The following is a 144,179-nucleotide window of genomic DNA, read 5'->3' as shown; positions in this document are numbered from 1 at the left end:
CAGCTGGTTGTCCTATGTCCTTTCTCTTATCCCATTGAGAAAGCACCCTTGCAGCTGCTCTGCTTGGTTGTCACTCTGATGTATTACTTAGTTATCTGCACTTTTCTTTCTTTACGCTGAGAAAATAACCGTTGTTACAGGACCTGTCTTCTGCGACAAGCCAACCATTGGGATGTAAATGCAGTTTCTTCCTTGACTCAGGGAACTTTCAGTTCATGGTTGTTAAGAGAGGACCAACTGAGGGCTAGCTTGACCGAAGGACGTTGGTGAAACAATTCTGCGGTGGCTGACCCAGTCTCACGGGTGCCTACCTCTGTCAATGAACTCGCAACCCGGGGTGAGTCACACGAGCGTCCTATTCAACCTCAGGGAAAGAGTACGTATATTGCACTTGGATGTGTGGAGATGTTTCCTAACAAAGGGTCAGACTAAGCACAATGATGCCCTCCAGGATTGCACCTAATGTACTTGGCCGCTAATGGTATTCAGTTCATGGGACCGGGCTCACATTAATCTGACGTAGCCCTTCCAAAAATGCAGGTAGTGTGGATATCAAGTCCCCAGCACCAAGTGTTTTCAACTACACATCTGTTCCCACTGGACCACAATACTCGCTGATGTAGCCAAAAGCATCAGCATGATAATCCAAGCTGTTCAGCCACATTATCCTCCCTCTGAGATTCAGAAACCCTGAGCTTCTTCCTACATGGTCTCCTTTACTCATGAATCACTGCCACAGAGAGATGTGAAACAGTCACAGATCTTACGCCATCTTTCTCCTAAACACCCCAGTGACCACTGGGAAAGCATAGGTATATAGAAACTTTAGATCCCCCTGAAAAGGTGAGTAAGGATTTTGAAGACTTATTTTTATTGATTCGTGGATCTGTTTCCAACACAGCAGTCTCCTTCTCTCTCCAAACTGAGCTTTCCCTTTTGTTGCTTAATACCACTGGTATGTGTTAAGTTCTGGGAGATGTTATACTCTCCAGAAGATAAGAGCATTCTGCTCACAGTAAACAATATTTCCAAAGGAAGTTCAAGCTGTTTCTGAAACTGGGATTGAATAGGGTTGAAGTTCATCCAGTGAACCATATTGTACTCTGCCTGTGCAGAGCTTTGCCTCTAAATGAGTAAAAGACCGTGCTAGAAATTCATTTCAGTCTGTGCATTCACTGTTAGTGAGAGCCGTAAAAGTCATGCTTTTGAAATTTTGAGGACTTCCATCAAATCACTTACTGCTGCCAAATGCATAGAACAACTTGATTAAGGTTAAAAAAAAGACCATCATATGCAATCAGGATCCTATTATTACAAGAGAAAACCATTATTCCAGTGACCCTACACCCTTCAGGAGAAGATACAAAATTGTTTCTGCAGACAGATGGAAAAATACTCTTTAATGAGTCACCTTTTGACAATAAAGAATAAAACCTATCTGGATTTCAAGAATTCTGAAAGTTTTTAAAAAAACATTTTCGTTTAAGAGAGTTTTAAGACTTAGACATGTTACACATACTAGCTTTTTAAAGCAACAGGGTGGAACTGAATGAGTAGGTTAGTGGTAAATAAGATTCTGTGGTACCTCTCCAAGTTCACTTCAAGAAGCCTTGACTCTTTTTGTTACAGATAGATTGCAGCCAGAACAGGCTGTTAGGGAAAAGGTTGCACCCTGAAAATGTAACAGGACAATAAAACAAAGGATGCATCATCAGATATTAAATCAGATCTCATCAGGCAGATTTTAGCCTTAGCTCTTAAAACCTTCACGTAAGAACCCCTCAATAAATGTGTTGATGTAAGAGCACAGAAAACATACATTTTATTAGCTGCTAGGATCTGAGATAAATCTTTATATTTATCCTTAACTAAAGCAGGAACTGCTTCCGTGTGTGTTGGCTATGTCTCTTGTCCTGTTCTGTAACTCTGTGTTGCAAGAGGGAAATGGTGCAGTGAACTGAGCTCCTAACAGTGCTCTTGTTCCCTGTTTGAACTCTTATTTTCCTTTCCTTGGGGACTGGGGGTGTGGACAGTAATAAGGAAAATCAGTGATTCCTGATGAATCCTCACATTTCAGCTCAAGCCAGGTACAATTTTCTGGAGAAGTGTGCCAACGGGTTGACTGGCTCAAGAACCTGGGAGGCCCCTGGCTTGGATGGTCCTTCCCATGCTGTACAGTTCAGCAGAGACTGTAAGATCACCCTCATGGCCTCAGCATGAAGCAGTGATTCATGGTTTCTGGACGGCAGATGTCCACATGAGGAAGCCCCTGATCAGCACTGGGCATTCTTTGCGATGATATGGAGAGCAGATAACTTACAGATTCCCACCATCGTGGGATTTCCCCCTTTTTTAAAAACTTTGTTACATAATTTGCTTTGTCAAATGTCATCTCTCACCATTATCCTTTACAGATATGTCAAAAAGCGGCAACCTTTACTTTTCCACCTTTTACAGCAGATATGCTTTCCTGGACAAAAAGCAATAGAAATCTTGATAAAACATGTGAATCAGAGATGACAACTGTCTTCCTCTTAAAAAAAAGAGAGTTGAAGAGGCAACTGAGGCTCCTGCATGGTTCCACCATAGTGGAAACTCTCTTTCCTTCTGCTGATCCAGAGATAACTAGCCAAAGGAGGCTGACTCCATAAATTTCCTCTTTCATGGGGTCTCTGCTCAAAACACAGTGTCTGCTCCAAAATCTAATGAGATTTTGGAATTTTTCCCTTTGATTCAGTTGGTATTTTCAAGAAGTCTCTCTCTATAGTTACACTTCAGAGTTTGGAAGTGACATTGTGTTGATTCTACAAAGTTTATAGAAAATAGTGGAAGCTTTGAGTGATCCTTTGTGACTTTCATCAGTGCAGAGCTTCAGAAAATATTTTGGGAAAATATTCAAAACCAGTAATATTTGTAAATCTCTTCCAGTTCACCTCCCTGCTATCTATAGCTGAGGAATCAAGAAAGTTTATCGGATCAAATAACCTAGGTTGGACTCTTCCTGTACTCAGCATCTCAGCAAGGTTAATCAGTTCTCCAGGATGTAATTGAGCGCAGAGTTTAGGATACTCAGGGCAGAATTTAACACTCTGCTATGTAGTCAGTGCTACAGATTTCTGTTGTTCATCTCTGAGTAAAGAACTTACTGTGACAACTCATATTCCTATTAATTCACTTCCTGAGCATTTGTCCTACAATATTCTTGCTCCTTGTTTACAGAGAAAAAGTTGAAGTATTCCACCATATGGGTATAAAAATATTACCTCAGACAGCTTATTATTTTATAACATCCTATTTCCCACCCACAATATGAATTCTTACTTGTACACTACCCAAACATTAGCAGCAACTACTTAACATTGACATCTGTCCATTATTGCTGTTCTCTTTTCCCTAAGGAAATGAGGCTATGCAGTTGCACTGTCTATCCATCCGTCTGCCTGTCTGACAGTTTCCCCGGCCCCCCCTAAACAAGTGCTGGTTCTTGGCCAGTTGCAATGACATTTGACAGAAACATTTAAAACGAAAAATTAACAAGGTTCATGAAAATGAAAGTCAGGCAAAGGAGACAGACCCAAATTACTGTCACCACTGTGGGGAAGGCAGGCAGAGCCGAGTCGTCCTCCACCTGGCAGCACCTACATGGCCGATGAGCCAACACGTCCTCGCCTACCCATTGGCAGAGCGAGGTCCCTGCCTAACCTCTGCCCACACTGTTCCTTGCCTTTTGTGGTGGCATAACTCTTCAGAAGGGATAGGCAAAGAAGGAGAGGTGGTGGGGTAGCCCTGTATGTTAGGGAGTGTTTCAATTGTCTAGAGCTTAAGGACGGTGATGATAGGGCTGAGTGTTTATGGGTAAGAATCAGGGGGAAGGCCAACAAGGCAGATATCATGGTGGGAGTCTGTTATAGACCACCCAACCGGGATGAAGAGGGAGACGAAATAGTCTATAAGCAGCTGGGAGAAGTCTCACAATCGTTAGCCTTTGTTCTCGTGGGGGACTTCAGCTTATCAAATGTCTGCTGGAAATACACTACAGTGGAGAGGAAACAGTCTAGGAGGTTCCTGGAGTGTGTGGAAGAAAACTTCCTGACACAGCTGGTGAGGGAGCCAACTAGGGAAGGCACCCCGCTGGACCTGCTGTTCGCGAACAGAGAAGGACTTGCGGGTGATGTGATGGTTGGAGGCTATCTTGGGCACAGTGATCACGAAACAATAGTTTTCAGTTCTTGGAGAAGTAAGGAGGGGGGTCAGCAGAACTGCTACCTTGGATCTCCAGAGGGCAGACTTTGGCCTCTTTAGGAGACTGGTTGACAGAGTCCCTTGGGAGGCAGTCCTGAAGGGCAAAGGAGTCCAGGAAGGCTGGACATTCTTCAAGAAGGAAATCTTAAAGGTACAGGAGTAGGCCATCCCCATGTGCCAAAAGACGAGCTGGCGGGGAAGACCGGCCTGGCTGAACAGAGAGCTTTGGCTGGAACTCAGAAAAAAAAGGAGAGTTTATGACCTTTGGAAGAAGGGGCAGGTAACTCAGGAGGACTACAAGGATGTCATGAGGTTATGCAGGGAGAAAATTAGAAGGGCCAAAGCCCAACTAGAACTTAATCTGGCTACTGCCGTAAAAGACAATAAAAAATGTTTCTATAAACACATCAGCAACAAAAGGAGGGCTAAGGAGAATCTCCATCCTTTATTGGATGTGGGGGGAAACAGAGTGACAAAGGATGAGGAAAAGCCTGAGGTACTTAACGCCTTCTTTGCCTCAGTCTTTAATAGTAAGACCAGTTGTTCTCCGGGTACCCAGCCCCCTGAGCTGGAAGACAGGGACAGGAAGCAGAATGAAGCCCCCATAATCCAGGGGGAAATGGTTAGCGACCTGCTACACGACTTAGACACACAGAGGTCTTTGGAGCCAGATGGGCTCCACCCAAGGGTACTGAGGGAGCTGGCAGAAGTGCTCACCAAGCCACTTTCAATCATTTATCAGCAGTCCTGGCTAACTGGGGAGGTCCCAGTTGAGTGGAAGATAGCAAATGGGACGCCCATCTACAAGAAGAGCTGGAAGGAGGATCCGGGGAACTGCAGGCCTGTCGGTCTGACCTCAGTGCCAGGGAAGGTTATGGAGCAGATCACCCTGAGTGCCATCACGCTGCACGTACAGGACAACCAGGTGATCAGGCCCAGTCAGCATGGGTTTATGAAAGGCAGGTTCTGCTTCACTAACCTGGTCTCCTTCTATGACAAGGTGACCTGCTTAGTGGATGAGGGAAAGGCTGTGGATGTTGTCTACCTAGACTTTAGTAAAGCCTTTGACACCATTTCCCACAGCATTCTCCTGGAGAAACTGGCTGCTCACGGCTTGGACGGGCGTACTCTTCGCTGGGTAAAAAACTGGCTGGATGGCCGGGCCCAAAGACTGGTGGTGAATGGAGTTAAACCCAGTTGGCGGCCGGTCACAAGTGGTGTTCCCCAGGGCTCAGTATTGGGGCCGGTTCTGTTTAATACCTTTATCAATGATCTGGATGAGGGCATCGAGTGCACCCTCAGTAAGTTTGCAGATGACACCAAGTCGGGTGGGAGTGTTGATCTGCTTGAGGGAAGGAAGGCTCTACAGAGGGATCTGGACAGGCTGGATCGATGGGCCGAGGCCAATTGTATGAGGTTCAACAAGGCTAAGTGCTGGGTCCTGCACTTGGGCACAACAACCCCTTGCAACACTACAGGCTTGGGGAAGAGTGGTTGGAAAGCTGCCTGGCGGAAAAGGACCTGGCCATGTTGGCAGACAGCCAGCTGAATATGAGCCGGCAGTGTGCCCAGGTGGCCAAGAAGGCCAACAGCATCCTGGCTTGTATCAGAAATAGTATGGCCAGGAGGACTAGGGAAGTGATCATCCCCCTGTACTCAGCACTGGTGAGGCTGCACCTTGAATACTGTGTTCAGTTTTGGGCCCCTCACTACAAAAAAGACATTGAGGTGCTAGAGTGCGTCCAAAGAAGGGCAACGAAGCTGGTGAAGGGTCTAGCACACAAGACTTATGAGGAGCAGCTGAGGGAACTGGGGTTGTTTAGCCTGGAGAAAAGGAGGCTGAGGGGAGACCTTATCGCTCTCTACAACTACCTGAAAGGAGGTTGTAGTGAGGTGGGTGTCAGTCTCTTCTCCCAAGTAACAAGCGATAGGACAAGAGGAAATGGCCTCAAGTTGCGCCAGGGGAGGTTTAGATTGGATATTAGGAAAAATAGTTTCACCGAAAGGGTTGTCAAGCACTGGAACAGGCTGCCCAGGGAAGTGGTTGGGTCACCACCTCTGGAGGTATTTAAAAGATGTTTAGATGTGGTGCTTAGGGACACGGTTTAGTGGTGGACTTGGCAGTGTTAGGTTAACGGTTGGACTCAATGATCTTAAAGGTCTTTTCCAACCTAAACGATTCTATGATTCTATGATCCTATAAAGGTATATGCAAGGAAGAGAGGTTATCATCACAAGGAAAAAGGCTTAAGGACACAAAGCTGCCAGAACCTTAGCTACCGGAGCTAGAGGTTTCATCAGTTCTGCATCTCATGGGACAATGTCTCTCTTATTTATGTAGCAGCCGTGCTTGAAAGCCCCTTTTCTGTATCAGACCCCAATTTTCTTAGCACTGTACAAATACAGAATACAAAGACAGTCCCTCCTTCTTCCTGCCAAAGCTTTAGTCATTCTTATGGCAGTTTCTCTCTCCTGATTGTGTGTCAAAAAAAACCAATAAAGACAACAAATTGTGGAATAAAGATAATATAGAGTGACAGGGGAAACGCATGTAAAAAATATGTAATGAAGCCAAACCGTTGCTAGTGTAAAGTCTCGAGTAGGATTAGTAACTTTGGATATGTCACTAGATTTATTTTTTATCCTCACTGGATATGTCACTGATGATACCTTCAGAGGGCCTGATTTCTCAGGCACAGTTGCTCAGTGCTGTGAAATAAAGTGAAATCTGTGTATGGGGTTCATGCAGCTGCTGATCCAATGTGAATGGCTGAAATTATTGCTCCCTCAGCCAGAAGTTCCCCCCCTGCGATGAGATGAGTGAACTGACCATATACATGCTCCAAATCTGTTATAATGTGAAATAGAATAGGTAGCTTTTATCACACTTGGTCTATTTCTGGCTCCAGTAAATGAAAATAAATCTGTCATGTCACCTTAGCAGGCATGATTGTCCCTCTCTCTCATGGGCACTAAGAGCTTTTGACAAGAAAAGTATCTTTTATTTGAGGAAAAGGGGAGGAAGCAAAAATAAACATAACGCAATGTCTCAAAAATTCAGTCGACCGCGCAATTCCAAATTAACCAGGGAGCAGCAAAGCCCTTGGCCCCTGGCCAACCCAAAATCCTCCCCAGGGTGCTGTGAGACACAGGGGAACCAGAAGGGCGCCCACCCTGTGAGTTAGCCTCCACCCAGGTTACATCAGCCCAGCTGGCCCATCCAGGCTCAGCTATAAGGTCAGTTTTTCACCTCCCTGAATCTAACCATGTTTCCCTTCAAAGTCAGCCTGATGCTGTTTCTGACTCTGCCCCTGCCCGGTCAGGGCTAGCTGGTCCCAGGAGTGAATCACAGTGCCAGCAAACATCCCTTGCTGGGCCGTGCTGGGCAGGTTTCCCTCGCCAAAGCACCCCACAAGCTCAGGGTGACCTGTGTAAGGCAGGTCCTCTCCTGCGTGACTTCTGTGCAAATGGAGCTGCACGAAATAGGAAGTCAAATAGGCATTAAAAGCCACGCAGGCTCTGGGCAAAGTGCTGGAAACCGTGTTTGAAGGACTACAGCAGCTCACTGGTAACTACTGGATCACTTCAGCTGTTTATCACAACAAATGCAACCAATTCCAAAGCATAAAAAACCCACAAAATCAAAACAAGCATTGGGTAAGGAAGGTTATGCTTTACCTAAATAAAATCAATGAAGGTCGTGAAAGTTGGGTCCCCCACTTTTTTCCATATAGAATCATAGAAAATAATCTCCAAATCCAATGGTTACAAGGTTTTCAGTTACACAAACTAATCTTGTCTTGGTCAAGAGGATGAAATCCTCCCCAAATTGTTTTGTCGTGTTTTGTTTTAATTTTACTACTTCCTTTTTCTGCCCTTTGGGCAGTTCAAGAAATCACATAGGGTGCTGAGGAGGGACTTTCAGTGCTCTTTTCCACTCCATGTCAGCATAAATTTCAGAGAAAAAACATGCAGGAACAGAAAATTCTTCTTTTTTAACCCGAGGAAGGGTTAAGCCCCTTTCTCCTACCCACAAATCAGGAAAAAAGGGGAATGACTTTGAGATATCTTTGCCCTAATCCTCTCTGCTGAGGAAGAGCATTGTTTACATCAAGTCACCATACGGCCTCATACCAAAGGACTCTCTTTTTAAGGAAAAAGAAAATTCCATATTCCTGTTTTTATTCATAGTTTCTGCCAAAACTATTTGCAGGCTCTTTTCGTGGGTGAAGATGAAGAGCTCTTTCATCTACATGTGGTTACTTTGACTTAATTTCCTTCAATTCATTCTATCAGCTGCTGCAATTATTTCTCTTCACAGAAACCCTTCGCCGTCTGTTATCAAATTCCTGGCACTGCGTGGCCGAGTACCCGCAGCAATACTTACCGCCGGTGTCAGCACCAGAGCCAAGTATGTCTTCTTCTGAAGGACAGATTAGTAAATGGGCTCTGTTTACTTCTGACACTTTCCTTCCCCAGGGCGATAGCACAAGTGAGTCCAACTGGAAAAGGAAGGAAACACCATTCACACATGTATGGCTTATTTTGAAAGACATTTTCAGGAAAAAAGATAACCAGTACAGAGAGAAAGAAACAGGAGTTCCCATTGCTCAATTTTGGCTGTAACACGTGTTTTCCTGTTGCAGTTATCCAGTGTGCTATTCTGTGGTGTATTTTCAAATTAACAAGGCAACATGTTGTGGCAACATAAATTGAACAGCAAAGGTAAGAGTCTCCCAGCAAACATTTGGGTAATGCAGGTCAGTCTGTAGTCGGCCTCGGCCATCTATCTGGCGTTTGACCTGACCGCTGTAGGAGTGGAGCGCCACTGCTGTAGTCAGAAACAGAAACCCAGTCCTTCTCTGGAAAGTAAAACCTCTCCATTTCACATCATTTCTGGAGCTCCCGTCTTTCCGTGCATCCAAAACTGCATACTCCTTTTGACCATTGTTATTTCCCTGTCACCCATCCACACAGAGCTTTTCTTCTCTAGCTCCCTCACGCCTTCACTACGTGTCCCAAATTCCTTACTTACTGCTTACCTCTTTCGGGCAGCCGGTGACTCTGTTTCTGATTTGAATGTGCTGCTTCTGAGACAAGACACCTACTGAACAGGGTTTGTTTGCTTTGATGCAACACCGTCTCCAGCGGTGATACCATTCCTCAACACCTGGTCTCCACTAGGTCAACAGCAGGTCAACTGGCCTCTTAGGCGTGTCCTCAGCTGCACCTACTGATTTTGTATGTACACGAGGTGTTTGGGGGCTACAGGAAAACTATTCTGCACTACCTAGTTTCCTTTAAAGGAAGATGAGCTCTAATAGGTTTTAAGCATAAAGAAAAATAGGAAACTCCATTTCTTAACATTTCAAGACATTAACTTCGATTTCAACAAAGAAATCAGATGACAATGGCTTTCAGCTTTCTTATCTTTTCGTCTTTTTTCTTCATCTTTTTTCTTTCTCTCATCTTTACCTCTCTCTCTTTTTCTAATCTTTTCATCTCTTCTGTGTTCTCCCCTTTGTCTTTGTCTTCCTTGGTCCCGCAGATCACCAACGCCTCCCTCCAGCCTGGTTTCACTCAGAGCCTGGGGCTGAAAGAAACCCAGAACTGGGGCAGGAGAGTTCAGTGCAGGGCAAGGTTGGCGGGGACAGGCTGTGCCCTACATTGCTTAGCACATAAGTGCAACTCATTCTCTTCTTGGACACAAGTGCAAAAGTCTGATGGTTCTTCCTAAACATGGTTCAGCCTGGGGAATGCTGTCTGAAAGGCTACAGCCCGGCTGACTTTTGTATAAGCAGGTTTCATATCCTGACTCCATAGAAATCCTCTGCATTGCAAACACTGTGCTTCTCAGCTGGATTTTGCAGGCTATTCACCACCACCAGTGTTCACTGTTCTCTGCTCCAGCTCCTTGCTTTGCTCCCAGAGACGTGCAGAAAGATGGCCTGCAGCAGCAGTGACCAAGCAGGGCTGGTGTTGGCCCAGGCAGAGGGCTTTCCCTACTCACAAATCCTGACTGTAGGCAGGTCTGACAGGCTTCTGGGAAGAGGGCTTTCACCTTTGCAAGCAGGGGTCTATGGGAGCATATGGTCTGTATCAGTAGCACCTTGCTCATCACAAAAAGCCACGGGAACTGTAAAACTTAATGTATTCTTTGTGTACTTCTTATAAGCTCTAATGCCTCTGGGCTATTGACTCTTTGTTTTCCTTCGTGTTCTCTTTTACACTAGTGGCATTTTATCAGGTTGATAATTCAGCTATATAAGAATCCCCTGATATCAGCATTAGTTTTGTCAAATCCCTTATCCACTGCGTGAAAACAGACAGGCATTTTGTTGAAACAATAAATCCATTATGTTAACACAATTAATTCTGTTCACTGACTAAAACATTCTGTCGAGGAACAAAAGGCATTAACCTAATATCTTTATCTAGTTGACAAAAAACAAATTAGTTCAGAGTCTTTGATGTCATTGTCGTTTACGCCAAGGAAAATCCTTCTTGTCGACATACCATTTTATCATCATTTTGTGGGGAGTCAGGACACATGGGCTTTGCCAGGGCTCTGCCGAGTGACACAGGGAAAGTTATTGCATCTGCTTGTGCCTGTATTTCCCTCTGTCTGTCTGGACCGGGGCTTCTGCAGAGAACCGTTTCTAATTATGTGCTTGTGCCATGATGGTCTGTTCCCTGGGTCAGGGACCATTATTTCTCTGTGTGTTTATTTTTATAACACAAAAGGAAAGGAATGGGTTCCCTCTCTGCTCTTGCAGCACCAACAATGAGCGCCTGATTTCTCTTGGCACTTCTTAATGCTATTATAGACCAAATCACTTTCAAAGTCATTGGTGAACACAAGGGGTTTCGGGGCTCCAAGTTTCTAAATGAGATCAGCTATCCATGCATGTCTCCATATGCCGTAAGGAAAGTCTCTCTCTTCTCACATGTATGTTTTTTCTTATAGCCATTGAAAATTAGAGGTTCAAATTTCACATTTTTTCTTCGGGGAATTATTTCATTACAGAGAGCCCTCAAGTTTCACTGAAGCCCTTAACAGTGGGCTGCATATGCACAGAGAAAGGAATTTTTACACTGCGGTAATGTTCTTTTTTTCCCCCCCTTCTCCTCAGAAAAGGTGAATTACGTTATGACATGAGTTTTTGAATCAGCGAAGTAGTCAGTCCTGCCTCCCTTGAGGCGAAGGTAGGGCGGTGGTTTCCCTCAGCTCCTCCTGGCACTGGGATGGCGCCTCTGCAGCGGGCCTGGGACTGGAAAGTATGAGAGCAGATGATGCAGACAAACCCAGCCTGTTGTAGAGGACGGCCTCCACGAGCTCAGACAGGGCTGGGATGCAGATACAGGGCAGGACCACCGCTGATGCCACTGCAGCAATTCCTTTACCACCCACGGGTATGTATAACAGGACAGCAGCCCTCCTGGCCCCAGGAGCAATCCACATGCAGAAGTTCAAATTTGTTTTCCCACCGGCACAGGGTTTGTGCAGCACCTCCACCACCCCAGTTAGCCATGCCACATAAAGTCAGGGACTCCTCTGTTCATGCTCTGAGGAAGGTCCTCCTTTGAAGATGTCCATTTCATTTTGTGCTAACAGCACTATACACAAGCATGCAGATTGGCGTTGTCTTTTTGCTGAATGGAAAGGCTGTTATGGAGAGGATCTTGGCTGAGATTTATCAAATCTGAGATTTATCAAATCAAAGCTAAATCTCTGATCTGCCGGAGGAAACCTGTGCATGTCCTAGGTTTCCTTTTCTTCAGTGTCCATCTGGAAATGGCCATAGCGGCACTTCTTTTCTGCACAGTGAGAGTAAAGATACCTCTTGAGGGTGAAGAGGGTTGTGAAGTGCTACTGCGTGCAGTAATCTGATTTAGAACTAAGCACAAATATACTTTTAGAAGATGGACATTTCACAGTGGTCGCTTGGCAGCCCGCTCCAGCTTCCTTATGTACCCTGGAAGCAGCAGGACGCCATCAGTCTTCAAAGTACTGTAGGTCCCACACACAAGACTTCAAGCACAGGATGGGGCACGGGGCCATGTGAGATTCATCCTAGCTACTTACTTACTAGGAAGCTACACTTGCCTTATCTATGGGACTAACATTTGGTAGCAGATTTAAGAGGTTCATTTTAAAAGCAAAAACAGAAAAAATTAAAAAGATGCTTACAATAAACATTCAAGGAAAATCCTCGAATTGTACTTCATCACATCTAAACCTCTTTCAGACTACTTGCCTACATTTCTTTTTCAAACTCCCAGTAGCTAGGTTTTCCTCCTTATACTTTCTAAAAGGCAACAGCGTAGCTCCATGCAATGCGGATAGAATGATTATGAATTGTGTGGTTATCAATGGATTCCTGATTAGCAATTTTTTCTTCCATTTATGCCTGCAGTGATTAAGAAATATCCAACTCCTTCTTTCATTTTTTAAGAAAACTTTTTTTTTCCCTGTTCTGCTGGAAAATAATCTGTTTCAATTGATCTGTGATTTGGCCCTCTGCTGTGGTCACGCATTGTTTTAAAGTAGTTTATGAATCACCGTTGTGAGCTGAATTTCTAATGTACTTATGAATATGCTTACTTTTAAGATGGCAAGTGATCCCGGCAAGATCAATAACGCTGTGTTTAAGTACGTGCTTAGGGGCCGTGCTGGACTGAGACAGAAGTGTTCAGAATCTACAGTGCTGAATTCCTGGTGGATAAGTGCTGTAATCCTTAGATTTGTTACAGTTTTAATTTAACAGCCAAGGCTTTCTCATTTATTAGGTAGCTGCTGTCCCCTAAGCATATTTGCTATGACATTTTTTTGAGTGATCGTCTCAATGTTCCCACAGACCTCACCTATTGTATCATCAGGTAAAGGTAGTCCGTTCTCTGAACTTCAGAGGTAGTACAGAAGTTATCAGCAGGATCAAATTATGTGATAGCTATTTTGCTAATTTGGTTAATGAGATGCTTTTCCAGTGTGAGACAGATGTTGCCTATACACACAGGCACAGAGAGAAACCTAGATCTCTGGAAACAGAATTACTGCCTTCGGGAAGTGTTCTGCTCAACATACTTGCAAATGCTCGCGGGAAGCCATTCTGTTTTACCTAGCTGAACTGAGATAATTGGCTAGGGATTTTCTATCTCCAATTTTAAACTTTTCTGATATATCTGGAATGCTTCAATACTTGATCTCTGAGGTTTTGCTGTTTCCTAAGCTATGCTCACTGAAATCAGCTGCAAAATCTTATTAAAACATTGCTTGAAATCATTTCACAGTCAAAGCCAATCTGTCTAATGTACTGTCATAATATTCTAGATAGCATCTGTACAGAGGTCCCTTAAAAAGAAATAGTCTTAATTGTGTATTGTTCCTCTGTATGTTTTTCCACTTATTTGCCCAGTATATTAAATCTGCTGTACACAAACTATTCATTCTTCCTAAACAGAAAAATTAAGTTAAACTTTCAACACAAAACATTTCCCTTCTAGACACAGAAACACCTCTTGCTTTGTAGCAAATAAAATGTTAGAACATAACACAAAAGTGTGCAAATACTTATGGTCTGGTAGGACAGAACCAAAAGGTGGCAACACCACGTTGTGCTGCTATTAATGTGTGGTACTGGGAGAAGAAATACAGACCCATTGAATCACAGGAGAATTGCTGAGGTTGGAAGGGACCTCTGGAGACTGCCTAGTTCAAGCCCCTGCTCAGAGCAGGGTCACACACAGCAGGTTGCCCAGGGCTGTGTCCAGCTGGGTTTTGAATATCTCCAAGGATGGAGACTCCACAACCTCTCTGGGCAATCAGTTCCAGTGTCGATCAACCTTAAAGTAAAAAAGGATTTTTTCCTATTTTCTAAGCAGAATACTGTACATTGGAAAAATATCCAGCTGCAGTCCCTCACAGACGGTGTCAGAATTGCCCTCAAGCCACCATCAAGTCAGCAAAATGGTGGCAGTCCCAACTGCTGTGTCACAAAAGGGTATCAGGGTGAGAGACACCCAAAATTGTAGTGAAATAAGATGGTGTCGATGGTCTCTTTGACATAGATAAGTGCAATCACATAAACAAGCTATTGCCACGGTATTAGTACGTGGCCTTGCCTCAGGTTCCCCCAGGATTTGGCAGACCAGTTCTGGCAGATCTCCTGTTGGTACCTTAAGGTGCTCCCACACCAGCCGTCCCCGGCCGTGGGACGCTCACCCCAGAGCAGATGGCTGTGTGGGCTGTCCTACTGCCACACAGTGGGACAGGCTCAGGAAACCCTCTTGCTTCTGCAGCTTACACTAAGACGGATGGAGGAAGAGGTTGCGGACAAATACTCCCCACTGCTGACTCTGCGGTGGCAAATGCGACTGCTCACAGGTAGGCAGACCAAAGGGGTGACAGCTGGTTATATTTTAAAGCCATTTAGCAAATATGACCAGGGCTTGCGTGTCAACTCCCATATTTAAAATGGCATCACAGATGAAAAGACTACATAGTGCAGTCTCCATAGGCCACATGTAAGATAAGAAAGGGCAGAGCACCTGTGGAAGGACACAAGAGAAGTAAAAGTTTGGGGTTGACAAGAGGTGCTCAGTTGCTCAATATAAATGCCTGATGTCAGGGTGAGAGGAAAGGAAAATTACTGACTGATGAGTGGTGCCACAGTGCCAAGTCCCTGAACCCCCTTGCAACTCCAGTTTTGGTCGTCAGCCCCATGCATGTCTCCTTGGGTTACACGGCAGACTTAGTCACATGGCTGGGGCAGACACATCAGGACAGCCCATCAGATAGCCCACCACTGGCTTTCATGGGTGTTTTGATGGCTGAGAAGGAAGGTAGAGCAATGACTTTCTCTGGGTCCTTGCACTGCCCCTGGTCAGCCAGAGGTCCTAGGCACAGAGAGGTGTTTGGACCCCATTGTCCTTGGGATGTGGATGGTGACATGTCAAGTGTGGAGGGGCACAACCAAGGCACGAGATGTTGCTGCAACTTCGTCATTGCTAGATGGTATTTTGGGAGCCCATACTTGCATTCAGGAAGGTAGCTATTGCCCTCTGAAGATTTGTGACTTCCCTACACCCATCAATCAGTGGCTAACCATTTTGGGATCACACATCCACCATGCGCCTGACACAGGTCTCCACAGCCTTCCTCCAAACTTTCAAACTTTGGACTAGGTGACTAGAAGGTGCCAACAAAATCACCTGAGCCTCCACTTCCCAGGGGTTCCCAAACCCAAATTAGCTGTGATTACATGGGCCACACAGCACTTGTCCCACCAGTCCTACAGCAGGCGTTAGGTGGAGCGTGCCTCCAGCCCTCTTACTGAGGACGCAGGGTGAAGGGCTGGAAGCAGCACTGCGAACACTGCTCCGTGCAGTCCCTGTGAGCCTTTCCGTCATGACCAGAGCAGCAAGGACCGGGTGTTTTGGCAGCTGTATGCCCTGCCCTCCATCCCCACAGCACATGGTCAGGCCACCCACACCCTGGCTGCCACCAGAGAGGAGCGTGGCCGCGCTGGGTGTGCAGGGATGGATGGGCTGCAGGAGGACACAGATTCCTCTGCAGGGTGGCAAATGTCAGAAGAGGAATGAAAAGCCGGGTTTATCTTTTCACCCTCTTCTCTTGCTCTCCAGCAGCATTTGATCACGGTATCTTCTGGGCAAGCATATTTCCTTTGCTTACATGTCCCTGGGCCCTCTCTGCCCCCTCCCAAACACTGAGGTGTGCCCGTGAGCATGGCCTCCGCCACCCCCAGGAGACCTCACAGGCCTCGGGGGGGTGACTGGGTGGGGAAAAACACATCACAAAGCAGCTGCATGGAGGATGGCGGGAGGGAAGTTCGGAGGGTAGATTTGTCCCCATTTCCCAGGGTGAAGGCAGGGGATTTAGGGGCTGTGGGTAAGGGAAGATGGATGAGCAGCTCAGGGGGAGTGAGAGAGCCACAGCTACGGGGAAGCAAGCATATTCAGAGCACAACAAAACCAGGAGGGCCAACGTGGCCCCTAAGCATTAGGGAGATGAGCAGGACTGGTAGGGAGGCCCAAGACCTTTTGAGATAGAGCAAGACTGATCTGGAAAGCAGTCAGGGAGGGAAGAGGGCAAACCAGGACAACAGCACCAGCATCACTCGGTGGATCAGCACATCCCAGTGGGGACTAGCAGTAGTAAACCCTGGCCACATCATTTAACTGAAGCAGCAGGCATGATGCTCCATCACTGAGAAGAGGTGGCTCCAGTCATCCCCCTGTGAGCAGAGCCTGGGGGTGATGTGGGCACCTGAGATCCATCGCTGAGACCCAGGGATGCAGCAGAGCCAACAGAGGGCATGGTCCAGCTTCAGGGGCAGGGCATCCTTCCCATCCCTCCTCCTCCATAACGCAGGAGGCTTACAGCAAACCTGAAGGTATGTTTGGCCTCTCCATTGCCCGAGAAGCCCTTCAGAGTGCTGTGCGACCTCTTGGTGTTTCCAGAGCCTCTGTTAGCGCATGCATCCACAGCAAGTCCTGGAGGTCTCAACAGCTGCGTGGCCGAGTCGTTGGTTCAGACCCTCGTGTCCCTGTTCAAGGCCAGAGTGCATGAGGTGTGCTCCTGGAGCAGATCCTCCAGTTTCACTTAATCCAAAAGGGCGCCAGGTCACTGGCACCAGAATCTCCCTGCCATGTGAACAGAGGCAGGGTTAGTGGGGGTGATTGGGATGTTCGTGCGGAAGGCACGCCCCAGAGCCAGCTAAAACGCTAACGCAAACATGCACTGAGGGCTCTGCTCTGCATCTGTTTCTTGGCTGATCTAGTATACCAGCTTTTAAGCGAAACACGACTTTTATACAGACCAAAAGCACTGATTAACCCATCCTCAAAAGAGATTTTGTTGTGGAGTCCATTAAGGTGGTGTAGGGTCTTTTCTTACACATTTTGAAACTCAGAGCTGAATCAAAGTCCAGAGGGAAAAAGAAAAGAAGGAAAGAAGGAAATAAGGGTGTTTTTTACAACTTGTTCATCTTTACTATTTGAAGGCAGGCTTTTCAAAGACAAATGCCTGACATTTGACTATGAAATCTGTTGTCACATACCACAGCCAGCAGTCAGCAATCGTTCTCTTGAAACTTTCATAAATGAAAACTGCAAGACTCATCTTCCTAACTAAATACTCAGTGCAATGCCACAGCACAGCGAAAACAGACAGATGAGAACGCTAAAACTGACTAATGTAACGCGACGAGCCACACAGAAGTGTGGTATGATGTGCCGTAAGCTGCAGGGCTTTGTGCTCAGCATTCAATAGCTCATACGTCGGCACCATTGTGATAATGAGACTTTTTCTCCTTTGTTCCTCTTGCATTAGCAACCCACAGAGCCATGGTGCTGCCAGGACAACTGATGTGGAACTGCCTCCATTAGCAGGAGAGACAGATATTCAGAGGGTGCAGAGCTTACCGTCAAGCAGGCACATGCACACCTCTTCAACAAGCAACTATAGGAAACAAATACAACCCAGGTCCCATTTTATCTGAAGGCACAACAAGGCTCCCTCAGAACTTCGGAGCATATCATGTCATCGTGGACTGAGCCGCACTCATTCAGCAACGCAACTGAGCCGTAGCTAGTTCCTATGCATCCACTGATGTTTCTCTGCAAGAAGGGAAAGTTAAACCTAGGATCAGGAAAGACAAATCTTTGTCCTGAAATTAGTAATTTCCATAAGTACCAAACCAGGAAAAAGACTGGAATCCCCTACCACACTGAAGAAAAGGCCTATTTGTTGGAAATGTAGTCTCACGCAAACTGTAACACATCTCTTTCTGTGTTTTGTCTTTAAAGGAGAAAAGTAAGCCTGTTTTCTCTCTGCATTGAAGAAATTTGCACATCCTGGCCTCCAAAACAGTCCCTCACTTGAGCAGGATAGACTTATTCATGCTCTCTGTGAAGAAGTTACAGTGGGAAGAACTTTCCCCAGCCACGAGTAGGCCTGAGCAAACTGAGCTACCAGTGTCATTTGATTTTTATTTACTTCTTTTTAAATCGAGGCTGTCAGGGATATACTGAGCCTGCTGACTTTTAAAGGGGCTTTCCAGCCCCTGCCACGATGGTGTGACAGCGGTTTTCACAGTGCAATAGGCTAGAGCGGCCCCATCAACAGCGTCACCATTGCAGCACATGGGAATAGCAGCAACCGAGAGAGTGCGAGCGCGCCCAGGGGAGCAGCTGGAACTTAGCTTCGGGAGCCCCAGCTGAAAGCAACTGACGCCAAACCTCCTCATCACCTTAAACCCCATCACTGCTGCTGGAAGGGTTCTTCTGCTGTCACCAAAATAACAGAGAGCTGCCAATGGAAATGGTTGTAATGGGTTTTTACCATCCAGCGCCTGAGCAGGAGAGGTGTTTACACGTGCACGAGATTGTTTTGTCACCATTTCTGTCTCACCCTTACACTGTGCTGTATTAACAGTCCCTTCAGGCTCAGATTCAGTTGAATTTAATTATATTAGCAAAGCGACATCGTCCCGTTGCATGACTAACATCAGTAGTTTCCAGAAACACATATCGCATACAAAGTTTCAAGGATGTTCACTTAATACCCTGCAAGTGAGGCTGGCTCTAGTTGCTAGGACAGTGACGGAGGAGCAGTAGGAAGAAAATGCTCCATCAAAACCAAACATCACAGATCAGCTGATACAGCCCTCAAGTTTGTGAAACTGTTAACTCCAGACAACTCCAGTTCTTTACGAAATAAGAGAAGCCCTTTTCCAGCTGTAAAACCAACATAGATAGTTACATTTTGGGATGATCCTTCCTCATTTCTTCCTGATTTCATTGCTTTCAGGACCAGAGAGCAAGAATCCAAGAGAAAACTTAATCGATATACTATGCTTCCTACAAACAGATCTGTTTTGCCACTGCAGGTGCAACTTCAGTTAATGATAACAGGGCAAATGTTTGGCAGGTGGTAGGACCAGCCAGAGATCAACATTGCACACTGATGCTGCAGTTTTTTTACACACAGCTGTGGGGATTACTTGTCTATGTCACGATACTATTCTATAACTTCTGCATGTTTGGGATCAAAGTTTTATTATCCTGCAAGTTTCTTCCTCATTCCCCAGTATCAGTCACTCCAGGGATGGGACATCTTTGTGGACTGACGCAGTACTTGGGATAATATTTTGCAAAGTGTTAATTCCTTTGAATCATGCTAAGCACACCCTTCACCTACTGCTGCTGTATATTTTATACTTATTTATTAGTGTAGAGCCATAAGGCAGCATTTTAAATTGTGCACAGTTTTGAAAAGCAGATATAGGTGTAGAGGAAGGGAACTGTTACCCAGCTGGTACCACAATATGTTATTTGTTTAGAGCCCAGTCATAAAACCAGCCAGGTGAAAGCAGCAGCGTCCCTGCGGATTTTCAACATCAGAACAAGCACAGATCTTGCCCTGTGCTGCAGACCTCAGCCTAATACAGGGTTAGAACATGTGACTGTGAGAACCTGGTATAGCAAGCAGAAAAATGCAAAGCCCCTCTGGAGCAGGTGAGCCCCCTTGCCAGCACAGACCAGCTCTGTATGGGGGGTGTCTGTGCTGCCATGCCCCACAGCCCTCACTGCAGATCAGGGCAGCACTCTGCAGGTGCAAGCTATTCAGTCTAAATATCCTAAATAAAAAAGCCCTCCCCTCTGGTAACTATCCCACAACTGAATAAGATTGCACTATGTTTTTTTTCCTTTTTCCTGAAATTCTCTCTTCATTTCTCTCTTCAGTTCCCAACAACCTTGTCTCACTGCCCCCCCTCCCACCCTTGATCTTAAATCTCCACACTGATGGGCATGACCTTCCAATCCCTGGCTCTTACCCCAACATACTGAAACATCTTCTTGGGCCGTCTACAGAAATAATGTCGATCACAGCTCGCTGCTAGGGGCCTGTGCCTGCATCTCCTTGAAATCAGCTCTTCCAGCTCCCTGGGAAATGCAGAGAGTGGAGCCCCACAGCTCCAATGTGCCTGTACCACGCTGGGGTAAATCTTCCCAGACCCAGCCACTGTTTTCAAAGTACATTTGCTGTACAAATGTGCAGGTTTTATCCCAGCACTCTCAGTTTTATTTTACTTTTAACAACAGCTCTTTCTTTTCTTTTTAAAGGGAAGGCAGAGAAAAAAGGGTCATTTAAAAAATCATTTCATTACCAACTGCTCATTTTCTCATGCTTCGTGAGGTTTTGAGGGGACAGAGGATTGGATTTTCTTATCTTTTTAAGTTACTTTTTTTTTTTGCTGTCTTTATCTCCTTTTCCTGGAGTATTCCAGTGTATAATTCAACTAATAGCCTGCTATTGAAGTGACCTTGAAGAAAGCTGATACTCTTCCTCTAGCTGAGTCTTTTAGTTTCTTACTGGAGATCTAAAGGGCTTTTTTTAATGTTGTATTAGGAACTTGTGGGAGAGGATGGAATAGATTCTTCCGAACTGCATTTCTGCCAAAGCTTGCTTCCACATCCCTCTGCCTTCTCCAACAGTAGGGTTTTTTCCCCAAACTCTATAATATCGTGGAGAACTCTTGAACGCTCTTCACTTGCCATCTTTAAGCACAATGCAGCAGTTCTCAAAGTAAACTTCAATGATGCTAGGCTCTTGTCTTGACCTACCCAGCCACTGCCCAGCCAGGGCATGCCAGGAAGACTCTCAGTACAAATCTGTAAATGGTCTTGGAGAACGGCTGCTGGCTCCCACACTGCCTTGCAGATCCTGCAAAAGCAACAGGGGGGGCGGGACGTACATGCCACTTTCCAGATGTGCAAGTACAAAATCTGTTTCTCCTTTATGCAATATTTGCCTATCATCTAAAGCACTGACACAGGCCTCATGATAGCGCTGCGCAGCCGGACATCTTTGACGCTTTTGCCTGTTAGGAGGTGTTATCCTCATCCTGTCCCTCCTTCCTAAATTACTGATGGGACCCTTCAGTCCCTTTGGAGCGTAACTACAAAATACTAGACACGATTCAGGGAGAATCTGCCCTCCTTCATCGGGGAAGATACCCACTGATCAGGAGCATCAGTCCCAGCGTCATCAGTGCTTGAACAACTACAAAGATACTGAACACTCTAATACCCATTGAGGAGTTAATTAAAGGGGTTTAATCTCCACTGAGAAGAATTGAATCTGAATCTATCCCTGGAAATTACTTTCTCTAATGGAACGACGTAAAAACCAGCTAGCAGCCTGCGCCAGGTCGACGGCCACCCTGCAACTGCGCGGGATGCCTTGTTTAATGCGAGCAAAAAGCGGATGGTGCTTGACTGCCTCCAGAGCACGCCTGCCTTTAATTTATCTTCTGTTTATTCGTTTTATTAAAGCGGAGATCCCCCGGTTTTCAAACGAGCTGAAGAAGCAGGAGGGCTCGGCAGCGAGGCTCTGTGCCATTTGCAGGGGAACAGTGACCCCCGCTGGCCACGGCGTGGAAAGGAGCCCCCGGCCCCCGCCCCGCCGGGCTCCCCGTGGGGCAGCACACCGCACCCGCAAGCTGTGCGGAGGAGGAGGAGGCCCATGTCGCATGTCAGTGTCCTCCTCTGCCCTCTCCCCCCGCTCCCCTGCGGAAAAACCGCCGGTTTGTTGCCTCTGCGTGGTCACCGCATCGCTCCGCTGGCAGAGCGGCCGTTCCCAGGGAAGCCCCAGGGATTTTTGGCAGCCGAGTGTGCCCGGGAGTTCTGCCCCAGGAAAGCACCGGGTGAGCTACGGCCGTTGTGCCGCCTGCAGAAACACCTCTTCAGCCTCTGCTTTTTCCTGTAGAGCGTGAGGAGCCCAGCCGCTTGCTAGCAGTGATGCTGCGCTGCCTGGAGGGCAGAGGCACAGAAGTCAGCTGGGGCTCCGGCTCCACGCTGAAGCTGATGTTGGAGCTAACTGCTTCCCGGACAGTTAGCCCTGACCACCAGCAACAGACAAGGCTCACACTGGTCGTCAGGACCAGACTGCATCAGTCACACCAGCAAGCAGGCCGTGGGCTCCTGCACCGTCAGCTCAGCTTCTCGTGAGCTGTCCATCACAAAAGACCTGGAGCATGTTAGGGGTGGCAGAGATATCTGAGCTGAAATACCACCCCGGAGGACCAGGCAGATGTGCTGTACTGCCTGTTGCCTCAGCTGAGCAGGGCAAAGCCTGCAGCATGCCTGAGGAAACCTCGCAGGGCTGGCCCCACGCAGCAGCAGGAGAGCCTCAAGGCTCACTGAGTTTCCATGGAGGAAAAGCGAGGAGCAATGACTCGCACTGGACCGACCCAGCGACTGTACACAGCAATAGGCGTTTTCTCTAGGAATTGAAAGGAAAGCTGCTGGAACTATGGTTGTGGGATTAGATTTAAAATGTAGCGCCAGAGGCTACTCTCTGGCACTGGCAACAGCTGATCCAGAAAAGCCTGTGTCTGTGCTGGGGAGCTCCCTTAGTCTCCCCAATGCCATGGCCACAGGTAAAATGTTCCTGTGGCCGTGTGCTACCCTGTGAATTAACATGGGGGAGCCTAGGGGCCTTGAGAAGCAGGAAAGCATCTGGTGCAAGATGGTACCTAGAGCAATTCTTGTAGGTACAGTGAGTGCAAAGGTTCGTCCAGCGCCTTTTTAAAAACACAGAGCTGCGTGTTGGCCCTCGGGCACGGAGGAGCGCTTGGCTTTTTCCTTGCCACACTCCAAGCACCTCAGGTGTTGATTCAGAGCCTGCTCTCCTTTCGTAGACAGTGTAGCACATACTTAATATTCTATCCACGCCTCTCTGCAGCTTTATGAATCTCAGTTTCTGGCTTTGATCCGGTTCCTGCAACATTAATTAATTTCAGGCCCTCTTGCTCCCTCTTTTTTTCAATATGCTATTTCTAATTATTTCTTATTTCCTCGGGTTACCTATTTCATTTCAAACAATTTTTCCCCAAGAGCAAATTACTTGGCTGTTGTAACAATGTGTGATTGCATACGGGTCATCAGCTAATTGCATGGATGTGACACAGGGATCCGGCACACCTCTCCAGCACAGTCTACTGGAGTCTGTCCTAGCACTCAAAAACGGCATCGGTACTCGCCTCTCCAAACCGTGCACAGAATTACAGGAGGAACTGCAGGAGGAATTTTCCCTCTGTCTTCCTCTGTTTCACGCAGAGACGGTTGGCTCGTGGTAGCACAGAGTTTTCAAGCCAAAGCAGCGGGAAGGATTTCAGATCTGGTGCGGTGAAGTGCACAGCGAGCTGGCATACACGAGCCACTTGTCGCCGCTTGTATGCGTGCTCTTCTAGTTGTGCGCTGCTTTCTGCTCGATGCCCTGACTCTCTTCATTTCGCTACTTCACTGACTTCCTGAAGGTTTTGGATTAGTCTGGTAGTATTACAAGCTGAAAATAATCCTACCTTAAGTAGCAAACACTAACTTGCTGCAAGAGATGCCACTGCTGTAGGAACTGCTGCATATACCATACCCCATTTTCATGCCATTTATTTTCTGCGTCTTTTATTGTCATCCCCTAGAGAGACATGGAGCTCTGCAAAATCTAACCATTCTAGCAATCCCTGTCAGGCTTGCTGGCGACATATTCAAGATGTTTAATTTCTACTTCCTTTCACTGTCATACCTTCATACTTTTTATTATCTTTTGGGGATGGAAAAGAAGTCCTGTGGTATCAATGAGCCAGATTAATGGCTCTTTGAGTACCTGAAAGGGCTCAGTCTGGGGAAAAAAGCTGGCTATGAGGAATATGACAGAGGTTTCTAAAGTTATGGATGATGTGGAGAAAGTAAGTAGATTGACTCTTCGCAGTTTCCTCCAATGTAAAAAGTTAGTAGGTGTCAAATGAAACTAGTGGGATCAAAACTCAGAATGAGCAAAAGAAGGTGGCACATCCCTGTTTGGGTACCAGACCTCTGAGACTCCTTGCCAAAGGATGTCTGGATGCAAAAAGCTTGCCTGGATTCAAGTGCACACTGCACAGCCTCCTGGAGCAGAAGTCACTGGAGAGCTACTAAACCCACGGCGTGGGATTCAGTTGCCTTTAATGCCATCTGAGCTGCCCCAGGATTACCCACCGTACTCCAGCTGCTCCGCCATAACAGCATTGCTCACCTGAAGTGCCTGTGTGCTCCTGCACCCCCACGCAGATAGACGTCTTGGGCCTCTTAGGCGTCTGAAGGAAGCGTTACTTCTGACTACATGTGGGCAGCTGAATTGACCTTGGGATCCTCTGAAGTGCCTTAAGATGCTATACCATGAAACAGCACTATGTGCCTGTGTTCAGGAGCTGGGAGCATAGAGGTCAAAGTATCACAAATGTTTGCTCTATTCTTCTTCCCTAGACATATGTATGTCTGTGGTTTGAGGCAGGACACTGGGCACGTCTGTAGGGGAGCCCTGAGGCATACCCTACCCTCCATTGCCCCTTGCAGTCAACCTTTCCCAAGAGATCCCTCCTTCAGGATAGCCGCATTCTGAGTAGGATGCTGACCTCAAACACCTACTGGGCTCTGGGAAGAGGGGGAGTAGTACTTTTAACTCTGATGTGCCAAAACAAGGGATTAAGGGGAGATTTTCTCATTTCAAATATTTTGCTTCAACTGGGAGAAGACAGGGGAGTAGAAAACATGATTTGGTATACCCAAACACAGTTTGGATGAAAGTCCAGTGATGTTTTTGCAGCAAGGACCCAAGGATCAGTGGCAAACAGGCACTTCTGCCATTTACTGTGTTTAGTAGACCTGGGGCATCCCAGGAAATATACCTACATCTGCACCAAACACTTCTCACTAGGGGTGAGAGGATCAGGAGAAGGTGACTTATGGCCTCTTCAGTTGTCCCATCCCCACAGTAAATCTGTGCTCCTGCCATTTCCTATGGAAGACTGTCACCAAGCTTCATCTCCTGGGAGTTCGCCTATTTGGTTTCATTGCAATATTTTCATCTTTTGACACAAAATTCAAGATACATTTTGCAGTTTGCTCCTGACTGGAAAAAAAACCAACAAACTGAAACTTATCCTGTGTGACCGGGTACGGAGGGGTGCGGAGGAGGAGTCGCAGCATCACAGGATAATGCAGGTGGGAAGGCCCCTCAGTAAGGTCTCTGGTCCACCCTCCTGCCTAAAGCAGAGCCAGCTCCTGGATCAGACCAGGCTGCTCCGGGCTTTCTCCACATGGTTCCTGAAACCCCCCCAAGGACGGAGCCTGCACAAGCTGTTCTCCTTCCAGGCACACCGAGGCGTATTCCCCTGAGGCTGTGTGCAGTCAGCATCACCTTAACATCAGTGCACGGAGGGGAACAGCCACACAAACCGTGGCTTTATTTTGAAGGTCACATGGAAAATACTTCATTGGTTACAATTATTCCCTGACTCATCATCATCCCTCCCCTTCTTATTAAATTGATTGGAAACACAGAATTGAAAGGAGAAAGCAAACTCAATACCAGAGCCGTACGTAACGGACAAAGAAATCCCTGCTGCCCAGGCGGTCTGTGTGACTTTTCCGGTCACTTTATTACTCTGCCACAAGAAAGGATTCCTTCCCACAGCTAATTACTTCTTTACATTAACGAAAAGGAAACATCATCCAGACTAATGGCTAAACAGCCTTCCGTAAGCCTTGCACTGGCACCACAGACTTGCTGCATGACCTTGTGCGTACTCCTCCACCTGCCTTCATTTGTCAAGCTTAAAATGGGAACAATTTACCCAGGCCCTAAGGCTGCTGTAAGATTTCATTATTGCAAAAACCTACTCAAGCCCATGCCCACGTACAACGCAGAGGTACTATGTATTATTAACAGGACGTGGCCGAAGAAAAAGAGGAACAGAGGAAGTAATTTTTCAAAGGCTTTCTTTCCCCTCATTTCCCCCCAGAATAAGGCAGAGCAGCAGCAAGCTTCCAAAATGCTGGATTGGATTCATTCAGTAATACTGACACGCTGACAGTCTTCAATCAAGATGCATGACAGGTCTTGTAATTGAAAGGCTTAAAAAAGTCTAGCGTTCAGCAGAAGTACCTCAGCAACTGTCGAGAATAAAATTAAAAGGAAAGGAAAGCAAGTTGCCGAAGACACCGGGAGCAGGAACATGAGCTGTGGGAAGCACTGTTTGCTGTCTCCACGATTATCTGGCCGCATTTAAAATAACTGCACGCAGGCAGCAGGGTCACATTCTTGACATGTTATTTGCAGAGACAATAGCTTCAGAAATAAAATATTTCCTGTGTTGTCCTGAAGCCAGTGCAAGCAAAGCAGGTCTGCTAGAGAAGACAACAAAAAACAACTGACTGGTAAAACTAGAGTTAAGAAAAGCACTTCCCAAACCTCAATGCTACAGGGTGCCTGTGCTCTCCCCACAGAAGACCGTTGCTGTTCTTCTACTGCAGGCAAGACCAAGGGGCTGTGCAAGGCTCTTCTCGCAGCTCTGGCGATAACACCTTGTTTTCTAATAAACCAGTTCCCTGATGTCCACCAGCCCACCTTTTAGGGACAATCTGCCAGAATCCACACACGTAACCCAACTGTCCGTACATCACTAGTCCTAGTTCCCCTAAAGCAAAGTGGTGGGAGTCAGGGTCTCACCCACGGGCCAGGGAAGCTCCTGCCCAGGCCGCACAGAACACCAACCCACGGTGCGCTCCTTACTTTTGGACTAAAATTCAGCACCCCAAAGGGAGGGGGTTTGGCCAACCAACCGGCCAAGGCGAGACTGGAGAGCTCTTCCAACATAATTGGAATTCTTCTGGAATTTGCTACTTTTTTCCTCTCTCTTTTCAAAATACGCACTTAAGGTGCCTTGTGACCAGCATAGAAAAAGAAACGGGCATGACTATTTATGGACGTAATAAGGAAAATGGCAACTCTCACTTCTGCAAAATATGAGCTGAGCCTTACCCGAGGGCTCTTTCCTAAGCTACAGCGACTGGTAGGTGAGAATACAAGAACTACTCCATCGCATTACACTTTCCACCTATCACACCTTCTGTGTAAGGCCTGATGTGTGATAAATGAGCTACATAACATGAATTTTTAATGCAAGGCATGATGTTATTGCAGTAGGACAAGCTCTTTAAGCAGTTTCGTATACAATCTGAAAGCTGAAGTCAGTTGCTGGAAACATTGCAGTAGCTAGTAAAAAACAAACTGTGGAGGAGACGGACACGTGAACCCATATAAAGACAGGTTGTGGCATTTAACATAGAAGTTCATACTTGTTCACCTTTGTTCTCTGCTGAGCACACAAGCAAGCATTAGCATGCTTTGCACTCATGTTTCAGTAGAGGTTGATGCAGTTTCACAGATTTGGGGAACAGTGTTGCTAGTTACAGACTTGAACATGCCATTTTAAAGTTAGTGGTCCCACTAAAGGAAAGCTTCATTTTGTGCCAAGGTGCATATCAAATAGGCACACTGTGGGCAAATACTTGCATCTAGCATTTGATCTCCTGTCTGTCTTGTTTTCCATCCTCTAACAGGCAAGGCTCCAGGCTTGGACCTTCCATTGGGGAAATAAATCAATAAAAATGAGGTTTCAATAGGACAGAAGGGAGGCCAACAAGCTCGCCCCAGCCTTTCACGTGGGACAGGCTGAAGCTCAGCACGTGCTGGCCACAGGAGCTGTTATTTGCCCCAGAGCTCAGACCCCACCAAAAAGCAGAGCCAAGACAGGCTGAACCCATTCATCCGCACGTGATACAGGGCACACACTCCTAAGAGTGGAAACCTTACTACTAAGGAGACTCCCTACAGATTATTAAAGCCAGGAGAGCGATCCCAACAGCTTCATCTACTGCAGGACTTGCTGCCTTGCTTGCCTCTACCGAGAGAGGCACCTGTCTTGGAGCACACACGTACACATACCACTCTCTTGTATTTTTTTTTTTTCCCAGTATTTTATTTCTGACAGGCATTTACAACGTTCCATTCATAGAACTAAAAACATAAAAATAGACCTTCTTTCAGCTTATAAAAGAAATATATAAGAACCTTTGACATAGACATGTCATGACATTATGTACAAGAACAACGGTACTTTCCCAGTACCAGCCTTCCAGTATTTCAGCGCTGACTGTATTCCGCTGGGTACAGCATAGGACAGCTAAAACCTCCGCTTCTCTAATACGCTGGGACACAACTGACAGGTAGATGATATAAAACAATGATGTGATAATACAAAGGGTATAGAAACCTTTCTAAAGCTTTTACGAAAAGAAATCGGAAGATAGCAAAAAGTTAATAGAGAAAGCTTTCATAAGATCAAGTATAGTGCACCAGAAACCAGAAAGGGGGGGGCAAGGGGAGAATGCTAGCTGGGACACAAAGACAGTGATGGATTTTTGGGGGGAATAATTTTTGTTATGTTTTAAAATATAGTCAGAGTGGATTTTATAAAATATAATCCTAAAGCTATTATAAAATTTCAGGTTTTCAAAGTACCTACTAATGTGTCAAACATCAATAGGTACCAACAAAAAAAAAAAAAGAAAATTTCATATAATCTTCCTTTTTTCCTATAGGTGAAACTGAAATGGGAAAAGCTATATAAATCTTAAAAAAAAGTGCTATTTTGTGTTTCGTATTTGGAAGTCTACTTAAAAACCACAAGATTTTAGTCACATTTTACCCTGTTTTAGATGTTTAAATAAAAGATTTAAAATGTTAAAGAGGTTTGCTTGTGTAGAACTTGTTCATACTCTATTGCAGTGGAAAAGCTTTTATAAAGGAATTAATACACACTAGTTTCACCCACCGTAGGAGAGTGGATGAGGTCAGTTTTTTGGCCATGAATTCCCTGTCCCCTAAGCCCAAACTCTGCCAGAGAGAGTGGACCAAACGGATCTGTGATGTTGCTACACTGGCTCCAGCGAGGTTACACCATGGATCGGTTTGGTCCGCTACAGTTCAGTCATGTAATTTTATTTTATTCTTTTTATTATCTAACTAAACTCCAGTCTCAAACGTATATAATAATCCTTTTCCTGAAGAAAGTTATACCTAAATAAGAGTTTCCAGTTCATATTTTAATATAAAACCACCATTCCTAACCCTCTGCAAAAAGCTAGCCTCATATCCTAGACGTGGAGCTACGCTAACGCTGTAAAACTCTCATCCCTTTGTGCCCCTGCATCTCAGGTAAAATACAAAAAAATATTTCTTCAAGTGTTAAATTTGGGTCTCTTAAGAGAGTTTGGCATCTTTATAATATTATGTAAAACTAGAGCTTCCAACATTGACATTAAATTAGACCAGCCACAGAGCAAGAGGACTTAACACAACATAAATCCCAAACCTTTCCTCACACATTCCTAAAATACATGTATATTCTCTTACATTTAAAAGAGGCAAAAGTAATAAGAATACTGCAACTGTACATGTTAAAAAGGCAGTTTCCTCATTAAGGAGATGAGCCTACGACTGATGTTTTACGGCTACAAAACCCTCTGTTCATTGTGCTATTGTTTAAGCTAGTTCGCTGCACATAGGTTAAGACATCCAGAGTAATTTGTTTTCCAGTGATGATATTCTCCCCATACTTAATTTCAGCCCCTGATTATTTTAGAATAAATAAAATAGTGTGAAAGCCCTTGGTAACGTAAGACAGGACCTTAAGCTTATTCCGTTCCAGGTTTTGAGTGTTTTACAGTTGCCTAAAGTGTGGCCGCATGGCTTTGGACCAATTCAGCTGCCGAAATGGTGTGTGCAAGTGTGCAATCTATTGGGATCAGCTCTCCGCGGTGTGCGGGGGCGGGAGGGAGGGATGGAGGGCGGGATGGGGAGACCTACGCATCCAGGCAGGGAAGGGGACCGGTTTAGAGCTCCGTGTTCAGTTTCCTGCTGGGGACAAAGTCTTCACGCCTAACCCAGATGACCTCCTCACCGTGGCCCTCCACGTCGCCGTTGATGCCGGACAAGGCCGCCTGCTTCTTCAGCTGGGTCATCCTGGAGGCGTGCGTGTCCATGGCCGGGTGCGGGCGGTCTCCCCGGTACGGCTGGCTGCTCGTGATGGAGGCTGCCTCCAGCCGCTCCCGAAGGTCTCGGTCGGCCACAGCACCTCTCATGGCCTCGCAGTACTCATCGTCATCGCTGAGGATGTCCGTTTCCTTGATGTCCTCCTGCTCCTCATACTGAGCAAGGTCAAACTGTTCCTCTACCCAGCGGTCAGTGTCCCCACTGTGCGTGGGCTGCTGGGGCTCTTTTTCAGGGCTGCTCGTGTAGACGGCATCTGAGTCAATGGTAAACCTGTTTCGGGCCAGCCGCCGCCTCCTCCTCCCAAGAGACTTGCTTGGGGCTGACACTGCGCACACACAAAGATAAAACCCCACAGGCTTTTTACACATGGTACAACTCTCTTTAAAAAGTTAGTCTTCCAGGGGCCCTCTATTTAACACCGCTAGGCACAAAGCAGGCAGGCTCCCACGAATGACCTAGTCATTCGGCATCCTCCCTGCGGGCAAGTCACACTTCACTCAGCTCCTCAGCACAGGTCTCTCTCCAGCTGAAAAAGGACTTTCTGCTACTCAGATCCACAGTTGGGATAATGGCCCACAATTACTGTTCCTCCTAAGCGATAGGCAGGCAGGCAGCCAGCGCAAAGTGCATCTGTTCAGCTCAGCTTCTCACAACGCAGTGCCCTGCTGTGAGCACACTGCGAAAACCAACTAGCCTTACACGTCGGTATGGGAAATTGCTTTGTCTCAGGTAAGAGCAACGCTATAGGTTTCCAAGTAGCTATCTCAGTGCTGAAGATGCCGCAATTGTTGCGTTATCTATGGGGAAGTAAGTTCCCTGTCCAGGCTCTGCTACTTCCTTCCCTGCTCCCTCCCTACTGGGGGGAAAAAAAAAAAGAAAACCCCAAAACCAGAAAAACTTTCAGAAGTTCCTTACTCAGTATCGGCTGGTCTACTAGCATTTGCAACTGGCCCAATTAGCAAATTCACATCTTCTGTGTTGGAACATCTTCATAAGAGGCTTGTGAGGCAAAGCAGGGGACGAATCCTGCAGCTGAAGGACCTGCAGGCATTCCAGCGCTTTACGTGCACACACACACGTAGCTCCATGGCAAGCAGGTGAACTCCGAGGTTATAGTTTGTCCCTCTCCACTAAACAGCACCTTAGCACTTTCAGTACGTATTTATTAAACTCTAGCTTGGGGATGCGGTTACATTTTAATATCCCTGAGCCTCAAAACATGCATTAAAGTACAACAGCTCAGCAGTTGCAATTTTTAACTGTAGTGAGAGGTCTGGACTCTAAGAGGAGATTTTAATCTCTGCAGAATTCATCATGCGAATGCACCAACGAGCCAAACTGAAAGAAGGTTTGGCATCTACAGCAGATGAGCCCCACAGGCTGACTGAAGAAGCACTGTGGTAAAACAGTTGCATTTTGGCCCTCCTTTGACTCTTCTTCCTTAGGATTTTAAGTGTCTCTGAGGCAGATGGCTAGCAACACCCTGAGTGAGAAGCCATGCTGCGAATGTTATTGGTCTGGCCTGCCCATTACAGAAGAGGAACAGAAAGCCTGGTTGTCTACATTGCTGGATCTAATGAGCAGAAAAAAAATAAATAACAGACCAGAACAAAACACGCAGCGGTGCCGTGTACTTTTCAGTTGGAAGCAAATGTTTCTTCCCTCTATCATCTAGTGTTCTGAAAATGAAAACCTGCTTTTCCCTGGGATTTTCTCATTGCTTTTGCCTGAAGTCAACTGAAAAGGAAAATCCATCGTTTAGGACAGGCCATTACAAAAGTAATAGTATCAAGTGCACGCTTCTCAAAATGTGAGAAGTAGAAGCACATGCCCTTTAGCAATAGAGCTGAAAAGGCTAAAACGGAGGACACACAAAGCTATCTCTTCAAACCAAGCCGCTCACTCAGGGGAGCTGATTTTTCTTGTGCATTTTAGTTTAAAAGTGCTAGGGTTAGCTCAAAATTCTGTAGATGCTTTTAAGAAATATGCAGCGGGCTTCTGCTTTGTTCAGCTGAAACCCATTTCCAGATTAAAGTGCACAGCCAATCGGTATTGACAGGAATCCCATTTCTTCCTTCCATGCCAGAAGGACCACTCTGAAGCTGAGCCTCGAGTGCAAAGCAAGGTAAATAGAGGCAATTTAAGGCTCTCAAGGAGGTGAAGCATGGAAAACCAGCAGTTTTTACATACACAGGAGAGAATGCTAATCCTAATATACAAGACACGACCACATGGCCTACAACGGTGCTGGGGTTACTGGGATCTTGAAAGTCTGTAGCCCTACAGTACCTGCCCTGTTCATGGCTGGCCTTGCACCTTTTAGAGCACACAATCTTTTTCCACCAAAAGGAACATATTGCTGGGATGAGGGCAAACTTTCGGTTTTAAGAAGCTGTCTTCTGTGTTTATCCCGCAGAATTGAGTGTACTGCCTTCAGAAAGTCCTTCCTGTGTTCTGGTGAACTGAAAAATAGGCGAGAATACAAAAGGCAGCGTTATCTCTTGGGAACTGCTAAAAGCTTGCTGTAAATGAGATAAATAATGACCAGTTCTGTAATTTAAGACAGTGCAAACCGACTGGCACGCAATTCCCCCAGAGAAGACTCAATTTAATACGGTATTTTCAAAGCAAAGGTAAATCTGCAATCATCGCAATGGACATCCAAGGAAACAAATACACTGTTCATTAACAAAACATTTAGCCATTCACCCCTCTTGAGGCTTCCTTTTCCTCCAATACCAACCACGCACTTCTCTCTGTCCGATAAACATCAAGTTGACCTATGGTGGCTAATTAAATCTCAGTTTGCCTCCTGTAAACACACACCAAGCAGAAGTCCTGCAACTCTCTGCTACCTAGTAGTAGGAATTGGCTTGGTATCAGCTCCATTAGACCCTGGTGAATTTGTGTACCAAGTTCTTATTTGAACTCTAAAACACATCGGGGCAACCACCACAAAGATGGACAAGGTTTACTTAAGGAAAGGGCAATGACCTAAGAGCAGATGTTGGAACTTGGTGGCATGAAAGGTACCAGCTGAATAAGATACATGAGCAGCTACCTGACATAAAGATGCAATGCTGGAGTTTAGTTGGATGTAAATTTGTGAAAGGAAAATTATAATAAGGATATTCCCATAAAGGTGCAAAGCTGATCAAATATATGCCTTTAATACATTTTACAAAATTATGCCTGCCAGAAGTAAGGTTTTAACACCTCCTCCCCACTTCCCCTACTGGCTGTTCCCAGATTGCCTTAAAGGAAAGGCATAGGCAAGCTGGGATCCAGAGATGTAGCTGCCATTGAAAATATGGAAACGCACTTACCTACAGCAAAGGTGAAACGTTCTTTCTGGCCTGCCTTCAGACTCAGACTTAACATGTACAATCTCACATACAGAATTGGTCTCTGCATCTAAAGTGAAAAGCAAGCAGCACTTCATACAATAGTTTTTCGTATTTAACCCCAATTAGAGTATTTGTTCCATAATCCTGAAAAAATAGTTTAAGACCATCCAGGACAACAGATAATACACTGTAAATAATATTAACTCATGGTTGAAAGGCAGCAGTGGGCAAGTGACTAATGAAACAACAGACACTTAAACTCGCCAAAAATCTAGTAGTATTTTATATGCACTCACTCAGTCCCATAAAAATACGAAGCCTTCCCCCCCAGCTTTTCAGGTATTCCAGAGAGTACTGTCACATTTTACAGCTACCTCCTATGTTCTTTCCACTTTCACTTATGCATTAGAAAGGGAGCAAATTGTTTAAAATTTTGAAATTTTTAATATAATAAGCTTCACATGAAGCCATCAATGACAAGAACAAAAATTCACTAGCTGTGTTGTCTCACAGCTGCAAGATTTCCTTCTAGTCTCCAGAAGAGGAACAGAGCAAACCAGAGTCAACAACAACTTTGTCCTGTTTTTCCAGAACCCTGACTGGCTTCAGAAAAGTACTGACAAGCTGGAGAGACACAACTGGAGCTCCTGCCCCTTCGTTTCTCTCCAGGGCTATTATGGATGTTGAGGTTGTGGGTTCCTTGTTCAGGCCCCAGAAGCAGCATACGCATGTACTAAGGACAAACATTGGTCAGTGAATGCCCCCAGACCAAACATTAAGAACCCTGCCAAATTCATGCAGTGGGAACATTACCTGCACTTGCCAACGCCCGAACCTGCAATGCTTCTAAAGGTATCATGTGGCGAAAGCGGAATGGATCCCAGTCTTCATAAATTGAAGCTCTATGTGATCCTCCCTGGAAGAATTTCAAGATACTGTTAGGAAATGAGACACCTTGGGACAGTCAGACACGAAAGCCTCCTTTGCTTTGCACTGAGAATGTCCAGCTAGCGACTTGTTGCGATTCCTATTCTCTCACTACAACATCTTAGTAACCAGTATCACTGATGTGCCTACCCACAAAGGTCTTGCTCAATTCTAGACAAAAGCAACCATCAGACCAATCAACTCTTATCAATGCCTTCAAAAGTCATTCAAGACCAATGCTGCATTCTCTCCTCCAAGTGCACATACACTCACAAACATGCATAAGTTTTGCCTTGGTCACTCCGAAGTTATTTTGTGGCCAGTTGACTTTAGAAAACAGCCATACAAGCATTTCAAATCACACTTTCGTTTACGCCATACGTGGGAATCAAAAAGTTTTCTGTAATACTATAAATTGTGTTCCCTATTGTAGCAAGGCATGTGTTTACTGTCAAGCTTAGCTTTAACTTTTAATCCCAAACTCCACTAGGATCCCCTCATACATACTGTAGGCACACTTAATTTAGCTAAGAGCAGTCAGCACTTGCTCAGCGGCATGCAACAGCCAGAACTGAAGCGAGGGCATTGCGTTTCACTAAGAAAGTTTACAGGCATCAGCCCTCATATTTGATTCATATACGCTGATCAAAGAGCCAAACACAAGAGAGACGTTCAAGTTGACACTTTGTTTCATGAAAGTCCACTCCACAGCATGGAATGGATGTGGCACGCCACAGGAATGACCAGTCCAGCAGAGAGCAAAGGATAAACTAAATGAACGCTTGCAGAGCACTGCGCCCAGGCCGAACAGCAGGCCACTCGGCATTACTCAAAGCCTCAGTTGTGTGGCAGAGAACAAGAATCACGTACAAGCACACTCTAGCACCACAGCTTTACGGAAAGCAAATCTTGATTGTAGCACCACAAATGCACACAGCATCACCGAAATAATCCATGCAACTTACAAGTTTCTTCTTCTGTTTGGAACCATCCTTGTACACAAGGACCACAGCAGTTTTGAACACTAGAGGAGAAAGTTAGAAACAAAAGCCATGTAGTCAGTAAGGTTGGGAACGGGTCTCCTCTATGCCCAAGCACACAGATCTTTCAACTCCTAAGACAGCCCTCACCTGAGTCAGGGAGGGAAGGCAGGAGTAAACCTACCAGCCCTCTTGTATATTCTTCCCAAAAAGCTCAAGCTCAACTGCTTTTAGTACACAAAACCAGGTTACTTCAAAGTCACCTGAAACTTAAGAGTTTAAGTTACCAGTTATTGGAACAACTATTCAAGCAGCAACAGTTCTATACAAAAATTTAGAAAAAACTTTAATCCCCCTGGCTAAGTTCACCTCAGACAAATGAGCAGCATCCAGCTACACGCAGCCAGTCAAGCAGATGAGACTGCGCCTGGACAGAATTTGAACCTCTCCCAGGTGGGACAGTGGTCTATGCTGAATTAAAAAGTGAGCACCACTGCCAGGCAGAGGTGTAATCCAATTCCTCTTTTGCCACATAATATCCACATGGAGCTGGAATTTGTCTTTCAAGACTCCAGTTTTCCTTATGATCAGGCCTCAAACACACTCTTTGGTTTAGGGTTGAATTGCATGGACACTTAATTTTGGACATTTTATGAAACCAATTTAAAGCTTTTTGGAGTAATTAAGAGTTGCTGCACATTCCTAGCAACTTTCATGAGGCCCCTCAGCTTCAGGGTATGACCAGGTGCTTTCCCGACTTACAGGAAAGCAGTCAATTTTTATACACTCTTCCAGTGCAAAGCTGAAAGAGTCTTTACTCGTTATCTGTTTGGTATAAGACAAAAACAAAAATAAAAATCATTGGCTTCCTAACCAGCATTGCTTTCTGGAAACAACAAGGAAAAAGCCCGTTGCATGTAAAGAAATTTAGGAACAAATAAAGAAAACCTAGCACACTCTGCATTACTTGATATAATTCTGAAAGTAAGAGAGACACGATTTAGCCAATATAAACAATCATGTACCTTTCCAAGGGACCGTACTCCAATGCAGTGGAAAGACCTTGAGATCTATGCCAACAGCAGTTTCAATTCCTAGTTTAGCCACCCAAGATAGACTACTTGGAGGGAGACAGACCACTCCAAAACAACTCACTGGGAGTCCTGGCTTCATTTTTAAGCACTCTTTAAAGCTTAGATATACAAGTCATTTCTGGCAAAAGGCATGGAGAAAAAAGGCAAAGCCTCTTCAAGCCCCCAACCCCATCCTACAGGATGTGAAGTAGAGTTACTTGGCATCGATCAGACTACAGAACTATATCTTTTCAGAGACAAATACCCTTCTGTATAGCTCTCAATTCATAGCCTTGGATATGGGTTTAAGAAACTTGCACTATTACAGCAGTCGTCTCCAAATTCTTCACCAGATTTAGATCAACACAGAACAGAATTTGGCCATTGCAGCGAAGAGACAAATACGGTTTTAGGTTCCAGCCAATCTTGCAGAAGACAATGTTCAACTACCTTCAACAAATATCTGCTAAGGTATGGTCAACAGTCTTTTAGGCACCCAAAATAAAATTACTAGGATACAAACCAAATGCTGCCAGCTCAGGTTCCTTCTTCCATTTCCCCAGTGAAGCAGGAGGATTCAGCCATATCACTGTATTATGCAAGAGCAAGTCCCCCATCGAAAGGTCTGCAACCTGCCAACACAAACACATGCAAAGACACAACGTGTAATCAGTTCAAGAAAGCTTACTTGAATTTTCAGTTCAAGAAAACTTGCTTGAACTTTTTTCTTAAACAAACAAAGAAACGCCCCACAAGCAAACTTCTGGAATATTTAATCAGATGACTGCAAGCATGTGCAACCAGACTGTGACAGTTGGCAATAGATGCATGTAAATCCTTAATCGGTGAGCATAAATTAGGAGAAGTCAAACTCAGATTCCAGCTCTCATAATTTGGTGGGAAGTCAGGGCAAAACCCAGATGTTTCCCTTGCATTTTGTGTTCCTTTGTCCATATTTCTCCCTACCAGTTTCTTTCTATTTTGTTTGAACATTTAAGCACAGCCCCCATCACACACACACAGTTTGGGGTAAAGTTTAGAGACCGCATCACGTGAAGCAGTCAAAGCAGCTGAGACCTGAGGTCTCCCCAATAACAACAGCAACACTAAGATATGTCTTTACTGTCTCCTCTCCCAGATTAACAGCAAACCACTACTGCTCTCCCAACAGATGTCCTGACACGCTCTCTCGACCGCTGCTTGCCAGCACCAACCCTGGTCTCTGCCCTCTACCCACCATCTGATACTTCCTCCTCGCTGCTGCTAGCCAGCTCTCACACTCAAGCTTCCTCAAAACTACTCAGTCCCAGACCTCCTTTGCCTTGTAGCCCAATGCCTCTTATGTTTGTCCTTCATCCTGGCTGTTGGCAAAACCCCACTACCATTACTTCCTACAGTCATGTCTCTCTCCAGCCTTCATCCACATCACTGCTCCCATCGGCCTTTTAGTGTGTCTCTACGTCTTCCTTGAGTCCCCCTCAACCTTACTCCATTCCCCCCTTACTGCCAACCACTCTTCCTCATTGCACTGCTGGACTGCAGACCTACATTTTATCGGTAAACAGAGAGTCCAGGTCTCAGTCTGAAACTTCAAGACACCTTCCACAGGTTTCCGAGATGGTCAGCCAGGACTGAGCCACACTGGATCTTCACGTGTTTGCATATGCGCCATATGAGACATCTAGACCAGAGCCCAAGGCGTTCTCGCATATCAAACCCACTAACACACTTTCTAAAAGAGAAACAGCAGTTTCTCACACATCGCACCTCACATTTTGATCTCTTTAAAGTGATTAAAGAGCTAAGTACAGACCTGCCTCAGCATGCCAGTCCACTCATACTGGTGGGGCAAGATTATTTATGTGGAACGAGGAGAGCCAAGACATGGGCATCAAAATAGTGAACTGCAGGTTGGGATGTGATTTTGACCCAAGCACAATACTGATGGTGAATTAACCCACTACTTCTTTACAGTGGTCCCACTCACTGAACCATACATGGAAAAGCAGTTTTGGAATTGGATTGGGATTTATCTGTTTGCACCAGGATCCACTTAAATGGCACAGCACAAAAGGTAAACATTTGATACAATTTAACATTCATGTTACAGGCGCCAAAATAGCAGCCTTTTTCTCTTAAATTTGATCATGTTACCTCTTTTTTCTCCCCTGTTTGTTCTGCTATGAGTTGGTCAAACACTGCCCCATATTCTTCATGGATTTTCTGCATTTCATTAATGTGGCTGGCAACTTTGTTCATTGTTTTTATGGCCACTAGAAGAAAGACAGATAGGGGAAGAGACAAAAGGTATTTTTAAGCCTCTGAGAGGAAGAGGGAGGAGGAGGGTTCCTGATCAGAGGTTAAACAGGGAAGAGCAACGTAGGTTAGCTCCTTACCATCAAGGTGATAATGTTCTTCACTGTCTACGTCAGTCAGAGCAAAGAGCTCCTTCAGCAGGAGAGGGTATTTCAGTATCCGCTGGATGGGTTTGATGAGGTAAGACTCCAGTGTGGAGGAGTGCTGCCGTCGGGGATTCTGAGCATCCAGAAATGCCTTGAAAGCAGTGTCTGTCTTGGCTGCAAGATTAAAATGAAGCAATTGGATAAATCAAAACTCATAGCAGCTGCCCTGACAAAGTGACTTTTCCAGCTTTAAATTCATTTATCCACAGACATTTTGCAAGGAAGTGCAGATTTATCAGGTCCACAGTATTAGATTTATGCACTTCAGGTTTTGAGTTACTGACACTTTGCCACAGATATGCTATTTATGATTTAACAACAGGCACCCACCTACCATACCAATACATGCAGTTTTTAATTTCACTGTCCACAGTATTTCTGTCCTTGCAACTATTTTAGAGCAGCATAAATTGTTTTAATCATCTGTTTCCTTTAAGGAAAGGCTCAAATTGGATATTTGTAAAAAGTCAATACTCATGAGTCTAGTCTGACAAGTACACCTATAATATTGGTGAGTCTGGTTATTGTTACCTCATTAAACCTTAAAATGCAGTACTGAACAACAACAAAAATCAAGACCTAGTAAGGAGGCAGAAAGCAGTAAACTTACAATAGTACACCATATTTTGGGAGCACAGGCAGACTGGACACCTGATTACTATCATCTTTTCTACCTGACTACTACTGAATTTATAAAAATACCATTTTCTCTGTTGCTCCCTCTACTAGAACATAAATTTGTACAGGGAGGGAAGCATGAAGAAGGTGGCATTTTTAGACATACAAGTTATTCAGTGCAGGAATGACTCCACACAATTGCTTTTATTACAGCCATGTCCCCTGCCAAGGTTGAGTGGGTTTTTTGCAGACAGTTACCTGATTTCAATAAAGGAACTTCAGTTTCAAAACCAAAAGCCACCTGCACCTCAGCTGAGGATACCAAATTACACTTGAAATACACTCCCAGGCTTTTTAAGAGATTTATCACTGGAATAAAAATTTAAGTTCTGTTTGTGCCATAATTCAAGCACAACCATTTCTCATTTATAAATACAGTTAGCAATGAAAAAGCAAAACAAAACAACCAGATCTACCTAGTCTTATGGCCTTAACATTAAGGTCTAACAAAATGATGCCAAAAGAAAGCATGGATGTGACTAGCAACAAATCATTTATTAATGTATTCCACAGAGCTGCCAAGTATTCTTTGCAGCATGGTAAATAAGAGTTTACAAATAGAAATGAAAAAAAATGTGCACAGCAAAAAAAAAAAAACAAACCACCACAACAAAACCCAAACAAGCCAAGAAACAAAAAACACCCAAAACTTTTGCTTGTCAGGCATCCAGATGTTCTTTGAAAACTAAGAGCTCCTACCTTAATGGCATTGCTCCTACAACTGGAACCATTTGTTTGTTTAATGTCTTGGCCAAAAATGAATTGCATGAAGTACTGCTAACTCGTAAGAGATTAACACTTTCACAGGGTAAAAAACATCACTCCAAGGCAAAGAGGCCCACGAGCATTTATAAGCGAGACCACAGTTCATTTATCTCCATCTCAGCAAGCCAAGCTCTACTAGGAATTCATACATGGAAACTTCTCAGGCAAATTGGAACGAAGGTGAGAGGAAGAAGAGAAGGGAGAGAGAGCACGGTGAAGTTGAAATATTTGGACAGCCTGCACAAAACATTCTCTGAGGCTGATCCTTTCCTAGTGGCTGCCAGTGTTCAACTACATTGGCCAGAGCTTCAGTGGGCTTGCCACTAGCAAAGATTCACGGCACAAACTCTAGAAGGATCCAGAGGTCATTACAAGTGTCACCACTCCTGGTTCCAAAGCACACAGTGATCCATTAGCACATGCCACATCACCCATTTATGAAATCTTTCCACTCCCCACATGACTGAAAAGAAACTGAACATGTCAGGGCAGCATAAATTAAGTGTGGGGGGAAAAGCTACATGCGAGGTTAATGACCTCTTGTAATGAGCTACTTGGGTATTATTACATCGACGGTGGTCCAAGAACACCCACGGCACAGAGCTCTCTGCGAGCCTCTCAGGCTAGATGGACTTACTTCCCTACTGCAAAGGCTCCTGAAGAGCAACCAGGCACACGTGTGCCCCCATTCCTCTACCACAACTTGCCCTGCATGGTTTGGGGTGCAGTGGCAACCTCTCATCATCCACAAGGACAACCTGCGCCAGCCCAAACCAACGTGTCACTGAGACATCTCTCTCTCTGCACGCCCAGGTCTGTTTGTCCACCACACGGCTCTTACCTTTCACCAGTACTTTGGGGACTTTTGTGTGGCTGGCACAGAAGGCACTGTACAGCTTGAACCGGTCTGCGTAGTAAAGAAAGGATCCACCCAAGGAAAACAACACTTTCTAGAATTTAAAAAGAAAGAAAAAAAAAAAGCACATTAGGAAAAAATGAAAGCCAGTTAGTTATTTTCCCTTCTGCCAGGTCACCTGAAGTTTCCATTTAGCTTTTGGATGACAGGACACTGCATTTTTAGAGTGGTTTTGCACCATCTAGCAAGAAACAGGCCTAGCCTTAGTGTCTGGATTCAAGCTATGTGATTAACATCATTAGCCAAGTTCCAGTTAGGATGATCTGGAGACACCACTGACTATAGAGGGAACTAGGTTCAGAGCTCCAGAACTATATTTAAATGCCTGAGCTTAAAACCTTATTGATCTAAGTAATGACTAGAGGCCACAGAAAGGACTGGATGTATCTGACTTTGTAATGGATCAAGAGACTAAGGAGCTGCAAGCAAGACTATCCCTCTGCACAAACACACCAAGGTCTTCACTCTCTTGAAAATGAGTTTGTGTTAAGGGCCAAACACAATCTTTCCCTAAGATGTCTGTGCCACGGTCAAGCATTTGCTCCGCTACCCACTTAGGAACAAGAAAACATGGGGGGCGGGGTGAGACAACACATAGGCAGCTTGCCTACAGTCAGCAGAGGGAAGGAAACTGCAGAACTGAAACCATGAAGCCCTGAAGTCCCATTTTGCACACTGCTTTCAGACTATGCCCATAGGACAGAACTGAAAGTGAAGTTGATGCACTTTTTATGGAAAGAGGTGGAAGCAGCAGCACTCATCAGAGTTCTCTCCATAAGGAGGCTTCTTCCACACTCCTCTCTCAAAGCTCAGAGCACACAGTGGTCACAGAGGCTTCCTCCACTAAAAAAGTGTCTGTGCTCTCCATTAAGGGCACATTTCCTACAAAACAAAAGCTGTGTTCTAGTTACACGAGGGCAGTGTTCATGATTGATGCTTATTTTAAACAAGCACCTGATGGCAAAGCCACACATGCACAAAAAGACAAATTCTTTTGGGAGTTCTTCCAGGGCTGGATGTTAGCTGAAGAGCAATCCCAGTGGAATTATTATTATTCATCAAGACATCCTGTCCTCTACCAAGGTGAGTGCTCAAAGCAAGAATAAAATTCCCTAAAGACAAAACATTGTATTAGCTACTTGCCATATATCCAGTACATTACTGCATTAGAAATAAAACAAAATTTCTGTTTCCACATTTTCCTGTTTTTTTAAAATGAAGTTTATATATCTTCAGTTTACATTTCTACCTTTGATGCACATCTGCTGATAGTTGGAAGTATTTGCCATATAGTTCTGCTATGCATCAAAAGCCCAAATACAGAATTCAATTTACAGTTCTGATCTGTAGCCCTAGTGGGCTTCTGAACTACTACATTAGACTTGTCAGAACAAAGATTTTATGTAACTTTCCATTTCTAGCTTTTCCTGACAGCCTGAGACAAGAAATCTGGCAGAAGGGCAAGGATAGCATCTAAAAGCACATGGCATTACAGATTTCTAGTGCTCTATATAGCTAAATGTAGCTTAAACTACAATTGTAGCAAGATGTTTTTCAAACAGCCCCAGTATTAGCTAAAAATTAATCTCGAGTGTAAGTAGATGTTGGTTTTTACATGAACAGTGACAGTAGTCAGACAAATACAATGAAGAGCGTTAAAGGACTACTCAGAATGTAAACAATGAGATTACCTTAAATTGCTCAACTTTTTCAAGCTTTTCCAGGTCTGGAACCAGCCTTACTCCATCTTCGAGAGTTTTCAAGAACTCTACCTGGAATGCTACCATTTCAGTCAGATTCCCAAAGAGAACATCCAGCTAATAAGAGGAAAAAAAAAGCAAGATACTGAAAATATCACTTTGCAGCTAAATCACGTTTTCTAGAACTTCAGTAATTCTCAGTCCAATTGTATGATCAGTGTGATGTCAGGGAAAACACCTACAGACTACACATTACTGAGCAGCACCCTTATACTCTACTCAATCCATTATTTTAAAAGAAACGGATTTCAAAATTTCTCCATAGCCCTTGCTCAGACAAGCAAGTCAAGCTGGGGGATGGGCAGAGCAGAGGGGTGTGCATAAGCTATCTAGCAAAAAGATAAGCAACAGTTAACATACCTCATCTGGTGTGAGGAACGTTTCTTTTTGTAGAGGCTTCAGGTATCTCTCCATTAGACAATTTAAGTCCTAAAAATTCAGAAAAAGATTCCCATGTTGGTTCCTCAAGTTGCCTCTGAATATTTATTGAAGTGGCAAAGATCACCGTTTACCTAGTCTATGAATTTTTCCCTTTCATGCTTAAGACAAAATAGTTGGATTTCACAGAATTTAGGACAGTAAAAGGAAACATTTAGACAGTTTTACTTACAAAATCAATACCGGATCTCATTGAGCAGTGTTCCTCTGCACACCAGCTAAGTAATTTCAAAATGACAGCATAAGAATTTGGAAAGCCTACTTATTTCAGAGGTTTAAGTTACTATTCTAGGGACAGATTGTAGAATTGAATGTAAGTTAACTAAGAGATACATGCAGGAAACATAATTTGAAGTATTAGAGAAGAAACTAACAAAATTTTCCAGAAGGAGGAGAAATATTAGTAGACTGAAACAACACATCGAGACCCCTTACTTTGACATAGGTGCGTTCTGTCTCGAGAAGTTCACAGATAACCTTTCGCAGTTTATCTGCGTCTGTGAGTTGTCTCATGGTGGCCAGCTGGGGTCCTGTAAATTCCTGAGGATGAGCACTTGAATCAGAAGGGTTCATTTCATGCAGACTGCGACAGAAAGCAGCGACCTGCTCTGTACTCTTTAAAAAGAAGGAAGAGGAAAGACCAGTGGTAATATTTTAAGTAAGAGCTATAGGAACGATGGAGCTGAGAACCCTCTGCAGTTAAGCATTTGCAGCTTGGGGGCTTTTTAACAGGCACCAAAGTCCAGAAGTGCACACATCATTTCATGTATCTGTCTATCCTATCTCTCAGTGACTGGGGATAAGGGAGGGGGCGGGGAGTGGAAAGAGTTGCACAATTCAAGTTAATTGAAGTGCTGTTCAATAACATTCCTGGTTTCAGATAAGCATGAACTTTAATTAAAATAGGCTCGTCCAGCACTTAAGACTGAAAAACAAACAGACAAAAAGGCCCAGGAATCGGGAACCAAAAATGACTGTGCAAACAAAACACACACCCCAGCCCTCTGCCAGTTCCCTAATCTAGTTTGCAACAGTCCTGTGAATAGCTGTGTCAACACAGCCAAGGAGACAACACGGAGACGGAAACTGTTTAAGATGTTTTTCAGGGAAGCAAAGCCATCTGGGGAACCAAAGCCTCTCAAGGCTTCAAACGCAAGCTCTTTGGGAAAGTAACTGTGTATCTGTTCTGTGTCTGGAAACATGCCTTGCAAGGTGAATTTCTTTACCGTAAGTCAGGTTTTTCAGAGCTGCTACATCTAGCTGGTTTCTTTAATGTTTAATCAGCTATCTTTATATAAAGACAGTTACCCTCTCTTCACCTCCTCGTGTTCGATCACCTCGCATCTTTCGTCATGCTGAAAAGTTTGGAGCAGGTATAGTCTCTGGTGTCAGTGATGACAACCCCAGGCTTCTAGGGTTGCCAAAGCAGCGGACCTGTCTCCATCCCTCCCAGAGACCTGGAGGGGGCACGGGAGGGAAAAGAGCTGCTGCACTTGATCACACCTCTTTAACCTTCTGCGTCTAATCCTGCCACGGTATCTTAATCCAGATTTAGTGACTTCTCAGCACTGCCTCTATAGCCCTCCAGTTCATACTAAAACCACTGACCCAAAATTAGCCTGTTCAAACAGAGACTATGCAAGGGGGGGGGGGGGGGGGAACAAAACCAAACCAGAACAAAAAGAAAGAAGACAGTACATCACCACCCTGCAGTTTGGAGACAGAGCCCTGCCCCCTGGAAGATCACTTCACTCCCACCAGCTGGTAGCAACAACCTCATCCAGAGCCTGCACTACCACACACCTTCGTGATGACCCAGTGCTGAAAGATCTCTGCATTTTTTACACTGCGCAGTCTGCTCACACATAGCTATTTTCCCCTCCCAGTGCACCTACAATGCCATGAAGCCCAAGAGGAGCATTAACCATGCTAGTGACAAGTAAGGGATTTCCTGCCATAATACAGTTGCTCTCCTCAAAGGTATCTTATGGCTGTAAATGCTCACCTGAGTGTACCACTGCAAGGCATATTAGTAAAGATGCTTATTATGCAAAGGATAATTTTCTTCAGGACACAAGTGTAAGCAACGAACTAATTGTAACTGACTGTTACAAAAATGCCTCTTGGACACAGTTTATTACAGGAAAAATGTTCATCTTCAGTATCTGAGGTTTAACTCAGATAAGGAAGAAAGGAAAAATGTTTTAAGTTGAGGGCAGGAGGAAGCAGTGAGTTAAACCAGTCCATTTTCAACTAACTCAGTTTCTGGTAATGGCATGTGTCACTGAGAGTTAAGATTTATTAGTCAAAGTAATTCCTCTTATTTCTCAGCAAGGTTCCGCCTATACTCGCTGTACTCTTAAGTATAAAGCATACCCAAACTTTTAGGTCAAGTCTGCATTAGATTTCAATAGGTGTGATCTTGATCTCAACAGCCCCAAATCCACAAAGTGCAGCGGGTGAAAGCCTGGCTTCAGCACAGGCAAAAAAACCTGCCCGACTTACCTGCTCTGCTGGAAAGGGACAAAGAACTGACAATTAATATATGTTAATCTGAGCTTGCAGAGACCCAGGATACACAGGATTTTTCTCAGAAATGTTTAGCTTTGTTAAGACTACTTTGTGAAAGAATATTTGAGGAAGACATACACAGTGGCATTTTGTTCTAAGAGCCAAATGTACAAATAAAAATAGTTATAATGTATAAAACACAGCATGGAATCAAACTCCAAAAATAAACCAAGTGTTTTAAGCAGTTCATGCTTGATACCCTGCAGACAGCTCACCATCCTGTGCATGCTCTTGCAATAAGTTGCAGGAAAAGATGGGTCACCCAGAAAGAGAGAGCAAAAATCCACTTACACCATGAAACACCAGCTAAACACTAACAAGTAGTTGAAAATTGGATAACTGTCATACAGGCACGCAGTCTGCCCCAGAAGGAATTACACCCATATGCCAAAAAGGAAGCACAGAAGACTTTTAAAAGCTTTATCTCCACTTGTGCACACTTAAACCGCTTGCTGACTTCAGCCATGCCCAGCTCCAGCCAGCAGCAACCGAGCTCTGCCTTGCCACTGCCCTGCTTCACATGTTTTTATGTATTTCCCAAGTGTCACTTACCCGATACCCTTTGGACAAACGAAGTCTCAAGCACAATAATGTTCACAAACCTGTTCTCTTGCTTGTTCATTGAGCAAACTGTCTTGTTTCATTCCTGAATGTAATCCTGTCTACCTTATATTTACTTTTTAAAAAAAAAAAAAAAATCAATTTCTATACAGAAAGCAGATACATATTGCACCCAGGGAGGTTCAGAACACAGCTATTTTGCTGAAAACTCTCAAACAGTGTTAACAAAAGCCTCTCTGTCCCCATTTTCCTAGAGAAAGTGGATAGAGTAGGGAAGGTCTGGAACAGAAACAGATCCTTTTATCTCCCAGTACCAGCTCTGTTTGCCAGCCATGACAATGATAGCACTGAACCAGGATTTCTCTAGGACAATTACAGCATCACACTTCAGGCACAATTCTGCAAGCAATCCCATCTAGCAACCTTAAAGTGAGATGGAGGGCTGGCACAACTGGGCTGTAAAGCAAAGTTTACTTTGCAAGTACATTAACCCCTCCTGTGCAGAGGGCTCAGCAGAGGAGCTAAGCTCACATCCTTCCCATGCAGAAGGAGCGAGTCCTTAAACTCATCAAGCATATTGATGCTGCCCATAGTGTGGAGTTTCAGCTGCCTGCCTTATAGTTTTGAAAGCGGAGTGCTATTTCCTCTTGCGCTTGCCATATAAAGACATAGGGGTGCCTGGGCATCAGGCAGACTGCCCCCTTGAATGGCACACAGCACCTCTGTTCCGCCACAGACCGCGAACTCTAAGCAGTATTGATCTCACAAACAAAACTCAGGCAAATTGCATCCTTTCACGCATTGCCAGGACTGCTAATGACATTGCACAATAACAAAAAGCCTCTACAGGGTATATACACGTTACAGCTCAGCCTTGAATTTATAACCTGACAATTAAAACAGCATGAAAATTCGTTTAACTGCTAATTACTTAGACTAGTCGCATTGCACAGTAGATCTGCTCACCAAATACAGCATACGGTACAGAGAGTCGCCTGCTCTCCCAGCGCTTTCATTCTTGAGTTTACGGTTAACTCTCCAAAGAGCCGACATCGCTGGAAAGGCAGTATTACCAGAGCTATCATTCATCTAGGAGGAAAATCCCAGTTCTCCACATATTCAGCTGATCCGAAAGGCTTTCCCACTCCAGACAGATACTCCGTGCTGCTTACTTGGCATGCAACACAGAAGACGGCTGCATTTTAATAAGGAAGGGCAGTGACCATATTTCTCTAAGCAAAGCCTTTCCGCATGTGTCATTTGCCGCCGGCCTCGTTTGCTCCCCACACCAGCTGGAATTAAGAGCCGGCTACTAGTCAAAGCTGAGAACTCAACACTGCTTTTCATAGACTTGCTAAGAGGAAAACTTCAGCAGAGAGGCTGAAATGCAGCAAACTGGAGGCGAAGGCAGCCCCAGAATATAAATGTCTGTTGCCTGTGGCTGAGCACAAGCCGATTGGCTACGAACGGCACTGCTGAAGAATATTAAACATCTGAAGGGACAGAGGCACAGAATTAAAAGAACTTTAAAAAGCCAGTTACACTACTGGAAAACCTACCCCTCAAATCCCTGTTTTAATCCTTTCACATCTACTGCAACACATTGAAGGTTTTGAGACTTAATTCTGGTCTTGAATAATGCTGCAGAGAGACGATGACCTATTTTCTCTGAAGAAATACCTCTAAATGGTACAAGCATGTACACACACACCCCATTACAGCACGCTCCCCCAAGCACAAGTGCTGCAAGGTAATGAGCTTTCATTTCAAGAGGCAGATGTCTTTAATGAGAAACAGGGAGAAATGAGTGTCCTGCAGTATTTTAACTGATGGCAGTTTTTAAAACACATCCTCAATTAAGTTCAAAGGACCATTACAGGAAAAAATATGCACAAAGACCGATCTTGAGACGCAACACAACACCTATCTTAGCCTTTGTTAACCCGCAACATTAAGAGCTCACACACATACTCAGTTTTCAGGGTACCTTCTTTGAACCTCAATTTATTCTACAATACTTAAAAGGTCCAAACAGTCAGGTCACCACAGAAGCAAGTAACCATTTAAGAATTTACACTGGTATGAAATGTTCCCAATAGTCTGTTGAACTGGAGACTGACAGAGGAGCATCATCTAGATTTCATAAATAGCTTGAAACTTGAATTCACACGCTAGATGAAAACAAGCCTGAAGAGGTGGCAGAGAGCAGGCTTTCCTTTCCCCCTGTCTTCTCCCTCCCAGCTCTCTCCTCCTCTTGGCTCCCACACGAAATGAGGAGAGAAAGGAAAGTCAGGAGCCCACCCCAGAGCAGAAGCAACTGGGAGCACAACTCAGGCCACTGCCAGTTGCATGGCTTAAAGGAAAAGAGTTGCACCCAGAAAGCGTACCTGCTTGCTACTGTTTACATAGATTTCAACCCAAGAGATACTGTACTTAAGAGGGCTGGTTGACGCAGGGAAGGCATCGTGAAATTAGATAGGGAGCGAGTCCAGAGAACAACAGCTATCCCACACCACTGCACTGCTGACACCTCAACCCACCTTGGAAACAGGTTTCTAGTATTTTATCAGAATAGTTCTACAGACATCTCATTTTTGCTTATTATTATTATGATTCCTTTGGCAATAGTGATGGAGAAGTAAACTCTACCTTATCAGGCCTTTAGGATATACAGAAGATAAGATTTTCAGAAAAGGGAGGAATCCTCAGAGCTACTGATGTACCCTCCAAATCCTTCACCACCATCAACAGCTTGGAGGCTTTTGCAGATTAAGAAACAAATGCACCACTACTAAGGAAACACACACCCACGTGCACACATGCTGGGCTGGGGGAAGGGAAAGAGACAGCTGGGAGGGAGGAGGAGGAGAAGGGAAGACACATTTGAGTACCTCCTATGTTATACATCCACCTATCACCTACACAAGAAAGTTACAGGTAAGTCAGAAGGGACCCAAGCCCAGCTTTTGGTAGGATTTCACACAGCTTACCTTGATAAAAAGCCTACCCGGCCTGTGCTACAAGAGCGGATGAAAGAGAGCTGCGGCGCTGTGTTTCTCTCCTCTTCCCATGAATTATTAACTCTCCCCTAGGATCGCTTTGCTGGCTGGAGAGCCGGGAAGTTTCCTCAGAGAAGCTCGGAGCTCTCCTCCTCTGCAGCACTCTGCCGGCATCAGCAGACCACTAGCACCATGGTGCAGAGCGGCGGTGTTTGCAGGATTAAGCCCTGGCTCAGGATCATGCTATCACAAGGCAAAAGACAACCCAAACACTATTTTCGGATCTTCAGCTGCTAATGCTGCATCTGCGCTGAAAGAAGGGGAACTCTGCATTTAGCTGGGAGGCTCCAGCATAGTTAAAATGGATTTCCTCTGCTGCCCAGCGGTGAATAGATAAGAGCGCTCCTGCCCTGCTGTTGCCAAGAAGGGCAGAAAATAAAGTCTCCCCTGAACTCCAGCATCTGAGGGAGACTGGAAGCTGCAGCAGTAATGGCAATACAGGGGAACATGCCCCTCCTGGTGGTACAAGGGCAGAATTTTTCACTTCCCACGTACAAAAATAACCTGTGTAAAACAGCGCTGAGGACATCAGCTTAATCTTCTGCACCATAATCCTAGGAACATGGAAAGGTGTGGCAGTGCATGGACAGAAAAATACCTTTGCTTTTTTCCTCACCGTACCAGCCGGGTGGTGACTTTCCATGGAAAAACATGTGTTGCAGACTCCTTACTCCCCACGCAGATCAGCTTTCCCAAGCAAACAGAAAAGCAAAGGGATTAGGAAAACCCTCCCGTTGACTGAACTTTTTTTCCTCCCCTCTACCATATAATGGAATTCTCTACAGGCATTGCAGAATAATTTGGGGGTTTCTACAGCTTTCGTTAGAGAGAAACCACAAAGAAAGCCCACTTACTACAGAGCTCTTTTATGTGAGCAGGGACAGCAGCATTCATGAGTTTGCCAAATTGAGCACACTGTATATATACTATAGGTACACGTGTCCTTTTTTTATGGAAGACCATTTCAAACAGTTTGTCCCATAACAAACAGAATGCAAGTAAAATGCCTCACTCCCCTCTATATCACACAAACAAAACAAGACATATTTCTGAATTTTAAAAGAAAACATGGACTGATGTCAACATTTCATTTACAGAAAGACAGATGTTCCTCTTGTTGGAAACTGAGGCTCATTAGAGTTACGAGTTACTCTTCCAATATATGAATATTAAGCATTAGAGCTGCTAACGCACATTTCGCACTTTAACTAAATCTGCTGAGCCACAGGGCTAATCATGTAATCCTTATGCCTTGCTTCAGGCAATTACAGCTCTGAAGATCCAGGAGGCAAGATGCAAAATGGAACCCCACAGCGTGTCGCACAGTTCAGAAATAGAAAGCTACGGAAAACACAGCGAGAACATTTATTCCCCAAGCAGCTATGTGTTATGCTCGGTGCTCTTCCACAGCTTCAGTGTTTAACAGAAGAGACTCTTTTCAGAGCATATGAAAATCCCACATATTTACCATTAGAAATCCCAAAGTATCAACAAAGACTTCCACTTACTGAAGAAGAAATCCTTTGTACTTACAAGAAAAAGTTCCGTAATAAAACCTGGAAACAAACTGTACAAGCAATCACCTTCTCTGCAGGCAAGCTCTGCATATATTTCATGCATAGGAATGTTTTCTCTTATCTGACTTCCACTGTCTGGCTATCAAAGACAAAACTACAGGCTAGCATGACATAAGAGACGAGGAAACAAGAGGCCAAGGTCTTTTCCTTCCTTTTGCTACAATGACAAGTAGAATAGCACAGGCACCAGCTCAGAGCTCACTATAACACGTTAGTTAAAACAAGAGCTGAGAAAAACCACACCCGTACATAGGCACAAACTGAGTGAGATCTGATTCTCATTAGATCATTAATTCTGTAGAAAAATAGCTGTAAGCTCTCACCATCACCTATGCAACAAATACCTAAAAGCAATCAGTGTCTTTAAAATAATCTCACTTGATTCTGCCTCAAAAGCCACTAATCTTCACACCTAATGTTGCGTAAAGCTCCCCAGCACAAGAGCAAGTGCAAACTACCAACCACTGCGAAATCCATCCCTTAATAGATGGCAATTAGCAATCCATTTGCACAACCTCTTAGCTATAATTGGAGAGTTTTCCTTCAATTTAAGGTAGATTGGCTATAATTAGTTTGCATTTAAAAACTAGCGTGTGTGCTATGCTATTGATTTAAGGAAATACTGTTTAACTTACATTTCTCCTATGCCTAGAAATCAAGAAGGAATAAGAAATCGTAATAATCCACCTGATCTTTTGGTTTAGCTGACCTGCTCTGGTGAAGGTGGTGATAAACCAGCCCATATAAAAACTATGTGGGAATATTATCACAAGATACTGAAGATGTGAACCAATCCTGGAAAAAGGGCACAAGTCTTGCTTAAGAGGTAGTGATGTGCCATAATCAAAGCTGTAATTTGTTACATTCAGTATCATCCGTAAACACCTTAAAAGTAAGATTAACATTTTCCCAGGAAAGATGCTCTAATTGTGTGCAGCTGTGAAGCCAGCACATCAGCTGTGACTGTACTGCGCTTTCGCTCCTTGTCATGTGAAAATGAAACTTTCTCACCTTGCTCATCTTATCGGCCTCATCAGATGACTCCAAGTCTTGCGCTTCTGCCTCCTCTGGAGCGGTCTCAACAGAGCTGTCCGGGTCGCCGCAAAGCGAGTGCCCTGCTGAAATTGAGATGCATGTGAAAACCCAACCATAATTTCCAAAAACTCAAAAAGCTGGGCACAACAGACATGGAGTTCCCATGGAGGGCCAGGTCCCATCCTGCACACAAGTACATGCCAACAAGACGTTACGCCAGAGGCACTCAATGACCTCAAAGGACTACCTTGGTTTACAGCAGGGGCCAGGTTTAACTACAGGTATAAAAATAAACAGGTTATGGCCAGACACACTATTTAGTTGGAAACTATGAAAGCCGATTCAGTGATAAGGCTAAAATGCCACACTGAAATTCTTACATTTAGTATTAATTTCTTGGCTGGTGAGCAATTGCCTACCTTTATACTTCAGTGGTTTCAAATGGAAACTGCAGTATGTGAACGGACAGGCTGTGCCAAGAAGCAAGTCTTGGTCAGCCCTTCCTCCGAGTTAAGTCGAATGTGATGATTTTAAATTGCTTGCAGTTTTGGCCTAACTCACCCACTACTGAGTTTCCATGTTGATTTTTAAGGAAACAAACCCGGTTTTAGCAGTTTTTAGGAGTCTATTACATTAACTGAAAATTAAATTTCATTTCCATCAGTACGTGGCAACAACTATGCACCCCTATGCCTGAGCACTCTTCTGGAGACTATGTTGTTGATACTGCTAATAACTTCTTTGCGACTTCTTGTAAGTAAATGATGACTTACCTGCAAGTGACAAAAGAAGAACTAATCCCAGCCTGAGAGCACAGTGCACAAATAACTTTTTTTGGGATCTCATTCTCTGACTCAAATAGCTGTAAGAAGCAGTATTACTACACCTTAGCCAGTCTTCACAGAAAAACAGATTTCATATACATTCAACTTCTACCTATGGCAAATTATAATGACCAGTGATGGACTGAACTCTTCCAGGAATCTCCTGCATGCCTCAATTGACCTTCAAGCCAGCATAAAGAGATACTTTACAGCAGGTGAGTCCAGACACTAATTCCTTTTACCTTTCCCCTCTCCTCCTCTTAACCCCACAAGGAAGAGTTTTTTCTGCGGTGGCACTTCTGGGGCTGGATGGGGAAGGGTGGTTTCTGAGTACGCCTCCCTGCCTGCATCCTGCCACACAAATAGGACAGTGAATGTCCCACCAGGGATTATATCTTTTATTCCATCACGTTTATTCTTCAGGTAATGCAGAAAAGCCTTATCAAAGTTAAATGATGCAGCAACACAGAAAATCCCTGCTTTTTAAAATCCAAGACTCAACAGACTATATTAACATAATTTTTGGTTGTATTGTTAGCACGTAGCATTTAAACATTTCAGTGGAAAACTGACACTTTTCTGTAGCAGAACAGAATTTTTTTCAAACCAGTGGGTTTTTTTTTTGTTTGCTAGCCCTACGAATAGAAGCAGCCCAACAGCACACTATCATGTTGTCAGCACCCAGTGGTCCAGCAGCCATCCCCTCCTATTCACTGCTAGGTTGAAACATGGATGTTTTACAAAGATTAACAGTGATTTAGCACATCAGATGCAGCACCATTTCTATGTTAGTCCCGTGCTGACTCTCATGTTACTTGCTATTTTTCAATTAGACATTTCAATTAGGTAAGTCATGTACATTTGTCTATAAGGAGCATTTGGTTAGACAGCAATGCTGTCAGTAAAAAGGCCACGGTGATGGTAACACACATCTGTTATACTGATATATTTCAGTCAAACACTGTGTGGTTTGGCCAAAAAGGCTATAATAGCGTGGACAGTCTTTTTAATTCAGATAAAATGGCAAGCTGCTTTAAAATCAAGAGATTTTGAAAAAACAAACCCTGATTACACACATCTAGTAAATTTGTTTATATTCATACTGGAATGAAATATATTTCATGATATAGAAATTATAGTCTCCAAGGAATATGTTTCCTAAATTAATAGGAAAAATTCTGCTGCCCCTTCACTGCAATTGAAAAGCTACTGCTCTTCTTTCAAGGAGTTTTATGTTAACGCACAATGTTGGTTCGCAAACACATCCTAGGTAAGGTTCTCTACATCAAGACTGAGGGCAGAGATCCAAGTCTGGGTTCCTCAGTACCCAACTTTCAGCTGCTGTGCTTGCAAGCTTTCAGCCACCATTACCAAAAACAATTTGCACGACTGTACAAGATTTCCACTTTGTTGAGTCTGGAAATAATTTGGAAAAAATGGAATTCAGAAATCCAGAAATAAATTCAGAACATATGCTGCATACTGGGATGGAGCTACACTGGACATCAAATGAAAATAAAATGACATAAAAGGTAGTTCATAGCTGAGCTTCTGGAAGACATGCCTCTCTTCTGAAAAGACAGGGTTTACTTTTTTAAAAGATGTGCCTGTAGGGGTTGTTTGGTGACACAAAATCTATTTGAAGAAGTGTTTTTTCTGTAAGAAGTTAGGTTTTCTGAGCCTTGCCCAGATTTTATCAACTTGGACTATCAGCTTTCTGGTCTCTCTATTAATGTGTGAAAAAATTCTTAAGACCCTTAAGCTATCCATTAAAAAATAAGAGAAAAAATGTGCTATGTGTCATAATTTGTTTTGGGCAGTCTGTGTTTTTTTCACTGCAATTAATTTCCCATTATAAGATGTGTGAAATACATCTTACAGCTGTTTCTCACCCCAAGCCAAGGCAAATAATGTTTGTTTGGGGGTTTTGGTTTTTGCTTTTAAGCTACCACTTTTTCTTTTCCTGTATATTAAAACACCACTTAATCTGTTTCCTGCAGTATAAACACTTTTACCCAGTAGACAGCAATCTTTCACTTACGCCTTAATGAGCAGTCACACAGTACATGTGCTCAGGGTATTTCTAATGTCTTAAGCTGCCAAAGCCAATGTCGACTTTAGCAGGTTTATCTGCTGGTTGTTAAACGCAGGCAATCAGTTCAATAACGCCGCACGTTCCTGCCTTTTAATACCTTCCAGTTACCGTCCCATTTCTGTCACGTTCATTACACCATTTTATTTTTGCCCTGTAAATCTTTATTTAGCTCTGCAAGGAGCTCTGAGGACAATGTGCTCATTTCCTTCTGCAGCACCTGAACGCTGCCCAACCCCTACCATTTGCTAGGGACGATAATGCATGGGCTTCACTTGACATTGAGGAATTAGAAAGGGAAAACCAAAAAGCAGCAGGAAAAGGGGGTCAAATCCATGTGGCCACCAGCACAGATGGAGGTCACACGGGCTCCCAAGTTGCCTCAGTGCTGTAACATCTGTGACATTATGAGTAATGCCCATTAAATAACTCCTACTTATGGCTAGAACTAACAAAATAAAAGGAAGTCTTATATCACTGGAGTAAAGGTGCTGGGGCTTAAAGGCCTGGAGAATCATGTAAAGCTTAAGCACCATGCCAACACCTGGCTAAAATTTTCCACGGCTGCTGCTTCCAATTTGCAGGGTTACTGTCGCTCAAGATTTTAATGAGACTTCCACAATATTTGGTACTGCTCTTAAAGCCCGCTTCTTGGTGCCAGATTATTTGTTTTTTTAATGCAGTGGAAATAAATATTCCTAGCCAAGCTCTGTCAGCTGTGGTGCAAAGCTCAGAAGTGTGCATCCTACCAACACAAAAAGCAGCATACAAATCAGAAAACCCCGCATCTCGATGCCTTATTCCTGAGCATGTGGAATGGGCAATACTGAATTTAGTCCTCTCAGTGGCAGCAACGGGGAAGTGCTGGCAAGGGCAGCCATCTGCCAGCATGTTACGCGCTGTGGGCCAGAAGCAACAACAGGCTCGGATGGCTGAAAGCTTTGGTTTGTAACTTTAAGGTGCCTCAGTCTCCTAAGCAGGTTGTTTTACGCATCTCAGCGTCCCACACAACACCTTGCCGTGCGACTGAGGCAGAGCTCTGGAACTGCTGCAGCCAGCTAGCAAGTGTCAGGGACCGAGGAGCTCAGCCCGGTGTCCTTCTCTACCTGCCTGCCACCGCTCACTCCCTGCAAAAGGTGCGTCATGCTCCTCCATACTTCTTTCATGGATGAAACTCAGCGATACTGGAAGTCAAATATAGCGATTGCTTAATCACTTTCAGCGGGAAATAAGGATTGATCCCCATCCAAGCTGAAACCGCAGAATAAATATGGACCAGGCAGAACGTGACTACCCCAGCTGAATGCCAGCCAAAACACTCGGGTGTCTGTGCTCCTGTGAGAAGTGCTGCGAAGGTTTCAGTGGCCAAGTGCTTTCAGCAGCTCATGTTTGACTGTAGTCTTAAAAAAAAAAGAGTATCACTTACTTGGGCAGTTCAACAGCAACCTCCTTAAACAGAAAGTGTAATTTCTAAATGCTGCTGGTGAATGGCCCCATTATGACAATGGAGTACCTTTCAAAAGAGAATCTGTCATAAACAGAACAATTTTAATACAAATTGCTAGGGAACTGTCTCTCAGATTAAATTTTTATTTGAGACAAAATTTCAGCTACAAATCTACAATAAAAAAGTGTCCTGGTTTCGGCTCAGACAGAGTTAATTTTCTTCTTAGTAGCTGGTACAGTGCAGGGTTTTGGATTTAGTGTGAGAATGATGTTGATAACACGCTGATGTTTTAGTTGTTGCTAAGGAGCACTTAGCCTAAGTTAAGGATGTTTCAGTTTCCCATGCTCTGCCAGCAAGCAGGTGCACAAGAAGCTGGGAGGGAGCAGAGCCAGGGCAGCTGACCCAAACTAGCCCAGGGGATATTCCATACCACAGAACGTCATGCTCAGTATATAAATGGGGGGGAGTTGGCTGGGAGGGGTGGATCGCTGCTCGGTCAGCAGGTGGTGAGCAACTGCATTGTGCATCACTGGTTTTTTTCCTTGGGTTTTCTTTCTTTTTTTTCCATTTTTTCTTTTTTTGTTTGTTATATTCCTTTTCATTACAATTATTATTATTATATTTTTATCATGATTGTTAATATTATATTATATTTTACTTTAGTTATTAAACTGTTCTTATCTCAACCCACGAGTTTTATCTTTTTTCGATTCTCCTCCCCATCCCATTGGGAGGCGGGGAGGAGTGAGCGAGCACTCACTCCTAGTTGCCGGCTGGGGTTAAACCACAACAAAATGGTAAGCATGCATTTTTTTCTTTTTTAGAAGAATTCTGGTTAGCTTTGAAACACTGAAACATAAAAGAAGAAAACATCATTTTTACACTGGGGTATTCTGTCCCATTGGGAAGACCCACAGCGTTGATAACGTCTCCGAAGACCTGTAAAATCCAGTTACAGCTATCATAGTTACAGTCAAGTGAGTGACCAAAGAACAGTATAGGAACAAACTGGGAATTCTGCCTTTCCTGGAGAGCTACAGAACAAGCCCCATAATTCTCTTTCCTTTTCGACAGAACTCTTGCTTCCTTTTCCATTTCAACTAGGCAATAAATTGTGCAAGTATAGAAAAAACCTATGTTGAATGTCATTCAATTCGTTCACTCTTCTTGGGAAAAACGCAGATTCAATGAAACCTGCCCTGTACCAACTGTACCACGGTCACTTTTCACCCTCCCCAGGTCAGGAGCCTAGTCAAACACTTGTAATATGCTTGAGTAGCCCCTTCGGAATAAACAGGAGTTTTCACAGATGTAAAAATGAAGCATGTGCTCAGGGACCTTGGAAACCAGGGACATTGCAATCAGAAAAAACAGCCTTTTCTTTTGCAAGTACCGTGCTGCAACCTCGGGCTCACGGAGCCGGCAGGGGGAGCGGCAACACAGCAAGAATATTAAGATTAGAAATCTGCGAGTAAGGGAGCAGGTATGCTTACCGCAGCTAAAATGGAAAGGGCCAGAAACCCAAAGCCACAATGCAAAAACTAACGTGCTAATAGCCATACTGTTTATTTCAACAGCAGCTCAGGCAGACTTTAGAAAAGCCAGGAATGAGACCTCTGAACGCAATTCTGACTGAGCCAACATCCTTGAGCTTTGGCTTTTAAGCTTTTAGAAAACAGATCTTGTGAACAACAGTTCTGCACATCTCTGATTAATTATATGCAAGACCCTCAGATTGCTGCTGCAGTACACGCCCCTGGAATTGTTAAATCAAGCACTGAATGATAACAATATTTTTTAACATGCTACAAAAGATATGAAATTAGTCATCTGCCTCAGGAAAATAACCCTGAAGAAATTAAGGTTATTGTTAGTCTCAGCTTGTTCTGAAATCCTAATTACTTAGCCTAAGGCGACCTGTGACAGGACGAGGATGGAATGAAAAATAGTGGCCATTCTTATAGTGCAATGAAAGTTTGTTTCAGTTTTATACCATAGTCTTTAGAGTGTGTGTTAACTTCAGCCTCTGGTTCTCCCGCCTTCTGAATGACAAAATAGTAGACTCCTTAAAGATACCTAGCTGCATCGTATCTAGAAGATTAATATACCCATTCAAAACAGAGGTATACTTTCTTTTTTATCATTTATACATTCTGCATGGTGATTTATATGGCTCACAGTTATCCCTGCAGAGTTATCCCTCATGCTAGAGGGCTCCAAAACACAGGAGCATGCAAAGCCTAAACCTCAGAAACTCTATCCCAGAGTAAAAAAAGGTAGTGAATTGTGGGGAGACCACAAACAAACACGGATACTACTCCCATTTCCAAATCCCCTTCTAATAACAAAATATCTTCTTTATGATTTTGGGGAGATGAAATGCTGTGTTTCCAGCTTTCAGCCTCTCATTCCCTGGATTGAGTGGAGCAGAATGGGGAGACAAAACACTCCTCATGGGGAGGGGAGACAGCTCTCACTGATCCTTTTAGGCAATAAGGAAAACATGCTGCAGGGCTCCAGACAGAATGAGAGCTAGTCCTCCTCAACCAGATTTATGCAGACTGCATTAGCAGGAGAGAAGACTGAAAGCCAGGAAAAACAATAATAGATGAAAGAAACAAAACTTGTGGCTCTCCAAGCCTGATGCAGCGCAAATTCCTAGGGGAAAGTATATATCATACCCAAGATGATATTTTTCACATCAATTAGAGATATAAAATCCAAGGTCATTTCAAGAATAACCTGTTAAGTAAACACAATGAAGTAACCACTGCCACAGAGCTGATTTGCAGCCCCAGCCCCAACCTCAGTATATACAAGGTAGTTCCAGATAATGAAACAGCTGTAAGAGACGTCATATTTAACAGGAGCACTGGCAGTCACTTCAGGGAGGTTGACTCCCAGAAACACAGCACCACTTTGCTCCTGGAAGACCTCCACTGAGTAATAAGGCATTAGGAAAGCTTCCTTAAAAAAAATGACATCAGCATGACCGGTCAACCAGACCCTGAATTTCTGGAGAATGGATGTGCCTACAGGTGATTTATACCTGCTGGCATTCTGGCCCAGCAATGTTTCACCCCCCCTGCTGAAAGGGGGGCTACACTACTTCAGGACTGAAGAAAAAATCTGCATGCTATAAATAAAGCATGTAACAGAAATCACTGAGCTGATTTGCCTAGCCAGCCAAACTGCCAGTAATCAAAAAAGACACAAATAAATGGGTCAGTGGGTATTTCATACTTGACTGCTCTCTACAAGAAGCTGTGGAGCCGAGACCAAAAATCTAAGATACAGCCACAATGTCCCAAATAGAAGCACGTAATCCTTCTTAAAATTTCATGTGGATCTCATTTTAGGTAACGAATCCCTGAAAAAGCACAAGGCCAGAAGAAGAAAGACTTCAGTAAAACATTGTGTTCTACAAACACCTAAATAGAGAGAAATTGATGGGGAAGAGCAAAATACCTGCCTCCCAATCGCACACTTGGGTGCAGATCCTTGATTTCACTCCCACCTCAGGCTAAGTCATCCCAAATTAGAGCATCAGCGTTGTTTAGCTTTAAACACCGTCTTAACGTCCTTCTTCAGAGGCATATTTCACATGGCAACTACAGGTGCCTTCAGAAGCTGCCAGAGACACCTGCACATCTGCTGGTGAGCTACTGTGTTGCTTCTGTTGGTTAAAGAAGTATTCCTTCCTCTGAGGAGGAATGAAGGCGATTCCCACCTCAACGTTTGCTGCGTTTTGAAGGAAAGCAAATGCCAAGAGAGCTCTAGATTCTGTGCCGCCTGTCGCCTGAAAGAGAGAGCGAAGGAGCTGACTACAGCACACCAAAAGTGAAGGGCAGCAGTACCAAGAGAAATCTGAAGGGAAAAGGAAGCCCCGAAGCTTATCCCCGGTCCTGGGGAGCTATTTAAGGAGGCACTTTGGCCCACCAGACAGTTCATACGCTCACTGCAGGACATGGAAAAACAAGCAACCATTCCACACCACTGCAATAAACACAAAAACCCAGCTCAGGAGAAGCTTACAAAGGAGGACAGACGTGACTTGAGTTGAGAGCAGCACAAAGGAAGTTGTGTCTACAAAGCAGCAGAGGCAGAAGGTCTGATTTTGCTGTGACATGTCCATCAGCCACATCTTATGTCTTCATTTCACATGGGGCACACAGGGTTATTACTGGACAAAGTTAAAAGGCAAATGCTAGGCTCTTCAGACACATTTGGCAAACTGTGCACTATCTTACCCTCAGCAAGGAAAAGGACCCCTCAAAGACCCTCAAAATAATGATGCAGAGAACTGACAGTGGCAGAGAAACGACTTGTTGAGACCAGCTGTTGAGACCCTGTGTTACAAAATGTGACTGCTCTGCCTTAAAAATCACTATGTTGCATAAATACAAAAGTCCCAGTTCCCAATTCTTTGCACCCAGGGCAGACACTCACTTCAGTGAAAAGTCAGGGTACGAGGACTCAGCACTCGGGGTTTCAGTGAAAAAGCACAGGCAAGGACAAAAGGATGGGGCCTGCGAAGAGCTGGTGTTAAGTAGGAAATGGGGGCATCTTGTGGCCAGCTATAAAAATGTACAAGATGAGCTTCATGTTTCAGCACAAAAGCCTAACTGGGAAAAGTTCAAAGAAAATTAAAAGGCAAAAATGTCCTTCTGAAAATGTTTAATTTTAACTGCCTTTGGGGATTTATCCCACATCTTACATGAGGTTGCTTTTATCAGTCCCCTCAGAGGTATTTGCAATAAGCTGTTTTGAAGCTTTCTTGTTCACACGCTATTCCGCTTGCTATGAATATCACACTCCCCAAAGTCAGACTAGGGGTCCAGCTTTCCCTTTCCCCACTACGCGTTCCCATCACCTGAACAATGGCATTTTTGCTAGATCACTTTCAGCAAATATTTTAAGCAAAACCAGAGCAGCATCCAGAAATGCTGAAAGGCAGGCCGTACCTCTCTGACCCTTTGCAGGCAGACATGAGTCAGCTTGGTCCTGAGCCCAAGCAAACTGTCTTTCACTGTGGCTCATTTGCTCCAGCTCAGCATCATGCTAATGCACTCACACTGCTCCTGGGTTAGCTCCAGTTTGCACCCAGACTCACCCCAGAAGCCCCTACACCGAGCAACTGCAGCAATCAGACAGACACGTCCTGGGAGAAGGCTGACTTTAACACCGGTGAAGTGCATTAACAGCCCCGCTCCTACTCCAGCTTTTTATTCCAAATGCACAGTTGTGAAAACAATTATTTTGACATTTCTGAAACCTTTACTTTGGGGAGAAAACAAAGTATTTTGACATATTCAGACGCCATTTACTTTTGACTGAAAGTCAAAATTTACCTCAGCTCAGAATAGTTTTGATTATCTAGAAACTACTTCTTTTTGGCCATTCCATGAATTTTTCCTGTATTTTAAATTATTCCAAAAAACTAAAGCAAGCAGGTACGTCCAGTATCCTCTTCTGTTTTCGAGTACAGCGGGTGCATTTAGAAGCTGGCAAGTAAGAGGAGACATGGTGCAGGAGCTTTTCTGCTATCCCAGTGCAATTCCCAACACTGTTGTCTTACAGAGGTAACGGCTAGCAACCGCCAAGGCGGCAGTCCTGCTCTTCTGCAGCCATTTCTCTTATCCCAGCACGGGTGCTTGTCCTCAGCTGGTTCAGGAAGCTAAACTAGTGGCAAACAATTCATATTTGCTACAGACTAATTTCTGCCAGTTCAGTTCTCTGAACAGGGCAGCATGATGGGCAGGAATGCCCCTTCCCACCGCAGTGTGCTGTGGGACCACTTAGATATGTTTGGCTCTAATGGCAATACCTACCTTTAGGTGTTTTGAACTGTCCTTGTGAGTTATTTATGCGTCTCATCAAACACACAAGGCTCCTGTGCTCCTGGCTAATCCCAGAGAGGGTGAATGCTTACCCCTCTTCCTTCCCTGCCATATGTATATCCTGTGGGCAAATCCAGAGGTAAAGGCACCTCCTGAGCAGCCCATAAGGGAGCAATTAGTTCTGCAACTCACTGTAGGCACAGCTAGATGATGTGACATGCATTTGGCGATGACACATTTCACAGTCTAACCATGTACACAGTCATCCTTCATTGCTACCGCAGATTATACCTTACAGCTTCCAGAGCGCCCACGTATTATCTGCCCAGTGCATTCAGACTATAATTCCTCTCACTTCCACCATGGAAGTTACATGCTGGGATCAACGGGATTACACCAGCACATTGTAAGCATGAATCCTCCTCCTGGTAATTTCTACATTGAACCCAATACCTTGGTTGCTCCCAGCAAATGCCAGTGCACTGTCACTCAAGTCAGATGGGTTTTCCAAGCGACGTGGTGGTGGCTGCATTAGTTTCTGCCCTTCCTCTATCTCAGGATAGGTGCGCACGGTAAGACACAACGAAGGCTGAACAAGGGCATCTTTCAGCAAAGCTGAGTCCAGATCCTCAGCAGCTTTCTTGTTAATCTCCACAATTTCATCACCAGCTTTCAGGCCTGTAACACAGAAAGGAACAGGTAAGACTTGCACAGTAACGTTTCTGTTACCCACAGACATCAAGGAGCTCACCTGGGTGTTTATGAAGTGCCAGACAGTGTTATGTCTAGACATAAACATTTATGACTGCAAATGATATTGAAATTTGATGGACTTCTGCGAGATCTGTTGTCAGGCTGGTACTCCAGTACCATCCCTAAGAGTGTGGTGCCCAGGAAGTCCCTCACAGTGTACCAGCAACAAGATATCCCCTTTTTCTTCACATCATTCTGCAAGGGAACAGCTGCTGTACATCAAGTCACCCTACACAACACATTGCTCGTAAATAAATATATACTAAAGGACAGAGTCAGACTTCTGAGGTGCTGCACACAGGATGGGGGAAGGATGGAGTAGCTGGGCTGGCTTGATTCTTGCTTTTAACTTTCCATATAAGTGAAGGCTTTTATTTGAAGTGGTCACCTACCCATATACCTAGGAGGACAGAAAACGTTTCCCACTCAGCTGAGGTGTATGGTGTAGGACTTCAGATAGCCTCCTCTCTGGCCCTGTCTGAATCACGTCCTAGCAAACAGATCTTCAAAAGGCAAATTTTAGCGCTTGGTAAGTTAGTCATGCTTTTTTTCCAAGCTGATTTCAGGAGTTATTTATGGCACCAGTACCCAAGGGAGAAGGGGATCTGCAGAGGAAACAGCTGACTCCTGCTCGCTTCAGGGGCGACACAGCGATGCTGACAGACAACGTGCAGCCCTCTGAGGTGCCGCAGGAAATCTGACCTTCCCCTCAGCCAGCCAGGCCCACTCTCTGACTAACAACAGCAAGCTGGACCAGGGTTTAATCCCAAATAATCTTTAGGGTAAGGCAGGCAGCAGCGCGGCAGGGCATGCCGGTGCTGACAGCCCCGATTGTCGGAGCTGCTCTTGCTGCTGCAGCTTTCGTCTCCACTTGAGGGTGACGCTGGCAGTCCCCCACAGGCATCCCCCCAGGAGCCAGCCCGCTGGCCATGGCCAGTGGGAACGCATACTCTGCAATGGCCACCAACCCACCAACAGGACCGCGATGGCATCTCAGTCACTGTCCTGGCATTGAACAGGGATGAAAGCTGGAATTTACAGGGTCGAAAGAGCTGCTCTGTGGGGGTGACCTGCTCTCGTGCCACACAGTCCTCTGGCTGGGCAATCATGCAAAGGACGAGTTTTGCTACCCTCAAAGCCCAGATGAAAGGCCTGACTCGATGCGCCTGAGCTGCGAGCAGAGCTCAGCTGCATCCCCCAGGAAACAGATTACCTACCCGTATTCAAAAAAGAAACGTGGAAGGGAGGAGGCTAAAGACCTTCAGTCTTCTTTAGGAAAATTGAGATCTTTCTAAATGCACGTAATTGTGCCCAGAAACTGCAGCATGGCATGCAGTTTCGGAGAGCATAAAATGAACTAGATAGAATAGCTACAAAGTAAATGGACCATAAAATCACATTTGAAACAAGGACAAAACAAGGCAAGTCAAGCATTTTGCATTATTTCATTTACTCTACTTAGTGATGCCATGTCATAATAGTAGCACATTAATATGCCTGCAACCATAAACATCATAGCTGGGGCTTTGTTTACTCTTTGTAATCCTGGTTTTGAATCATTTGGGAGAAAGCATCATGTCTATCTCAGTACAATCAAGCACCTCAAATTCCAACAATGGTCTAGCTAACGCAGACCAACAGAAAAAATGAAAAGATAAATCATAAAAATTATTAGGAGAAAATAAAATTTAAGTTTTATAATTGGATAAAAGATTGAAAATTAAATACTGTATCTCATCTGGTTAGAGTTACTATAGGAAGTGCAGTCAAATGCAAACATGCATGTAAATAATGGGAGGAAGAGAGTTTTCCTCCCTACTTTCTGCTAACTCTGGGTATCTTGTCACAATATCCTGTCAAATACTGTTCATACAGATGTGGCTCTGTATATCAATTATGAAGAACAACATATCACTGAAAGCATGTTTTAGCGTTTCAGCCCCACAGGAGGCAGTCTGTGTTCATGCATTCATTTAAATTGTTGTTCAAATATTAACTAAAAGCAAAATAAGGAAGCCCTGCTGAAGCGCCCCCCCCCCCCCCCGTATTCTCTTTGCTCCCCACAGGAAACCCACAGGGGTTTATTTCCCTGTGGCAGGCTGGCAGAGAGCCGCCCCCCAGCCCCCGTTCAGGGCTTTTGGCAGAATACCCATCCTGTCAGCCAGGGAATCATATGGGGCTGAGGTGGGGCGAGGAGGGACATGAAAGAGAAAGATGGTCTTTTCAAGCTTAATAGACACACACAGCAGCTTCCAGAACCACCTATGTGGTTTTCTTAAGTTGGGGTTAGAGGCTACAGCTGAGCTGAACTCCAGGCTCCCTGCAGCCAAAACTGCTCCCCCTCCCCTGCTCCCTGCTTCTTCCTTCCCAGTTTCTGTCTGCACAGTCCTGTTCCTCCACTGTGCCACTTCTGCCACTTGCTTCACTGCAACACAAGCCAACTCCATTTGCTAGCAGGTCAGAAAACCAGCCACACATTTCTGCCACAGCAGTTTTCTATCAAGATGGTGAGCTGAATCGGCTCAGCAGAGTGCCAGAGTCAGCACAAGGCAAAGGGCTGGAGCAGTTTGGGAGAGACCAGCCTCCATTGCTTTCGGCAACAGCTAACTGTTGAATAAGCTCTGCAAGACCATATAACCACTCGCTAAGAAAACTCTGAAGGTGTTTTTGAGGACCCTTCATACACTGATGGATTATGAAGAGATGAGACTCTTCTCACTCTTCATGCTCCCCATGTTATACTTTAAAATCTGTTTAGGTTTCAGGTGCCCAGCTCCGTGACCAGCCCATCCTGTGACTGCATAAGCAGCAGTGCCAGCACATTGGAAAGGGCAATGAATGGGAAAAGTAGTAAGGACATGGCAGCGTCAGGGTTGACCTCAGCGTGGGTAAGCTGCAGTTAAACCATATCCTGCTCTGCCCTGGGACGAGCCCGGGAGCCTAGTTATCTCTGCCGTATTCTGGTCCAAGAGCTGTCATGCTTCCTGCAAAGGCTGGGAGCAAAACTAGAGGCAATAATCCCAGTCACAGAGAGCACTATGATGACTTCTACTGTACCCATTTATCTTGCAATGACTGACTTGAGAAGACCCCTGCTCCTCTTCCTAGCTGCAAGGGACATGCTGACCCTGCTACATACATAGCAACTCAAAATCAAAAGAGGTTGACTATATAGCATAGCTGATCCCAAGAGCAGAACAGCCATGTATTCAGTACCTCAGGTTCTTCCCAAAAGACCATGATCTCTTTTGGACTGGGACCCTGGTTTGGTGTGTTTGTAAAGCTCCCATCCCAATAAGCTCATGGTCTATACCAGGATTAAACAAACAATAACAAAAGCACTTTAAAAAGTCTTTTACCTTTCTTGAAAGCCAGGCCCGTCTCTTTGACGCCGTTCACATACAGCCGACGAATCCCTTCTTCTTCCACGGAGGACAGAGAGAAACCTAGGGAGATACCCAGTGAGACGGTTAGAAAAAGCTAACCACTTCCAGCATGTCCTAACAACTGCACGCACTACAGGTAAGGCTGGGCTGTCCCTGCAGCAAGCAGTCGGGAATTCCTCCCTTCTTTCCCATAAACCTTTACCAACGTAAAGGGAAAGTTAAAAAATGAAAGTGGCTTTAACAAAAATCTGAACTGTATTTCTGAGTTTATATATAAATCATCTACAGCTTTATTTGAGGATACCAGAGCTGCAAAACATTGGAGCAGACTTCCAATTCTCTTGCCACAAAAGGTCACTTCAAGAAGTTTTGCTGTTTGCAGACAAAGCTGCTGCACAGAGCTGTGGTTTGTGACCCAAACCGACAAAAGCCAGGAAACGGAGAGCTATGGCTGACATGCCATCCTGAACTCAGACAAGGCATAACAGCTCCTGCTAAAGCAGAATGCCAATGTTTACTTTTTGAAATTCCTGGACTGGACAAGTTTGTAAAAATGCCACTTTCCCTTTTCCCCTTTCTTTTCTCAGCTGCTCCTGGCACGACCTGTTATTTGCCAAGTCTCAGCTCAGCGCACATTTCATAGCTACATTAAAGACTCACAGAACAGCCTTATAATGGAAGTACTGACACAGCCTTAATTTAAACAGTGCAAATGGTACCATTACGTTTGGTTCTGGTGATTTTCTTGCCATTTGTGTTTGACACTGTGTAAGATAACAATGTGTAACGGAAATACGTGGTTAGTTAAATACGGTTTGTTTATTTACTGTTGAGAGTTATCTAAAGCAGAACATTTGCCTTTCTGAAACTTCATTACTCCCTCAATGGGTGTAGGCAACCATTTGCTCTCTCTTTTTTCCAACTAGAAAAACATTTACAAACCTCTGGAGGGAGACGCTTGTTTGACATGGAATCAGCCACCAGCCAAGAGGAAGCAGATGTGCTGGGAGCCTGTTCTGACTTTAGGACTCCCTTCAAGTTGATGCTTATGGATGAGAAGTTATTTTTTCATCCATCATTTAAAAAAAAAGAAAGGGGGGGAAGAATGTGGCAGCCTAGAAGCAAGGAGCATATGGCTCTTCACGACTTACTGAGCTACTTGGAATCTGCATGCAAGCTCCTCAGCCTGAATAAAATGGAATTCGTGAAGCTCACTCAACACACCAACTTTGGCAGAGAGAAAAACTCTCGACTAAACAAAAGAGCAGCTGTAAAATATAGTAGTTACTGGTTGTCATCACCACAAAGCCAACCTGGAAAACCCTTAACCAGAAGCATAGTGGAGCATGCCCAAGACTGCAGTTTGAGTCAGCACAAATTATCAGTTACTAGTACCGTCACCCTTTTGCAACTGAAATGCTGTTTTGCAGCCAACTACCATACAGTTAAAACAAGGCTGAATTGCATCTCAAGTTCTCACTGTGGCTAACTGTGAAGAGATTAGCACGCCCAAGCAGTCCCAAGCTCCCATTCTCCTCCATGAGAAGACCTCTGCCTCCTCCAATCTGTCAGGGGTAAGTGCATGTGTAGCTGCTTTTTAATTCATCTTTCAGCCAAAAAAAACCCCCATAAATCCTGAACAGTAATTACTGGCAGAACAGGTGTAAGGAGCAATTACATGTGTTGTCATCAGCTTTAAGAGATGAGAGATGGGCAACTGGCAACAGCCTTGAAATGGTCATCTCACAAATACACTTAACCCCTCCACAGACCGGGTATGTGACCATACCCCAAGTGTGGATAAACTGTTTTATTTCCACAGTTGTGATAGTGGCTGGATCTCATAAACAATTTGAAGTAGCGTGCCTGCCCCACTGCAGTGCCAGTGCCAGTGCTTTCACTGCCATGCAGTAAAGCAGAGCAGGGAACTCATCCAGATGAGAAATACCTCAGTCAAGTGTGTGTGTGTGTGTACACATAGGTATGTGTAGTTTGTATATATACATGTATAGTATGAATGTACAGTTTCCATCTGGCTGAATTCTGCAGGTGCTCCACACAAACACGTGTACTAGTATTGCATGAGAGGAAGGGCAGGAGTGGGTGGAAGCGACAGCGATTGCATAAGCTGGCATCACTGCCAAACAGATTATTATCAAACTGTGCATGGACTCTGAAACACAGGTGTGAAGAGATGGGTGGTGACCCAGACAGAGCCTGTTCTTCACTGCAAAGTTTTGATGACAAGAGAACAAAAGTCTGCATCTATGAGTGCACATGGCCTCACCAAACCAGCACAATACCTGAACAAATCCATCTCCAGAAAATTACCTCGGCCCCCTGAGACAGACAGTTGCTAACAAAAATGCCAGCATGTTCCCAGTACATACAGGAGCTGGAAGCAATAAGTTCTTACTGCTGGTGCATCCTGATTTCTGCCCACACAACCTTTGCAAAGAGGCTGGTACCAGTGAAAGAGGCAAGAACGTATGTGCCCTGGCATCAGCAACAGCATCACATTGACAGATCTAACGCTGGCAAGGTCCAACACGCTGGCCAGACACTCCCAGAGTGCCTCTTACCACAGGCACACTGGTGGGAGTAGAAACACTACAAAATGTTCCCAAGTGAGCTTTCTCTGAAATGCTCTGCTCCATCCTCTTTACATCACTTGAACTCGTGGTGCGCTCAGGCATGATGGCGAAGCTGCTCCAAAGGCCTGTGAACGCCTGAAGGAGCAGCTCTGCCCCCTCCCTGGCACCAGATCTCTTAGCCAGCCCAAAACAGCTTGCAAAGCCAGCAGACAGCTATTCACTTCTTTTATTATCTTTCTGCCAGGCTAGTGAGCTGAACTGGCCTGTCTTAATTGCACCCTTAGTGAAAGCATTTCACCTCCCTATCTTTGATACCATGTCTGCTAAATGGAGATAACAGCACTAAGTCTACATTGCCGGGATTAATGAATAGCCACTTGTGAAGTATCTTGAAAATTCAACGTGATTTACAAGTATTATTATTGCTATAGCTGGAATACTAGCAACAGCAACAGGTAATGTAACTAATGATTTTCATAATCTCATCCATTTTCAAAATGAAGACTTGTCTAGTTCTTCTGAAGGAATAAAGGCACAGGGAATTTGGACATATGTATTTAAAATGGGCAAGAAGTATGAGAAGGCTTGAACAAAGCTGCACAGAAAAAACTCATCAGAATCATCAGAACAAAAAGTCCCTTAGCACCCTAGACATCGGTTGCAGTACTGGCTGCTGACCCTGTTCCCAGCACTTGCTGAAGTGCTTGTGAGGGGCTGAGCCCCAGGCGCTGCCCAGCTGACTGAGAACCAATCTGAAAAGAACCTATGCCGAAACTTTAAAGCTCTGATCTTCGTGTTGCCATAGCTTGTGAATGTGCTGTATCTTTCTCTCCGGATTGTAAAAGTACATCTTGGCAATGCTAATTCTGTAAAGAGACTAAAAGAACTAAAAACTCAAATGTACCTAACATACAGGATGGGAAAGGATCTCAGGAGGAACGCTAGCCTTCCCCAGCACCAAGACAGGATCAACACTTCACCTCTGCTCCCCCCCACACATGTATTTCAGCACATACTTGTCACTGTATGAACACATAGTACTGTTTCTATGAGACACATACAGACTACAGAAATTCTGCTGCCATTTAAAGTCAAAGTAAGCTTTGCTATTTTCTTTCAATGAGAGCAAAGTCAGCTTTTTTGGGGTGCATTTAGCATTCACTCCCTGCAGGGTCGGAGCCACTGAACAGATACATCCCATGTCTCACACAGTTGATGTCATTTCACAGGACATGACAGTGCATTTCACAGTCTTTCCCATCTATCACTTAAAAAAAGAGAAGAAAAAGAAATAAACAGGAAATGCCACAATACCCCTAACTCTTGCAGTGCTTTCAGGCACAACATAATTATCGAACCTAGGGCCATCGTTGTGCTGGTTAATATTTCTTTCTTAGGCCTTCAATATTCAAACTGCAGTCAGTACCACTGCTTTGTAGCAGAGCGCAATATTCAAATGGCCTGCAGCTGTATAATAAGCAGTTTGGGGATTCAGAACTATTCTAGTCATTAAAACAGAATACTTATATAAACAGTAAAAAGATGCAGATTGGCTTCCTGCAGGGTAGGTTGCACAAATGACTTTAAAATACCCTACAGAACCGTAATTGCCAGACCAAAGGGCAAACTTGCCAGGCTGGAGGTCTGTAACTTGAAATACTTGAAAGCTAAGAAATATGACCACCCCCACGTAAAGATTAGGGATTTTGCTGAAATTACACAGGGAGGACTTCCCCTGCTTTATGTTTTATGCACAGATCTGTACGACATGTCAGATTCTGGCTCCAGGAGTCCATGGGGCATCCTCAAGGGCTGGGCATGCACTGGAGCCAGGCTGCCCCAGCCTCAGGAACATTGGGGCGAGACAGGAACCCACCTTGCGTGCCCCCGGCAGTTGGGGAAAGAGGCCAAGCAGGCTCTCCTGGGACAGCTGCCGGGCCGCAGACCTCGAGATGCCTCCCACCCACAGCGATGCTCCTGGCTGCATCCCTGCCATCATGCTTGGTGGAAGGAGTGAGGAGGGGGAAAGCCTTCTAGCCTGCTAGCAGCAGCAAGCCACAGTGGCAGCCCTCTCCTAAGCCCCACTGCAGGGCCCCTGTGAACACAGCGATGCAGGCATTCATGTAAGATGTGACAACTGGCAAAGGATGCTGTTTTCCACCAGCGCTCAGTTGCACAACCTCTGTAGGTGGTGTTTTGAGAAACTACAAGAACAAGAAAACATTTGTCCTTTCTGCCACCGTAGCTCTCATCAAAGAGCTGCATATCCTACAGCTTGAGCACCAGGAAAAACAGTGTTCAGTGCACTAAAAATAAAACTGTCCTGCTTCAGGGCAGGGGAGCGAGCTTTCTGTGGATGGCACAGGAATCAGATGTGCTTTTCTTATTGTGTTCAACAGGCCTTTCAGGTATATCAATGAATAGCAAGCAAGAACCTGCTCGCACTAGAATTGACTTGGCAGAAAAATAAAAACAAATCAAGAAGAAACTCACCATAAATATCAGAGGATGCATCAGACTTCTCTATTTGAATGTGCTGTGTAATTTTCTGACAGATTTCTATTTCTTTGTACAGCTGAATAGAAAAAAAACCACAAAAATATGTTACTGTGGGAGGACACATCAACTGTAATCATTTTGAACAGATTTTTGTTTTTAATTACAGGTGGAAGAAATGGACTGTGGTCATTATTTATCAAACAGTTCTTCTCCACATGTGTGAGATGTACTAGTAGTGTCACTAAGCTGTACTGTTAGAACACAGTTAAAGAGGAGGAAGCAGTGTTTTACTACCACCATCATAAAAGCAAGGATACATCTATTTCATTCAGTCAATACCATTTTGAGTGCACGAGAAACAGAGCTTCTATTCCTGTTTTCATATTCTGTGGGTATTCATTATTTAATGTTTTTATATTATTTTGATTAAGATGTTTCAGGAATTCAATTATTCGATAGTATTAAAATCACAAGGAGGGATTTTGTTTCTTAAATACATTTCTTAATTGTTTGAAGACTATCAGATTTGATATGCAGCTCTTTCTTAGCATGAAATTTCACCTTTAACACGTTTATGTTTATTTGTACCGAGAAAAGCCCCCAAGTCTTTGAAATGGTCATTAACATCCTTCCTGGGAGACCAGCACAAATTCACACCTAGGTAATAACCCAGAAGCCTGCGCACGCAGGTGCAATTCACTCTGCCTTTCAGGAGCCAAGCAACCCCTCAGCAGGGCTACACCCCTCCACCACAGCTTACACATGTTACGCTTTTAAATCACTTACGTTCTCCTGTCTTGTGTGGCTTGCTGTCGTACCCGGGTCCAGCTCTGAGCTCTGAACAAAGGAGCTTGTACTGGGGCCTGTCATCCCACCTGAGGCAGGGAAATCCCACTTTTCCAGACAAAGTGAGATATTCAGAGGCTCTGAGCTGACAGCTTTGGGAGTCAGCCCTGACTTATTCCTTGTAAGACAGCCTTGACACACTGGAAACCTCTGGCTTAGCACCAGGTTTGAAGCTGGTTTTTCCATAGCACAGGCTAGCACTTAAGTAACAAACCATCCTTTTGTCTTTGGAAAAAATCATACCCACAGGTGAACGAGAGCCCACAGGTAAACATTAATTTCATTTACATGCTGGTATGAGTGTGTAAAAAAGTAATTCACAACAATTAACATTTTGAAACTAAGTGACATCAGTGTTTGGACTGAAGTATTTAAATAATTTCTTTAAAAAAAGAAGAGTAACTCATTAGCAAAGGGTTTCCTTATAAAAATATAATTTTATCTCCTGCTTATATCAGCACTTACACATCTGTTTAACTGCAAGTATTAGGTATTACAGAACAGTTACATACCCATTTAAATGGTTGTATACAGTAAAATAAAATGTAAAATTAAATGAGGATGCCATGCTAGCAACATTTTTAAAATGCAGTTTTCAAATATAGGAATGTATTGTTCAGAACCTGAAAAAGAGTCAAATGACATTTACAAAAATCTCAGCTAGATTTCAGCAAGGGTTTTTAAAAGAGGAGGAAGGAAAAAAGGAGCGAAAATAGCAGTATTTTCAGAACAAAACTTGCGTCTGATCCCTGCAGTCATCTAAACTGAGAGTGCAGGACCAGAACCAAGGAGGACGGCCAACAAGCTCTCGTAGGGATATGGGAGCCACTTGCTGCCTGCATCCTAAAGCGCTGTTTTCAAGCAAGAACCTCTATTCAATGGGAGGCAAATAACTGGGATGCACAGACTGCAACTGAGCTGCCCAAACCAGAGAGCCAGTCCGGCAGCAGCCCTGAAGTGCTGCTTGCATTTCTGTGCCCCGTGGACCTGCCATCCCGACACCAAAGGCAGGCAGCATATTTGGGCTACAGTGGCTCAGGCCATGAAGCTGCCAGCCTTGCGGCACCACGGGCTCGTGGGGGAAACCCTCTCTGGACCCGGCGTGGGGCCCAGGGCTCTGCACGGGGAGGTTTGATAGTAATACCGGGAGCATCCCAGGGAGGTTGCTAGGCACAGGGGAGCACCCAGGGACAGGATTTCTTCCTGACAGCAGCAGCATTGCCCCTTTGAGCGGCCACAATCCCTCATAGTGTTTCTGATGGCAGCTTTGTGATTTTTTTTTTTTTTCCAATCAAGATTTTCTCTTCCTTGCCCTTTTTTCCTCTACCATTTTTGGTCTTGTCCCAGCACCCTTTCCCAGGGCTACCTTCTCCAGCAGCCCCAGTGCCTTCACCCCAGCCTCATCCTACCTGCAAGATTTTCAGGGAGTCCTCTGGTCTCCTGCTTCCATCTAAAAGTGCCATCCTACCCAAAGTAAAAAGTCTGGCACGTCAAGCTTCAGCCGAAACACTCCAACATTTAGTTTACATTTAAAAGATGCTTAAAAGCATAACTGCCTGGTACAGCACCTAATGTCATATACTCTCCCCTGAGCCCTTAGTAACATTTTTAACACATAGTAAACCGAGCTTGTGAATTTTTGAAAGACTGGGTCAGTACACAAAGTGTCACCATTAATGTCTTGGAGATGAATGGAATATGGATATTTAATCTCCATTTCTTATTTAAATATATCTGATACGTTCTGCAAGAAAAAGGAGTATCATCCTTAGAAATTACTTTTCTGCAGTAATGTATGTCTGTAAAAGCATTTTAGTAGATGGAAGATAGCTCTAGCAAGGTGACATCAACATTAGACAATATTATAAACAGCTATTGAGGAAACTATAAAAATAGAGGCATTAGTTTTATGATATTGCACCAGAATCATTTAATTAAACACTTAAATAAAGTAACTCAAATTTTCTCATGAAACAAGCACACACACACAAGCAAACATACAAATGTGTGTTGTTTTAATGTTACTACATTAGATATAACCCTGCAGCACCTATCTATATTATAATCTTTCAGCAGGTACATAATCCCACTGACTGTAGAGTTTTGGCTTAATTTCATTTTTTCAGAATAAACAACTGATGACTACGTCAATCCTACATCCTCTCAACATAAGACAAGTCACCAAAGTCTTTCCAGGCAATGAAAGCTAAAATCTGTCTCCTCTGAGTTTTAATTTTTCCCAACTATATTTCACTTCCCAGTCTTAGTACTCCACTAGCACTTTTTCACTCTTTTTTTTTGTTGACAGTGTTAATGGCAAATCCCACAACTTCTTTACTAAATGAACAAAAGCATCCATAACTGGTAAATTTTTACTTTTTATAAATAAAACAACTGCCAATGAAAAGGACTTTAAAAAGCTTTACAGTGTGCATGTGTAAAGTCATAAAGCACGACACTAATTCTGTTTGGTCTTTTTTTTAATCTGTCATTTCAAAATTCCTTTGAAGTTTGCTTTTGAGATGAATGATATGAAAACATCCAACTGAAGCAATTAGGAAAGTATATTCTCACACATAACTCCAGAGCTTTTTAACCTCAATGTTTACCTTCCAATTTAGGAAAAAAAAACCCAACCAAAAAACAAACAAACAACAAAACAAAAAAACCAACTTCTTGTGCATTTCCCCCCTCTTTAAAAATCAGGCAAAGTGATCCGAACAAGAAATACTTAGGCCTCAACACTATGTCTTTAAAACCACCAAGGACAATATGAACAACAGGAAAAGGCAACCTTGAGAGAAGTTAAGCTTAAATATATGTTAGAGTGACTTTCACACATTACCTGTGGCTGTTCCTCTTCTCTGTCTTCCAGACAGACACATGCATGCACAAACATAAGCTAAACACCAACTCTCTCCTCAAGATGAAATGTTTGGAGAGATTACTTTATTGTAGACCAATTTGCTATGGTCTGCAAAGCGCTATAATTGCAAGTTAAAAAGCATAACTCTGCATATTACAAATGTCAGATAAACACTAATTAATAGTGTCCTACCAAGCATCATTTAATTTTGCTCAGTAGGTAGCATTACCAGTTCATAGATATCCTCTTCTGGCTTTGGTACATAAAACTGGATCTGGTTTTCAATCAGGAATTTAAGACGCAGGTAGTGAGCAGAGTGATCCAGCTGGTGTGTCTGCAAGAAACGGAGAAGGGGCTTTAGAAGAGAAAAGCAATGGCTCACATCATCTATACTTAAGAGAACGGCCTGACGCTCACAGGAAGAAAAATGCCCCAGCACCGTCTTTCACAAGAAGCCCATGATCTCCTAACCTGAACAAGAACCTGAACCTCCTCCTCTTCCCCAGGAATAAGCGTTCATTTAACCACTGACCAGGATGTCAAGGGCAGTGCTAGTACTCTAAGCAGCCTCTTTGGTTCTGCTTATCTGGCAGTTCTGCTCCCCCCCATGCTATTGCAGAAATAAGCAAACACTATTACAGCAGAAGGCTCAGAGCATACCTTTGTATACAAAGGGCATTTAAAATCGCAAGGAAGAAAATAAATATTCTGCTAACAGAGAAAAACGTAATAGGAAAGTTTTTTCTGTTTGTTTTGGGTTTTTTAGCATCTTCATAATTTAGTGAGTAAGTATGATGTAGTAAATTTCAAGCAAGGTTAATATAAAAAAAAAAATCTGTATGTCCTCTAAATTCAAAACAGCTCACGATATACTGGCTTTATAAGGCTAAAAGAAGCTAAGAGTTGCATACTGGATTACATCCCAGTGGAAAGAGGTCACACTATTTTAATGAATTAGTTATAATTAGCTGAGGATACAGCATTTGGTCTGGGAGATGTTAACGACCTTTTCTCAGCACGATTAATAAGCTTGATTTAAGCAGAGGTTAATGCAGTGTGTAATCAAAACACATTAGAATTACGATAAACACAAAGGATGTCATTCAGAAGTTACTTTCAAAGTTCATAAACTGTTGACTAAAGCTAATGAAAAACCCCAAAGTGACTCACAAATACAGGACGTAAATTCTCCTCACTGTCACTTTTGAAATCCCATTATTATATGCTTTTATACGTTCGCCTTTTCATTTTATACGAGCAAATTACCAAAGTTTCCTAGGTTGTACTAAAAACCATGGCTCATCTGAAAATTCATGCAAGAACATCATTATTGCCTATTTATTATGTTTTTAAAGCCTCGCTTATCCAGTTCAAGCCAAGACGATGATACACTGGGACTCAGCTGACTAATCACATAGCACAGATGATGAGTAATGTACACCGAGTGACCTGTGGAAAAGATCACACATTGACCTAGCAAACCCTTCAGCAAATACTCAGAGAACAGCGAACATTTTTGAAAGTCTAGATTAGCCCATGGATAAAAAAGAGCTACCAATAAGAAGGAAAAAAAAAAAAAGACAGATCTATTGCTGCACTCTACGTAGCGCTACGTTCAAATATGTCCAATTCAAAGACCAAATTATCCTTATATGAAATCGAGGATCTGAAATGGAATAACCTCCGTAATCCGGACAAATACCTAGTTAATTAAATAAAGAATCTGAAATCTATCCAGGGCCAAAATAAAGAGAGCTGAATGCAGGAGATCCTTGCCCTCTCCCCTTTTTTCCTTTTTTGATAAGCATTTTGCACACTTTGCTCATTGTTTACTGACCGTTTTCACTAGTTTTCTCTCTTACATGCACACACGTACAAACACCCTAGAAATTAAAGGGAAGCAGAATTGGCTCTAATGGTTCAGAAATTATACAGAGGAGTCCTAGATCAGTTTCTGGTCAGATTAGTTTACTATCCCTAGACACAAACTGAAGAGCGCCTTGCACACCAATTGAACAAAAACATATAGAGGAGACATAAACCCACAGACTGCACACCCCACATCTGGAGGGAGAAGTCTGTGATAAGTCTCCCTGAAAGTCCACGAAATGCTTGAGCCGTTTACAGCAAAGCCAGCGGGGAAAAAATTCTATGTGGAAAAACCATACTAGCAGAAAAAGGAGCGAGGCAACCTGGCAGCCTCCTCCTGCCACCACGGTGTATCTTCCGGTGGTCTCCTCTGCCGAAGCTCTCGTATACATGCTGTATTTCATGCAGCATCAGGCCACGCCAGTCAGCCAGACCTATGCTGACAAGCTACATGTCATTGACTAAAGCCCAGGGTTGGGAGAGAGCTCCTGTCCGCAGCCGGGTATTCGTGTCGCTTCCAACAGCGACTCCGAACGTTCTCCCCTTGCAGAGGAGACCCAAAGGGACGCTTTCCAGCCTGCCCCAGGCCAGCAGAAATCACAACCTGTTGTAGAGGGACACGAATTTATCCAGTCTGGGGCCTCCAGCCATTGGGCGCAGGCCAGGAGCTGCCTTAGCGGCACTGGCGGGGCAGGGAGCCCATGCTCAGCCACCCGGGGCTCCCCACAGGGCCAGGGGCACCCCACCACCCACCACTGCCAGTTCAGAGCCACCGCCTGCCCTGGGGCAGGGACAGGGTTGTGCTCACACCTGCCTGTAACCCGCTCTGCAGTCTGCACCCTGATAGCATCTTAAAAGAGCAACCTTCCCCGCAGGCGGCAGCTTGATCTACCATCCCGGCAGTCAATGACAGGGCTTTTGCCTGCTTTGCTTTGGGCACTGCATCAGGCGTGGAGGTGACCACCGACGCCTCCATTTTCACACCTGTCTTTGCAGGGAGATTTGCTTAAGAGAAAATCCTGTGTGCTGGCCATTTTAGAGAGTAGGAGGGAGCCAAATGCAAGATGACCAATGCTGCACTGAAGCCCTGAACTATGTCAGAGCACAGCATCATCTAAAGAGGTCACTGGATAAAACTCACATGTATTTTGAGCCACTCATTTCTTCCAAGAAACACCATCAGCTGGGGTGGATGCCATTCATCCACTACATCGCAATCCCATCCAAGTCAGGCAATGAGAGTCATGACCATTAAAGCTGTGATGGTGCAGCACATGAGCCACACCATTTAGTTAATTAACATTTGTATAGCTGCAGCAAGGCTTTGTCTACCTCGAAATTTTACAGTAGTTAAACTGTTTCAAATAGGGGCATCATTTTCTACTGAAGTGAAAGGAAAAGGTCCTCTTAAAGTGGACATAGCCAGTCTGCCCTAAAAGCCATACCATTAACCCACTTTTTTTGTTGCTGGTCTAGCTGCATCCATATGCAGGAAGGTGGGAGCAGAAACAGGGCAGCTTTAATGATTTTAATATCCTTTTGAGACCACCCAAAATACCTTTTAGCAGTCCAAATGAGCTTCTTGGTTTATTTATTTCTCTCCTAATAACTCTGGCTATGTCTGGACTAAATTAAGCAGCTAACCCAATTTAAAGCACAACCCAACAGCTTAACCGACGTGCTCTTGAAGAAGAATTTACAGCCTGGGATGTGATCCGATTCAACAGGCTCCACGTGGTGTAGCGGCTTGGCACACAACCCAAACTATTCATCCATTTCGGCTCCCTTCTAGTTAAAGGGAGGGACAGGCATATTCTTTCAGTTTGGTAGGGGAGACCTTCATTAGCACCGAAATGACAGCATCATGGAAACATGCTAGCCATCCCACCGTATTACTCCGGCTTCACACTTGTGTGGCCCAAGCTTCTTCAGTAGGAAAACACCAGCTCAAAATCTAAGTAAGCCCACAGAGCATCAGGCTTAAGTAACTTCTCAGAGACTTCGAGCACAGACCCAGAGACCTAGGGGAAATCTGCTTCTTGGCCCTCACACAGGTCTATTTGAAAAATGCAAACCATGAGAAAACAGAACCTTTTTTGCTTCTCGCTTTTTATCGGGTTCAGTTAAAAGACTAAATGCCATGTAGTCTTTGATGCTTGATTTTTGGTGTTATTCTCTCCATACTGGCTCTGCCTAAATCTATATACAGTATGTGTGTTTCTACTCAATTTTAAGACATGCTATTATGCAAATGTTAGTAATACGTATACACATGTTCACACTGATCAGTATCATCCATAGGAAACAATTTAATGCATATACACTGACTTTTCCTGCCTTCCAAGTGACATTATTAGCCAAATCTAAGGAGAAATCTTCGAGAAACCACTTTAAAACACACTTTAAACTCTCCTCCCACCAATCTTGAATCATAAAAGTGTCACAAAGCAGCCTCCAAAACCTAACTCGCAGTATAATAACAAGCAGCAATGTTAGTATAAGAACACATTTTCCACAATGACTTGAGTGCACTTAATGTTCTCCAACAGAATAATCAAGCTCAGTTTAATAGCACAGATAGATTTAACCACAACTACAAACATGAAGAGGTTTATATGAAATGTAGATCTTGAAATGTTTACTATACCAGAACTTGACTGGTTCTCAGATGGCAGATGGCAAACTGATGTGAAATGATGTGGATCAGATATTAAAGGGGAAAAAATGAGCTGAATGCAAGAGACAGAAGAAAGAGATTGATTATTAAATGCTACAGAAAAGAAGGCATCCATCAGTGTTTTCCAGACTGAAAACTCTTACAGAAAGGAAAGAAACAGATAATAGCTCTTCAAAAAACAAACACGCACCCACGTCCCCTTCTCCTTATACACCACCACCCACAACAATCAAACACACAGGGAGAGACCAGATTCTCCGCAGGCACCTACTGAAACCAGTGGAGCTACGCCAATTTACTCCAGCTAAGGATTTGGCCCACTGAGTTAATCACTCTTACCCAAAGAAAAATATAAATCCTAAAAATAAATCATTACTAATAATGTGTCATCAAGCTTCCCTATTATGTCTCTCTCCAAAAATGTCATCTTTTCCTGAGTACAATGAAGAGCTTTCATAAGCTGCAGCACTCTTTAATAGTGCACCTGGCAGAGAGACGAGCACACTGTATAATTATGGCAAACAAATGCCTTTCTCTCACCTTCCCTCTCTTTGGAAGCACATGCAACATGTTCTAAAAGTCCCCAGAGTTAAGCTCTTAATAGTAATAAATGTTTTCTTTTCTTTTGCTGTTGTTGTTGTACAAAAGAGGACTCACTTTTCAGAACAGCACGTGACACGAGTTGGGTCTAGCTTGCAGTCAGCCAGTTAGCAGAAAACATACATTATGTAGCTGCCAGAACTGAAAGCTTGTATTTAATTTGTCAAAGCTTTCCACTTCTCTGTTGAGATGTAACTCTTTTTAATGGCCAAATGTCTCTGATACTTCATCTTGCAAAGAAATCCAGGTGGTTTTTCTTCCACCCCCCCACAAATGCAGATAAAAGCTTTCCTCTCTCTTCCCTCCCACCACCTACAGGAGGTGAGTCTGACTCCGCAATGCAGACAGCAAACACAGGCACCTTCTCCTACTCCTGGTGCTGCTGTTTATTCCGTGCCTTCCTCCGCCACGCCAGCCGGAGGCGAGGAAGCGGCAGGGGGAAGGAAGGAGGAACGGCACCTGGAAACAGGACAACCTGGCACCTGGGAAAGGGTGAGATCACCCCAGTTGCCTGGCGGAGGAGGGAACGGGCCATGGGAGGGCTTGGCAGGCGTGGGGGAACCAGGGTGGTCGGGCAAGGACAGGGCGACTGCACTACCATGCTATGGGGCGTTCAGTGAAAGGAAGCGGGCTGGAGGCCAGGATGCCGGGGGGCAGATGCGGAGAGAAGGGTCCTGCACACAGCTTGGTCTCCAGTGGAGGGGGAGTGGGTGGGTGGGTGTGTGAGAGGGGTCAGCAGAGGCAGAGGCAGAGCGTGAAGGCACTGCAGAGGCGAGAGTGGAAAAGGCAAAAACTTGTCTGCCTTCCTCTCCCTACACCTATGCCAAGTTTAGCTCCAGCTGTAGGAATTTTTCTTGTGTGGTGCTAGCATGAAAATTTCATTATAATTCATGTTTTTCATGTAAGATACAACTGATCCCCCAACACAGTGCAGTCTGAGCACTGGCATATGAGAAAGTCACCATGAGGTTCAACTGAAAGGGCTCAGGGTTGTAGACACTTCACCCCGCTCCAGGGCACGCTCGCAGCCTTTACCTTGCAAATAATTTCCAGCACATCTCGGGTGGTGTCCCCAGGACGGATGACTGTCAGAGCAGGCTGGTTGTTCGGCAGGCAGAACCAAGACGGTGTAAAATACTCGTGAACCCAAATATCACAGTCAGGATTGTGCTGGTGGACACTGCTCAGTGCCACTTCTTTTTCCCTCTAAATAGACAAAATCCATTATGACTCTACCAGCCAAATACGATCTCCCTCTTCATCAATAACAAGTGTAAGGAACATTATACGCTGTATCAAAAAGCTCTCTTATAGAGAAGACGTTTTATTCATAAGCCTAGACTGAAGGCTTGTCTGGACAGGAAACTTTGCAGTTTTACCTGAGCAGTATAAAGTGTGCCTTCCCATGCCACCCACACAGCTACACTGGTACAATGCGCTTTTCCTGGGATTTCACCCTATGGCTATTGGGAATGCTACGAATGCAACAAAAAATAATAGTGATAAAAAGAGATTTAAAATTAAAACTTAAGTGCACTGTGTTTCTGGGTAAACCAATCCAAGGCCAACAAAACTGTTGTAGATATAGATGCTACAGTTCCTATATCTAGAAATGACAAAATAGCAAATCTTAGCATTTATTTTGAATTTACTGTCTTTTATACATCTGAGTTGCTCTCCAAGCTATAAATCCCCAGGAAGTGATGGAGCTGCAGAATCCCTATTTGCTGCAAGTGGGCTCACGCAGCTAAACCCATATTCACTACATGAAGAATGTGCCTTTTAGCACCGTCTTAATGCTGTTTTATAGCTGACTTTCTCTGGGGAAAGAGAAAGCAGTTGTAATTGTGGCTGCAAAAGCAGAAGTTCACAGAAGCGCATGAGAACAAAACAGAGAAAGCCCTGCGCTTCATAGTTGCGCCAACCCTAAATTATGAAAACCCCATATGGCCACCACAAGGAGCCATTTTCCAGAACCAGCGGCGTCCAGGTCCTCCTGTGGGCAGGCATTTCCCTGGCGTGCAGCGCTAACACCCCTCTGGGTCTGGCACCTCCAGCTGCGCTTAGGATGCCACACACAGCGAGCCCTTTGGACGGCAGGCAACCAGCTCAAACCCTGCCAGAGCGGCTACAAGCCCTACAGCGCACAGAGGGTCCTCTCCTTTCCCGGGGGCTCCACGTCCCCTCTCGCATCCCAGAGTCAACACTGCATTTAGGCTGGCTGCAAATGGGGGGGAAGGAGGCAGCTGGAGAGCTGGTGTTTTACCTTGCCGTCCGGGACCGTATCGTCAAAGATTCCTTCGAGAGATTTCTTTACTGAATCAACTCCTTCACCAAACACCTGAGGAACAACAAGAGCGACTCTGCTTTAAAACGTGAACGCGCCTCTGCAGCATCTGCAGCACACACTAAGGGGAGAACAGTGTATCTAACATCCAGCATGGAAATCAAACTGAAAAATAAAAGTATTCATCTCAAAACACAGAAAAGGAAAATATCAGCTTGTTAAAAGGGAAGAGGGGGGTGAAGGACAAGCTGGTGATGGGGTACCATACTGAAAGATTAGAGGCCAGTTCTGCTTAGTGGTTTGTCACTGACTTACTTGGTGGAGCTGGACAAATTTTATCTCCTTTTGTGCTCAGCTTCCCCACCTGTAAAGTGGGGGAAATGAACGCTTCTCCACCTCTGCTAAGGCTGAGAAATCAGAAGAAGGGCTCCGCTTCTGGCTGGTTTTGTAATAAACCAGCTTCCAAAAACTACTTCGCAAACATTCAAGTACCGCAAGTCAGTGTAACCCTTCTCTAATGAAATAAGAGCTGGTAACCCAGCACGAGCCAGAGAGCCAAAATCAACAGGACTCTATGCAGGAGGAACGACAGAATGGGAATATTTACAGGATCCACTCCAAATCAGCACAGGACTGCATCAGACAGGCAAACAGGGTTGTTACTGCAGCAGAAGCTTATAATTAAAACTGAAAAGTTAAGTTTTATAGCTCCACATCAGCACAGCTTTATGATCAAGTTGCCGGGTTTGGCTGTTAACTATTCTGTACCTAAAACGAAGCAGGGACCATGCAGGATGGGAGAAGCTCACTGCCCTTTAGGGATTTACAGTTTACTGCTTCAGCTTGGCAATACTTTGCATGCTACTACACACAAGCAGGGGAAATGTGTTTAGGCACTACATTTAGACATTCTGCTACTTTCACAAAACTTTACTTTTTCTTTGACTCTCTCCAGTATGACTTTTCTTTAACCTGGAACAAAATCCCTTTTCACGCCTGTGCTTATTGAGGAGTGAGGGGGTTAAGGGTGGGGGCGGGGGGAGGAAGCGTGAAGAATGCATTTATCACCACTGAAAGAAAAAAAGGGGTGAGTTCAGGAAAAAAAACAGGTCTGAAGACACAGCACGGGCAGGATCCTAGCTCAGGACAAGGGATTGCACTTGATTTGGGGAAAATAAGTACAAAGCAACAAGGATGCCACAGCACCAGTGCAAAGAATTGGGAATGTGCTCACAGAGGCATCTGCTGCTTCCCAGCAAAACCCTGAGCTTTTGCTCAGCCACTAAATATTAGGTGAACTTTTAACGTCTCACTAAAAACAAGCTAAACAATTTTGCAGCATTCATCCTCTGCTAAACAAAACAAACACCCACTGCTGCTTTAACAGAAGGAAGATGAAATCACAGGGCACAGAACAACATGTGTCCCAAGCCTTTCTCCCCTCAAAAAGTGAAAGAAGAGAAAGAAAAGCAAAGCCTACATTTCCTGCAATTAGATGAGGTATGGCTCTCAAAAATTGAAAGCTATAATTAGGGATGTTTGGAAAGAATAACAGGGAAGCACCTTCCTACCACACTGAAACACGTTTTCTAGAGAAAGATCTGGGCAGTGACTGGGTGGAAACGTTTCAGCTTTTGCTTTTTTAAAAATCTGAAGCAAAACAGGGACTGTCCCTACTAAATGCAAAGCTTTTTGTTACTTCAGGAAGTTTCCCCCAAACTCAGCTACACTTAAACTATTCTAGAAACTCATAATTTTAATTTAAAGAAACAAACAAGTCTGCACTTTTTTTTTCCTTCCAAAGTTTTATCTGTTTTACACTGCTGCTTTGTTACTCCTGAGTTTAGGGAAAGTACCTCCAGCAAAAGCAGAAGCAGCAGAAATGCAACAACAGTAGAAATGCAACCAATTCAGCTAAAGAAGGTGTGAACTCCAAACCTTGTTTGATAGGAGCACTGCTGTATACTTATCTGTAATTACAGTCACTGATTTTTGAAGAAGATGTGGAATGAGATGACTATACGTCATGAAAGATTAAACAGGCAAGGTTAAGGTTGAACGTGTAAGCGCTTGATGCAAGTGACTCTTTGCATGAGCTGCATTCTGCACACTAACAAATAAGCCTTGAAAATAACAATATCACAAACTTCCACACACTTACCTGATTAATGCTTGGCCTCCCTTGCTTTTTCTTCGAGGTAGTATCCAGCCCCCAAAGAGAAGAAAACCTGCTTCTCCGTTTACTGGCAGATCTGGACATGGCCTGCGTCCTTCTCCTCACTCCGGACTCCCCTGTGCGAGCTGCCACCTGTCAACGCCACATGGTTTTAAAATCAAAGGTCGCAGCATCCCACCGCACCATGGCTTACATAATCTAACAAACAGTGGAATCTGGTTTGAAAAATAAGGCAAATACTATGGCAACAATGTGCACTCACAACAGGGACAATGGTGATGCTGCCAGGCTACTTCCTTCTCACTGCAATTTAACTCACTTATTCCAACATCAAACATAAAGAATTAAAATGCACAGTACCACCCCCTCATTTTTTGGCATTTAATCTGAGATATTTTGAAGCAGCCTAATCATCACAGAGCAAAGCCTCAGCACCAGTGAAGGGTTTGGGTTTTTTTCTTTTGTTTTTCTAACAAGGTTTCAAAGCTGGACACACAAAACTTGAGATTTCCAAATTTATCTGTTGCTTCTGAAAAGCCGGGTCTTTCTCTTTGCTCTTTCCTGTGGAAGCACTCTGGGCATCCTGGAACTGACTCATAACTGCTACAAGGCCAGACAAAGACTTGCAAATAGGTCAAGGTATTTAAAACCTACACTTCCTTAACGATAGCAACATTTGATGGAGTGAGCAAAACACAGGAAGAAACGAAGTGAGCCGAAATGACCCTTTCGATTAGAGCACTGTTAACTGCTTGGGTACTTGAAAAATGGCCTGTGGCAACCCCTTTGGAGCAAAAAGATATTTGCCTTTACTGAGACGAAATATTTGGGGAGCGTTCACCAAACGAGGAAGCTGTGGTAGAAATTAGTGCAACATTAGTCAGAGGTGAAGAGTTTAGGCCAAAGTTTAGGCAGATTTCACATGTGGAGGTGGCCTCAGGAGAGCGAGCTCCTCTCCTGCGAAAAAGGGAGTGGTAGGAGACAGCAGGTATGAACGGGAGCGTAAGGCAAAGTCAGCCAGACAGACAGACAGACCCACCCTGCCGACTTGGCCGTATGCTCCTGGAACACCTTTGTACTGAATTCCCACAGCCGAAACTAGCAAAATGTGACTGTCATTTGGCAACCCCAGCGGGAACACCCGAATCTCTGAGTGATGCCCCAAGCTATGGAGCTGAGAAACTGGTTGTTTGGGTGCAGCAGATACAAAAAACGCATATAAAGACAGGACAAACAGAAGGCTGGCTTGTGTACCCAGGGAACCGTCGCTGTATGAATAATGGTGATTCTCCTGGGAAACGTGGAGAAATCAAGGAAAAGGAGAACTGAAACACTACTGCAAGCGTCTCCATTTCCACAGCCTGGACTTGTGAGACGTTTCTTAGCTGTACCTGGGACGTTTGTGCAGAGGCACCTGGGAGACAGCACATCCTCTGACTAATGTACTGAGGAATATCTTCAGGAGAGCTAGGGATGCCATGCTATCACCATGCAGCACCCAGCTCGAGTCTGAGACTCACTGCACCATCTCCACGCTATTGAGGGCAAAGGAGGACACGAGAGTTTGCTTAACGGAGAAGAAAGCACGTGTAACACAACATATTCAAAACATATTTTTTTTCACTTGGCTCTCAAGAGACACCAGCATGAAGAGGCAGACTGTTTTTCAGGCTAACGCTCAGTGCTTTGCTGGATGCAAAAAAATAAGCATAAATGCAAATTACAGCCCGTCACTTAAAAAAAAAAATATAAATCCACCAGCAATTATCAGGATGATGACGCTAATCTTTTCATATATAAAAGAATAAAAACGCCCCTGACTGAATTACAGCTCTGGATTCAATTGAAGGGTACAGCTGACATCTACAAGACAACAGTGGAGCTCAGCTATTTCTGTGAAGCTCCAGGAGTCCAAGCCGAAACTACAGGAACTTGATTTAAATTCATTAAAAAAACACCAGTTTGCAATACATTTCCCTGTATTTTTAAGAGCTGGGTTGTTACATTATTTAAATTTAAACAACCATTTTAAACATTATTTGCCACACCATAAGCAGCAGAGAAGAACATTTCCCCTCCCTTGTGGAGCATCAGGTGTTGATCACCGGAGACCGGATATTAGACTAATTGGTCAGTAGTTTCATCCATATGGCAGAAGGCAAGCCGTGCCGGGAAGGTCTAAGCCAACACGTGCTGAGGGCCTCAGAAAGACTCCCATTGATTTCACAGGACTTTTGGATCAAGCCCATGTACACGGACATTAGAGATGAGCCTGCTCTTGTAACAGGAAGATCTGTTTATAGAAAGCATGTTTATAGTGCAGATCTGGAAATTCAAAATCACATGTGTAGGGCAAACATGGTTCTTCCACTTCCATAAGGCTATGGCTTGCAAGCATCTGCTTTTTAATCCATATCCAGGACACACATCCCTTTCAGGAAGCAGAATATTCTGCACACTAAGGTATGGGCTCACCCCCAGGCACAGACTGCTGTTTGTCGACGTGATCTCTGCATTGGACACGTGAAGCGATTTGCACGTTGGCAAAGATGACCCCTGGCCTCTGTTCAAACTTACCAGTGCATGAAACGATGAGACTGAAAAGATTCCAAGACGGCCCATCGCAACTTTCGTTGGACGGCTGGCAAAAGCAAGCAGTCTTTTAGGGTTTGGGAGCTCCCCTCCTTGGAGACTAGCCAAGTAACAGCGGTACCGAAATAGGTCCATCTGGAACTGTTCAAGATTTTGCTCCCAAACGAAGATCTGTGTACAGTGAAGATTGAGGAGCAAGATGCACAAGAAGAGAAGGGGAGAGGAGGAAGAACAGGGTGGTAACTACCTTGAAAAAATTCTACTGTTCCCAGTAACACACCTTTTTCACCAATGCTGATCTCACTCAAGAAACCTTGATTCCCTTTCCTTCCCACTCTCCCCTACCTTCCCAACCTCAAAAAGGACACAAATAATAAAAAAGTTTTCATTAGATGGAAAACAACATTTTTTACGTTCATGGCAGAAGTCTTCTCCTGGGACAACTGCTCCTTTGATATAATGATAATTAATAGGATTAAAATTTCATTTTTAATTTTCTTGGTATTGCAGGATTCTCTTTTAGGCAGTCCCTTAAGAGGCTTATTTCATGCATCAAGGGCATCTGAGAAAAAAGAAGACCAAACCCCACCAAATTCCACATACAGAATGCCCTGAATCAGCAGCCACAGCATCAGCGTTGCTGTAAGCTCCATCAATGGAGCTTGCCATACTTGAAAAAGTGTAGTACACTGGGGATAATTAATCTTATCAGTGGAAGAGCACTATAATCAGCCTATGTAAGGACTTATTTAAATAATTCAAATTGCTGATAGGAAACAGTTTCAAAGCATTTAGAAAAACTCTGTTACGTAGAGTATCACTCTGCCCTCTCACTGTGACTGACAGCCTTTGAGTGGAGCCCTTTCAACAGAGGTGAGCAGCTCCCCCCTCTCTACCCCCTTCTCACAGGCTTCCAGGGGGTATGAAATCTCTTTAGCTTGGCGCACTAGGGCCCCGGCCGCTCCCTACGGTTTGCATTACAGGCGCGTTTGGCAGCCGTGGTAAAAGAGCTACAAACTAATGAAGCAGGAGCCATATGTTAGTTTCCTAAAATAAGGTGCCGCTGCAGCAGCGGGAGAGACATCTGCTCTAGGCTCTCTGTTTCTGAAACGCAAATACGTTGTCCACTTGAAGTCAGAAGGAGTGGTCCCGAGGGGCAGCCAGGGCTGCAGCCATGAGGTCAAGGCAGGCCCTTGTAACAAGCAGAAACCAGGGATGGCTTCTTCAGCCCATCTGCCAGCAGAAGAACCAGCCTCTTCCATGCTTAAGACAACAGCAACAGCAGCGTTTGTTGGTCTATGACCAGCTCTTCCCTAAGGCATCCTGCTGCCATGGCCTGGTAGCCTCTTCACTCCCCTAAAGTCCTCACTCAACCTCTGAGCAGCTAGCCAAATCCCTTGCATGAAGGCCAGGAGAAAGACAGCCACTGCTGTACCTTAGTGCACGTTGTTTGGAGAAACGGTGCAACTAGGGCAGCCAGCACAGCTCTCCTGCCAACACATGTCCCGCCTGCTCTGGTGAGCTCTGCCAGCGCACACACACAGCACAGTGGGAGCAGACAGAGGTACTGCTAATCAGAAGAAGGCCTTAAATATTTGCTAGGGGCTTATTTCACATAAGCAAGCGAGATTACTTGATCCAGTATGGTCTTCTTCTTCTTGGAGTCTGTTACTGAGGACAGCTGCATTTCACCCATTTTCTTCATCTTCTCATCCATATCAATCTTCTGCTCCAGCTTTTTAATCTCTGTTTTCAGGAGCTTGACGGTGTCCTCTTTGTGATGCTGCCTTGCCACCGCGGTTGCACAAGCTGAATGGATTGCCGTGATCCAGTTCTCCAGTTCGGTCTGGCTAGAGGTCTGAAGAGAGGGAAAGAGGGGGAAAAGAAGTCAGGATCCTCTTTAAAATTGATTGGAGATTAACAAATGCAATTCCAAGGAGTTTCCTTTCCCTTTGATCTGAAGATTCAAAGCCTTAAATCCACTTATGAGAGAAGTGATAAAAACCCCATCATTCTTAAGCAGGCCATTTTTAACTCAGCACTAGGCATTCAGCACTTAGAATTACACCTATATCTGTGCTTTGCAGCTGTACAGTGTTTCCCAGCAAGGTCTCAGGAATTACCTTCCTTGTTGAATGCAATGCTGCCATAATTTGTAGCTCAATATTTAATGATGTTTTCTAAACTCCCAGTTCCTTAAGGCTGGGAATGCACTAGCCTCTGTGCTCCTCACAGTATGGAGAGCTTTTTTGGCATGCAACAGTTAGTAATAAATTAATTGCATAAAACGTGACCATGATATCTATGAGTAGCTTTATTATGATGCATAGGCAAACAAGCTTTCCACTTCTGAAGGTCCCAAAGCACTCTGAAGACAACCCTGTTATCATTAAAGGCAGGCTCATTGTAATTTTTATGGCTCTGGTACTGTCCCTTCCCAAGCATGTGTGTGACAGTTCGGGAAAAGGGAACACTTCCCCTCCCTCGAAGTGTTCAAGGCCAGGCTGGATGAGGCTTTGAGCAACAGGTATCCCTGCCCATGGCAGGGGGGTTGGAACTAGATGATCTTTAAAGTCCCTTCCAATTCAAACCATTCCATGATTCTACGATTCTATGAGATATTAGGCTGGGGCATGGGACATGAGTACATTTTTCTGGAAGAGCACTATTCTGATTAGAGGCTTTTGACACAGAAAGAATAATATTTCAAAGCGTTCCTTTTCCAGACTTTCAAAATAAAAAGTAAATCTTCTTAGCCTTCTTACTAAACTTCATTCCTTTTTACAGTAGGTTGTAAAACAAAATTTACAGCCAACTCAGGGTTGCAGCGGACTTTCTCTGAGTGTCAGCCTTTAGCAGTAATCACACTGGTATTTGGCTCATGGCTGAAAAAGTAGCGAAGTGCCAATCCACCTTGTTCTAATTAAACTTTCTGATGATACCTGATCTATTAATAGACAGCACAGTACGACTTCTCCAGTTGCTAGCATAGATGAAGAAGGTCATCCTCACTGCTCTCCTGGCGGTCACAACTAACAGCAAAGGACGTGGCTTACTGAAGCCAAGGAGAGATTCCCACACAAGCCCAAGTCTGGAAATCACATATGCACAGGCTGGACTTCAGGCTGATGCTCCCAAAACTTCTGTGGTACTGAAGCAGGTGAAACACACATGTCGCAGAATGACATTGCTTTCCTTAGTTCAGGTTAGAAGTCCTAAGCAGAAGATAGGGTCTACACTGGAAAGATCAATCTCTTACTCCCAGTTTTCTTGTCTTCAGTTGGCACTGTACAAAGTGTATTGCTTAAACTGGTCAGGCTCCCTTCCCAGGTAATATTATTAACAAGCTCTCATTCATAGACAGGGGCTTACAATGACTTATCGCCACTGCTGAGACATGTTGAGCCCCCCTTGCTGAGGAATTTCTGCTGAAAATAGAGAAATTATTTGCAGAATGGGAGACACTTTGCCTACAGTCAGGTGGTGAAACCTAGCCCCCAGTAGAGAAGAGTGTAGCACTGGACTTACAATGAGATTGTATGTTTTGTTAATTCCTAGCAAAATCGTAACAGCAAGAAGTCATATTTTTATCTTATTCAATTTTAAAATATTATCTGTATACCATTAGATTCAGTTTTCAGTTTCCTAGGGAGAGGGAAGGAAAAAAAGAATCTGGAATGGATTTTAGGAGATGAAGACTCTTCTGGTAGATGAGTAGGCAAGGGGAATCACTCTGCTTCTCAACAGAAAGGACCACATAAACAAGCTACAAACATCTGATCGTGTATGTGGTGTCACAAGTCGCTCTGAGCTCCTGGAAAATGCATGTGACATCTGCAAGTAATGGATTTGTGTAGGCACAATAAGAACTGACTGAGCAAGGAATCATCGTGTAGGAGGTATGTGATGTCTCTAGGTGCAATGCAGTGGGAAGGCTTGTTACAAGATGTCCAATATCTGTACGCATTACAAAGCCACCCTATTTTTCTCCCTAAGTACACAGTCTCCACAGGACAGAAATAGTCTTCTGCAGGTCTGTGGTTTGTTCTCGTCAAAACCGCTACTACAGCACTGTGTTATGTGTGGATGGATGTGTATGACATGAGCAGTTAAGTAACACTGCTGAACAGCCATACACGTGTGTCAGCTGCTCTGAGCACAGCCGAGCAAGCCCCACAGCACAGTTACTCGCACATTACTTCCACCACTGCAGCTGGTCTCCTTCCCTTCTCCCCAAATTCATCCCTTCTTTCTCTTCTGCTTCGCTAGCGATGCATGGGTTCTATGGCAGAAGGGACACATCAAGGAAAAAATTCTGCAAGGCAATATAAATGACTGTTTTTCATTTGAAAAGGCTCATTTTTGCTTTTACCCACAAAGTTACATGAAAGTCTACCCATGGCATAATGACACAGGGCTTTTAATGAACAAGGCCCTGTGTTGCCACAAAAGAAATGTACTGAATGTGACCTTTTCAGTATTTAGCATCCACTGGCATTAATTTTATGAGAATGAAGGTTTTTCCTTAGAAAACTGCATGGAAAAGATTTTACAGCTCATATGAGTAGATCAATTGGAGGTGGTGCTCCACAACCTTTCAAGCACACACTGAGACCATAAGCACCACAGTTACCTCCTGGATGAAGCTCTCCAGGTGGCAAAATACATGTACCCTGCCCAGGAAAGGCATGAAGTAGAAAGGGGCAGTGCAGTATTACACTATCAGCTGAGGAAAAATCAGACTGAGGTGGCAGAGAAGCTAGTCTGCAAAAAAATGATCTTTTTTTCAGTATGCAATCAGATACTCAGTCTCTTCAAGATGTAAGCCAGCACCACTTCCTTTGAGTCAGTAAGGCTTTTTTATTTTGCACTAGTTTGAGAATCTAGCCCCTTGTTTAGGACAGCTGCAAGGACCTACAAGACAGTGTAATTTTAAAGATTTGCTCTGGAGTACAGGGGAGTGATGATGTGGGGGCACATCCCACCACAGAGTAGCTTCTGGTTTAAGAAGGCAAGAAACTTGGAATACATTGTCACTGGAAAGGGAAATAAATAAGGGATTCCTCCGGTGAAGAAAACTGAATCAAAAGAGGAGGAAATGGCACCACCTCAGCACAGGCTGGCAATTACAAATAAAAGAGTGTCATACCTTGATTACTGACAACTTGCAATAAGAAAGTGGAATGCCAACCTAAAAATCACTCAGGGAAGCAGCAGTTACCGAAATACATGAAACGCATCAGCTAATGTATGGTCTTTGATATAAGTACTGGATTCTTTTTAAACGTACACTGTGAAATTCAGACATTTCTATTTTCTGATTAAAAAAACTAAATATGTACTTTCAGTCTCCTCTCAGGCAACAGCAAGATGTTGACTAAGCTCTGCATGAACAAGGGGCAACTGGATTCTGCAGCGCCATTGGGAGAGCACCTGGAGGTCCAAGTACCCCCTTGCTCTTCAAACTCCTCTTGGTCTTGTAAACCGCTTGAGCCTCTCCACAAGATCCCATCTTTGATACACCTCTCTTTTGAGATGCAGATAGTATTACAGTACATACAATGCACTACTGTATGTCCTATATGGTAACTGGCCTCGTCTGTGTGTTATAAGTGCACTGTCAAACCATGCAAAATTTGCAGTTTTTACAGGGATGTAAGAATATTTCTTAATTCTTACTTTGTTCCAACCATCTACACAAAGAGGGTCTGGTCGGTCAAAAAAAACAGCAGATCTGACAGTGATTCACACGTGGTGGTGGGTCTCTTGAGTGGCATTTACTGAATATATCGTGTCCTTCCTCTAGTGCTGCCAGAGGAAAATCCCAAACCTACTGGAGTCAGCAGGATTTTTCCATTGATCTCAACCAGAACTAAGACTTCCTCCTTGGTCGGAGACAGAAAGAGAACAACTTTGTAAAACCCTTGAACCGGACCAACCTGAAAGAGGAAAGCGTCCCCAAGGGAGTTGCTGAGACAGAAGACAAAGTCCTTCTTGGGGTGTTCAGGCACTGCTTGCACTATGCTGTTTTCCACCCAGACAGCGTGCTTCGGGATGCTGTTGTGGTCAATGCCAGATCTGCCATCAGTCTCATAAAAAAACAACGTGCATCCTAAAAGAGACAATTGTATATTAGCAAGCAACACATTTAAACGCAACGGCTGCCCTGCATCTATTCAGCGCTAATACTTGGGACTATAAATCATCCGTAAAACTGTCACAGGGATAAGGGAGGATTTGCCAGGGCCTGTTCAGGTTTTCAGCCCCACAGCGGAGAGCACCAGCACCAGCCCAGTTTTTAACCTGACAAGGTGGTGGTTTCTACGCCATGGGGGCACACCACGAGCTGTACAGTACCTCAAGCCGTGCCCCAGTGGGCCATTTTGTTCACCCTAGGATTGCTAAAACAGAGACACAGACACGAGCTGAGAAAGTCACGGGCAGTAAAATACAGCCCCAGATGAGAAACATCATTATAAGTCCCAAAGTGGGGGTCCTCCACAGCCACCCCGTCCCAGCGAGGGGACCAAAAGGAAGATGCAGGCGTGAGAGCGTGTCTGCCCTGGCGGTGCCGGACAGCTGCTGGTCCTGCCGAGCAGACAGGCCCCCAGGCAAACGTCCATGGCCCTGCCCCAGCCTCCTGCAGCTGCTAGCTGCTGCAGTCCCTGCAAGGCAAAGATCAAGCAATTTAATTACTGGATGCAGATGAGTAACTGGAAGAAAAATGGACTGGAATGAGCTGTGCTCGCTGAAAGACTGATGTACAAAAAAACCCAACAAACAAACAAACAAAAAGCATAAACCAAATCCTTATTCCACTATAACGTTTCAGCTCTGACTCATGGCAATATGGCCCAAAACAAAAACGCATTTTAGCTGGGGACAGCAAACAACCTGCTTGGTTTTACAAAATAATCTTTACAATTCTCTGGGGGGAAAAAAAAAGGTATAGCAAGTCTGCAATTTGGGAGAGTCCAAAAAAAGGGTCTCCTTCTCTCCCACCTTCCCACATTATCTACAGTTGTTTTAAACTAAAACTGGCAGATTGTTTCTCTGCCACTGGAACCAGCCCTCCCAGTGCAAAGGGATGCCCTGTTACCCAGCCTCTCAGAAAACTATTTGCAGCCAAACAATAGCAGCTGTTAACTTCAAAGCCTCGTTTAAACACTAACATTATTAAGGCACAGCAATCTAAGAAGCAAACACTTCACTTGAGTCAAAGCACTTTAAAATAACATTGCCTCCGTGCTCATCCTCCCCCTTTTTCCTCCCAGATGGCCCTTTGTTTGCCTGCTCCTCACAGCGAGACCTTCCTGCCACAAGGCCCCCCTCCCAGGAGATTAGGGCTCCCCTCTGCCCCTGACTCCTCCCTCTCTCCTGTTTCATTTCCCCATTCTCTCTAACCACTCCAAGGAAGAGCTGGCACCCAACTTTGCTGTTGGTCTTAAAACAGTGCTGCAAATTAAAAAAAGAAAAAAGTACTCTAAAAAAAGCACTCTGTGGGGAGGACAGGGCTTTAACTATACTGAGCTTTTTGGTAATCCCACCTACAGCAGGAGACATGGCTCTGCCTCCCCTGGCTCACAGACGAGGCGGGTCATGGCAGAGGATAGCGAGGCCAGTCCCAAAACCCTGCAAGCATTGCTTCCCATTTTACTGCTGATGCAACCACATGAAGATTAATTAGAGGTCGCTTTAGGAGGCCAGCTCCTGAGTTTCGCTGCTCCATTAACGTTTATGTGCATTTATAAGCACTCAGACCCCGAATGGGGCTGGAGCATGCTCCTAGTAGGAACTGCAAAAATTCAGAGAGAAAAGGGTCTGTGCCCCGGGCAGCTGAGGAGGCCAGCAGGGCGGCTGGGTGCCGACGGCTGCCCACCGCAAGATGGGTGACGCAGCCACAGCCAACGTCTCCCAAGTCACAAGCCAACCTCGATGACCAAACCATGGCTTCCTGTCCACACCACAAATGTGTTGCAACTCACTGGGTGTTCATACTCATGAAGCACATCTCAAGAGAAGGAGAGGCCAACGGCACTAAGCACGAGAGTTACAAGAGGAATGCACACAAACACAGATCCCTTCTTTGAATGCACGCCGGTGTCATCACTAGCAAACTCCCACTGTCATGTGCCTGTGGCTGCACACAGGTATTTAGTTTGTCAGCAAGCCATAGACATGCTTCTTAAAGGAAACACCCAGTGCTTGGAGAAGCCACCCTAGGTGGTGCCAGCAGGACTCGAAGCAGGGTATGAACCCCATGTCAGTGCAGCACAGTCACATGTCTTGGACTACACATACGCCATAATGTGAGCACATCAACAACCATCAAATAAACCTCCCCTCTGAAAAACATCAGGACCTCTTCCTCATACTTGATATTAATTATACTGAAGTTCACAGCAGCTTTTGTTAAGGGTCTAGGCTATTCTGCAGCAATACACAACCCACAGGACACCGCGGACGCCCATCTGGATAAACCCTTGCACGCTTGTTCTGTACCTTTCAGGGAAACCCAGTAGTGCTTCCATTTCCTGCGCGTGGCCGACTCCACTTTCTTGTTCTTTTTGTGCACCAGGAAGTTTTTCACTGCCAGAGCACCAGCTTTCCGTACTGTGCCCTGGGCGGCCGTCAGGAGAATGTCGGACTGCCCTGGGGAGCTAAGGGTGCCACTGCTCTGCTCGTCGCTGAGGGCAGAGCCAGCCTCCTCCAGGTTCTCGCTGTTGGTGGTGCTCATCTCCAGCTCCCGGCGGAAGTTCTCGTACACACCCTGGCGAAGCCCGTCGCCCGTCGAGCTGCTCCCGCTGTCGCTGCCGATGAAAGCCCGACTGGCTGGTGGGGAGTAACTTGAGTTGGTAGCATTGGAGCGTCTAGAAAGGAGGTCGGTGTCGGTGGCTGCTCCCTCGATCCCACTGTCGGTGAACTCACTCCCCTCACCTGCATTGACGTCCTAGTTGCAAGAGAAAAACAGCGTGAGATGAAGAGCCTGGCCGAGCCTGGCCTTCTGGAGACACTGACAACCCGCAACGCCCAAGTGGCACCACATTTCTTCACACCCCCATTTCGTCTGGCACTGGAAATCCCTCATTTCTTTTTCTTCTGAAGACGAACAACTGGAAGAAAAGGTAGGCTAGGCAGAACTTCCAGCACAGTTTAGGCAAGACCAGTCACACGCGCACGATTTCAGGTGGTGCTTCTACAGCCTTAGGATTTTGGAATATAAGACACAGCATCATCTGTTTACATTAAGCTAAGTTAACAGTGCTAAAGGTTTTGCAAAAGGAGAACATATGGTAGCAAAAACTGGCAGTGTCAAGAAAAGCAGCCATCAACCTACGCATTTTGAAAAGAAAACATTGATATTGTACATTCACACCTACAGTTGAAGATACATTTTAGACATCCCAAGATTGTCATTTGCAAATTATATAACTAAAAAGGTACTTTCTTTTTTTCCTAAGAAGTTAATGTATTTGAGATTATTTCTGTTTTGTGTCACTTCTACACCACAAACCCTAATGATGGGCCAGAATCCCATGGTGATAGATCCTGCCAAAATACCACAACAACAGAAGACCCCTCCTGGTCCCCAAGAACTTGAAGAGTTCAGAAGAGACAAGAATATGGCCAGGTTGAGCAAGACAGGAAACAACACGACCGAATTCAGGTTTCGAAGGCTTAGTGGCTCAGCTTGCCCCCTGCAACAAGGCCAGTGCCCAAAGGGGGCTAACCATTACCATCTCAGCACTCAAAGGCATCTGTGGCAGTTTTTGAAGGAGGACAGATAGAGGCCAAGCCCTGTAGGTGGAGAGAAATATCTTGTCTTAGATACTCGAGAGAAGAGTGAGCCAGGGAAGAAGATGCAAAGAGGTGAGAAATATGGCCAAAACAACAGGAATTTCAGCCTCTACCTCTCCTGCAAGAGCAGCTGGTGCTTGATTTACAAGTTCAAAAAAAATGAGGAGACTGTGAGAAGAGGTGGCAGAATGCAGTATTTATTTTGAGAGAAAATAAGCTTCTGGGTGTTGGTTCAAGCACCAGTTTTCTAGTCATCCAAGAGCAGCTCTGCGGAAACCGAGAAACCCTCCACTGAGCTCTGTTTGAAACCTTCCTCCTGTGGAGCAAGAGCTGGATGAGGAAACCTTAGGGGGAGGGGAGGAGTGTTGCTGAATTTGACTAACTTTTAAGGCATTAATTTGTAACGGATGGGCTCGTTCTTTATAAACGCTACCTCTCAAGGGAGACTTGGAGTCCAGCTGGAAGAATAAGCACTTCCTTCCCCGCTCAATGAGCACAGTTACCCTAGTCAGTCTGGTTATTTAATGCAACACATAGTGATAGACAAGCTGCTCTGGACAGGCCAATATTCCTCTACTCCCACCACATGTGAATGAGCTGAGCAGGGCTTCCTGTAAGTGCAGTCATCTACCCATACAGAGCAGTTTTCACAACCACACGTTTCTTCCTGCTGTTCCAATACACTTGTTTTTTGGAAGCCAATTATCTTCCCATCTCTTGCAGCACAAGGAGGGGTATCAGGAGAGGGGAACTGGTGCTGCTCAGAAACCAGTGTTTACAAAACACTGCCGCAAGCGAGTTTTTGCACTCCATCACGAAAAGCTGGATGGTGCAACTTGTGATGACAGCGCTCCATCTGAGACCCCATGTGTCAGGGAGCCAGGACTGGCACGGCCGCTCGACACTTACATGCCCGAGGCACTGCTTCTCTGCCAACACAAGCTACATCAGCATAAAACCGGACCACCAAAGAACTGAACCAGATCCCCTGTGTTCACTGGGATAGTTATTCCCACAGGATGACTGGGGTTTGCATTTGTTTTCTGGGGCCTTCTTCCTCCATAATTTTTTTTAAAGGGAAAAAGTGTGTCACTCATATAGCATAAACAAATCTGCATTCTGCAGTGAACATTACATAATGGTGGCAACAGAAATTATTTGAGGTTCTGAGATTTTTATTTTAGGTTAATGACTTAATAAATATACAATCTGTCTCATAATTATTTTATCCAGGCAATACAAAAAGTATAGAGTCAATTCCAAAATTTTAGCTGATGTAACTTTTAGGAAGCCTGTCTTATGCTTTAACTAGAATTAGTCGGTTTAAAAAAATAAAGAGCTACTAAAACAGACCACCAACTTGAGGGAGATAGGATTTGTAATTTTGCCAGCCAGTGTATGCACAAAACTTTCTTGGTGCTTTTTAGCAGATGGAGTATTTTTTCAAAAACAGAAGTGCACCCAGAGATGTTCAAGCACAGCGCTGCAATGCAGGCTCTCCAGGTTCCTCGTGCTCAGTGTGACACAGCCTTCTTCTTGTGTAACCTTGATGAGACACAGCATTAATTGCCTCGGTTTCCCCATCCATAAATGGGGATTATACTCCGTAACTGATACACGGGCATAACAACTTACTATTTATAAAAAAATGAAATGATAGAAAACTTGGAGTGAATGTTATATACACTCATGAGCTTAAATTGTAGCACATTTTGCAAACATCTTTATAATCATTACCACAATGCAAATGATAGCCCGGATGGGTCAAAATATCTTTTCAGCATAATGTTGCAGCCCTGCCGCTAATCTCCCTCTGCTCCCTGCACTCCCTTTTCCTCTCTTAAATAGCCCATATCAAAGACTTCTTGCCAACCGATGCAAGCCCCTTGGTAGGAGGAGGGTCTGAGCATACAAAGGTCAGAATGGTTCAAAACCTACAGCCTGCTAACATTGTTCACGCTCATGGATTATGAAATGTGGCATTGAGTGAGCTTAGCACTTTCGGAAGTCTGCTGTATGAGAAGTTCAGTCTCGGGGTTAGTAGGGTTAAGAGCATTCATTGCACAGGTCCCTGACTTGAGTTCCTGCTGCAATGTCGGCTCGTTCTCATCGGACGGTATGAAAAGCTCTCAAGAAGCAGCCAGCATCTGCTCTGGTTGTCTCACAGTGCTATAATCCGCACACTGAAGGGCATTCAATTAAGAGTTCAGCAGAAAATACGAGGTTTAGTATTGTGCTTCTGTAGCAACATGCTGAGGCTGAAGGGGTAACACTCCCAAGCCAAGCAACAAACCATAGCAGGCCTTGATGAACACATCACTGGGGGCACAGAAATACTCCTGCGAATTTTCAAACGAGGATGCTGAAAATTAAGCATCCCAGCTCACACCATGAGCAGCATAGCTCTCCGCTGATGAGATCGATGTGGATACATGGGCCCCTAGCTTTGGTGTCCAGCTTCAAAGTACATACTGACATGGCCACCACAGCCTACTGCCCAGAAGCAAAGCGAACATTGTGTAACCTTGATGAGAGCTATTTAAAAATTACTCATGTTTCCTGCTCAGGTTCTCAAAGAGCCCCGTAGGCGACAGCAACGTCTCTCTCCTCCGAGGAAGACTTATTACCATCCCAGGTTCATGATGGGATGAGCCACAGAGGCTTGCTAACGAAACAGGCATCTCACTCCTCGGCAGAAGGGGTTCCCGGGCAAAGACTCCTGAGGCCGAGAGTGAACTACAGACATGGCTCAGCCTTCACCCCTCTGACTCCTGCCCAGCGTCCCTGTGGCTCTCCACCAGGATGCTGATGGCATGTGCCAGTCACATTGTGGGAGCTGGGAGACAGCTGAAGACTGCAGAATGCACTTTTCTGAAGCCCACAGTTTTGGACATTATACGCACATTATAACAAATCACCAGCACATTACTCTGGACTTGTAATTGGTATCATCAAGGGGCTCTGGTTTTATTTCACTGGTTAAAAACCCCAAAAGTTTCATTCAGCTCTGTGGAAGATTCAGGACACTGCACCTCATATTTTGCACCTCGCCAGAGATCTTGTGTTACGTATTTTCAGGCTGGCAAACAGCTGTATCCACACAGAGGAATATTTTTGCCTGGAGAGACCATCCCAGGAACCAAATGCAAGACCAGAACTAAAATCTGTGCTGCCCCGCTTAGCCTTCCCACTGGTGTTTACCTAGCTTCAGGCCTGGGAGGACAAGAGGGCAAAGCAAGAGGGAGGTGGAAATCATTAAATTGGTCACACCAAGTAGAAAGCATGTAGCAAAGAAAAGAAAGCGTATTTCCTCCAAGACAGAGAGATAGGGGAAGTTGTGGGAATAGCAGTTCTTGGCATTTTACAAACACAACAGGTCTGAGTCCATAGAGACAACAAACTGAATAAACAGGGGGCTTTGTCCCTTCGATTTAAGACTGCTCTGTGGGAAGCAGGGAGAAAGTCGCATAAAGACCACTGGCTGAAGAAGGGAACTAAACAGGCTCTAGTGACTGTGCTGCACTGCATGCCTTGATGGGGAGGCGGTAAGTAGTAGCACAGCTTCCTCCAGGATCTGGGATCCCTGCTGCTGCTGAAGATGACGGAGGAGCGACACCATTTCTTAGACTGGCAGTGTTACCATATCGGTGGTAAACATCCAGGGTTTATGAAAGGCGGTTCAGCAGACAGTAATGGAGGGAAAGAGGAGGAAAAGGTGAATGCCTGACGCCAGAGAGATACACCACAGAATGAGAAACCAGAGACTGACTGAATAGTACCGTTGTTACCAAAAACAATGCAGTGAGGCCCAGCAAGCAGGCCACGTGCCAGGACAGCTACAACAGCCCTAATAGCATTCAAGCATAATGAAGTGGAATTATCACAGCCCCATCAAATGCAGAGAACAATTTAACTGATGAACCAATTGGGTAAAATATTAGTGAAAATATTAGCAAACCACTTAAATATATTGGGTTTCCTCACATGAACACTGGGTTTCATGCAAAGCAAGCCAGCGGGGAATAAAACTGTAATGCAAGCTACATCAAGCTAATGTACTTGGTGCTGTAGCTTTTGCATACTCATGTGATACTCATACCTCTATATGTCTGCTACAGCCACGTTTGTTAAAAAACTCTTGCCAGATTTAGAAGATATACAGAACAAAACCTTTTGCTTTAGAAAAAATGTCTACCTTCAGCTAGCAAAAATCAGGCGAAAAGTTTTGGGGCAGGTTCCAAGTGTCCTTGTCCCCTTGTTGAACATATTTGGTACTGGCCTCTGCTAGCAAGAGACCACTGGATGGGCTAAGCCTTGCCCAACTCTCTGGCTCATGACTGGACACATTCAGAGCGCTTGCAATAACGATGCGCTTATCAAACTTCCCACCAACAGCCCTGTTACAGACACTATTAAAATGGCTTGGTGAATCACTTTCTCCTGCTTGACTGACAGCAGTGATTCATGGGCACTTTAGGCACATGGGACTGATTTAGTAGGAAAACTTACTTCCCTAATAGAAACAGTTCCTTATATGGCTAATACTTCTTTGTAAATTAACCATTAGATTAAAAGTACTCGGTAGTAAAAGGTGACCGAGTGGGTTTTTTTCTTGGAAGGGGCTCCCTCCAAGAGAATGCATATCCTCTGTTCCCCATCCTGTTTAGCAACAGAGCAATAAGGTGTTTACATTCAGCAACAGCCTGAAATTGCACATAACCTGTCTGGTTGCTAGTTAGACAAGCACCACAGAATACATTTAAAATAGATGGGTAAGCAGCCTGATGGTTTGCATACTTTTATGTGCCTGGTGTCTCTTTGAAGCTCCTATGTAGAAAAAGATTGGCCTGATAAGTGTTTTTCCTTTCTTTTCAGTACTGACATCATTTGATGGTCAAGGTGGTCTGTTAAGATATGACTTGCTCCAAACCAAAATGAAATCCTTTTTCCAGAGTAACTTGAACACCTGGTAATGAATGCATTAGAAGATTTATCTGTCTTGAAAAGAGTCAAAACAGTCCAAGAAGCAAAGATAAATCATAAATTGCAATTGAAACGTGAGTGGGAGAAATGGTTTTAAAGCTGCAATGGAGAAACACAAAAGCAACTCCATAGCTTGTTCTGTCTGGGAGGAATACAGTTTTGAAGACTGTTATAAACGTACTGAATTGTGTCCACATAACTCACTGTAAAGTCAGAGGGATTATAATAATGACATGAAGGAGACCTGCTACTGCAGCAATGAACAAAGCCCCTCAACCAGATGCTGGGAGTTGATACAAAAGAAGGTTTTGAAGGTATCAACAGGCCTGTGTACAGCAGGACAGTCTTATATGAGAATGAGCCAGGATGTACCAGACTGACAGCAGGCTTTGGAGGACTAAACTGACAGCTACAAACCAACACAGGCCAACTGCAGTTTTCTGTTGGATTGGTTGGGTCTTGTTTACACCTCCTAGGAGGGCTCCCAAGTTGAGTGAGGCACAGTTACAAGCCAACTGCAATTTGTATGTGGATACCAGACTGAGATGCTGGGTTTGTTACCTTTGGGAATTCAAAGAGATCGGATACCGATATGTACAAGCAGCTTTGGTTCCTACTTCTGTGCACTCACCGCACTGGTGCAACAGTTCTTCAGATGTCTGAAAGAATCGAAATTAAAAAAAAAACCCAAACCCTTACATGTGTTATTAAAGCTGCTCAGAGTGGTTTAATAAGCAAGCAGGTTTTGGCCATGGTTCTCTGAAATCAGATTTACTCCCAACAAAAAAGGTACTAGCCCAAACCTCTAGATATTTCTCCTAGCAGTAATCTTCACTCTTATTATGAAAGGATGAATCACAGTCACAGGTTTCTGGGCAATAATCCCTGGGAAAGTCTTAAGGCATGGATTTCAATGGATTTTGGTTCCAGGATTCCTTTGTGAACTTGTCTTGGTGAATGCTGTACAGTGTAATTTGGCACCTTGGAAAGACAGACAAGGTACTGGGTGCCAGGCACCCAGAAAATACTTGAATATGGGAAGGAGATGTGCATCCACTTTGCTCCTGTGGAACAGCCAGGTAGCAAACAGCAATGTATCAAGCATCCATCAACCCCATTTCCTTTGCAGGCAACTCTGACATATCTATGGCTGTTACCTCAGTATTACACTTGGCTCCTTCACTCCGTGTTAAGCTATCACGTTAGCTTGGTGCCTCTAACACAGGGGCTGGGAACATTTTTGGTTCACTGACTCCCCAGACATTTTCCAGCTAATATGTGGGCCCTTCCAGAAAGATCATCTCTGTAGACACCATGCTTCCCAAAGGAGCCTGGTTTTCTTACCTGACTTAGATGCCTTAAAGGCAAATTATGGACCCACAGGGACTCCTGCAGCAGTCAGGAAAGTACAACCCTGGAGCACTTGTCAGCTGTGAGACAGACAGTGTTGAAAATGAAACTGTCCCCCATAAAGCTGCAGGGAAATACATGGGACAGCTTTACCCTTCTCTCCAAGGTACTGTGCGGAGCTCTTTACTGACTCAGGAGAGTTGTGGCATCAGTTTGTGATCTGTTCATGTTCAGAAAGTTAGTTTTGCATCCCTAAGAGCTAAAGTATTGGGTAAAGGGAAGGGGGAGGATGTTTTGATTTTGCTTTTTAATAACATGAGAGAAATCCAAGCTTGCAAGAGAATGCACAAAGGACAACAGGGCCCTTAGCAGGAAACAGCACGAAGCACTGCCGTGGGACCTGAGCACACCGCCTCTTCCCTGGCTTTAGCACTGACTTTTAAGGGGTGCTAAAGTATACAACACCATGAACAAGAATCAACCCCTAATCCAGTAAAGCCTCTTGCAGTGTGGCCCCTGCACACAGCTTCCGACACCTGCGCAGATCTGGGGTGGACGCCCGCTTTCCATCCCCAGCAGTGGGAGGAAGTCTCAGTTCTTGAGCGCTGCAGTGTTTAATCCCTCTGTTCCCAAATGATATGCTGAGGACCCCCCAAAACTTATCTTGCTTTCATCCCAATGGACTACCCAGCTGAAGAAAGTTTCTAGAGGGATTGAGCTAACCATAAACTAACACAAGCAGCCTAACTGCTCGAGTTAAACAAATGGCAACATGCCTAACCAAAATCCTTGCAGTAAAATACAGGGTTAGGTTACTTTTTGTTCACTTGGTGCCAAGAAGAGGCAATTCTTCCTGAGAAATGTAATAGAGGGGGTAAAAGTGGGGAAGGGGGAAAGCTGCTAGAACAGCAGCTTGAAATCAAAACATGTCATCTGGGAGGTGTTAACCTGAACAATCACCTAACTTAAGGGAGCAAGGAAATGTCTGCTGTCTGGGATGATGACTAGTCACAGGATCACATGCTGAAGCTCTCTGAAGAGAAATGTTTCAATGGAGCACTTCACTGGAAAGGATCACTCCTGCAAATTGCATCCATCTAAGTAAGCACAGCCCAGCAAACAGGCAGCTGGGGCAACCTGTCTGTGATTTTTAAGTGGAAAGTACTTCAAGCTAAAAACATGCAGTGTATATAGCTGTACAGAGAATACAATTATTGCCAATGGTACAAGCACTTCAGATATACAAATGACAAAGTCCTACTGTTTAAAAAAAACTTGCCTGAATGGAGCTAGATCAGCTATCAGGACTGCTGATTTGCTTTCTATTGGCTTCAGACCAAGAGCGAAGGAAGAAAAACAAATTAAGATCTTTGAAAGAGTATCAAAATATTTGCCAGTGAAGACCAAAACACTCATTTTCACACGTTCCTTTCCCTGACAATATTGGGGCAGAGTTGTGTGCTCTGAAAGGAGTGACTGCTATTTGCTTTAAAATATCCTGAATAGGCAATACCTGATCTAATCTCACCCATCTGGGAAGGGCAGCCTGGTGACAGACCAGGGAAGACCTCTGAGTTTGGGACTGAAGTCCTCTATTCAAGCTTTCCTCCAGGCTCACACTGAATCCGCTTCCAGTGAGCCAGGCTATAAACAGCTCATTTGGTCTAGCCATTAAATGGGTCTGGTCATTCAGATCCACTGAGAGCTGCCACACCAGCAGCCACTATGACCCAAGAAGTGGATTCACAAGCAGTTTACACTGGCGCAAGCTTGGGCTGCCACAAAAACGAGCAGTTACCCCTTCCCCTCCAAGCCCATTTCCACCCCTTCCTTTAACTTGGTGCCCATGGCTAGTAGCTGCGAACAGAGATGTTTGGTTTTAATAGGGTTGTTTGCCTGGAGGCTCAGCAAAGTGACTGGCTGACCAGCACTCTTTGGTGGGATTCAGCCCCTTGAGTCACCTGAGCCAAACTGTCCGACTCGAGGATCTCCAGCTTTTGGAGATTCGGAGCGCGGCTCAGGCTGTATCCGACCTTGGGACCGACCTCTGTCTGAAAGGCACTATGTGACTGCGTGAACAGGGGCTCGAATCAGTGAGATGCACACTACAGCTGAAAACCAGTAACATCTTACTTTTAGGCACTTACTAAACTATGTGTCATGAATTATAGTTTAATGATACACGACTTTGTCTTTATTTCTTTCCTCAATTCCATCTGGAGTCAAATGACTAAGATTAAAGGTCTGGGTCAATCTGATTAAGAATCATACTTAGGTTGAAAATAGCTATGTTTTCCAGACTACAGACTGAGATGTACAGAATTACTTTAATAGGAGCAGAGCTTCAGCTGCTGAAGACAGTCTGCCTGGAAAAGCAATGACCGAGGAGGGCTATAAGAGCAGGCTGTAAGGTCACAAGTGTTATGCAGAGAGTGAACAGGATGCAGTGGAAGCCAGAGGCAGAAAAAAAAAAAAGATTTCAGAAAAGAGAATTCATGGGGGACAGGTCAACCCGACAGTCTTGGATGCAATCCTTGCTCAGGAAGACTCAAATTGCTCATCTTCTGGGATTGGGAAGAATGCCCTAAAGGAAAGTTCACCCCATACTCTCTCAGTTTCTTTCTTTCTTTCTTCCCCTGAGTGCTTGGTATTTGGGGAACAAGGTACTGGGCCAGATGGTGCTTTCATGTGACTGACCCAGTGTGGTCCTTTTACATCTTGAGGTTATATCCTCTAAGACACAAAACCATGTGTGAAAAAGTTTTACACAACTTAAAAACAAGTATCAGCTCTCTGGAGTCTAGCCATCCTACAGAGCATAATGAAACACTATAACCTGTTATAAAATTCCCTGAGATGGTAAAAAAATAATATTGACTGGAAAGATATCCTAATTTTAGACTGGTTTCTCTGTACGTCCTGATCTAATTCCCACAAAAACCTTGGTTTCATCTCCTGCGTATTCTGCAAAACATTTTTATGTAGGTTTTTTTTTTTAAAAGGCTTGAGATCCCAAAATCCTTCAGGCTACCTACAGAGGCCTAAAAATAGTAATGAACGTGAAAACTGGACAAAAGAGGATTTAATGCACCAAGGACATAGTCTGGGGCTGGCACTGAAGGAGGCACAGTTTCCACGTCAGTCGGGCAGGAAGTTTGCTCACGCTCCCCCTGCTCAGTTTCACAACAAACACTGGACTGGAGGCAGTAAAAAAAACCTTTGCTTTCCCTGCAGAGTTGAGGGACATCTTCTTGCTGCTCCTTCTCAAAAGTTATGTAAAAAACCTGGACTGCACTATCGTAACGCTAGCGCTGGAATTGAGCTTTCCGGAGGAAATCACAAATTGGGCTATAAAGCTCAGAGAGGAACAAGCCACCCTTCTCATATGTGAGTGGCTGGCCATGCAGAAATGTTTTGGCCACCGTGTTTCCTTGGATTTTAATGCACACAGGAGTCACACCATGCTCTAAATACTGCTTGTAAAACACCCTCACTCCCCTAGAAAAGACAGTCCACCCATAGCTTCACACCTACTAGGAACTACTCCTAATGTCTTCCCCCACAAAGCAAATACCAGCATTGGAAGCCCATGGAGGTCTCTGGCTTCGATGGCCACTGCCATCACCACCTTGACCATCAAGAAAACCAGAGGAGGAGGAGCAGGACCTGCAGGGCCGCAGCCAGCATCAGGTAGGGCTGGCTCATGCCAATCCACAGCAGACACCCATGAACAGACACGCTGCTGGCACCATGGCCTGGCAAGCAGATTTTGCCACGTGACCAGAACATCTTCTGTACGTGCAGGATGTCTTCACCCAACTGCCCTTGTAGCGGAGTTTGAAATGTCAAAAGAGTTTCATGCCCTACACAAGGCTGTATCCCCCCATTTGATGGTCTAAAGAAAAGAGCAGTCAGAAATTATCCACAGAGGGGGAACATGGAATAAGGAGGTGGCAAGACAGGCTTGGAAGTGGCACAAAACCATATCTCAAGGTTTCCATTCCCTAATTCCCCTCCTGAAAGTTCAATTAGGGCTCATAACGGCAGGGGAGCATGTGGTTACATTTGTCTCTGAACATCCACCAGGAGGAGGAGGAGGGAGTCTCCCACAGGCAGATGTTTAGCTGCAGGCACAACACAATAGGGCCATTTCACAAAATCTAGATCCCAACAAGCAGGTTGTAGGATCCTGGGGATCTCACAACCCACAGTCAGAACAAGCTGTATCCAACCGGAGCTCGTCTCCCTTCAAGCAAAAATGGGTGAAAATGTCAGCCAATTAAGCTTTTTCCACCTACATCACATCAGCTCCAAAAGCCAAACATGATCCCAGCAGAGCTCTCCGGGAAGTCTCGCTTCAGCAGATCTGAACCCTTAATGTTAAAATGTTACGAAAAACAGAACTGCTGCGTGGGTGCCCCAAAGCCACCCTGTGAATATTAATCACTTGTGCATATTGAATATAATCGTCTCTCCAGTATTAAAAAGCTCTCCTTTTCAATTAGTGGAAAGTGACTCCCACAGTTCAATTTAAGGTTTGAATTTGGAAGGGAGAGATTTTCTTTTCTCTTTTTTTCTTTAATGTAAACCACGTATTTGTAAAGAACCCGTGGATAAGGCATTATAACAAAACATGTATGGCTGTGATTCTGGCACCTCCTTTCTGTGATACATTCAAGGATGCATTTTTCCAGTAGCAGTGGTCAGCACATCACAAAAATTACAGCTATTGACAACTCCTAATAAATTTAGCCCATATAGAAAATATGATGATGCACATGCATGTAGTTGAACATGCATGTAACAGTGGCTGGATTCAGAAATCAAACACAAGGGCACAAGCCCATTGCTGTGGTATCAGACTTACCCTGCGCTTGGTGTCTTCTGCTTTCAGGGACCTCTTTAGGAACTAGACTAGTCAGAAGACACCTACAAGTGACCATCAGGACCTTCCAGCACTTCTAGCACCAGGGCAGGCGAGACTAAAAAACCATGCAAATATCCCAGCTAGGACTTTCCAAAAACTGAAAAAAAACCACTGGCAAATACAAACCCAAATTCTTGTGAGGATGGGCAACAGTGATCTGGGCAGAAACCTCACTCCTGGCTATAAGGCTCAATTAGGTGACTTTGAACAAGGGAGCTACCTCTGCACTGTTAAATAACACAGGGGCAATGACAGGTCACTGGCCTGGAGGCCAAGAGGGAAAACTGTGTCCATCACCATATTACACTTGGCCCTGGGTCACCTTTGTGTTGTGCCCCTGTGGCCCTAAGACAAAACTATTATTTTGTGGGATCAGGATGGGGGGAGGCAGTTCAAAAGGCTGGAAAAAACATGGAAGTTTTGCCTCAGTCCACTAAATTGTTTTTATAGCATGAAATATTTTACAGCATGAGGACACATATGGCAAGCTCTGGGGCAATGCTCAAGGTGGTCACCAAGAGTGCGAAGCCCATTGAGAAAGTGTTGAAAGACTGGGAAGGGCAGAGCGAAACAAAACTCCCCAAACTGTGCCCAAGTACTGGCTGGCACAGACCAACGCAGTGCCAAGGAGCACATTAACAGCAAAGCAGTAAGGCCATCAGCTCTACATCTCAGCTTCCACCACTTCAGGTAGGGTAACCATCACGCTCTACTTCACACCAGGAGTGTCGAGTAAAGACGAGCAAAGTGCCGAGATATTGTCGGACTGGGGACCTGGTACAGAGACAGGTTGGTAGCTTCCCTCCTCTCACCCCATCCAAAGCCACCTAATCAGGTTCACCAAGGAACTAGTCCTTTTACTTTGTGTGCAAATTTGGACTTCCTTTTCACTCTATCTATCAAACACATAATGATAGTCATTTCCCTAAGCTTGCTAAAGGTAGGCTTGGGCTAACATGACTTCAGTGCTGACAAGTATCTTATACTTACTGTATGCTGCTAGGATTAAAGACTTGGAAGGAATTTTCACCTTTCCAAAGCTTTAATTTTGTTGAATTTATACGTGGTAATAATCACTGCTGAGACTCCTTATAGCCACCGTCTCCAAGCTCAGGAGATACATCTAGTGAAACCAGCCCCACAAAGTGATTTCCCTGGGTATGGCTGAGGCCTCGCAAAATGCTACGCAAATTCATGACTTTCACTAAGTGCCTCAGAGGAATCTTCTTAATGCCAAGATAGGCACCAAGAAGAAAAACAAATGCTGTGCTGTTCACCAGCGACACTGTTCTCTTTTTCTTAAATACACTTGAAAGAGGGCTGGAGGCAGCAGTTGCACCTAACAATCTCCATGAAAGCTGTTACGTTCAAGGCTGCCAAATAACAACCTTTTTTTTGCTTGTTGTTGTTGTTCTCTTGCTTTTTATCCTGCACTGCCTTGATGGAGCACCAAAGGGTTTTTGCGCTCACACCGTAAAAATACCTCCAAAAATGAAGAGCTGATTTTGAAGTACAAAGCTGCTGTTGCGGGACGCTGCAGCATCTGTTTTAGCACGTCATTTTTATATTTAGAAGCAGCGTATCTCCACAGATCAAGCACAGCCGGTAAGTCACTCAGCAACCCCTTCCCATCAGCTCTCACAAGTCAGTGCCAGCTGATGGGGGGGCACATGCTCCTCTCGCCCTCCAAGAGCCCTCTGCACTTCCGCAGTCCCACACCTCCTCTGCGGCACGCTGCAACCTGCCTGACTTATGCTGCCCAGCCTGGTATCTCTAATGCTGGTGTCCTGCCAACAGCTCAGCCCAGCAGCAGGACGTGAGCCTGCCGGCCTCTGACCTTGATGCAACGTGCTGCTTTTTTCTTTTTCTGGGTCACGCGGCGCAGTGTGTGTACACTGCATGGCATATGTAGGAGAAACCATGCAATAAAATCAGGGGAGCTGCTGAAGCATGCAATTTGGTGCACAGCTCTGACCTGTGCCGTCAGGCTGTTCTGTCTGTGTCCCCCAGCCATGTTTCTCAGCCAGTGCCCACAGCTAGAAAACAGTCCACGTAAAAAACACCACAGCCAGCCTCCTCCATTAGGCAGCTGGACCACTGCTCTGAGAAGGTCCAGCGAGCCAGACGAATGAACTTAAAATGACTGCAATATGCCCACAATGTGTATGCCACACGTGGCTTGTACAGGTGGGCAGGATTTGTAGCTCCTTTTTCTGCCTCTCTAAGAGTAGTCTGCCACTTAACTGTAAGCAGAATTGCTGTTTGCAGCGCAAGGCGGTGCTGTGTAACTCGATCAGGCAGAACAGCCAAGAAAAGCAGAGCAAAATATAATAAAGACCCAACAGCAGCCGTCAAAGCAAAGGTCACAGGACTGATGTTTGCAGCGTGGGAGGGGCACCAGATAGAAAAGCTCATCTTGGCTCTGTGCTGTCTGTTAAAAGGATGAAGGATGAAGGGTATGACATACTCCTCGGCTAGGAGAAGCAGCACCTTCTCCATACATCTACATCCCCCATCATTTTTCAGTTTACAGCAGGTGAGCACCACACCTTGCAGGACTGGCAGTCTCCTGTTCCAGGGGACAGCACTGTTTCTGGGTAATGTTTTGCACAGATGTGAATGTCAGCTAATTAGAAGAGTGAAATTTCAGTCCAGCGAGCGTTTACGATGGAGGGGAGAGGAAACACTCACAGGTTTCTCCTTTGTTTCCAGCCACAAGAGCCAAGGAGTGCTTGCACGTGTGCAGGCAGGGGAGGGCAACGGGGCAGGGAGGGCAGAGAGGGGGGACACAACCAACGCGCGCAAGCTCCCCGAGTGGAGTCATTGGTTTTGGCAGCTACCCTGGAAAAAAAGGCACCATCAGCACTGCGAAACACGCAGGAAAATCTTTAGCTGGCAAATGCAGATTTATCTTTTCCAGAGGCAGTGAAGAGCGGAAAAGGCCCAGAGTTGCAGATAAGGAAGGGAGCAGTGATGGGATCAAGCCAGCTTCGGAGACCAGTTAGTTCAGCTCTCTCCTGGATACAGCGTTCTTCTTGGAGAGGGGGTGTTGAAGGAAAATAGAGCCTAGAAGAACCTGGAATATCTTTATCTACAGACACAGCTTACCAAGTGCCACATGCTTCCGTTTTACATAGAAGAAAACTGCCTTACCTGAGTAGTTTTCGCCCTTCTGCCCTGCATGCTGTTACTATGGCTAATTTGTGGGTTGGTGGCCCCTTCAGAAAGGCAGTGGGATTTCCTACAGGGCAGCGTATTGTAATTACTGTAGGAAGGTGCATCCTCAGCAGTAACCGATGCCATCTTATGGCTCCCGATATCCGGGATGTCGGACACTAAATTCCGGCCGTACCCTCCAAAGGCGTTTCGTGGGCCTCCGTTGACGGTGGTGCTCGGGCTTTTGGGGGAATACAAGTCGCTCATAGAGTTGGCGCGCTGGCAGGTGACCAGCGGCTGGGGGCTGCCACTGGCCTCTGTCCCCCGGGTGGCCTCAGCATCCTTCTCCTCGGCCAAGCCCAGGATTTCCTCGTTGCTCGTTAAATGCTCCTGGCTGAGGTCAGAAAGCGAAAACTCCAAGCTGTCCTCACGCCAGATGTCGGCCGATTTGGAGCGCTTCTTCTTGAAGCTGGCCGTCTCCATGAAGTTTGTCCCGTTGGCCGCGTATCGATGTGACCTCCCGTCACCCCCCACCAGGAACGGCGGCTCATCCCCATAAAGCCTGCTCTCCTCTGAGTCGGGCATGCTCTGGACAGAGGCGGCAGTGAGGACGGTGCTGCTGTCCACACTGGGGGTGACGGAGGAGTCAGTGTGGTAGGAAACGGGCCGCAGGCCCATGTCCACACGGTCCACCCAGATGGGGCTTCCAAAGTCCTCTAGGTTGGCCTCCTGGGCGAAGGGCTCCAGGCCGTTCTCTGCCAGGGACTGGGGGATGCTGGGGGTGCTGCTGGAGCGGGTGCTCACTTCCGAGTTACGGTGGATAATTTTTCCAGAAGAAGCATGCCGTGTCCGGCGAGAGGCTTTATTGGAGAGGCGAAGCGAGCGGGAAGTGTGCTTGCGGCCGAGGCTGGTGTGCTTGTCTCCGTAGAAGGCGTGCTCCACGCTCTGGCTCTCCGCGTTTCCCATGGCGTCACAGTCTGCAAGGGGAGAGAGCGGGGATCGTTAAAGGCGGCAACCAAACATGCAGGCAAGAAGACACACGGACGCCCCAGTACACCCAAAAGAGCTTTTTTTTTTTTAATGAACCTGTCCTGAAACCTACACCACAGCTTCCACTGGGTCTCGCAGGACATGCTTTAACAGCGGCAACTAATCCCACAGAATTAATTAAGGGAGCCAGCGACCGTACCAGCAAACTTATACATACAGCTCAGTTAAACCAGTACATAGGAAAAAGCCAGATGAGAGCTATGCTGGTGTAAATGAAGAGTGTAGAAGAAGGAGGGATTGAACCTTGAAGCTTCATGTCAACTGGAGCCAGTTTACCACCAAAGTGCACTGGCAATCTCAGTTCTGCACACATTCACTTGACTCTTAGCATTAGCTTTGCAATTCCAGCCAACACTACAAACTCAAAAAATCAACAGCTATTGTTTATCTGCATGTAACAAGATGCCAAAAAAGTAGATGGATATACGCCTTTATCTGGGATTTCACTTTTTTTTGCTAGGAACTGTGAATCGAAGCACCAAATAGCAAAGTACGAATTCAACTGTTCGGCAGTGAGCTAATGATAGGTTTGATTTCTGGAACAAAAAAACAGTGCAACATTAAGCAGGTACAGAGAGCCCCACACAAGAAAGCCATATCATGAAAAATAAATTAGCATGAGTGACTCAGACTATACAAAAATAACCTTTCCTTCCTACTCACTCTGAAGCAGATAGCTAGATCTAAGCGCTTTGATCTAGCAAAGGAAAAACTGAGCTGGAATGCAGGGACTGGGATTCTGTCCCCATCTACGTACCTAGCCTCCTGCATTATTCAGTTGCGCACGTCCCACTGTGAAACAGGTTTCCCATCCAGAAGATGGGAGTGATGATCTGGATTCAACCTTGGAAAACACTTTGAGGTCTGTGATCTCACTCAACAAATGTCAGAAATATTTTATCAGTAGTATTGGCTCCTTCTGGCCAAAGAGCAAGAAGAACAAGAAAAGTAAATGTTAAAGTACATGGCCATTCAAAATTAAATAGGAGATCCTGAATTACACACAAGGCAATTACATCTAGATAAATAGTCCATAAATCTTGAACTTCCTCATTTTGAGGTATTTCTATTAGTCTTGGTGGAAAAAAAAAGCTGCCCTGACAGTAAAATAATCTGGAGTTTTTCATCTCTTGAGGCAATTTGCTCTCCTTTAACAGGATGTGCCGATGGGTATTGAGCCAGATGCTGGCAGAATGAATGTGATCATGTATTTTCCCTTGCTATCTAAATACACACTATTGCTGCTGCACAGAACTGAATTAGCCCTACATAAATTACATAGAAAGCGAGGAATCCATTGTGCTAAACACAGGCACAGCACTTCTGCCGTAGGCTGCCCTGGGCACATATGGTAGAACTGAACTTCTGCAGCGATACTTCTGACCACAGTCAGAGGACTGCGCTTCTCTACTCTTCTACGCAGCTAAGTAGGTCCTGTCTGAGGCTAAAAATCTGTTCAGTGCTGGAGCAACAGGCATCTCCATAAATATCTAGACATTTCTGTATCTAAAATAAATATAATCGCAAGTGAAGTAAACTATACCAGGAAATACCCTACGTCTACTGAAATTAATGGCTGAACTCCCATTGACTGTCATGAGACTTTGTTATCATGCATCGTTTAGAAAAATAAATGTGCTGAAGAGAGGGCAGGTTTTAATCTAAAAAAAATGACAGCATTATAAATCCCTAGACAAAGTTTATTATTCCTTAAAAGCTACAGCCCTTTGATACGGACCAGACTGAAAAACAAATGTCAGCTAGCTTCTGCTTCTAAAACATTTTAAAGCACAAAACCTGCATTTTGTCTTCCACACTGATGTCTAAAACCAGATCTCAACACTCCTCATCTTGCAAAAGAAACCCTCTCGGGGTAAGGCTTTTAGCTGTTTTGATTCTGAGATTCTTGCTAACCACACTTGCATTTGACAGGATTTCCACTGGCTGCAAAGCCCATCAGAGCATGCAGCCATTTACCCCGAGTCTCCAGCCATGTAGCCATCACTTTGGTACCTATCTAAGGAGAAACAGCAGTTTTAAAAGTCCTCTTGAAACCCTGAATGATTGAAGAGTGGCTCTTTACCTTCAGAAACAGAGCTGCCGAAGGGCAGGAGCGTCTCCCACACACCACACGGCAAGGCACACTTGCTGATGAAAACGCCAGGCAATGCCGCTACGGAAAGCAGCCCTGGGCCACCAGCTCAACGCAGTCGCCATGCACACCGAGCAAAATTTCACCCAGCCAAAAAGTAACAGAACCACAAATGACTTGACGAGGAAAGGAGCAGCAGCTCAGCCTGCATCCCATGAGGAAATAACACCGCTAGAAACACTCTCATGGAAGGAGGAAAGTCTCTTCTCCGCAGACGGCGGCAGGAATGTTTACTGAGTGATTTCACACAATGAGAAGTATCTGCTAGATACTGGCAAGAAGTGTCAGACTTCAAAGTAAAGAGTTGTCCCTTTTTAATTCCGTGGATTGGCACTTTAGGTGAGGACATGTTTGCAAGTCCCGCAGATGGCTATCTATCCCGCGATTAGCCCATACCTCACTCCTGCACCCAAGAAGAGGCCTTACCCTAATCCCACTGATTTGCCCGGCATTACATTGCAGGTTTGCACGAATGCTGCGCAGTGGGTGCAAGAGGGCTGCAGACAGACATGGTGTAGCTGATCCAGCTGCAGCGATGCAAGACAGTGCCATCCCCGTGGTTTGTCACCATCCCCCGGCAGAGGCCATCTCCCCTGGGAGATGCAGGACACAATGGGCTGAGCCCGCCTCAGGTGGGGACAGTCAACTCCACCGGGTCAGGCTGACGGTGACCATTTGTGGGGTGCCCAAGACCAATGGCTCCCCCTGGAAAGGACCCCCATCCTACCTTCTCACCCCCATTTTTGCCTCCCCTCTGCATTCCTGGCTGAACATTTCCACCAGTTACCCTAAACCAATTCAGGTGCTCATGCAGCCGAGTCCACTAAAACAGCAGAAAATAAATCCAGCAAAAAAAAAAAGAAGACTTTATTAGTTTATTCTTGCTGAGATAGTGAGTTGAACTGGCACGTGCCAGAGGCAGCACAAGGGTGCCCGTCTGGGGACACAGCGGGGCGAGGACGGGGCAGCACGGCTGGAGGGCGACACGGGAGCCAGGGAAGAGGGGACAGCGAGTGGCACGTCCCCCATTTTTTGGCAGCAGTGAGCTGTTAGGTCAGCTCAGGCAGATGTGGAAAGGCAGCCCTGAAACATGTGAATTCGCACTGAAGCAGATGCCGGCGTCCTCAGCTAGCAGGAGCGGGTGCTGGGCAGGGGAAGGGAGCCCCAACCTCCCCCTCCCAGGGGCAGCCGCAGACACCCTGGGGCAGAAACATCTTAAACTGCTCCAGCTATGACTGCCAGATGCTGCCTGTCTACAGCTTAACTGAATTTAGCACACTCAATGAAAAAAATCTGTATCAAATTAAGAAAATGAGTAATGTTAATGGGAGTTGCACGCAAATGCTGGTAGGACAAAGGCTCCCCTTGTTACCTCACCCGCCAAATCCAAAGGTGACCATTAAAGATCTATCAAGGTACCACCAGGATACAACATAAATCAAGTGTGACACATCTTGATGCTTTCAACAGGTCTGTCGTGCTCGACCAAGGATTGCGACGTGTCAAAAATCTGTTCTGAATTATTCTCCAAAGGTAGCAGAGATGAGCGCACACAGACCATGCACTGCAAGCAGAACTAGTTGGAAATTTTTCAGCAGAAAATGTTGATTCATCAAAACCCAAACTTTTCATGGGAATACACTGCTTTTGATGAAAGGCTCCTCCGCTCCAAGAGGGAGAGATTTGAAAACCGAAGCAGGGAGACAGGCACGTCTCCTGGAAGAGGCACCAGCTCAGCGACTCAGTTGCTTGCCGAAGACGCGGAAGATCGAGATTCGTATCTGCAGCCCAAGTCAGGCAAAGGAGGGGTGGCAACTTGTTCCTCCACATCCTCAAGAGGCAGCCTGACCATCGAGCTATCGGCTGCTCTGGGAAAGGGCTCTCTCTCCCAGAAGATCTGCTCCTTCCTGGTTCAGAGCAGGGAAAATGTCAAAATTGTTGAAGTCTTCAAGGGGCCAGGAAAGTCACCTTTTAGCCCGTGTGCACGTCAAGAGACAGTACAGGGGTTTGAGTTGTTTTTTTTTTTAAACCAAAACTTAAGATTGATATCAACGTTAGGCTATCAGCAGGGAGAACACAAGTCCTGCAGGAAAGCTTTGGAAAAAACAGTGTTCCCTACATCAGCTACCCTAGACAAGCAGTCTGACCTCTAGCTGAACTGCTGAGTTTTTGCTGGATGAGTCTTATATGAAATGGTTACACATAAAGACGATCACATTCTAGATGACCACTGATGACAGCCCCCTCAAAGAATATCATTTTCTTTGAAAACAGTCATTTTCCTTTCTCTTCCCTTACCCACAATATTAAATATTTCTTAAAATAATTACAAAACCAAAATACTCATTTCAATTAAACCTAAGTTACTAACTCGCAAACCTGCAAAAAGTTGGGCTGTTAGATTCCAGAAGAAAATCTGAAATATATTAACTTTCCAACCAAATTTGAAGCACCTCGCAAGACAACAGATTGCAAATTTAAAATTAGATTCTAGTGGGAGGCCCTGATGACAAATCTGTATTTTTCTCCTGGAGCGGAGCTTGAAGGCTGTGAGAACCAGAACAATGATTAAATCCACAGTGAGCAATGAGCCTACAGAAATAAACTTTTGCTAAAATCTGCCAGTCAACAACAAAGATTTTTACTGAACTCACAAGAACCACACAGAAAAATGTACAAGACTAATAACCAAGTGTGAACATACACATTTTATTGTAATTAAAATGTGCTTTTTCAAAAGGGCAAGAGAGAGGCTGAAATTCCACAGAAAGCCTTTGAATTTCTCAGAAACTCCAGCAGCATATTTAATTGTTTTCAAACCAGAACCTTTTAACCAGCCATTTCTTTTTTGTAAGTTGCTCTCGCATATGCTAAAGCACGGGATGGACTCCAAAAAGGCCCTGCAGGCAATTCAAATAAGAGGAGAGAGGGAGGAAGGGATGTCATCAGTAGCTGCTCCATAGCCATTCAAATGCCTTTGTATTGCTAAATGGGTGTAACCATAAACCACATGCAGCTTATCCATTTTTTCCCCTCCCGCAAACCATTATACAACACAGCAAACTCCTAAAGAAAAATATATGGACACACATGTACCTTCCGAGGCAGTACTGGTATCCAGCGCAACCTTCCCCAAGAGAGCTGTGGCATTTAGAGGTATAGAATTGCAAATGATACCAAAATGAACAGTAACTGGGACTGCAGAAGCTGTCAGCACCTGCCACTCAGCGACTCCATTACTCTCGCGTCAGAGTCTATGACTATATGCCAAAAACCTGGGGAGAAAGAGGGGAGAAAAAAAAAATCAGACAAAGGGTTAGCAGGAACGGCTATACAGGAGGATGTCTTCTGCCAGGTCCTGTTATCATCACTTACCTAAGAAACACTGTGCAATACAGCATGCCAATGCTGTGCTTAAATTTGAATGATGAAATCTGATGATGGCAGAATAAATGAAAAACCCAGTCAAGCACCGTCAGCCCAAACTACAGAACGTGGAGAGTTCCTCTTCCCACCACTGTGTACAATAAAAATCCCCATAGTCATTAACATGCCCCTGCTGAGGATGGGCTGTCTCAGGCACAGCTAGAAAACCTCAGGTCCAAAAACATGCCTGCGTCCGAAGATGACCACCAAGAAAGGCACCTTCCAATAAATCAGAGTTTAACTTCTGGCAGCAAGGGGGGACCCAACTGCCCAGGGAACAGGCCCGAAACTGGAAGACCTCAGAGCAGACTTCTCTGCGCAGACTGTCTAATTTACAAAAAGGGCGGTTATCCAAGCAGGGATTTCATTAACATTTTTCATGGGCAAATCAGACATGTAGGGCAGAGCATTTACATGCATTTTTGTGCACGGTTAAAGGATCATCAGGTTAATTGCATTCACTAAGGTGCAGATACAAGAGACCAGTCTGCACTTATTTAGACTTAAGACAACTCATAAGAATAGTCCTCAAGTTACACACATGCATGCACTCCTGTCGATACCAAATCCCAGCCCCTTCTTGGCCTGATACCACTGGCAAGCTCCCTTGCAACTACACCAGCTCAAGGTCCAGTCCTATGAGATACCAAGAATCACAAACTCACCAGAGGGCTGGGTGTGCTGCCCAACCCAGCTCTCAAGTCACCCAACTCCCCCTTCTCACAGCCAAACACCAGCAGTGAAACATCAACTCAACACCGCACGCAGAGTTTTGAGAGTTATAAACTTTTCCAAAAGTCTCAAGGAACAAAAACCTTGGAAGAGATTACTGATGCCCTCATGTTATTAGAGCTGCTTGGTGGGGAAATTGTGATCCTCACTCTTGGCTGGATTCTCAAAAGAGATGAGAGTCACCGGCTCCTTTCTAAATTAAAAACATTCTCATTTTCTTTCTCCTCCTTCATGTTCCCCTCTCCGTTCCCCACCTCCCCGTCTTCCCCCAAGCTGTTGGTTGAGATCTGAAAAGCAGTTCATGAATTGCTCAGGAGCTGGCAGAAATTAATAAAATGAAGCTCATTTATATTGAAATGGACTGATTACCATGCCAGCTGCCAATAATTTGCAAGACGGGAATCTTGCTGACAAACAAGGTCCTACAGGCAAGAGGCTTCCCACCTGCATCCACTGCACAACAAGCAACCCTGCGATATGCATTCCTCACCTCCAAAGAAAAAGGAATTGCAGCCATCTTTTTTCAGATCTGCCTGCTGCTGCCCCAGAAAACTTGTCCAAAAGAAGAAAAAAACAGATGCAGCCAAGCATTTTATCAAATTTTCCATCCTGAAGTGGCTTTTGAGGAGTTTGTAACTCAGAAAAATCTGCTCCGGGCTGAAGCAAACTCTGGTCACTTCTGTGAGAAACCAACTACAATGCTGCCCGCTCTATACACTGCCTGTGCTCCTCCAACAAAAATCATTCTCTTCTTGCATTTATTTGTTAAAAAGGTGGGAAGATCCAAAGTGGATGTTTACAACTGGATATTACGTTACCCAAATTCTCACTACACTCCAGCACATTTGAAGAGCTGGCAATATCCTTTGCCACGAACAGATGAGTACCATGCACGCACAGCTCCTCCAGAAGAGAAGGATTTATCATTACCCATGGATTCTTTCATGAAAAGCTTTGTTCCTATTAACTTTAACAACTTGAGAGTCTTTCCCAAATGAAACCAAGTCATACTTTTCAAGAAGAACATCAGGTTTTCATATTTCTCTTTGTCTGCCATTAATACGCACTGGAACGGTCCTCGCCCCCATGCTTCCCGGTTCACCCCAACAGCCCAGGCTCTGCCGCACCAGAAATTCTGGAGGTCTGCACTGCTGAAGCAGCCTCAGACAAGGACTTCCCTCCGACAAGGTCCTGGCAAAAGGGGATGCCCGTGCTCCTCCATCAGGAGGAAAGGCAGAAGCAAACACGAGCACAGCCCCATGGCTTGCTTCCCAGCACAGAGCCCTTCCCTGCACAGGATGCATTTGCTTCTGTGGACGCTTGCTCTGTCAGTGGAGCCTGACCAAGGGGGAAGCTGACCGCATGTTCAAACCACCAGTAACTCACAGTAACTGTTCTCAGGGTAGATGGACAGTTGTAAACATTCACACATGGAACAGTTAATCTCATTAAAAAAGAAACATCAAATAAAGATTTTCAAACTTCTATGCTCAAGACAAAATGTTCAGTCTTAGAGCTGACTCCTGCAAACATGCATGCACACACACACATATATATACATCTATGATGCATGTATGCATGCATGTGTGCCAATGTCTACATACGTCAATGCAACTCCTCTTGTTCTTTGAAGGTTTGCAAGTAGCACAGCTGTATTTATTTCATAGCCACAAAACAGCGCCTTGAAAAATCAGGCCAAGGAGTTCCCACAGGGCTCATCACACAGCAACTTAAGTCAATCCAAACTGAGGAAGCTCGCAGCAAACCACCATGAATGGATTAAATGAATGCATAGTAGGGAAGCAGAATATATTAAAGGAGCACTTTGTTATTCATCGCATCTGCTACCTGTGATTCTAGGTACAGCAAAGAGAAGTTTGACTTTCACATGCTGGGAGCAGTTTGCAATGCCAAGAGATTAGGAAAAAAACCAGCACACCTGTTTTCCTTTTGCTTGCGGACACTTGACATGAACATTAATGGATGAAAAATATGGAAGCCGTAGTTTTCTAAAAGACTCCTTTTCAAAGCAGAACCCTTCCTTTCCAGCAAGGAAAAATTAGTATGCAAATATATCCCCTTGTCCAGTGAACATGAAAAGTTGGCTAGAAGGATGACAGCTCTCTTTCAATTCTGTTTTTACTTTTTGATTTTACGATGCATTGTTTTTGTCAGATTCCAAATGCAACTGCAGATGTGAGATCAGTTGGTCATTAAGCAAATCTTCATCCAGCTTTGAGAAGCCCTCAGTAATTCTACCATAAACCATCAGGATGTATATACATAGACAGAAAGCAGTAGTCATTTCATACAGAAACTATTTAATATTAATGAGTGGCTCTGGGCTGTATTCCCCACCCACGATCCCAGTTCCACACCATTGTAACTCCGGTGTTCGATCTTGTCTCCTGAAATGGAGAATCAGACCCTTTATTTGTAACTGGAGGCCACATTTTGTTAGCCTTTATTACCTCTAGTTAATATGAATTGCTGCCGAAATCAATCTATCAAATCACCTACCCCGAGAAGAAGGTAAATGCTCTAGAATGCTCCAGGGTCCTGGTGCCCTGACAACTCTGGCTCTGCCCATCCCATACCCCTGGGCTGCTCGCCACAAAATGAAACACTGCAACCCACAGGAGATGGGTGGGTGGGTGGCTGGATGGAGAGAGGCTCCTCTATGCCCAGATCTTTGTCTGAGAGGACTTTCCATGACAGGGCTGGGTGCACGCATGGGTTCAGAAATGCTCCAAGCTTCCCCGTTCTTAATGTAGTCACTGAAGCTACATACGACACTGAGCTCCGAGACCAACTCTAGTGGACTGCACAAGCTAGCTGACTTTTAAACCAGTGAAAATAAATGACAAACATGCTCCTTTTCGTGTTTTCTTTCTATGACATATAAAATTTCATAGAAACATTTTGTTTGTGAGAAAAATTAATTTTAAACCAACTACGGCTTACACTACCTGTCAAAGAGAACAGCTGCTCCTGAAACTGAAGTCTGACAATGATCATCAAGACAAGGTGGGGGGGGACCATCCACACATCCACAAGAACTGGCCAGCAGAGCTGGAATTGCAAAACCTCTTTGCAATCATCTCACTACCACGCAACCTTCATGTCTGTCACAGTTAGAACAATGCTGGGTGATCGCTCCAGATGAAGAGGAGGGGAAAGAAAAATAAACCCACTCTCTCTTTGTGGAGAAGTCATAACGGAAAGATGTGGGAAGCCTTGTTCCTCCAGCTGTAGCACCACACCTATGAGACTTTCTAAGGGAGGGAAGAAAAGGCAAAAAGAGAGGCAGGGAGGAAGGACCGTCAGGAGACCTAAAACCTCCATATAGCCAACAGTCAACCATCCCTGAATCACAGCTAAAGAAAACAAAACCAGAAGCATGGCACTGACAAAGCACCGTGGGGCCTTGGTAACAAATTAATGGAAGAGAAGAGCGGGTATCCCAAGGGAAAGCCCCCTCTTCAGGGTTTCTATATTTATAGGAGGGGATGTGAATAATTGACAAGGTTGCGGGTTTGTTTGGTTTTTAATCATTTTTACAAGTACCTGAAGGTGTTTTAAGTCTTTCTCTTTCCTTTCCCTTTTATTTTTAATGGTGGGAAAATCCCCCTTTCTTCCCTAGGGGAAATCTGCAAGGTTTTACACGTTTACAGAAAAGGGCAAAGCAGGGGAAGGATTCTAATTTCAGATCATCAGACATAAGCAAATCTATGGGAAGCCATGAGGGCAACTCCCTGGAGCCTGTGGGGCAGATGAACAGCAGCTTGCGCGCTGCGTCCTGGGAAGTGGAGGGGTTTTATAACCCGCTCCAGGGAGCTGCAGCCAGCACTAAGCCACGAGGGAGCTGCAGGGAAGAAGGAGCCCACTTGGCCTCCATGGAGGACAAGAATGAGAAAGGTAGCTACAAGGACTGTGTGTGCATTTATGTGTTACTTAAAAAAATAAAAAGAATACCCAAAATGCAGCTGAAATAAAAATAAGGTGTGGTTTGTTTATTTACCTTTAGGTTATACATTATTGTTATTACACTTTTCTTGAAAAGGACTTTCTGCTTGTGCCAAATGAGCAGAGAACTGCTGATACACAATGGGGACGGAAAGTCCAAATGCATTAAAAAAAACTTTATTTAGAAGTAACAAGAAAATGTTCAGACCAGGAGACAGAGACCCAAATGGATCCATCAGAGCACTCACTGTGCAGCCAAGGATGGGCAGCTGGAGGAGGGAGGAGGGAGAAGCGGAACGGGACACAGTGGAGCGTGCACGCACAGAAGAACCACCCAGCGCCACGGTCTCCGGCAATAAAAATTGAAACCCTTGGCTTGAGTGACCAGGGAGCCACTGAGGCAGGATGTGAAGTATTAAAATGTTGTGGAAAAAAATTAAGGCTGATAATTAGGGGGGGTGGAACTGGAGAGGAAGCGTTTAGGGTATATCCTCATTTAAGCACAGAGGTAAGTAATCTGATTTTCAAGCAATGCCAAAGACCTCACACAGATCATTAAGATGGTGCCTGAGATATGAAGACAAGTATCTAATTTTAGATACCCCGACTTAAGTACTGGGGAGGGATTCCAGAGGTCTACAGAAAAACAGGCAGCAAGTTAAACTTGGGCGAATGCATGATCAGGGTAGCCTTCACATTTTGGTCGCACTCTCTCTGACGGAGAATGAGGTACCTCACTGAGGTACAAAAGCATTTTAAGGTATGCTACATAATTAGTAGAAAGGACGTAAAAGTAACAACAACTTCTGTGATGAGGCCACAAGGGAAGCATAATAAGGAAAAATATCGAAGCAGAGGACGTCCTTTTAAGTTTATAGCATGCCTTGCAGAAGTTTTGGTACCAGTATCTCTCTCTCTGAGCTCCTACTTTTAAATCAGTACCTCGCAAAAAATCAGCCTTCACTTGTTTGCCAGGGCTGGTGTGCCGGACTAGGACGGAGAGGCCAGCAGCTGCAGCACTGCAGAGCAGGGCTCGATTCCTGCCTGGCAGCCTGCCTCCTGGGCACCCTGGGCAATCCAGGGAGACTCCCCATAGCTCCTTTTCCTCTCTGCAAAGCGTGAATATAGCGCTCTCATCAACTGCAGAAAGACCCAAGATGGCCATATCCCCAATTTAAAAGGGCACTGGGTGACTCCAAGGAGGAAAGCCATGTTTAACCAGCAGAAAAGCACACGTTAAACATCCCACGCTTCCTGAAAATAAGAGAGCTTATTGCCTGATGTGTTGGCAACACCACGGCAGGGTTGCTCTGGTGGGACAGGGCCAGGTGGAGATGTTAGTGGAACAGGGCAAGGTGGAGATGCTTGAGACAGCAGTTCAGCCAGCCCAAAAAACAGGACTACCAATAGGACTACCAGCCTCAGCCTGCACTGACCGCTCCTGCCAGGGCTGCCAGAGAGGATGAGAGAAACAAAAAGGAGCCCCAGGTGAAGAGGCAGCCCTGCTTCACAAAACCCAACACTGGGAATTATAACTACTGTTTATTCAGAGCCTGGGAGGAGAGGCAAGTGAGCATATGACCAAATGGCTGCTGTTTTCACCTAGTGTGATGATATCAACCGCAAAAGAGCAGGTTTCTCAGCCTGGCATTACCATAGTATAAGCCCTCGCCATTTCTCCAGCACGCAGAAAAAAAGAAAACGTCCATGCAAAACTCAGCTGGTCTGTACCAGCTTGGCACTGTCAAAGTTAAATTAAGCATTCAGATTTTATCTTGCACGTCCTGACAGAACCTGATCACTCAAATGCCATCGCAGAGATGTATCCACACCGCAGTTAAGTTTATCTGGGTTTACCGGTTTTAGTCACAACTCGTACATCACATCTCCTGACACAGCTCCTGCTGATAGCTCTTCCCCGCAGGAGGAACACACACCACCAAAGGCCGCATGTTGGGTGTTGCTGCTTTAATTAAGAGGGGGCAAAACCTATGAGGGATGGTAATCCCGGGGGAAGACACCCTCGGGGCTCAGGGGGTGAGCCCCCATCCTGGGAAGAGGCGGGCAGGGAGTGCAGAGCCCTGCCACGGAGCGGGGAAAAGGACCGATCAGCAAATGTTTTTGAGAGGAAAAGCCAAAACTACCAAAAGTCAGGCTAAGGTAGCTTCGTGATGGAAAGCTGAAACCCGTCAGCTCTGAGCGTGGCCTCAAAATAAAATGAATGCTTTGCCTTCACTTTCAGTAAGGGCATGGGGGAGCAAGGCATGTGAATCACCACGTCTGAGGTATCTGAGGAGCAAAATTCAAAGAGTTTAAAATATGCCAGTCAGCAGGAGTTTTGAATCTGCATCCCAAAACTATGAGAGAAGCGGTGCAAGCAACCACAGGGATATGGACAAGAATTTTTATATTAAAACCTCCAGATTAGGATCCTGCCTGGGACTGGAGAACAAGTGATCCCAGCAATGACATACCCATCTGTCTGGCCTCAACGGCACACAAGGCTGGAGAGCACATCTGAGAGACGGAACAGGGAACGACATGGGAAGAAATGGGAAATTGAATAAAATGCAATATGGATTGTGGAACGCTACTCTGATCGCTTTCTCCAACAAAATGACCCATTTTCCAGGGGAGGAAAGATATCTTTCCAGGAAACTACTAGTTAAGCTGAAGATGACAAAACTGGCATAGGAATTATGATATGCATAAGAAATTTTGCAAAGAGGTTGTGCTGAAAGGAGAATTATCTGACTCAAGGGACCAGGTTTTTTAATGTTGTCAGTGACGACACACAAAGAAAAAAATGTACCAGTGACTTGTGCTGATGACACAAAGCTAGAAAAAGTCACAAAACAGAAGAGACCTTTTGTCTCATATGTCCCAGAGGACCATAAGCTCCCGATGTGATAAAAATGACAAAAAAGCAAATGTAATCAAAAGATGCACCAAGCAAGACTTGCCTGGCAAAAACAGGAGTGAATGCTGCCACAGAAGACATTGACCTCATCTGGAATAACATGCGCAATCCTCATCATCCCTGGCAAAGGTTAATACAGGCCAGACTACCTTCAAGAAAAGCAAGGCAGGCACAATGAAATATAGAGCTTCACTTTGAGAGGCGAAAACAACAGGATTGTCTCATGTGGCAAAACAAGAAGCTGCAAAAGGACATGATTTATGTTCACAGGCAGAAAAGGGTAGGTTAAAAAAATCATAAATTCAAATAGTTGTATTCATAGTAATTTCATCCTGACAAAACAAGCAAGGCAAGGTTAAAACAGACTGCCTTCCTCCCACTCCCTCTCCGCTTCGCAAATGGCCTCAAGTCAGGCAGCGGTCCCTGGTACTTGGCTCAAGCAGAGAGACCTGCCTAAAAGCAGCCAGCCCCCAGCGTGTGCGTGGGATCTCCCAGGACAAGAGAGATGCACAGCAGACAGGGCCCCGCCATCCCAGTGTGACTGGTGCTGGCCCTGGGAGCTGCAGGAGCAAGCCAGGGTGATTTCTCTCTCAGACATGTTTCAATGCACAAGGATTGAAGACTATACAAGTTTTGCACAATAATTTCTCTTAGACAGATTAAACCTTGCCTCTAGAATAACAAAACTGTAGTCAAATGGGACACAAGTGTGTAGCAAAGAGGCAGCTTTCTGCACCGAGCAACCCCAGTGGATCCAGCTGGCTTGTTCAGGAGATGATTACTGCCCTGGATTTCATGAACTGACCAACCTTGGTGGGATCCATGGACCGCAGTTGCATCAAGGGAGAGAGGTCATCCTTTCAAAAGATGTGAAACTCAAGCTGTTCCTGAGCAATATGAAAAAAGTAATGTATTGATGCTGCTGGACTAATCCTCCATAGTTTGGCAGACACAGTAGTTGGTTCAAGTTCTCCTCTGGCTTTGCAAACTATGGTCAATAAAGGTAAAATGTTGTTGCTGGCACACATAAGCTACCTGTAATGACTGCAAAGCCAGCACTGCCAGATGACCAGCTGTGGGTCTTGTACCTTTGAGCTCCTGACATCCTACAGAGCAAACTGCCAAAAAGAGCTTCAGTTTTCTTCTTCTTTTGAAAATGATTCAAAAAGTATCGCCAGAGAAGGAGCAAGGAGAGGTGTTCCAAATCCTAGGTGGGAATTTTCCAGCACCAGGCTCTCACTTTCTCTTAGTGCCTCAATATTTAAATATTATATGAAAAGCATAAGCAACTAATTACAAGACAAACTGAGGACAACTGTTCCAGGAACATCCAATAATGTAGTAACTCAAGAAAGCCGCCTGCAAAGGTGCTTCCCATAGGAGAGGTGGAAAACGGAGATTTTAGACTCACCAGACAGAGGACTTTGATCTGGACCTCCCTGGTTTTGGAGGAGTGACATCCTCTTGGGTATAGGACAGAAAGCAGCATGCCGGTGCATGCACATGTGCAGGGGCGAGGGTGGGGAATCCACTCTTTCTCTCTTTTATTAGTCTATCTGGAAAATTAAGTTTTCAATTGAAAACACTGAGTGAGTTTAAATCAAATCCGTAGTTGTAGCAAACGCCCAGAGCCTCAGATCCTGCCGCACGTCTGCCTAATCCTGCCTGGGAGCTCCAACGATGCAATATCACTTGACTGAGGCCCTCCGCAGCTTATAACCAGCTCCAGAGTTTCTTAGCTGTCCTAAACTCACAAACCACATTTCAGTGAATAAACCATTCACCAGAAAAGAAAAATTGATTGCCTAGCCCGAAGTGAAACATTACTGGAAAGTCACCTGGTAGAGCTATTTATTAGAGAGAGCGCTACAGATGCCGCCCGACTGAAGCACAACCAGAGCGTTGGTGGAAAACTGCTTACTGTCAGCTCTGGTTCAATGCCTTTTTTATAAAAGAAGGTCACTAATAAAATGTTCTGCCTTAATATTTATAAGAAGAATATTTTTCTTACCTGTAGCAGTTACTGCGGGGTATAGTCACATAAACGAAACATTATACGGTGCTAAAGTACTAAGTGGGATTTTCTTAGGAATTCTGAAGTATGCATTAGAAATGCAAACTTCTCAAGAAACAATAGCTGTACCTCTTCAAAAATGCGGGGTTGGTGAAATAGCAGCTACACCATCAAACGAAGACACAGTAAATCTACACAGCACTTGATATTTTCAGCAGTAGTAAGTGTCATTCCATCATTTCAATGCTTCACGTTGGTATGTGGCCCAAAATAGTCCTAAAAGAAAATAACCAGTTTCCTCTTTAAATTTAAAGAGTGGTAGATGATTTTAGTAGCTGAGAAAGCTACTGATATTTTCTGTGGCATCATTCCCAGCCCAAATGAAAATAAAAATTGCAGTAAATGTACACATGGTGTATTTGCGGACACACTGACCATATTCACCTATGCCCGCATTACAAGTGAATTATTCAGCCCACCTGAGCTCACAACAGTTCCTGAATTCACGTGAATGGCATCTGTCTGACAAACGGAGCAATCTCCAAGCTGCAGGAAAGACCACACTTTCCCAATAATTTCCCAACATTTCTGTCCATATGCACACAGCCCCCACTGTGTTACCAAATAAAGTAATTTTTACTCAAATGAGTGTTAAAAATAATATCAGGGAGCCTGAATTTCAGTCCTCTTGAAAGCTACTTTTCCTCCCTCCTGTGCCAAAGCCACCAGGAGAGGTGACTCTCCTGTGCCTTCCACTCCACTAGCAGCCGCAGCCTCACCATATCTCCACACTGATCCTACAGACCTAGGGCAGAAGGAGTAACTTATTTTTTGCAGTGAGTGGATATACCTCAAAGACAAAGAAGAGACTACTGCTACTTTAAAGGGGAATTTTAAAAGGAAGCCCTTTAAAGAGGGGCCAAAAGAGAACAGCAAAGGACACCTTTACAATTGAGCTAAACAAAGACTCCTTGGTTTTGCAGTGCTGCACCAGCCTTTGCACCCCTTTTTGGAAGACAATATTCTTTGTGCTGGTTCAGAGGTCTTTACCATTGAAGTTTTCAGATCACTAGTACAGAGTCTGCCCTACAGATGCTCTGGCGACCTCTGGACATTTTTCCATCAGAGACAGTCTTCCCACCTTAAAAGATCACCTTATCACTCAGCATTGATGGGCTGCACATCCCTTCAAGCCACCCAAGAGTGAAATCGAAATATTTCAAATGTAATTCCCTCCTCCACTTGTTTACTTGGTTTTTTCCACCACTTTTCAGAGTCGACATATCTACATGAAAAGAGGAGGAGGGGGGAAAAAAAGCCAATATTTTGCACTTTATCATTTACAGTTTTCAACCAACTCCTACAAAATCTTTCGCAAAAAGTTATCCCCTGTACATTAAAGGAGGAAGGACAGCTCTGTGCAGTGCAGGAATCTAAGCACAGTCTCAAAATTGAGGCCAGATCTACGTTACAAATATTTGCCAGCACAGCTATGTCAGTCACAAATTTGATGGAGCATGACCTCTGATTATGCCTGCAGAGGCCACTGCAATACAGTTATAGGAGCAAAACTGTGACATGACTTATAGTAACACTTTTTTTTTTCCTGAAGAAAAACAAGCTTAGAATAAGCTCTTCCAGCAAAAGCACTGTTTTGCTGGCGTAAGCGCCAGCCGCATGAAGGTGGCTTTGTACCACTGCAAGGAGGCTGCACTGGTGCACCACACCAGCGATGTGTTGTTAACACATATCTGGCCTTGCTGCACCCTGCTCCTGTGCCTGCCCTCAGCGACGCGATGCCTTTCTTCATTCCTCTGCCAGCCCTGCCGCTCTCAGCTTGCTAGGAGGGGAAAGTCACTCTTTTCTCCGCTGGTCCCTGTTGCGCAAAACCTGGGCTGCTCCAAGCAGCCTCCGGTCGTTGCAACACACAGCAACACAAACGCTCTCCTTTTTGCGATAATGCAGCCGATTGCTTCTTGTCTGCGAGGCTGCCAGCTTCTGGCTGCGCCAAGGGTGGGCAGAAACCTCAGGTCTGTCAGGGGAAGAAAAAGTGTCTCCCTCCACAGCGCTGACACCATCCTTTTCTTCAAAAGAAAGCTGTCGAGCTTATGCATATCGGTCTCACTCGGAACAAGCCACCACACGAACGATCCAGCAAGCCTCCCGCCTGCAGGAATAACAGCTCTCTTAAACACCTTGCCCAAAAGCCTTAGTGAAATCAGTGGAAAATTAATTCAATGGGCTTTGGATCAGGCCCCCGAAGAAGTGATGAGGTTTGAAGTCGCACACAAAACCAAAAAGCTTAGCCCAGCTTCCGCCGTTTCTGAACTGCAATGGGAAATTCTTCTTTGCCTCATGCACGTAACTTTCACATCAAAAAGGAAAAGGCAAAAGGGAGCAAAAAACAGAAGCAAAAAAATCTCAGAGAAACAAGATGCTATTTCTCTGGCTTTTCTAAAAACCAGTTCCTCAGCAGTCATTTTTAGCACCCTTTTCTTTGGTCCACAGTCCCCTCACCAGCTGGGCTGCACCTGAGCCTCTAAAGCCGGCTCCACTCGCCCCTCTCTTAGGGACTGTCCCACCAGGGTTTGGCTGCGGGGAAGGCTCCTTCTCCCCCTCCTCCTCCCCTTCTCCCTGCTCTGGGCCAGGAGACTCAACAGCCCCAGTGAGGAGGAGGAGGAAGTAAAGGCAGTGGCAGGCACCGCTGCTGCTCTCCCCAGCTGCTGGCTCCCGGCATTGCCCCAGGTAGCAGTCCCAGGGCAGCACATCTCACTTTCCTGTTTGGAAAAAAAAGGGTGTCCTTCAAAGGAAACTCGCAGTAAGCATTTTGAAAACACCCTTGTTAACATCTTATATATAATTTTTTTAAATATCTGAAATTCCCACAGCAGCTATGTTCAGGCAGGGTACCCAAAAAGCAACCAAACACTCTTGTTCCTCGGCAAAAAGCGTTCATTGCTTTAAACTTTTGAAAGCCAAATGAAGACAGCACAGGCTGGAGAAAAATCGTCCCTCCTTTCAGCCCATCTCACAGGCTGTAGCATCCACTATACCATCCTCCTGGTGACATCTGTAAGGTTGCAATTAGCTACCAGTATTTCTGTAATCTGATATAGTGTAGCAAACAGTAAGTCCATTAACTGTGACATTTTTGTGGGATTTCTGTCAGTTCGTTTGTTCTGGAGGCTTATATTTATAAAAGATACAGAAACCTGATGGCCTTCCTTGGTTGGTAGTGTTTCAGACAGATTCACCAACTTTCAGGGTTCATTTCAGGTTTAATTATTAGATGAATAATTATGTACACAGGCAGTAAATCCCTTTTAAAGATAATAAAAACATCTGAAGAGTAACTTAATGTTAAAAACAAGAGTGACGCTCCTCCAAGCATCACCCGAAATCCCACTGCACCAATTAATATACGGGATATTGTTTAGCCTGACCATTCATCAGCACAGCAGGTCGCAAGGGAGAAGTAATTTAAACCAGCCGTGTCTGCAATGGTTTTGAAATGAAACAAATAAACTACTACAGCAACAGCTGGAAACATGGTTTGAGGCCAGTTTCTGCCGCCCTTATTCGCTGTGAGCTCTGGCTTACGCTGAAAAGTCCAAGTGATTTCACCAGACGGAGGAACAGGGGGAAGAAGGTGGCTTTTGGCGGAGACCTCATTCCCTGGGATGGGGTGATGGGGCGATGGGGCAGGGAACGGGCTCCATGCACCGCCAGCCTGGCAATTTAGGGGTCAACAGCAAGCACCGTGGTGAGAGGGGGGTGCAGACCCCCGGGATGGGGACAGGGACATGCACTGGTGCTGCTCATGGGTACCAGCGCTGCTTGTGTGCCACAGGCGGAGGAAAAGAGGCAAACTGCCCCTTGACCACCTCAGCCCTCTCCGTTTCAAAACAGAGGCCATGCAGCAGCCCCCGCACGAGAGGGCTGAGAACAAAAGAAGCCAGACACAAGGTTTGGCACGTCTTATCTACGCCCAGCTGTGGGAAAGGAGGTAGGCACTCGATTATCACTTCTCACACAGGTTTTAACATGCCTGAACATATTCTCTGCCTCTTAAAAAAAAAACAAAACCCAAACCATGAAAAGGAATGTATAATCACTTTTGCAGAGTACCTTTCCGCTCCAGCTTGCAGAGTCTGCCCCGCCATGTACTTTTCCCAGCGCAACGTGACTTGTGAAACATTTTACACAATGGGCACCTCGAACTTTTCAAGGGAAACAACTTCCCCCAGCCCCACCAGCAAATTAGGCGGATGCCTTTGCTGACAGCTCCCATACTGACAGGGAAAAATGCCCGGTGAAATCTGAACATGGAGGTGAAATTAAAAAAAATAAGTGTTTGTTTACACAGGAGATGCCGGAAGCTCCAGCCAAACGTGCATCCAAGTGCATCCCAGGCTGCTGGGTTCAGGCTTTCAGTCAAACAACTCTTGCAGCACCTGGAGGAAGCACGGACATAACGTGCTGCGACCATTTTTTAGCATCTACTGAAATGCCAAAAAAACCTACCTGGATGGCTCTAACCAATACTGCAACATGGAGGTGCATACGCTGGCGGGGAAAAATCTTCACAAGAATAGTTGAGTTGTGGGCGGGCAGAAAGCCATGCCAACTCTCTGCCGAGTAATACAAGTGCATCTCCCGGAGCCATTCATAAGAGCTGGTGCTTAATTTAAGGCATGAAGCATTGAGAAAAACACAGACCATGAGGCAGCTAACATGATCTGGAATATTGGAATGGGAGGGGAAAGGATTGCAGTTAATCTTCTTAATGAGCAAAAAGGCTGGGAAAACTCTAGGAAGGTTTTGTGCGGGGATCTATATGCGCTCGCAGGAGCTCAGCAATGTTAATAACCTGCTCTTCTTATAACGTCGCACGTAAATACGCAATTTTAGGGCACAGGGCCAACTTTGTAAGTTGATGCTCAATAGTTCCATTTTGATCTTCCTCCTTCCAACCGCATTTTGAAAAGGAAACGAGTCCTATACTTGTCTTAACAAGTGGGCAACACCTGCTCCAGCGCTTTTGGTTTTACTGTATTGTTTGGGGTTTAGGTTTTGTTTTTTAAACCCAACCTAACAGGCTTAGGGAAGAAAAAGGCCCATAACCAGTTTCAGGAATAAGAGACAGAAAGACTTTATTCATTTGCTCCTTTGTTTTCAGGAAACTTATCCTGACATTTCTCTGTCAATACATCATGAAAAATGCAGAAAATGCAAACATAGGCAGAATGGTGCTTCAAATGGAAAAGGTACGGCCCTGCTTTGGCTCCCAGTTTCTTCTGACCAAGCCTATATTCTGGGATATTTCTGTATCACCAAGAGACCTTTTTACTGGAACTTTTAACAAGCAGGGAAAACACAGCAGCATCCTGCTTGCCAAGTGTAATTTGTTTATGCAAGATTTCCAGAATCCATCTTCTTTTCCCCCACAGAAATCTGATGTCCACTCACAAGGAAGATATTTAAATGCTATAATATGAGACCTGAGCAAAGCTCAGCACTGCTTAGTTGGCTCAGTTGGCTCCCACTGGACTCAAGGGATGTTTTTATATGAACACTCACGTGACTGAAGTTAAGTACTGTCCCACAGTGCTACACCAAGGTCATTATTTCAGATATCACCCTGACAAGTAACTTTATTAAAAGAAACAAGATTAAAAAATTATGCAGAATTCCAGACAGAATTAGCCCATAATTCAAGTGAGCAGCTTGAAGCATGGATCAATGCGAAGTAAGGATTGCTAGCACGCCTATTGGCAATGAAGCCATCCCCGGGCTAGCATTTTTTCCAGGGAACTTTCAGATGAAGATCAATGGAGACGCGAGGACAGCTCTCAGTTTAACCTGTCAGCCAGTGACTTCGGACTAAATTGAATTATAAACTGTTGATCCCATAAGAACACCACTTCGACGTTATCTTGCAGTGTACATCGCTTAAGATGCTATCCATCAAAATAAAACAGAAAAGAATTTTTTTGTCTGCCATGACTGATTTTGCCCAATTAATCCATTAATGGAATTGGAGGGAAATATTCAGAAGAATGCCACATGGTGTGAACAGACAAATAAGATGTCCCACTGTACATATTTTCTAACTTAGCCTGTATTTAAGGCAAGCATTAAATAACAAAACTGAACAGTGAACACAGTTCTTGGTACTAACATAAAATTAAAAAAACAGAATGTTGTTAATTTTGTTGATTCCTTTGCTGTGCCAGGTGTAACAGGTTGATGAATTCCTACAGAAAGGATATAATTCACAAGGACCGTTCTTGCACTACCTGGAGGTATGCAAGCGACAATTTGAAACACTAAAGCCAGCCTAGCCCATGGCACAGGAGTGATATCTCAAGCCCGCGTGTTCAAACGCCTCAGCAGCCTGTCCGGTGGGTTTTGAGCTGTGGTCTCTGCAGTGGCCCACGGGAATCCAGGGGATGGGGAGAGCATGGCCCCAGCTGCTACAGTATGCAGCATGCTGCCCACTGACGACTTCTGAGGGATTCACGCCTCTGCTGGAATGGTTTTTAGGGATGCACTGACCAAAAGATGTTGAAAGCCACTGCACGGAAGTACAGGCTATGCACGCTGGAATGGGTTTGAATTTGCATATAGAGAAGAATAAAAACAGGATAAATCACATTCAATATCATGACAGCGAACTATAAATTTTAATTTAGCTGACATGATACCAAACATGACATCCTGGACTAGATTGACCACAAAGTTGTGACTGATGTCACACAAACTAACTTGATGCTTTGGCATCAGGCTTAAATACATTAATATGTTGGTAGACCAGCCTTAAGTAAAAACTCAAAATTCTACGAATATTTTCCAAATCCATTTAGATGAAGAAACATCGATGCAAGAGCCGTATGGCTTTTCCAAGGAGATTACAGTGCCTTTCATGAAAAAAGCCAGGAAGTAATTCTACATGCCAAGTCAGTAAACAGAATGAGATTTAGAATTAGAAGAGTAATAATTCCATTTTTAATCAGGGAAAATGGCAGAAATAATTAAAAACTAATAATCGTTATGGAAACCCAGCTGAAACATTTGTTGATTTTAAATTTAAATGGTCTTGTGTTGGACTAACAAAGAGTTGTATTTAGAATATTTCAACGCTCTCTTACTAAAAAAAGCACTTAAATTTACTGCATTTTTAATTAAAAGAATAACCAGAGGACTTGGAAGCAAAACCTGCTACAGCTTTATGGATTACTCTGCTGCAAAGAAAAACACTGTAGCGTTAGTTCCATCAAGAACATCTAAAAGAACTTCATCACATCATTCAAGCCAAGTTCAAAATACTATGAATACAAAGTTTTACTAGTATAAAATTTAGATAATGCAGTATTTTCTCCTTTCTCCTCACTCTTACATTTTGTGATTTCATTGCATTGTCTTAATCTTTTCACCTATTAGCAAGGGATCATAAATATCAACAGGAGGGCTGGTTAGGGTGCAGCAGCTAAAACCATCCCCGTGGGTGTACCCAAGTGCACTGCTCTGATTTTAACTCAGGCATATAGGCTGAGCTGTATGGCTTAATGCCGTCTTTCACCATCGCTGCTGCAGGAGCAGTAACTTCCAATAGAGGACCAGTACGGACGGCTGCGGGCAATCAGGGACTCAGTGCCCACTTTAATTTGCTATTACAGAAGACAACACCCTGAGCTACCTTTTCTCCTGTGCTTTCAGGACCAAGCGCTCTGTGCATGGCTGCTGCCCCAGCCGGATCCTACGGCCATGTGGCTACCCGGTGCACACCCCAAACTCTTCTCAGCTACTGGGAGCTTTAGAGGCATGAAGAAACCTAAACTCTGGTCCCTACACAATCTTTTTGGCAACAAAACCAAAAAAAGTCAGTTCTACTGTGATTTTGTAGAGAGACAGATGTGGTGATATCAATGCACAGGTCACCGTTGCTACTGCAGCTGAATCCCCTTTGCACACGAAAATCAACTCCACTGGTGTTCTTGGTACCACCAAAACCGACCACGCTGAAGGAGGCGAGGGAAACGTCACCGTAAGCAGGGAAACTCTCATCTGGGGAGCCTACGGACCTCCAGGCATTTCCAGAGGGATGCAGCACTGGCTCAGCCCTCTGAACATCCTCACGACTTCAGGAGTTGGCTGCCCAACTCCAACGGCACAGTCCAATGTGCATACGCATCCCTGACGACAGCCCAAAGAAAATGGCTATCATCTGCACCAGTCTGTGAGAAGCTGGAAGCATAAATGGTCATATAGTCAAAAAAATCCACTCAATTTCTATATGAAATCATGATAACCCAGCCTAGGCACGTGATTTGTATGCCTCATGCTCCTAGGGATCAAGCTCTTCACATGCATTTATGTTTAATCCTTTGAGCACTATTACAACGTCATAATGAAAATAAAGTAACAGCTTTCAAGTGTAGCTATTGAGATAATCACATTCAGCCAGAAACAATCAGAAAGCCCAAGTCCTCAAATCCACAGTTTACAGTGAAACAGCTAATGCTAACAGGTAGCATTTCAGATCACATTCTGTACTGATGAATAAATTCAACAACGTTATACAATACTGTCCCATCAGGTAGACCTATTTTCTGTTATTAGCCTGATGAAATAACCTGCAGTACTTACATTGGGCATATTCATGTTCCTGTTGTTTTCTTTACAGTTAGCACTGTTGCTTATTTTCAAGTATTCAACAAGATTTTAGGAGAACAGTCATATCAGCCGCATGGGGGATGTTTTTCAAAGAAGGGCATGTGCCTTTAGAGCTGAGGTTCCTTTTTTTCTACATTTTTAAATTCTAGAGGAATCTGTTCGATTGCAAGCCAAGAATTTCTGTGTGCAGCACCCAGGCTGACAGGTTTATTAGTTTATTCAGTTGTGAAGCTTAAGCGAAGGCTGTATCTTATAGCGAAGGTACTAGATTAGGGCTCTACTCTCAAACTTAATTCCACAGATTCACAGGCAAGTATCTTAAATCTCCCTGTGTCTCAAATATCCTTTTACAGATGGAGAAATTACTTCCTTATATCACTGAAATAAAGTCAGAATAAATCCATTTATATAGGTGAGGTGCTCAAGCAGGTGACGTGGTGGTGACAAATATCTAGTTAGACAGAAGGGACTGTGCTCAACACTGTATAATTTCATCAGAGCATCAAAAAACACGTCCCTTTGCTTCACATAAAAGGCCTCTCTAAAATGAAGTGAAAGGAATCGTATGCACCTCCTTAAGAGACGACCAGAATTAGTCTGATATACAGACCTGTAGGACTCACTCAATTACTTTGAGATAATATTGCAATAAATTGTAGGTCAGGCATGGTGGAATATGAATCCCTGGCCTCCGGCATTCATCTATTCGGTTTAAAGAGAGAGGTCAGAAGAAGATAATCCTCTTATCGCTCTATCAGTTTTACTAGTAGAGACTCTAAATGTGAAATTTGGTCCATCTTTAGCAATAAAAAAAAATTATTCTCATTTGCCAGCATCCCAAACCTCTGCCTCTCAAGAGCTCCGGCTGGGAGCCTCACTTTGCTCCAGGAGCACCCACAGCATCACGGAGGCAGCGGTGGGGTGGGTCCAGCCTTGAGCACCTGCCAGCTCAACCCAGCCGACCCTCCTGGCTTTTGAAAGCCCTTCGAGTAGGGAGCTGAGAAAGCAGGCGAGCAGAGAGGCTGGACAGGCCTCCGCACAAATTTCTGAGACCTCCAGAGAATTTTGCTAAAAAACTCATGGCAACAAGTTTTGGTACTTTCTGGTGTGAAGAGGGTAGTGAAAAAGCAAGCGCCGCCAGGAAAGCATGAAGTTGCTGCCTCTCCCTTCTGTACCAAATTCTGAGTAACATTAAGATGTGACTAACACCCTTCTGCAGATTGCAGCGAGGCAAGAAATTTTATTGCCATTTAGAGAATGAATCAGAAGCTCTAGGAGGAATAAAACCTTCTAAAAGCTTTTATCTTCCCATATTCAAATACACATTTTTTTAAGAGAATTTGATAAAAGTGTAACTTTAAATACCTGCTGAAAATGCTTTAATCCTTAATTCCTTCTCATCAGTATTATATGTTCCTTCTCATCAGTATTATATGCTGTCAAAACCTGTCCTCTGTTGGATTTGTTTTACTTCTCTCTCTGAATAATCTAGGACCAAAGCATGTTACAGAAAAGTCAGTGGAAGCAACAAGTGGGCAGAGGTTTTGAAAATCTGATGCCGCTCCCTTAAGTGACTCATTTTGGGGTTCAATGAGCAAAAAGTGCATTAAACTTTGAAGGGATTCCTGTACAGAAATAGCTCTCGGCAGCTGGCTGGTCTCAGTAAGTTTAAAGTGAGATGCACACTCTGATGAGCAGGTTCGAGATTGCTCTTAAAAAGCGGGCTATCTGCAGCTTGCCTGTAATCTTGTCTAAATTACAGGCAAGCTAAGGATGGCCAGCTGTGCTCCTCCTAAACCCGCTGTGTGGAGGAAAATCCCAGTCAGATGGAGGGTATCCAGCCATCTCAGGCAACACAGGCTGGGGGAACATTTCTAAAATACGATGATCAACCCGCAGGCTTGTGATAAGCACAGCAAAGTTGGAGCAGATTCTGGTGGCAAGCAGGATCTGGCCCCCCAGCTCCGGGAAGGCCTGGAGCTCAGACTAGGACCCCATCCCAGTGCAAGAGTGCATGCATTTACAGGGGCTGGCAGGCAGGTCTACATCCTGGAAATGAGGTCAGCTGAACCCAAAACTGACTGCAAAGGCAATTCCTCAGACTTCTTGTTACTCTTGTAGACAACAGCTCTAGGCTAAAACAACTTAGGATAAAATGCACTGGAAATGTGCAAACTATATTCAATAAATGTCAGAAAAACTTTGTAAATGTTCCTTAATCCACAAAATCTGTGTGTGAGGAGCCATCTTCTTTTACAGAGGCACTGAGGCACCAAGCAACCATGCCTGAACTGTGGGCAAGTCATCAGTGGCAGGAACCAATCTCCTACTCCAACCACCAGACTACACTCCCTGCTAGTGGCAGCCCCCTTTCATCTCTTCAGAAAATCAACACTGAAACCAACTTAAAAGTAAAGCTTTTGGTGGGTGAAAGGAATTCAGCAAAGCCCGGAATGCAGATCAGGAACCTGAAGGTTTACTTGCATAACCTCACTCAGTACATTTAAGTTAGTGTTATGTGTTTGTCTCATGAGCACAAGGCTCTACCTCCCCAAAAACCACTACAGCTGAAAAGCAACCCCCCCGACCCTTGAGCTAACAACAGCCTCCACTGGCACCTCCAGAAGGAAGGCCAGTCTCCGAGGAATAAGATGCCATCTCTGGATAGCAACTTCATAGCTCTTTGCTACTCTACGTCAACCACATACTACAATGTCCTCAGCCTTTTATTATCGTGCCATCCCTATAGCTCTGCACATTTTAGTATAGAGGATGTTATTTTTTCTTTATAGATTTATTTGCATTTTGTCTGACTGACACTCACTGTCTGGGAGCTGTGTTTTACTGGCTCTTCATTACCTTCAAAGATGTCACCTTTTTCCCCTGCACATTTGTACTCAGCACCAAACATTTGTTAGAGCACTTCACTGTTTACTTTCACAAGACACACTTCTCTGATGTTCTACGTTGCTGAATTATGCAAAAATAGCATACTCCACTGACATACTTCCTATACGTTTTGCAAGTTGTTCTATTTGTGTTTTACACACACAAGGGGCATGTTCTCTTGAAATGTTTTTCTTTTGAGACACGACCCACTCCAATCACCTCCTGAGAAGTGCTCATGGACCCTGCTGTATTTATACTGCAGTTGCATCTGAAAGCTCCAGTGTGGACTGAAACCGGAGCTCCCAGCTGCTTTACAGTCACACAAGGATATGTGATCCTTGGTCCAGGAGCTCACACAAAGCTGTAGCTGTTTTCTGTATCATCGTAGACTCAGGCTTGTCAACTATTTCGTTGCCAATTATTCGGTGCTGGCGGGGGAAGCTATACCATGCCTCGTACAACGGGGCAGTCCCAGCTCCCCTTTCACATGGCACCTAATACTTTGGGGGAACCAGCCCACACCATTTGACAGCGGAGACCAGGCTATCAGCAGGCGTGAAGTGGCTCAGCCTCCTTTTTTCCAGGAGGACTAACTAACGCACGCCTGATGAGACTTCAGCCCCTGCAGCATTGGCCAATATGCCCGATTCAGAGACCAACCCCTATTTCTAGCTCTCTCGCCTCCAGCCCCATCCCATCCCAAATCCTTGCCCTTCCCCACAGTCTGTTCGCTGCCAGCTTCTCCCTGCCCCCTTACCAAAGACCTTTCCCTGGAAAAGGAGATCCCAACAAGGACAGCTGTAAGGTCCTCAGAAACACGAGGTTTCTTTGTTAGCTGTGAAGCCCCATGAGCCCGAATGAGGCTGCAGGTAGACCTTCCCCACAAAGCCTCTATTTCCAAATAATCCTGCCCCCTTCTCCCAAAGACACAGCCTCAGCACCCCCAGCCCTGCGGACGTTTTTACTCTCAAAGCCATGCTCCTGAAAAAGCCTCAATTTTTCTTTTCACTTGCCCAGAAGCATGAATCAAGAGCTGACTGTGGTAGGTTACCACGGTTTTCTCATGCTCCCGGACAGCCATGTTCTGCTTATTTCCCGCATTACTTAATGTTATTTCAAAATACAGACTCCAGCTGTTTGAGCACCTATGCGGATGTGCAAATTTGTCCTCCTCTGGCCTCAGCCCCCTGCTGCAAAAAGGCTGGAGGCCACATTTCAGCAGAGAGGCACCAGCTGTCCCCTGGCCAGGGGAGACAGTCCATGCTGCCGGCCGCTCCGGCAAGAAAAGACAAGGGGTTCCCAGGGACACTGCCAATAGGTCCAAAGTCTTCGTGGAGCTCTGGATATTTATACAGGTTTACCAAGTCCAGGTGGCCCAAAACAACTGACTCCATCTACTTCCTCCTCAAAAATCTCCCGTTCCTTTTAATTTCCCTTTAAAAAAACCCCATAAATTCCAAACTTGAAGGTATGCTCAGGTAACCATGTCAAGCATAAAGACCTGTTTTAAACGGTAAACAGAAGCTGAAATGTCATCCATTCATTCATATGCCTCCAGGAATGACAGCTTGAAGGCACATATCAAATAGTATGACTTTCCAAATTTTAAAAAAACGAGCTGGTAAATTACAGTGATTTATCATTCCACAACAAAGTACACACACAAAAAAGTGCTTCCCAGAAAAAGATTACCAAGAAATCATCCAGATGTTACTAAAGCATTAAGATTAATTTGCTTAAAAAAAAATAAAACCAGCAAGGAAATGACTCCCGCTGGCTTTTTTGTCATAAGTTTCATCCTGCAACTTCTAACTGAATTGACTTCTGTATTCTGCCTCGAGTCTTACACCAAGGCTATGTGCATTTCTGGTGCCTGCTGCTGCCTATGCTCACACCTCTTACAGCTCTTACAGTTGCCTCGCTAACTCCACTCCGGGATGCCATAAAAGTCAACAAAAATGCAACTTTCCTCCCACTTAAGGGAAGGAAAAAAAAAAAATAAGGCATTTTCATTGTTGCAGTTGTGCAAAGGAAAAAAAAGGCTCCTTTGTTACTGTTAAAAAAAGCACATTAGTCATTTTTAACCAAAACAACCTTTGGCATGTATTACACATCATTTACGGTGAAAGTCATCAGATGCTTGGCAAAGGTTTCAAGTAACCACTTTAATTCACTGCATAAACCTGCAGTGATCACTTAATAATCCCCCCCCCCCGGAAACCTGGGAGTAGTTAATGCTTCAAGTCCCACGGTGCTTGGTTAGCAGGTTTCCTCCAGCAACCCACCGGCTGCAGCCACTCCATGTTGTGCCACGGCATCCCTCCGGCTGCAGAGGGGCCTCACACGTGGGTCCCCCCCTCCCCAGGCGAGGTGGGAAGCAACTCGCAAAGGGAGGCGAGCAGCCTCCCTGCAGCTGAGGAGCAGCGGACAACCTCTGTTTTGGGTCTTCCAGGTTTTGCCAGCGTTCATGCAAAACCCGGGCACGGGTGAGGACGTGTCTGATCCCTTTAGAGACAAGACTTCAGCATCAAAACGCAGCTTTTCCATGACTGGGATAACCCAAAAATTGTCTTCTCAGACACTTGCCGCAGGCACAGGGCTGGCGAGCAGCAGTCATATGGCTGCATTTTTTTAAACTCAGATTGATCACTCGTGTTCACTAATTTCAAGTTGGGAAGTTATACCACATAGTTAATGTCCTTCGACACACTGGATTTGGGGGTTTTGGCAATAGTTAGCGTAATCCCATGCAGGCTGTTAAAATCATTTTAGCTTCTTGCAGCTAGGCACATCGGTTAACATGCAAGAAATGTGCCTATCAAGCAGTGCTGTTCAAGTGAATTTTGATTTGTAGTAACCATTAAATACTCCTTCTCCTGCACATCCCAGAACTTGACCAAAATCTCTCCTGTCCTAACCAGGACTTGGTCCCCTTTCCTGCCTGGGTGTAGGGAGGCAGCTGCACCCAGCAGCTTCCCACCTCCCTTCCAGGCAGTGGCCTTGCGCAATGGGGAGTCTTTGTCTCCATTTCAATGTCTATGGGCCTGGAGCACACTCTGAATATACCTTCCCTGCCCAGGTTAATGGAAATAAATTATAAAGCAATTTTCAGCTGGAAGCAGGCAGCAGAAAGCTTATTTGTTTTCCCTCCAACTTGAGGATTAGAGGGACTCAGCTGCAGGACCACAGAGGGCTGTTTGCTCAACTGGGAAAGTCACGACATCAGGTTTTCAGAGTGCTACAGCAGTTTCTAATATGAGCTGTGAAGCCCCCTCTCACCAAAAGCCCAACTGCTGCTAGGGTATTTTCAGCAGCCACACAGCAACGTAGTGTATGGAAGGAGAGACCGACACGAGGGGCTGTGTGCATCCTCCAAAAATGGTGGAGCAGGTATTAATGCAAAATCTACACGCTTTCCTTTTTCCCCTCCCACCTCTGCTATTTTACAGGCTTCCAAGAACCGCTTTCTGGCTTTGAACAAAGTGCTACAGACAAGGTCTGGCAGCTTCCCTGACTCACCCATCTGCAGCTATGACTTGCTGGTGCCCTACACTGCCTACTTCAGAGAGCCTTATCTTCGGAGGGGTCACCCTCAGCACCCAGGACAACCGCCCCAATAGCTCCAACACTACCTGAAAGAGACATTTCCCTACACACACATGAAGCTTTGGCTCCATGAAGCAAGAGGCCAGTGCAGCAGAACCACCCACCTCTGCCAGGCAGCTGCCGTGGTCCCCTGGCCCCTACCTGCCCTGCCAGCAGCTGTGCAGCCCACTGTGGCTGTCCCCATAAACTAAAATGCATCTGGGCAACGACACTAGCACTGCAAGTGTTGATACGGAGAAAAGAAAAAAAAAAAAAAAGACTGTTTCATAAAGACAATGCTATTCAAGCGCTGTTTCTGCACGTATTATCCAATATAAAAATCTCCTTAACAAGTGAGGCGTTTTCTTGCACTAGTCATATGAAACTGAGCCCACCAGTTCCAAATTGTTTGGAAGGGAAAATAGAAATAGAAATGCAGAGCAACTTTCACGAGAAAAAATGTTTCTGCCTCTTCAGAAACAAACACAACCGTTCCCACCACCATGGCCGCCCACCAGCACCACCTCTATCCCCTTACATCGGCAGAAGGGCACGCCTGTCATGACTTTCACACACTCCTATGTCCACAAATAATCCATATGCCTGATCTTTTGACAGACCCAAACCGTTCCTGAAATGTCCCCGCTTGCAAACACTCAAGCCATTACAGCGGCGTGTACGTATGCAACGTGATTTGCAGTCAGGCCCGAGTCAGCTTATAGAGGTACTGCTCATTAGCTGTAACTTAGGTACACCTATGGCAATCGAAGGTAAAGCAATTTATCTTCTACTACTCTTGGTGAAGCTGCACCATGGCACATGTGCTGTGCTCCTCCCAACAGCATGCACAGAGTTC

General features: G+C 44.8%; 1 protein-coding gene across 3 annotated transcripts; it reads right to left on the bottom strand.

Annotated features, from left to right (window-relative positions):
- Positions 1-28,755: 28,755 nt before the first annotated feature.
- TIAM1 (TIAM Rac1 associated GEF 1) lies at positions 28,756-112,891 on the bottom strand. 3 transcript variants are annotated; one of them, XM_050896017.1, is made up of 25 exons: positions 111,911-112,891; positions 96,202-96,649; positions 93,639-93,811; positions 89,333-89,557; positions 87,685-87,870; positions 85,093-85,239; positions 82,911-82,985; positions 81,680-81,850; positions 75,728-75,832; positions 71,781-71,862; positions 66,667-66,753; positions 63,008-63,232; positions 52,328-52,431; positions 43,984-44,163; positions 43,471-43,539; positions 43,042-43,167; positions 41,276-41,384; positions 38,926-39,105; positions 38,684-38,802; positions 37,053-37,161; positions 35,442-35,500; positions 34,363-34,465; positions 33,529-33,616; positions 32,492-32,664; positions 28,756-30,527 (listed from the first exon to the last, which is right to left on the bottom strand). In XM_050896017.1, exons 1-25 carry the CDS (start codon positions 112,877-112,879, stop codon positions 30,043-30,045), a joined length of 4,797 nt encoding a protein of 1,598 aa, XP_050751974.1. In that variant the 5' UTR covers positions 112,880-112,891; the 3' UTR covers positions 28,756-30,042. The 3 variants fall into 3 exon arrangements, with proteins under 3 accessions (XP_050751974.1, XP_050751965.1, XP_050751957.1); XM_050896008.1 differs by having other exon boundaries at positions 43,984-44,088; positions 111,911-112,879; XM_050896000.1 differs by lacking the exon at positions 82,911-82,985 and having other exon boundaries at positions 111,911-112,879.
- Positions 112,892-144,179: the final 31,288 nt, after the last annotated feature.

This window comes from Gymnogyps californianus, chromosome 1 (assembly GCF_018139145.2).
Source record: "Gymnogyps californianus isolate 813 chromosome 1, ASM1813914v2, whole genome shotgun sequence".
Lineage (NCBI taxonomy): Eukaryota > Metazoa > Chordata > Aves > Accipitriformes > Cathartidae > Gymnogyps > Gymnogyps californianus.
Note: the sequence above shows the minus strand (reverse complement) of the source record. Positions and strands in the feature narration are given on the sequence as shown.

Coding starts and splice junctions, on each gene's coding strand:
- TIAM1 (XM_050896017.1), bottom strand. CDS start 112,879: ATGGGAAACGCGGAGAGCCAGAGCGTGGAGCACGCCTTCTACGGAGAC. Junction 71,863..75,727: donor AAGAGGATATCTATGAACTG/GTAATGCTACCT, acceptor TTTTCTATTCAG/CTGTACAAAGAAATAGAAAT. Junction 43,168..43,470: donor CGTTCCTCACACCAGATGAG/GTATGTTAACTG, acceptor TCCTCTTATTAG/CTGGATGTTCTCTTTGGGAA.